The sequence below is a fragment of the Uloborus diversus genome, chromosome 1 (genome assembly GCF_026930045.1).
Source record: "Uloborus diversus isolate 005 chromosome 1, Udiv.v.3.1, whole genome shotgun sequence".
In the NCBI taxonomy this organism is placed as follows: Eukaryota; Metazoa; Arthropoda; class Arachnida; order Araneae; family Uloboridae; genus Uloborus; species Uloborus diversus.
The window spans coordinates 7655375-7799553 of NC_072731.1; the positions used below are offsets into that span (position 1 = coordinate 7655375).

General features: G+C 34.0%; 1 protein-coding gene across 2 annotated transcripts; it reads left to right on the top strand.

The window, feature by feature from the left end:
* The first annotated feature begins 7210 nt into the window (after nucleotides 1-7210).
* LOC129227885 (FK506-binding protein 5-like) lies at nucleotides 7211-115469 on the top strand. Of its 2 annotated transcripts, XM_054862507.1 has the most exons (15): nucleotides 7211-7440; nucleotides 82211-82277; nucleotides 83644-83829; nucleotides 86055-86167; nucleotides 91984-92173; nucleotides 92849-93013; nucleotides 93726-93968; nucleotides 96666-96878; nucleotides 98654-98943; nucleotides 99778-99959; nucleotides 105039-105219; nucleotides 107643-107747; nucleotides 107841-110131; nucleotides 111608-111843; nucleotides 114965-115469. In XM_054862507.1, the coding sequence occupies exons 2-15, from the start codon at nucleotides 82238-82240 to the stop codon at nucleotides 114976-114978; spliced, it is 4449 nt and encodes a 1482-aa protein (XP_054718482.1). In that variant the 5' UTR covers nucleotides 7211-7440; nucleotides 82211-82237; the 3' UTR covers nucleotides 114979-115469. The 2 variants fall into 2 exon arrangements, with proteins under 2 accessions (XP_054718482.1, XP_054718489.1); XM_054862514.1 differs by lacking the exon at nucleotides 92849-93013.
* Nucleotides 115470-144179: the final 28710 nt, after the last annotated feature.

The following is a 144179-nucleotide window of genomic DNA, read 5'->3' on the forward strand; positions in this document are numbered from 1 at the left end:
TGAAAAATAATACTAAGAGGGGAAAACGTGCATGCAAATTTTTTCAAGAATTTCACAGTACATCATATTTGTACACGTTAATGTCAAACTTTCATCATTTGAATTTTAGATTTTTAAATTCCAGTAACTTCAATAATTTGTATGATTTTTTGTAAGTTTTCTCTGTAACTGTCCCTTAAATAGAGTATCCCTTATTCAGAGGCAAATACATGGAGGTCCCAATTCAAAGGGACTGGGACCAGGAAAAATGTCCCTTAAATAGAGGTGTCCCTTATTTGGAGGTGTCCCTTACAGGAGGTACTACTGTATATCCAATAACATTATTAAAATATGAATATGACTTGAATTAAAAAGAAAATATGAAATTAAAAGTAATAAAAGAAGAAATTTTTAAAGAGGAAATCTTTAGGAGTAATTAAAATAAAAAATATATATATTAATGTTTCCTAGTTTTAATGGTATGGATGTTTCAAATATCCATGTAGATGTTTTACGATTAAATGTAAAAATCTTGTACGAATAAATGTCAAAATTTTGGAAATGATTTCAATTTTAAAAACATAGTTTAATGTTTTAAATTCATTACAAATGTGTATAAGCTTGTAACAAAGTGTTCAAAACACGTAAATAGCAACTAAATAGTGGATATCAAAGAATTCGCGTTATTGTAAATGTAATTTGCAAAAAAAAAAAAAAAGAAATATTTCCCATCTCTAATCTAGTGATTCTCAACCTTTTTTGTCCCTCGGACCAATAAAACGATATTAAAAAAAAAAAAAAAAAAAAACTTTCGCGGACCAGTTTTTTTCTTTCTTTCTCTCTTTCTATTTTTAAATTAAAATTTAGTTAAAGACTTGACTATATACTAAAAAACTTTATTTTAAAGTTACTTTTGGCTGTCATTTATTTAGATCAATATTTAAACGGGAAGGCGAATCCTTGTTCTGCTTATTATTAATAAGCCATTCAACTTTTGAAAAAAGTCACGGAATGTGGTAAAAAATCAAGGAAAACTCCTTTGTAACGATCCCTGATTCAACGTGAACCCGGATTTAGAAAGGAAATATGAAATATTTGGTTGGTACAATGTTAAGTCCATGAGAGCATAATTCTCTCTTTTAAAGCGAGCAATATTTTTATGATTCATAAAATTTTAATAGACCTCTAGCTAAGTTGATCTTTTCTGGGAAAAAATTCCTTTAACATTCTGAAGTCAATAAAAATTTAGTGATGAGTCACAAATCTTAAGAGCTAGTAATGACGACCCTGTTCTTTTTATTTTGTGGAGTATAAAAATGTTTGAAAATTATATATTCGTTGCATGAAGAATTTGAAGCTGAATAACTATCAATATACCTATACTGAATGCTGTGGCGCAGCAAGGGGAGGGGGGCTGAAAACACCCCCCAAAGCCGTTGGTTTTAACATAAACGCAATTTCTAATAGAGTAGTTTATGCATATGAAAGGGCTGTTTTGATCAAAAAAAAGCCCTTCAGAAAGTATTTTTGATCTCAAAAACCCCCTTCAAAAAGTTTTTTTTTTCCTTCAAAAAAAAAAAAAAAAAAAAAACCTCTCCAGGAGGTATTTTTCATTCAAGAAAAAAAAAAAAAACACTCCAAAAGGTAAGCAATAAGTAAATACCTTTGTGCCGAGAAATAACAGGAAATATCCAACGTTGTTTAGCACAAATAAACAGATTTCAGAATACACGTGTTTCGAGATTTCAAGGAACCCCTTTTTCAATTCAAAGATGTGAGCTTCTAGATGTAAAGACACCCAGTAAAAGCAATGAAAATAGACAGCAGACAGTTTAAATATCAAAATAAGCAATAACAAAAGCAAAACAAGACAAAACGGAACTCAAAGTCAAGATTTATTGCATGATTCCCTCCCAGAGAAAACCGTTAAGCAATTAATTTCAGTAAAAAGACCCATACAATACATGCATGTTCTCTGGGAGGGAATCATACAATAAATCTTGACTTTGAGTTCCGTTTTGTCTTGTTTTGCTTTTGTTATTGCTTATTTTGATATTTAAACTGTCTGCTGTCTATTTTCATTGCTTTTACTGGGTGTCTTTACATCTAGAAGCTCACATCTTTGAATTGAAAAAGGGGTTCCTTGAAACCTCGAAACATGTGCATTCTGAAATCTGTTTATTTGTGCTAAACAACGTTCGATATTTCCTGTTACCTCCAGAAGGTATTTCCCCTCCGGATAGTATTGGGCAAAATCATCACAAATTAAACTTTTTCTCAAAAATTCAAATTTGCCGTAAAAACTTGAATGGTACCTCATTTTAAAGGTGAAAGCTTGCAGATTTTGAATCTGTGTTAGTAATGCTTATATTTGTAACGGAATTTTCGTTTTGAGTTCATGTTTAGGCATCTATCAATTAGTTAGAAACAGTAGTACACAAAGGTGATAAGTTAGACTATGTAAAGGGTGTCCCAAAATTAACGCAAGATTTGAATTTGCCGCCATTTTTGCAATAAATGGTTGGCAACCCTGAAAAAAGAACAATTTGACAGCTGAGAGTTTAGGGTAATCAAAAATGGAGCGTTATACGATACAATAACGCGCTTTCATTATTGAACAATTGTTTCAAAAATAATGAAAGTTGAGCTGGTCAAGCAGTTACTGTTATTGGCGCTCGGTATCGCAACACGGTAATGCACGGGTGGTTGTGGGCTTGTTGACATAGACCTTTGAATTCAAATAACCCCATAAGAAGAAATTTAAAAATGTTGAATCACACGATCTAGGGTGCCAATTCTGATCACCGAAATGAGCGAGTACGCGACCAGGAAATGCCTTATGCAGTAATTGAAATGTTTCACTCTCTCTAGCTGTATGGTACAATAACACCCCATTTTTACTAACCCTAAACTCTCAACTGTCAAATTGTTCTTTTTTCATGGCTGCCAACAATTTATGGAAAAAATGGTGGCAAATTCAAATCTTGCGTTAATTTTGGGGCACCCTTTATTTAAGAAGAAAAATATCAATCATATTTTTTCTTTTGACATGTTTTATTTGCATAATAGTCCAAGGTTCTGATTAGTTATTAAATTTTTTTAACAATAGATTTAAATGTCTAAAAATGCTTATGAATTTTTTCTGACTGACTTTGTACGTCCGTTACCAAATTCGGTTTAAAATGATGCCATAAATTTATTTTTTTAGCAGAAAACTCCCAAAACATAAGCTTACTTTTAGTTTCAGTTAAACAACATCATACTAAAAAATAATTATTATTTGATGAAAATAATTGGGTAGATAAATGGTAACGGACGTACCAGTACGTCCGTTACCAAAATTAGGCATTTTTAGATCTTCCGTTTTTTACATGGTTTTAGATTATTTTTATATTTTAAATACATAAAGCATTGGTTTTTATCAAATTGTCTGTCATTTTACTTCAAAATTAAAAAAATAAATAAAAAGAATATTTTAGAAAGGATATTTTGATTTTTTTTTTTTTTTTTAGTTTTATGATTTACAAAATATGCTAAAAATTTTGGTTATAGATATTGGTAATACTTTTAGTGTCTATTTACAATTCAAATTGCTGAAACAGCAACTAAAACCATCGTTAATTTAAATATATGGTAAACATGGTTAAAGTATAGAAAATTTGAAAAGCTAAGTGTATGTAAACTATACGTTCTTTCACAGGTGAATTTCTTAAATTTTATTTGAAAGTCAAAAGAAAATTTAAATTGCTAACTGGGCTAATGCTCAATATACTTTATACACTAGATATGCACAGATTAACAGAAAATAATAAAAGTCATGTGTTAGTTTCTGACTGTTTAGATTATGAAAAAATTATAGTTTAGTATACGTATCTTAGATAGTGAAAAGCACATTTCCAGATGGAGTTTCTTCGTAGTTTAAAAAAAAATAATTTTGAAATTCAAATTGTTTGAAAAATTAAACATTCTCAAAATCATTTGTAACTTTTCTTGGGAAAGGAATGTTTGATGGCATTGGGGGAGCCGTCGAGGCATAGTTAATACTGCTTCAGAATTTGTTTCACTTGCAATGGAGGACAATCCAAAAATACATATTTAATATGTTGCAATTCCACACACTGATAAACATTTAACAAGGTTTGATAACAGCTGTAGCTAATATACATAAAATCTATAAAACACTATCCAATCCTTGTACCTGATGAGTTTTCAGGAATAGATTAAAAAACGAGCTGATGTGTGCATCACATGACTTCCTTTTACACCAATTTAATGCTATTTCCCTATTATTGCAATTTTAATGGGATTCTCTCTCTAACTCTTTAAATATCACTAGCAATGGCCACATTGAAAGCAGATTTACAAAAAAAAATCCGCCAAATTTTTCGCCAAGTTGGCGACAAAACTTGGCAACCAAAAGACTGGCGATATATCGCCAAGTGACCGCCAAATTATAATACCACTTGAGTTTGCATCGAAATTAACAATGATTTCCCCCCAAAAAGGTGCAAAAGACCCCTTTAGAAACACCCGAATGCAACCAAAATAGGAGGTGCACAACTAGACCCCACTACGAGTCTATGTACCAAATTTCAACTTTCTAGGACATACCATTTTTGAGTTATGCGAGATACATACGCACATACGCACATACGCACATACGCACATACGCACATACACACATACGCACATACATACAGACGTCACGAGAAAAGTCGTTGTAATTACCTCGGTGATGGTCAAAATGGATATTTCGCGTGTCTATACATTCTTAGGCACTTTTCCGCATGTGGTCGAATCGAAAAAAAACTCAACATTCATTTGGGGGTGAGCAAAATGGAAATTAAGGGCGATTTTTGAGTGAAAATTTTTTCGCGAATACAATACTTCCTTTTTTGTAAAAGGAAGTAAAAAGGGTGGAAAATCAAATTGAACAACCTGTGAAGAGGAGGAAAATGATTCTAATGTTAAAAAATTATGATCATTTGTCCATGTTAAAATTGCAATTAAATGCAAAAAAACTGTTATTCATAGCTGAACTTACAAATCTGATGTGAATGATGTTGAATGTGAGGTGAAATGTTTTTGAAAATAGTAAAATATTTATAGACAATGGACCTGATCGTTATCATTGTATTACACTACTGCTTAAATTATTACTGTGTTAATACTATGGATCTGTTTAATGTTTCAATTATTTACAACTGTGTTCGACATTATTTAAAAAATCCTATATGAAAGTTTTAACTTAATTATACACATCTTTTTGTCAATTATTTTCATTCTTATACTAAATCTTTTGGAAAAGGTACGTCCGTTACCACTGTTGGTACGTCCGTTACCAACACAAAATATTTTTTTTTATTCTAATAAAAAAAAAATTCTTTAAATGTTGTGATTGTTTTTGAATCCTTGTACATTTAAGTCAGTAAGAAAAATATTTTTTCACTTGTGAGATGTAGTAAATTACAGAATTTTGATCAATAGTAACCTTCTATTGAAAGTCTTGTCCAAAAATAGTACGTCCGTTACCATTCGCAAAAATGTATAGTTCTCAGATTTATTTTATGTATGAGAATGAAAAGTTGTACAGGGTAAAAAGAAATGTTAGGCTTGATCTAAAAATGCCAAAATTGAAACCAGCGAATCAATAAATGAGCTATAAAACATCATGAATCGTTGTATTTTTCTTGCAAATGGTACGTCTGTTACTTTGATTTTGCCCTATTTTTGATTAAAAAAAAAAAACTCCAGAAGGTATTTCTGCCTTCGCTAGTGACTGAATGACTTTTGATGCACAGAAGAACTTCGAATTTTTATCGAAGCCAGGTATGCAAATGACAATGTTTTCCGGACCATATAAGTACTTCTCGAAAATAATAATACAAGAGGAGACAATATGACAGAAAATGAACCAACTTTTTCGGTACTGAAGTACTTTGAATTTGTTTACTTTGATGCAAAAATTAAAGAAACATAGCAAGAGTACGAATTATAACAACGTCAAATGGCACGAATTCTGCTATTATCTGCAGATTTGTGCAATTTAACGCTAAAAGATTGCGTTTACTTTTCTGCTCAAATTTGTTTCTTTAATTCAAAGCAAGCATGTGAATTTTTATGTATATTTTTCTTTTTTACGAACTCGTTTTCTTCGAATACTCTGTTATAATGAGCAAATGTCGAGGTCCATTCTCGTTCGTTATTAGCCAGTTCACTGTAATTTAAAAATTCAGTCCAGAAAGAAAAAAAAATTAATCGAGGCGTAACAACATCAGGTATGTGAGCACAATTCAATGCTGCCAACCAATGAAGGCTACTTTTGAATTCTAAGTTTAAAAATTATGGGATTACTGTAAAAAAAAAAAGGGCACAAAATTTAATCCAATTCTTTCGTTCTCATTTATTTATTTTTTCACTGAATAGGAAAACTTTTTTTTTTTAATCCTCGAGCCAGTTAATGTTTTCTGCGGAGCGTTGTCGGCCCGTCAGATCAGTGATTGAGAATCAGGGGTGCCCATTCCCCCCAAGTTCAATAACGCAAATTCCCACCCAAAAATTTTCTCAACCCACTTTCCCTTTAGTTATTTATTTTTTTAAATATTTTTTATTTATTTATTTTTTAATATTTTTTATTTATGAACTTTTTTTAAAACTTATTTTTAATCACTATTATTTTATTAGAAAAGTTCTGTGCTACGCCAATGACACACACACACACACACACGAACTAAATAAATGTAAACAGAATAAAATAAAATAAAATAAATAATTTGAATTAAAAATAAAATAAATGATATGAATTAAAAATAAAATGAATAATTTGAATTAAAAATAAAATAAAATAATTTTAATTAAAAATTAAATAAATAAATTTAAATAAATAAATAAATAAAAAAATTTAAATGCCCCCCCCCCCAAATGTTTTTTTTTTTTTTTTTTTGATGGCGTCATAATCCCCCCTGTGGGCACCCCTGTTGAAAATCATTGCATTAATCAATCTAAATGTCATTATTCGGCTTTTTATATAGAGAGAAAGACAGAGAAAAATTTAATCTCTATCAAGAATTTAATCTCTAAACTTAAAAATAGAATAGTTGCGAAACGTAAATTTTCGGTCCAAACATTGCTCCATCGAGTTGCCAGACTTGGCGACATTGGCGACGAGATCGACTCTGCCGTCATCCGAGATTTATTGGATGAGTCGCATAATTCGACTCGCATCCGCGGAGAGAGGAGACCGTCGAAAACTCGTCAGTTTCGCGTTCTGCTCGAACCTAAAAAATCGACCTTCGCATGTGCATGTAAAAGTACATGCGCTATTTACGCGTTGCCGGTAATTCCACTTTCGACTTGACGTGATGCGTCTGGGATATTTCCTACACCTGGACGTTCCTTTTTTGAGAAGATAGAAGAAAGTTTTCTCGCGAGAGTGGATTATTACAATAATTGCCGTTGCGGGTGAGTACACATTGTTGCGATAATAATTGTCGAATCAGCCTATTAGAGAGTATTTGTCTGATCGTAAATGGTTATGTGATTATATACAACAGAAAATGTTGGCGATTGTTCATGCTTTTGAGAAAATTCTGTTAGAGTTATTAGTTTAGATCTCAGAAAAACTGATTTGAGAAAACATAACTTTTTTCAATCAGTGATAAATGTTGTTAACGGTAGTTTTTTTTTTCTTTCAACAATCATCATTCTGCAGTGAAAACCGATTTAGTTTTTAACTGACTTCCAAAAGGAAAAAATATTAATTCGTGCGGCATAATCAACCTTTTTTTTTCCTTTTGCCCATCCATAACGTCCTACTACACTACACTGGATGGACTGACTTGGATTATTATTTTTTCTTATTTTGTTCCAGAAAAAAAAGCAATAAAAATTTTATTTCAAGCTTTTTTCTCCAAAAGTGAAAGTAACCGGTAAAGTCAATTAATAGCACCGCGCACTAAATAGAGATCCGGTTTGATTTCTATTAGAGGTCTTGGCAGTGCCGGATCTACGATTTTTCCGAACCGGGGCAAAAATTTGAAATTGACGCCATGATCCATCTTCCTAGAAGTTTTTAACCCTCGTTTCAACGACGCAGAAATAGAGTAAATTTGTCGCCTGGAGCAAGAGCCCCGAATTGCCCTCCCCCTTCCCCTCCTCTACATTCGGCACTGGGTCTTGGTAAAGATGATGTTAGAGATTTTTGGTCGGATGATCTGTATTTCCGAGCTTGGAGCAAATCATGAAACTGGCGCCCACACAAATCTTCCTTCAAGTTTTTATATCGAGTTTTAATGGGGTGGGGGGATTCAGAAATATGGTGAATCCTTCGCCTCTAAAAGTTACCACCCGTGGCAAGGGTCCTGGTTTGCTCTCCCTAGACTTCTCACTCTTTGTATTGAAGTAAGCTGCTAAATAAAATGCTGGAAAAGATGGAATAACCATTTTTATTTGGAAAATTTAATGCTGAATCTTATCTTTACTATTTTACTGTGCCCAATTATTTCTTGTAAGTTTTCTCAAAATAAAAACATCATGTCAAAATACGTTAATCAACTCTTAGGAAATCGCTTTTAATATCAGCAACAGTCCTACAAATTCCTAAATGCACAAATCCAATGTATTCTTAACAAATCTGTTTGTGGTATGGAGAAATTTGTTTTTTGACAGTGCTTATAGCATTGAAATTGAATTGATTTTATCACTTTTTTTTTTTTTGCAATTTCGTATACTTTATTTTCCCTTTCGAGCCTAGTTTCAGCAGTTTATTTTCCTAATTGCTGACATCACGCAGGCTCGACATTTAAAAGTTTTCCAGGGAAGACAAAGGGTTCATAAATATTCAATACATAGTACTACCTCGAAAAACAGCAAAAACCGTCCACACAGAGCTTAATTTGAATGAGAGCTTACAAGGACTGAGTTCAGTGGCGGATACAAGGGGAGGGTCATGGAGGTCAAGACCCCTCCCCCCTCCTTAAACCGTCGACATCAGCATCCGTCCACATTGAGTTCAAACACGTTATGCTTAACATATAAACGAAGTGCTATTTATTGACATCCAAGAAGTTTCAGAAATTTTCCGCACCTAAAACCGTTGGTTCTTTTATGAAGGGGAAGGAGGGGGAGCATTCTTCAGCATGACTTCTGCAACCATAAAACGGTAGTCTGTATCCACCCTTGACTAAGCTCCTTTTCCTCTTTTGAATTACGTGTAAATTTTAGCATTTCAGAGGAAATTCAGACTATTTTACGTGAAAAATAAGATCTGAGGATTATTATATGACTCTTAGTCTTCTTTTGTTTGAAATTACGCTCTGCGCCCACCATTTAAATAAATTGATTTTTCGAGACCAGGGAGATAACTGTCTCCTTTTCACCCTCCAAAATGATTGGCCCGGCTGCAGTGAGTTATTTTAAGTTATTTTTGAACATGATTCATTTTCTGTCTCTTTATTTAATAATAAAAACTGGAGACTGGAACTTTCACAACAGGCGTCAATAATAATAACTACTTCCCGGGCTTGATGACCGTGGTCCATGAAGGACGTTTCTGGCTTATTCCGGATCAGTTCGACTTCAACAATAATCGGCGGTAGCCAGCCGCACCCTTGATGGCCACCCGAAAAGTAGTTATCTTTTTATTTGTTTGCTTCGCGAATGTTTCTGTAACTGTTTTTTTTTTACTTTTTTTGCATCAAGTACTACTTTCTCTAGTCAGGAAACAGGAATCATTACATTTGGAGTAACGTTTTCTTACAAGGAATTCAAGAATATTATTGGTGTTTTGAACAGGATAATTATGCACATTGCACATGTCTGTGACTGTGAGTCGAACTGTAAAACTTTTTTTTCTCTCTTTTTCTTTAAGTATGAAAGTAAAACTAGGATGCATGCCTTTTTTCAAATACTTATACAGAAAAATCTGCTATTTTAAAAAGTTTTCTCAAATACTGTGAGTAAAAACTTATGCCGAGAAAAGAAATGCGAAGAACAGTTGGAAAGAAAGAAATTTAAGTGCTTTATTAGTCGTTGTTTTCAGTTCTGCAATCGTATGAAGGTTAATATATGAGGTGGGACATGAGAAAAGCTTGACCGTAGTCATTTTGAAGTGACTTTAAATAATACAAATAATTAATTTTATTCTAAATAAAACAGACACCTTCTAAGGCTTTAACCTGCAAAAGGTCGAGTGTAATGTATCACAATAAAAAGCACTGCTTTACTTAACAAAATTTGCTGTTGTTGTTATTTGATATTAATCTCCCATGACTATAGTCAAATCTGGTATCAAAAGGGGGAGGCATAGCATAAATTTCTTCCCTGACCAGTCCTAAAGAGTCCGAGACATAATCAGGCGATGACTAGTGTTGCTGGCGTTTGGGACAGAGAGTCTAAATGTTACTTTTAAAAGTTAAAATTATTTTACGATAGCAGGAGCCTCTAAAACTGGAGACAAGTATAGCGAAGACCCAAGACAGCCAGGGGCTGACTAACTAAAAGTGGGGCCCTAGGCCCACATTAATTTCGAGGCCCCCTGAAGACTCTATAGCCCGGTCCAAATGCATTTCTGGGGGTCACTTTGTCTATCACAGAACTGTATAAATCATTTATTATGTGCATTCATGAATCACCTTCGGGGCATTTCATAGTTGTGACATGGTAAATTCGCTGCTGGCAGAATTAATAAAAATTCTCCTACAAGAAAGTTTCTTCCAACTGAAAAGTTCTTATTTTTTTATTATTACAAAAAAAAAAAAAAACATGTATTTTTCATACACTTGTAATGCTATGCATTATTTTTTAAGTAATTTGTGGCCCCTTAGGAAGATAGCGCCCCAGGCTTAAGCCTAGTTGGCCTGTGCAGTAATCAGGTCCTGAGGACAGCTTCAGTACTTCCAACTACAATACCGCCAGTCACCGCCAAGCTCTCGGCTGTTGAACGGCCCCACATGAGGTCTGAGCCTTGATCTCTCAATCCGAAGAGTTCCAAAAGTTGCTACCCGTTAACTTTCGAAGTGTTTTCTTTCTTTCCTTTTTTTTTTTAGTGTAGACTTGTTACATTATGGGAAGATAACATTTCCGGGCTTACTGGCCGTGGTCTAGTTGGAGTAGAAATTCCAGACGTTTCGGCTTGCTTTGCTGCAGCCATCATCAGTGGTTTGAGTTTGGTGAGACTGATTTAGACCGCGGCCAATAAGCCCGGAAATGTTATCTCCCCATATTGACGCCGGCCGTGAAAGCCTTAAACAGTATTTAACTTGTTACATTCTTACAACGTTTATCCTTTGAAATTATTATCAACAACATCAAAAAGTAAATAAATATCTAACGAACAAACGAGGGGGAGCTGAGCATAGATTCAGGCCCTGACTTAAGGTTTATTATAGTGAGGCACTGCCGACAGACATGTGAACAGATTGTCCAGGGATGGAAAGTGAGGAGCAAAAACCGGCGAAAGTATATAAGGGAATGAAAGTCGATTGACCCCTTCCTTTGTGTACACTCCCTCAGAGGGCGTTGAGCGGATGCCAGCTGACGGAGCAGCCAGACGTGGATTCTCTAAAATTAAATGGCCGTGAGAGAGAGGAACGATGTGTTTGCAGTTTATTCTAAGAACACAGATGGAGGAACAGGGTTCACCGTTTTCGGCTGTAGCGAGAATGCATTCTAAGACTTCGGGAAAGAAAATAAATAAATGAACAAAATAACTAAGTATCATTGGCTTAAAATCAATGAAGTTGCGTCAAGTGAAATTAACAATTTTCTCTTCGCTCGACAAAAAGTGAAAACTTTTCGCAGTTTTTGCTGGTTTTATCAAAATTTTTCGTTGTAATATTGTATGTGGAATTTTTGGGATGTCTACATTTTTCTAACATGTTGAGCGAAATTGCTTACGCATTTCCGTTTTCCCCTTCGAACGAAGTAGGATTTTCAAAAGGAAGCAAAGTTATTATTTATTTCTTTATTCGAAAAAGGTATTCCTTGATTACCGAAGTGTTTGATTTGTCAAAAATTGTGTTTTGGAAACATTTGTTTCAAAAACTGTTCTATCTGCGACCTTTCTTGTTAATTTGTAATTTCTGAGATTTCTTGCTCCTATTTAAAATTGTGTTTAAGATAGAAATTGAAAATCATAGTTATATTAATCGAAGTGGAAAAAAAAACTATAAAATAAGCACAAATTATCGAGAAAATGCCTCATATAGCTGTTTTAAAACAAAAATGCTCAATACACAACAAAAAAGTTGCGAGAGAACACGACTTTCAACGAGTTGATGTGTGCATCACATGACTTCCTTTTACTCCAATTTAATGTCATTTCCCTATTATTGGCAATTTTAATGTGATTCAATTCTTTACTCTCTAAATATCACCAACAGTGGACAAATTAAAACCAAATTTAAAAAAAAAATCGCCAGATTTGTCGCTAAATTGGCGACAAAACTTGGCGACCAAAAGACTGGCGATATATCGCCAAGTGTCCGACAAATTATAACACAACTTGAGTTTACATCGAAATTAATGATTTCCCCCAAAAAAGGGGCAAAAGACCCCTCCCCACCCTTAGGAACATCCGAATGCAACCAAAAGGGAATATGCACAGCTAGACCCCACTAGGAGTCTACGTACTAAATTTCAACTTTCTAGGACATACCGTTTTTGAGTTATGCGAGATACATACACACATACACACATACGCACATACATACGTACATACGGACGTCACGAGAAAATTCGCTGTAATTAACTCGGGAGTCATTATTATGGATATTTCGCGTGTCTGTACGTTCAATGGCATATATCCACGTGTGATCGGGTCGAAAAAAAACTCAACATTCATTAGGGGGTGAGAAAAATGGAAATTAAGGCCGATTTTTGAGTGAAAATTTTTCGCGAATAGAATACTTCCTTTTTTGTAAAAGGAAGTAAAAAGACTGCGTTCACAGAAGGGATATACCGGGAGCTAACACACATTTTGGCCAGAAGGTTTGCCACTGTGTCACTTTTGGGAATTTTCTCTGGAATTAAAATAAAAGTTGAGCGCATTCCCATTTGCAGTCTGCTGCTTGGCACCAATTTATTTGTTCTTCCACAAGCCAAAAAAGTGATTGACGTCACTAAATGACACATTTCTTTGTTTACATCTAGTCGATCTCTCTCATGAGCGCAGTGTAGCTTAATAGTTATATAGTTAATTCAATGAAATATTTAATCGAGAGCTAATGATTGCCAAATTAAGGTCATTCCACGTCCAATACGACTTTATTCGGAAAATCATTACTTTATATTGATGGAGGAAATTAAAAGGTATAATAGTGAAAAAAAAAAGAGTGGAACTGAGCATTATATAGAGCACTGTTCTATTAACTGTTCTTGTTATAGAGCACTGTTCTAGTATATTTCATATACTAGAACATTGTTCTATTAACACCTTTAAAAATTTGGACATAAATTGCTCTTTATGGTGTTTCACTAAGTATGCTGCAGACAGTAACTACAACTACTAGCACCTCATTATATAAAACAAGTATATTTTAACAGTAAATATATTTTTGCAGTGGGCATAGTTCATGTAAACTACTCATTGTAAATATTCCTTTCGGAAAATATTTCTGAAAACTGGAAACAAGAATTATAGTTGCATTCAAATCTCTCATCTGCGTACTGTGTCAAAATTTGACAGTAAGTTATAGTAACTGTATTAAAAATAATACTTTATTTCTTTTAATTTCCGTCATTGTTCTTGTTCTTGACTCATCTTACTTGTAGTGTTTAAGGGATTACAGTACCTCAAAAATGATGAAACGATCAAAACAATTTTTATTGCTTATTTCAAAACTAAAAACTATTCTGAACACAGGGGAAAAGTTTCATTGCTTTAGTTCAAATATTTTAAAAGTTATGAGTGGTTTTAGGTCATGCTCGCTATGGGTTCTTATGCAAAAGAAAAACTTTAGATTGCTTTTTCTCGATGATGGTTTTTTTGTGTTTTCATGTTATTAGAGTCCCTAAGGATTTTTTTCTACTAAAGATAGAGCTTTAAAGTTATCCTTTCCTGCAATTGGGATAATATATTTGACAACACTGCATTGGAAAAGCATTTTATAAATTACTCAAATGTTCAGAGATTGTTAAACCTTTAAAAACAAAAATTTTTTTAAAAAAAACTATGATTTTTTACATAATTAATCACAGAAATTTTCTAATAAACTCATAAGCAAATGCATGCACAGATTTTTAGAGATGATTATAGAGATCGTTTAGCAAAAAAACGTTTTTTAAATTAGTGCAAAAATAAAAAAGCCTGAGGGATTTTTAAAAATTGAAATTTTTCTCTATTTCTTGAATTTTTAAGAAATGTAGGCAAGTTTTTTAATTTTGAAAATAAATTATTGATTACGAAATAAGTATGCATGTTATGGTTTCAAAGAAATATGAAATGTATTTAAATTAAAGAAAAATGTTTGAAAGGTACTGTGACCCCATAAAAACTCAGCTCAAAACATACTTAACGCGTCACTCACTGGGTGTAACGTTTCATGCAAAAAACAAAAGATGTTTTTAATGCCTATTAAACCAAAGTACTAGGAAATAAAACTGTTTTCCGATACCCGACATGCATAATAATGACTAACAGTGCTTCAGTGAACATAAAAGTTAGCCGCGCCCTGTACTTCAGTGGTATAATTTTTCAAAGATAATTAGAAACAAATTATTAATTCTTAGGCGTTTGCATAAATTGCGACGTGGTGTGTTATAGCTATCTTAAGATTTCTCATTAAAAAATGATAATAATTAAATTGAAAAAAATAATAAAACAAACACACAAAGTAATTCAAATTAATGAAAGCAATATAGTTTGAATAGGCAAATTTGGTCGTTAAACTGAGTTCATTGCTACCGTGATCGTACGTTCGTAAAAATTTTATTTTATAAAGGGTTTACGATTTTACATGAAACCTCCTTCGGTACATTTTTAGGCTTCACAACTTAAAACAACAAAATAACGCATTCGGTACTTATTACTATTCAAAAAATCTCGAATAACCACTTGCATTTATAGTTATCATTTTATGAATTTTTAGTAGAGCTGCACCGAATACCATTTTTTGCGGAATAAACTATTTTTTTACCGAATATTCGTTTAAAATCCGAACCGAATATTCAACCGGATACCGAATATTTGGTTAACGCTTTTTAACTGTATATTTGAATTTTTCACCTACAGTCGACTCCCGCTACAACGCGATTCGACTTACGTCAAATGGCTATATAACGCGCCTTTTCACCAGTAAATAATTTTTGACCTAACGCGAATTCCTCGTCCACAACACGAAAATTTTCAGAATGCATTCGCGGTGGTAAAGCATCAAATTTGTTATTGGCTACCAAAAATATTTTTTTCGTGAATGGATCTTCAACCCTTTAGCATCACTGGCAGCGAAAATTTCCACACCGTACTAGTCTGAACATAGCTTTGTTTGTGTATATACAAATAACTACTCCGCATTTACCATATTTTTTTTCATTCTAAATGCGAAAGTTGATGAAATATCTAATTTGTGAAGACAGAAAGAAAAATCTAAAGTTTCTGACAGTTAAACAAACGCTAAAGATTGTCGATGTGCTTGAACAACTAAAAAATAACAACTAAAAAATGGGTCGAACATAGCACGATAATTAGATGTGAGTGAATTTTCCATATGTACAATTGAAAGTCAAGAAAATGAAATCCGTAAAAGTTCTCCGAGTAGTGTCTAAGCAAAATGCAAATATGAAAATGAAAGCTGCTCTTTTGTATTGAGGATTAAAGAAATCAGGAAGAGAGAGAGGTGTTGCCATAGATGTAAACATAATAAAAGAACTAGCGAAGCAGCTGTATTAAAAATGTATTGGAATAACGATTTCATTACGCAGCATAAATCCATCATCTTTTTTTTTTTTCAAGTTACAAATATTATTACTGGATCTACTGTACAGTATTATTATCGAACATAATTGTATTATAACTACATACTGTACGTACCGTACTGGTTTATTTTATGTCTCTCTTTCCCGCTGATCACCGATTTTGTGCATCGTAACAGTATTTTATGTTGATCAAAACAGCTTTTTAAAAAATACAAATAAAAATTCAGTTTTTTATGTAAGAAACAGTAATGTGTAGTTAAAAGGAATGGTTTAAAACAGTTTGAGGTGGTGTGAACAAGTGTCTAAAATAATTAGGTACAATTATAAAAGAATTTACACTTATAACCTTTTCCACAACGCGAAAATCCGACTTATGCTAAGGAGTCTTGGAACGCATCACTTGCGTAAGTCGGGATTCGACTGTATTTAAAATAGAAATATTTTATCTATTTTGGTAAGTGTAAATGTATTTCTATTTAGCATTGTAAATTTATATACATTAAGAATAATTATTAATTTAAAATAAATCATTCTAAAAGCAAAACAATTTTGCACAGTAAATAGCTAGTTTAGTGTTTATCTGTAATTCGGTGTAAATGGATTGTAAATGTCCCCCTCTTTATTTGATAACTGGTAAACATGCTAACTTGTTATGCCATAAATAATCTTGCAATCATCTGAGATACAAACCGAAGTTGCTTAAAACATAATTAAATTACAACTTATTCAAGTGATTTTCAGCTGTCTTATTTTTTTCCGTAACTGATAAATAGTTTTATTATCAGTAAAATTGAGCCATGATATTCAAAGGTGGCAAGATATTTTAATGTTTTGTCTTTAAGTGCAAACATTTTTTGTATTTAATTAAGTGCATTGTAATCAATGTTTTTTAAACTTTGATTACAATGATTAATTTTAGTTTGGTTGTTTTAAAACAATATTTAATATTTCATATGGGGTAAAACTTTAGAAATGAAAACAAAATAGCAGTTAAAGTTAAATAGAGGCAATTAATTGACTTTAACTTTGAATGTGATAAAATTAATATGTTCTTAATTTATTTTATATTAAAATACTATACTATAACTTTCATTTATTGTATTAAAAAAAGTATGTTTATCTACTAATTATCGAACGTTTGAATTTGTTTACAATTCGGTTGCCGAATACTGAACTATTCGACCGAACCGAATATTCGAGATGGCTGCCGAATATGCAGTATACCGAATACCAACCGAATATTCGGTTCATCTCTAATTTTTAGAAATTTCGCTCACTTTTGGTGAATTTCTTCAGATTTTTTTTTTTTTTTTTGTGCGTGAATGAGATAGTCTTTTGAATGTGATGACTGTGGTATAATAATTTTTTGTGCAGTTTTGTTTTGAGTATTTCTGTTCTAGGGCTAGTGATGAGTTCTACTTATACTTTTCTGCAGAAAGAGATTTCTTTATTTCTTAATTTTGGGTATCTATGTATTTTTTATTTTAGTGTTTTGATAATAGATGCAATAACAATATTCAAGTAAGAGTAGGACAGACAGAAACACAGAAACTTTGGATATAAGTTACCGTGAATGAATCAATTGTATTATAAGTGTCAGTGGCGCACACAAGGGGGGGGGGGTCCAGGGGATCCGGATCCCTCCCAAAGGTCTTGCTTTTTTCCCGATTGATTACGATTCTGTGTATTTTGTACGTAAAATAAATTCAAACAAAGGTAACATTAATTTCAGTTCTAATAAGTGAAAAAAAAAATCCTCATGATAAAAGATTTTTTTTAAATATTGCGCATATTGCTTTTCCTATAACGAATTGCCTATTACAAGCAGAATGGTGATTATAAATGAATACACTAAAAAACCATGTTTTAGTTTTGTAATTACAGATTACACCAAATGAGATTCTATGAACTTCTAAATCATATGGTGCTTCTGCAACGATGAATTTGATTTGTTGAATCCATTTTTTTATTATGAGAAAAGTTAATGCTTATATATTTTGCTGTCTGGTAATTTATTTAAGTATATTTTATTAAATAACACTAATTGTTTATTCAATAGTTTATTTTTTACTGTTTTTTGTTCTCGAGAATGGAAAAAATCAAGTCAATATGTTTGACTGCGTATTGGGGATATGATATGAGACTGAGGCTTTCGATCTTGGACCCTCCCCTTGCAAAATTCCTGTGTGCGCCACTGATAACTGTTAAACATTGTATTATAACTAAATGCAGTCATGCGCTCATATTTGTTTGAAATGCGCACACTTACTTTTCATCTACAATGACTTTTCTATTCAAAGTTATTTATTGTAAAAAAAGAGAGAAAAAAAACTCGACACAAAAAGGACGATTCCTGAAAATTTACGTCATTGTAAAAGCATAGCCAGAGCGTTGAACTCAAAATTGAGTGATTGAACAAATCCCGAATTGTCACTGCGAGGATGTCCAGCTGTTCCTCTCTTTTTAAAATCGTTTCTTTTTCTTGAAACGTCACGAAAAGATGTGGCTTACGTCACAGCTGAGAAGAACAATGGAATAATTTGAGAAGATCATCTTAAAGCATATAAAAACATAATTTATTTTTTCTTTTTTGCTAAAGCAGAAGCCCGGTTTTGTTTTGTTGGTTAAGGTTGAACTACGAAGGTTTTCTTATTTTAAGTTTTTTGTGCAATCGAGATTATCGCTTATTGTTCTTCCATTTGACGTTCCAATTCCAGGAGGGCCCACCTAAGGGGGGGGGGGGTCATGGTGAAGACTTTGTCATTGACATTTTAGTGGGATGTTTTCAAGGGTATTTTTCCGTTTTTTGGGGGGAGGATTTTGTTCTTCGGGGGCTTTGTACTCTTTGGTTGGAGGAAGGAGGAGTACGCTTTCACTTTTGGGTGGGGGGATGAGCACCTTTGCTGTTTCTTTTTCCTATTGAAGAGATCAATATTTTGTAACAGCCTTGTAATACACTATAAAAAGTATTGGTATGAGATTTATAAATAATTTCAGTTAAAAATAAAATGAAAAAGGAATGGGGTTGTTTTTATCAGTTAAACGTACTACTTTTAGTAACTGAAATCGATAGAATGAGCAAAAAAAAAAAAAAAAAAAAACATGAAGCGAAAAAATACTTTTATTTTCAAAACGGTTAATTTTTAATCAATTTTTTTAAATGTTCGATTTTTGAAAGAAGGCGTGGACTTTATGACGTCACAAGTGATGAACTTTGCCGCGCAAATCCACTGGCGCGCTGAATGCTTACGTTTGCTGCCTACCACGTGTCCAGCTTATGATAATTCAGAAGCGAATTAAATATTGCGCTCTACGCTTGCTATCAACCATGTCGTTGCCAGTTCATGTGAGTGAAGAGGCTAATTAAATATTGCGCTCTGCGCTAATGGCATAAGTAAATGCCATTTCATCACTTGTGACGTCATGTGCAGAAGCGAAAAAAATTAAATTGAATCTGCGCACCGATTAAAACAATTAATAAAAAATATTAACTTTGTCAAATAATTTTAAAAATGCTCAAATCCTTTGTTTTTAAGCATGTTCTTTCAGAAAAAAAATACTTTTAAACTTTCGGAAACGACCCCATTATTCTGCTGCTACATTTTAAGCAATCAAGATTTCTTATCCATTTCATATTTTCGTGGGATGACACTAGGTAATTAAATTAATTCATTTTAATGTTCTTTCGTTTTTGAAAATTTTCCACAGAATTTTTTATTTTTAGTATTACAATTGCGCACGTTTCTTATTGTTTAGATTTTTCTTTTTTAATGATAATTTTTTCATGTGTTATGGTATAACATATACATGGTATATTTCCTTTAATTATTACGATTTATTAGTTTTCTTTTTCAGGATATGTAATTTAGTCAGAATAAAAAAATATTAAAAGGAAGGTTAAACTTTACTCAAAGTTATAACTTAAAAAAATGAAGTAATCAACTTCAAACCAAGAAAATTCTTTAAAAAAAAAAAAAAAAAAGCAAAAACTTCTAGAAACAAATTCAATATAAAGATTGATTTAAAGTTACAGTCTTTGCAAAAGTGTGAACAGCTTTGAACTTAAACAGCTGCTTGAAACAACCAAAGGAATATTAAAATAGAACAATAGAAAATTGAGAAGCAGGAAACAATTTAAAATCCAATTTTCCTTTTGCATGACGTTAAAATCACGGGTGCAGTAATTAAGTTCCATTAACACAAAACGAAAATGTGAAAAACTTCTCTTGCACATTCTTGTTGTTAACAATACCGAAAAAAAAAATCATTTTTTAAAAGATAGTTATTATCTTTCACGAATAATATTTCCTCACGTGTAGCTGTTTCATTGCTTTGAGAAAATATTATTCCTGTTTAGAGTTTTGGAAAAACACACTAATCACTTAGATATACATTTTTTAAAAAATCATTGAATTCAGGGAAACAATTCTCTACAAAAATGGATTTACTCAGAAAAAATAAAGGTTAGTTTTTAATTGTTACTCGTAGTACAAGTAGTTTATAATCGGAGCGATGTTTTTTTAGTTAATAAAACTTTCGGATACAAATTTCTACCAATTTAATCAATCCTTAAACATTTAGAAGTTTTTCGATTTTTATTTGTCATACAAGTGAGAAAACTTAAATATCGCTAAAATTATAATTCAGCGCTTATTAAACTATTCAATCTATAGTTGGAACAAACCTAACCTGGCAGCGTCCTTATGCTGTGAATAGGATCAGCCTTCACAATGCTACCTGGTAAGGTTTGCCTTAAATATATTTTTTTTTATCAAATTCTGCTCAAATAATACTCAATCATCTCACTAAAAGACTCAACATTTAGTGATAATGTAAGGTAGCGGTTTTATAATGTCCAGATCTAGCGAGTACATAAATGACAGAAATTTTCGCCACTACACAAGCCATGATAGTTTTTTAAGTTTGAACATTTTTTACTAAGGTTTCAAAAGCACGAAGTTTAGATACTAAATAAACATTTCTAAGCCATTACTTACTTTTCATAGTTGGCGGTTCTACGAAAACATAATCCTTCCATCATTCAACGCATAAAATAAAAAAAAGCAAACATTAATCACCTTGGAAAGTACAAAAAAAAAAAAAAAAAGAAAAAGAAAGAAAGGGGGAAAAAAAGAGAAAAAAGGACATTATACATCACGCGTTTCTTTTCGTTCTTTTTTTTTTTTTTTTTTTGTCAGTCCTGTTATTTTTTTCAATGAAAAACCTGTTGAAAAGTAGGACGGCTAATCACAGTAATTAGCAAAGCTAGGGAATTCGTTTAGTTTCTGTAAATGGAGTTTCTCTGCCGAATCATAGGAATTGAGTGGAAGAGATTTTACCGTTAAATGAGCGAAGGAATGACTGACTGGAAAGGGAGGACATGTTTTTGATCACAATAACTAGGAGGTTCCACCCCCTGTTCGCTGCCACACATCAACCCCCGAAGATTGCTTTCAATCTTATTTGGTTCGTGAAGATTTAAAGCGCCTGTTAAGAAGAATCGAATTAAAATATAATTACGATTGGAATAAAATTTAAATTACACTCTCCTTCCCGTAGAAAATAGTTTAGTAAATAACTCATTAAATATAGAAAAATATAAACTCCCACTCTGAAACAAAAAGAACTTGGTAAAAATACGCAGAGCAATGTTGTTTTTAAAGAAAGGCTTCAAAGAGCCGAAATAAAAGGGGCTTACATCTGCAAGCTCCCTTTTTTTTGCTACAGAAAAGGATTTCCTTGCAACGCCGAAACACGTATCTGTAGCAATCTGCAATTTTGTGCAATTAAACGTTGCTATACCTTTCAAGCACAAAGGTATTTTTTCAACTCTTCCATTCTTTTGTGCCAGAAATTTGAAATTTTTCAATGTTTTCCGAGTGGAAATAAATCCTTAAACGGTTTTTTCCCCCTTTTTCAAAATTTCCGCTTTTTCTCCCGACGCAAATTTTGCATAAATACAGGTAGTTATCAAAATGATGGAAACACCTGAGAAAAAAAGTGACATTTTTGAAGGCGCTTTGTAAGTAATAAAGAATAAAATTAGATATCTGTTTTTTTATAAATATCAACTATATATTTGGTATTATTTGGTGGTTTAACGGATATGGACGTCTTGGATTTTTTTCAAGCACGTGAAATGTCGGACCTCTCAAATTTTTAAAGAGGCTAAATTGCTGGAGCGTGTCCAAACATTTCAACTTTTTGGCGCATCTAAAAGTACAGTATCTTAAGTCATGACAGCACGCACACAGCGCGTTAAGATAAGTTTGGCAAAGCAAAATAGTGGGCGGAAAGAGAAGTTCAGTGAAATAAACCGACGGGCATTGAAGTGGATTGTAATGTCTATAAAGCGAACAACAGCAGCAAAAGTGACCAAAGAACTCAATCACCATATAGAGTCACCAGTGTCCCAGTGTGAACGATTCGAGTTTGAAGGGCACCTTTATAAACAGAACATTTACGTCAGAGTAGCGATTCCCAAAAAAATTTTTCCAAGTGTTTCCATTATTTTGATAACTACCTGTTACATAGTTTATTGGTGCTTCTTCCGGTTCATGCCATCAAATACAATAATAAGCTATCAATAAGTGCGGATCAGAAAAATAGAGAAAATTTCTCTCAAAGTTACACTGACTGTACGTGAAAGTTAATTTCGTGTTCCGCTACATCGAGCGGGCCGGAGTGGGGCAAGTAGGAAGAATGTGAAAACAAATCCAAGGACGATGAAATTAATCACTCTTCATTTAATACCCATTGTTGTGTTTTAAAATAGCGGAAGTCGAAATTTAATTCCGAAACACGCCAAGTTTGGCGACAAACGGATGCCGGCGCGATGACGTCGTCATTCGTCACGGGTTATGAGTTTGAGAGCAATCCTTGTTCTTATCACAGGAATTCATTGCTTCTATGTTGAAAAGCTACGTCACTTCACAAAGAACCTCATTTTTTGATAGTGACTAATTGTGTGATAATCAGAAAAGAAGCGTCTTGTGTTTAATTTTTCGGCACAGTCATTCTGGGTAATTTTTAACCCCTTCAGTCGGAATTATGAAATATTGGGCCAAAAATGTTGATGTTTGGTACACAGTGTACTATGGTAAAGGGTATCTTATAGACAAAATTTTGAGTTTGTAGGAGAAAAATTAAAAGAGTTATGGCACGCCCAATATTCCGGACTTATATTTTTGAAATCAATATTTCATATACAAAAACGATAAAATACCGAACAAACTTCATTATAAAATGTTCTACAAACTATTATAAAACATAATATAAGCGTTTGAAACGATTAATTAAAGATCATATATTTTTTAAAAAATCAGGAAAAAAACCTCGCTTTTCAGATGAAAATCCATGGTTGGAAAAATAAGCCACTCTCTATCTCTCAATCCTTATATGTCAGGGCTGTCCATCCCAAAACGAAAAATTATTTCACAGAGTGTAATAAGCAGAGTGTAAAGAGTCAACTACAAAAAAAAAAAAAAAATCAACTAATTAAATCAATTATTAAATGATTAGCAGCTGTTTAAAGTGTATGTCCGGTATACCGGACACCAGGTCTGAAGGGGTTAATTATGTTATCGCATATTTTATATTGTTTGGCACATTTCACTTAACAATATACAATGGTGTAAATTTACTCACAAGCACTCATGTCGTGAGATTATGCGCCAGATCCCTTGGGTATTCGCTTGACTTTTTAAATGTCCTCGGCAACGTTAAATCTCCAGTGCAGTTTTGCATCGTAGTGTGTTGTTACTGCTAAAAAAATAAATTTAGTTCTGCTCTGGGGGCGACTGCAACTTTACAGCCGCTGCACTGGATTCGCCACCACTCGCACCCGCCCCCTCCCAAAGAGTTCATGGTTTAAACATTGCCAATCCTAATGTAGTAGTTTAAACATTTGTTTTGGTCAAAAAATAAAAATAATTTGAACTTTGACATCTTGAATTCAAATTAGGTTTTTCGCAATCACGAGTGTGTGTGGGGGGGGGGGGTATGTTTGTTTGTGTGTGGGCGGTTTGTGTATGTGTGTAGGCATGTGTGTATGTGGGTAGTTGTGTGTTGGTGTGTCTGTATGTATGCGTGTGTGTATGTCTTTGTGTGTAGCTGTGTGCTGTGTGTATGTGTTGGTGTGTCTGTATGTATGCGTGTGTGTATGTCTTTGTGTGTGTAGGTGTATGTGTGTGTAGATGTATGTGTGTGTAGGTGTAGGTGTGTGTAGATGTATGTGTGTGTGTAGATGTATGTGTGTGTAGGTGTAAGCGTAGGTAAGTAAGTGACGCAACCTGGAGACGGTTTTCGCTAGAGGAGCAGCATCGTGAGGCGGCCGGCCGGTCGACGGTGGTGCTGCAGAGGGTGCTGGCGGGAAAATAAAATCATAGCACATCAAAACAGTCAAGTGAGAACAATAAGCAATCGTGATTGCTCAAAAAAAAAAAAAAAAAAAACTATACATTGTTAACTGTTTTGGTGCAAAAAAAAAAAAAACTCCAATAGGTAATTCTGGTTAACCTAGTGGTTTAATTTATTATGGAGGAATGAATTATACCTATAATCGTGTTCAATTACGTACATAAAACAAAAGCTAACTTTTTGGGATGAAGTAGCAAACGGCAGGGAAACAATATATCAGTTCTGTTTTATTTTATACCATTTAGAATATGGGACATTTTTGTATTTAAAAAATTACGAAACATTCAAATGTAATATTGAAAAAAACTACATTTGCCATTTTTTTTCTTCCATTTTCCACAATGCTCATAATAATAATAATAATAATAATATATAATATAATTATATTAATAATATTTATTATAATAATATTGTAATAATTTATATAATTATATTAATATTATTATTATTATTATTATTATTATTATTATTATGGAAATAGAAAGTGAAAATATGCCTGACTAAATTTTTGCGGTGTATTCCCGTTTTACAATGCGTGAAACACGTTTGTAGAGAAGTTAAAAATAACTCTATGTATCATTTATTATAGAAATCTTACGATGTTGTTCGCAAAATAAAAATAGAGAGTATTTCAACGTTTAGAAGTTTTATTTTTCTACTTCATTGTTGTACTCTTTTGATTAATATAGCTCATTTTACGTTTCATTTCTCGCATAGTTCAAAGTTATTCTAACCAGGAAACCACACGAATAGTGTAATGATGAAAAAAGTTGAAATAGGAAGCAGTCGAAAGAATATATTGAGACATTTTTTGACCAAAAATTATTTGCCCTTGTGCCCCTGTTATCGAGGTTTGATGTCTTAAAGTCTGCCGAAATTTTGAGGAAAGGTAGCCAAATTTGGCGAGTTTCGCTGAGTAATGGAAGACGGATGGATGTCCATCCACAGGCAGACAATGAAATTGCGTAGTATCTTCTAACTTTCCCCGAGTCTTTAAACTTTGCGTTTTTCTTAAAACTTCGGCTGACTTTAGGACCTTATATCTCAATAACGGAGGCACGAGGGCAAATAATTTATGAGTGAAATATAATGACTCAATATGCTCTTTCGATTGCTACCTATTTCCACTTTTTTCATTATTACCCTATTCGCGTGGTTCCCTTGTAAGAAGCAGGATCATTTCGAACCAAATTAATAAATCATTCGAAATTGTCTTTATAGTTATTATTTCTAAATTTTGAATGATTATGCAATATTTCAAGAGTTTTTCTTCGGTTTTACTTCGGTAGCAGATACAATAATACTATTGAAGTGTGCAGTGAAAACGGAGAAAAATCCTGAAACTAACTGTAATGACCGTTTCATATGTTCCTTCTCGAGTCAGCATCAAAGGAATCTTGGAAAAGGAAGAAACGATTGTTGGATTATGTGTTCAACAAATCCTTATTTAATTTCCTTGCTTTATTCTAGTAAAAAGAGAAAATTGCTCGGAACGATGAAATGATAGAATTAAAACTGAATCAGTATTTCCTTTTTTCCTGATATCCGTAGACTATGCGCCATTTAATACAGTGGTTGCAAATCTTGAAAATGTATTGAGTTTTAAATTTTTTTTCTGATTGTTATTTTTGTTCCATGCGTTGAGCTTTCAATATAAAAGGGAAGATATAATAATCTAATCAGTGCGAGACAAATTTTGCTGCATTTTATGCTGTTATGCGAAGTTTTAAGAAAGCCATCGTAATTGTTTTTGTAAAATAAATGTCGGTATTGTTTTGTAAAACAAATTCGAACCTCAGATGATTCAATATTGCATCATAGAATCATGATTTATGATCCATAATGGTTCTGCAATAATTGCTGTAGAAATTACTGATGAAGTGATAAACCACGCCTCCGTTCTCCATCTGAAAATGCAAACACTTCGAAAGATTCTCCTGTGTAAATAAAAAGCTTTTTACATTTGTTGATTCTGGTTGATAGAGATCTTGACAATGGGGTTGTTTCCTTCAGTCAAAAGTAATACTTTTAGTCACTGAAATTGATAGAATAAGCAAAAAATAAAAAATAAATAAAATGGATCCAGAAAATTCATTCATTTTTCCAACAGTCAATTTTTAATTAATTTTTTAAACTGTCCGATTTTTCAAACAAAGCATGGTCTTGCTGACATCACAAATGATGCTCTTTGGCGCATCTTTGTACCATGTTTCCACGTTATGATAATCAAGAAGCGAATTAAAATTGCGCTCTATGATTCCTATCAACCATATCGTTGCCAATACACGTGAGTAAAGATGCGAATGAAATATTTTGCTCTGTGAATGCCGACACAGAATGGCATTTCATCATTTGTGATGTAATCGGCAATGTAAACAATAAAAGCGCACCGATTTAAGTATTTTTTTAAAAATATCAAACTTAAACAAATTATTTAAAAAATAGTTAGATCGTATGTTTTTAAGCATGTTCTTTCAGAAAAAAAAATACTTTTAAAATTTTGGAAACGATCCCATTGTAGCAAATTTTACTTCTCTAGTTTAAGTTTTTAACCTCCGTGAGCGGAAAAAGGAATTCTCTCTACAGCGAAGTGTTTGATCTGTCCTAAGTGATTCAATTCTCTTCGTCATTTTAGAGCGCGTATATCTAACTCTCAAAAAAGGATTCATTTTTTTACATTAGTTTATAGCATGTGCATTCAACATTAAACTATCAAAAACGGATTCGATTTTTTTCCTCTTTAAGTTATAGCATGTGTATCCAATGTTCAACTTAGTCCAAAACTGATTCATTTTCCCCCTTTCATTCTGTAACGAGTACATCCAACATTCAACTTTGTCAAAAACTCCCCCTCTCCCCTTTTAATTTATACAATGTGCATCCAATGTTTAACTTCGTCTAAAACTGGTTAATTTTTTTCCTTCATTTTTTAATGTGTATATCCAACATTCAACTTTGTCAAAAACTCCCCCTCCCCCCTCTATTAATTTAAAGAGTGTGCAATGTGCATCCAATGTTCAACTTGTCCAAAACTGGTTCATTTTTTACCTTCATTTTTGAGCGTATGTATCCAATATCCAACTCTGTCAAAAAAAAAATATTCATTTTCATTTTGAAACACGTACATCCAACTCCGTCAAAAACTAATTCAATTATTTTACTCATCATTTTATAACATGTGCTCATGTGCATTCAACATCCAACTACTCAATTATGTCACCTTTCTTTCTTCGTCGTCTGAAATACTTTTAGCTGAGCAGAAAAAAAAAAAAGAAAGTTGACAGAGAAGGAGGGGAAAAAACCTTCGTAAATTTCTCCCACGGCAGCAATCTCCCATGAAAAAGCTCTGAAATTTCCCCAGGAGCGTACGATATTATTTCGTCTGCATTTTCAGTGCGGACTGAAATCTCCAAAAATACCGCGATTCCTCTCCGTCCTATATATAGGCACCACACATGTGTTGGTGCCTGGAATCTTTACGGAATGGGAGCGAACAGATGGAGGGGTATTTTGGGGGGCAGTCGGAAGCGATTATCAGGAGTTGACTGGCTCTCGAATTGACAATGGGGTGCGTTCTAGTGCTGTGTGGCCTTTTGTTGGGAAAATTACGAGCATACTTAGTCATGTCGGCACGTGGTATTTCCCAAGTGTACTTGTGAGGTTCCTGTTTACGCGAAACCGACAGCATTGACTTCGGGATCCGTCTCTTTAAAACTTCCAAGGATTTTAATAACCGTACATTTTAAAAGTAAATTACTTGAAAAAGCGGAAATTAGTAATTATTTTTGGTCGCAAAATTTGAAATTATCGCTGACCCGTCCGAAGCCCCGTCCGCATCGACCCCACCGAGACCTTCGAGATAGGAAGGCCATCCAACTAGCAAATGACGTCATCGTTTGTCGATCCACAATGATATTGGGAAGTGAGCACTTCGATTAATATTTTGGTTAAATAAAACTATTTGGTTTATTTATCATTGTCTTCTGTTATTTTAGTAGCATTACAAGTTCTACTTTTTCATTTGAAAACATAAAAAAGAACCGATAATCATACATTAAAAAATACACTGAGCTTAATTCATAGTATTTTACATAAAAACATTTATAAATCTTACAAAGTATTCAAATAACTAAACACGATTTTATTTTACAATCATGTTAAAACAAAGAGACAAATAAACACAGTTTTATTTTTCATTATAAATTGTTTTTTAACTAATCGCATTTTAACTACTCGTATATTGTATTGAAACATTAAGTCTTAAGAAGTATTCAAATAAATAAATGAACTTTCATTTTACAATTACATCAAAACAAAAAATAATATTACTATTGTATTTTAATAAGAATTAAATGAAATTTTAAAAAATAAATAAACATTTTTACTTAAGTAAACGGAAAACATGACTGCAATATGTTTCAAAGACATAACATCAAATTAAAGTACGTAATACCAGATTATTAATGTTAACTTAGCTGAGCAAATTAAAGCTTTTAAAAAGACGTGAATGCTTGGGTGCCATCCCCCAAAGTAGACGGTGCCCTACCCCCTTCAATTATGAAAACTTCAAAAAAAAAAAAAACCCAAAACATCTCCATCTTCCTTAAAATTTCAAGGGCACAGTTATTTATAACTATAGCCGTTGAAAAGCTATCATTACTATGAGACTATGATTCCACCACCCCCCCTTCGGTGGGCACTCTCGAAAAATTACACAGGAATTCAACTTGAAAAACGTTAATTAAAGAATAAATAATACAACATCATGAATGCTGTATGTTGTACATCAAAAAAATGTATTCAATATCTAAACAGCCTTTTTTTTTTTTGGAATTCGGCTACTTTTCCATTTTCAGCTTTTTCTGCTGCTAATGATTCTTGTGTGTGGTGGAGGGGGGGGGGGGCTTTAATAGTTCATCATTTTAGGCTTTTGAAAAATTATTTTAAAAAGCAGTAATTGATGACAAAGTAATCTTTTTCAAAAAACTTTTCATAGAATGACCATTTTAGCAACTTTCTTTAATACTTAAAACCTCATATATGTTAAATTTAGATCAAAATTTTGCTGAGTATGCTCTTTTAGGAAATCAATGTGACAGTTTTATGACAGGGGGAAGGGAGGGGATAACAAGAAGTGTGACATCACGCGTTGTTTATAACAATATGCTCATGTTGAACAGCGTTACATGTAACAAGGAGGAGAGGAGGGGGGGGGGATTTGTTCAAAAGTTTGCAACATACTTTATAGACAGCCTCTTAATTCAATTTATGTTAGTTTCAGAGTTCCTGAAAGCTTATTAACAGAAAACCCAAGGAGTTCAAAAAATATGTAGTTCAAGACATTTTGCCCTTTTTAAGCATAAACAAACAAGCATAGAGCATTTGGAAAAAACACGTTGTGTCTCCACTGCTCAAAGTTAATCTTTCGCAAGCCCAGAAATTAAGAATACCTTTAACTTAACCACAATGTGTGCATAAATATCATAAAACTTAAAGACAACAGTGAAAAAGAAACATATATATATTTTTTAATTTACGCACAGAACCAGCTTGTTTGAATAACATTGCAGGGGCGTAGTTGGGGGGAAATGTTTGAGTATCGAACCCACGACCTCCGGCGTTCAAATCTAATCTTCTATCTCAGAACTACGGAAGCCCATCAAGGAATGCTTTTTGATCAAAATAACACATGTATGAAACAATTTAATCGAAACCGAAAATATAAGATTAGTTCAGTTAAAAGTCTGTTTCAATAAACTTTTACATAAAAACTGAATATCAACACCAAGTTACGTTGCTTCTGATAGCAACAAGTATATTTGCAGAAAATTTTGACATATGTATATTGTCAGCTTAGAAAATCCATTTCGAATAAATGCGTGTACAAAGTTGAAAAAATAAAGAAATAAAAAGTTGCAAGTTAACCGTTTCAAATATTAAAGCAGTAAGTATACTTATTACAGTTAGTTTATAGGGGTGTTAGTTGATTTGCTACAGATGTGCACTTTTGCTTCTCTATTATTTAGCCTTAGTTTTGTAAAAATGAAAATTTGCTCACAGCAACATTTTTTAAATCTGAAGTATATTCGATCTATATTCTCACTGCAAAAATTAATTGATTTATTTATTCACAACAAAGTTTTGAGCTTACCATTTTGCTTTTAAGTACCTGAACGAAACCAGCAAGGAAGCGAGCAAGGATTTGAACCCTGCTGGACCGAATGGGTAAAAGTCGTACGCTCTACCAACTAAGCCATCCATCTCCAGCTCTTGCTTTTAACAATGCAAACAGAACTTTCGATATTAACTGAGAGAATTCATTAGTTTTTTTTTTTTTTAACTGCGATTTATTTGAATTTTTTTAACAGGAAAGTGTGAATTTTTCCGCCGAAAGAGGGGAACAAATCTTTTAAATGATTCCTTAGCAAAGAAGTTTAATGATGTATTGAGGAAGAAATGGCGTTCTCACAAAAGCAAAACAGAAAGCACCTTGGAAGAATTTTGAATGAAAATTTGTCGCGCACCTTTCTGTAAACACGGAAATGAAATCACGAAAATTGAGCTTAAAATAACAAGCACTTGCGAAAAAATTATCAAAAAATAATTGGTGTTTTAATTATTCTCCATATTTTTATTTAAAGTATCGTTGGGAGGAGTGAGGGTGACATTGTGACAGAGGAATTAGATTGTGTCACCTATAGATTGTGGCAAAAATGTTAAAGGAATGATACTGTTTTTACAACGGATGAAAGGTTTGAAATGAAATTTGTGCTTTATGTTTCGCACCCACACATCACATTATTAAAATTTCATAGTTCAGATGAACAATTTTCGAACATTAAGAATGCATTATTAGTTTAAGCAACAAAGCCCAACCAGTAAACATCACATCATTTTTTTTTCTTTTTGTGCGTATTGTTATACTTGAAACTAAATCACTTGAAACTATATTATATATTGCGAACCTTGATTTTCTCAAATATTTTTATTATTATTTTTTTATTTTTTAGAAGTGTCACTTTTGTTTCAGTGATGGGATATAATGTGGCACATTCTCACCCCTTTTGACACTAAGTCCTCCCATTCGACAGTAATACTTTATAATTAATAATGAAATAGTAAATAATTGTTGTCAGAAACTCAGTCAAACTTCGTTTAATCGAACTCAAAGGGATCTTTAAAAGTAATTCATCCTAACCATAGTCCCATCCTAACCATGTTCCCATCAATTTTTCTGAGGGTATACTCCTAGTACTCATTACGCTCAATATGTGTATTCGATCATATGCATAATGTGTCAAAATATGAATTTTTTTGAAGCTTGAGGGTATACGCCATATATCTAAGAAATGTTTAAGAGTATACGGCGTATATGGAGTATATACCCTGTGGGAACACCACTGACCGTAGTTTGTCTTATCTGCAAAATAGCGTTATCTGTCAATACGATAGGACCAGGATCGCAAATGCATTTCGTCTTAACAGTTATTTGCTCTAAGCGCGTCCGAATTAACAAGATTTGACTGTATTCATGCGTCATCTTTGATATTTGCGAATTATTAGTTCAGAACCGGGAGTCAAAGTCATAAACAATGAAAAAAGTTAATGAACATGTTACCAGTTGAACTGAACTAACCATTTTCGTAAAAAAATAAATAAATAAATAAATAAATAAATAATAATAATAAATAAAAGAGAGAGAGAGAAGAATTTTTTAATCGCGCGCGCGTTATTATATGCAATACTATTTGTCTTTTGACCACATACGTTTTGATTTTAGAAAAATAAGTGCTAGTCGAAAACTTACTTTCACGTTTCAATAAATTTTAATCCATTTTTGAAATTACTTTAATTTTTTTAATCCCTGTCATTATTGAAATGCATTTATGATAACATAATTTTAACCATATTCATTCAATTTAAATAATATAATGAAGAAGGAATGAAAATTTTAGTGTTTTTTCTTCAGTGAATATAGCAGTAGATGAAATGGTATTTTCAAAATATTATTTCATTATTCTTTTTCCTCCCTCTAGCTGTTTAGAAATAGATTACAACGTACTTGCAGACGACATGGTATGTTGTCATGCATGAGTAATAATGAATGTTAGTTTTGGATTTAATCGAACTGCTCTTTTTATCTGACTGATCATTTGTTTGATAAAAACGAAAACAGCTTCACCATAAGTGATAAACTTATCATTTTAAATAATACGAAAATTTAAAAACACATTTTTGTCGTTTATTAAGGTAAATTATTTTGCTAAATTTTCCTCGACGTTAAATCGATTAAAATTTTAAGAAATTTCCTGTCTGTCGAATACGTGCTTTGCATTCCTTTTAACACTGAGAAAAACGAAAAGTTGACAACTTTTCCGGTTCTATGCGTGGCGCATTTAAATAACTTTAACTCTGCTATAGACTATGTAAAAATTTGGAGACTGCTGATTAGCTATAACTCAAATACGTCATCTATCTTCTTCATAGTTTGGTTTGCATGCTCTAATTACACTATGTGGCAAAAAAAAAAAACTTTAAAATGCTTCTGACATTCCGTCGGCTGATTCTTATGATAAATGACATCCTGAATCCGAATACGACCTCCGTTTTCCCCAAATGCGTACCAATTTTTTTTTAAGGGCCCCCCAAGTTTTTTTTTTTTTTTTTTTTTCAATTTTCTTTAGTTTCAGAGCAATTATTATTATTATTATTATTTTTTTTGGAGGTCAAATGAGCTTTATATTAACTGCTAACATAGTTTTGGCGGGCAAGAGAGGTTCAAAGTTCAAGATTATGGACACCGATCGCAAAAGGGGGGACTTGGGGGGTATACCCCCAACCAAATATTAGAAAAATCACGAAAAACGATCTTTTCGTTCTGTTTTTTTAAAACAGATGTTTGTGAAAAAAAATTTCGGTGTAGAATGAGAGTATAAGACTTTTCTATGACTCCGATGTCCAAAAAAATTTTCCGCGATGTAAAAAAAAGAAAAACCTATCATGAGAATGTCGCACGTTGCATACGAGTTGAATCGCAGGTTCGCAGGTCTTCATTCAAAAAGACATTCTTCTGACTGATTCTTATGTAAAATGACCCCTTGTTTTCAAATACGACCACCTTTATCCCCATCGCGCCCCCTTTTTAGAACCTCCCCCTCTCCTCTGATTCAGAGCCATTTTTTTTTAATTTGGAGGGAAAAAAGAGCATTACAATAACCGTAAACATTGTTCTGAATGACTAGAGATGTGCAAAACTCAAAATTTTGTGTATATGTAGCAGAAAGGAAAACATGGAGGGACCCCCCCCCCCCCCAAACACTCTGTGCAGCAAAAAATAAAAAAAAACACTCTCAAATGCTTCTTAGGCTATTCCGGCTCGTTCTTCAAATTGACTCCAATCCGAATATGATCTCCGTTTTCCTCGTACACGTACCAATTTTTGTAGAAAAGTACTTCCTCCTCTCTTTTTTTTTAATTTTATGGGTGGACCTGAGTTTTCTTTTTTGCTACATATGCACAAGATTTTGAGCTTTGCACTTCTGTAGTCATCCATAATAATGTTTACGGTTATTATAAACTCTGCACTCTGCTCCCTCTCCAAATTAAAAAACAATGGCTCTGAATCAGAGGAAGGGGGGGGGGATGTTCTAAGAAGGGGGCGTGATGGGGGAAGTTGGTCGTATTTGGAAACAAGGGGTCATTTTTCATAAGAATCAGTCAGAAGAAGGTCTTTTTGAATGAAGACCTGCGATTCAACCCGTATTCAACGTGCGACATTCACAAGATAGTTTTTCCTTTTTTTTAATTTTTTTGCATTGCGAAAATTTTTTTGGACATGAGAATCATAGAAGCGAGTATTATGCTCTCATTCTGCACCGAATTCTTTTTTTAACATCTTTTTTAAAAAAGCAGAATAAAAAGATCACTTTTCGTGATTTTTTCTATTATTTGTGTGGGGGGGGGGTGAAGTATATCACCCCCCAATTCCCTCTTTTTGCTATCGATGTCCATGATCTTGAATTTTGAACGTCTCTTTCCCGCCAAAACTATGTTAGGAGTTAATATAAAGCTCCTTTAACCTCCAAAAATAATAATAATAATAATAATTGCTCTGAAACTAAGGAAAATTGAAAAAAAAAAAAAAAACTTGGGGGCCTTAAAAAAAAATTGGTACCTATAGGGGAAAAACGGAGGTCATATTCGGATTCAGGGGCTCATTTTACATAAGAATCAGCCGACGAAATGTCAGAAGCAATTTGAAGGGTTTTTTTTTTTTTTTTTTTTTGCCGCACAGTGTTACTGTTTCATTACGATTACGAAGCAAGATCTTCTCTTCTAGATATTTTTCGAAGGGGGAACAACATTCAAGCCTGTATTTAGAAATTTTGTTCAACGAAATCTGTTCACATGAATTGGATAGAGAAAAAACATGGTCTACGAATTTACATCGGCGGCAAAACCAATAGTCTCAAACCTATTACAAGGTCCATTGCCGAGTAAAAGTTGTTTATATGCGTCCGTGGCTATATATTCAACAAAAAATTTGAGTTATTTTTTAGTTAGAAAAAAGAAAACTTTTGTTGCTTCATTTGTTAACATTAAATAATAAATATTTCCCTTTGTTAATTTTTATTTCTCACGTTAAACTTTAAGTAAATGTACATTCTTAGTTTTTTTGAAAAATGGGAATGAATTAATTGTTATTCCCTTAGAAATATATGTATAAAACTAGCTGCTTGCCCGGCTTTGCCCGGTCCACCTTGAAAATACAAATTTTGTCAAGTGACGTATATTCAACAATCAGGCTTTTAAAAAAAAATAATAAAAAAAACATCATGATTTCCCTTCCAAACAATGACGACAGATATTAAAATATTTTTAAGAAATTAAATCCAGAAAGATGGATTTAAAATGCGTAACCATGGAGACACAAAATAAAATAACTTTAAGGAATTAAAATGCGAAAGAAAAAGGTTCACAATTTGAATGGAATTGAAATGTCTTAAACTTGATTTAAAAAGGCTTGTAACTTTTTTTCTTTCGAGATAAAAGCTTATTTTTTCGACCATAGGTCGAGTTAGATCTGGAGTAAAAAAGGTCGCTTTTTCCAATGGTGTCAAAAAGAAAGCTGTGGGACAATTCCTTCACTTTTTATTGATTTATTTAATGAAGAAAGTAGTGCCTAAATTTCAGCTTAGCCTAAAAAAATTCGAGCTAAAAACGCAAATAACTCCCGCCGGAATAAAGTTAGAGCATTGAAAAAAATTTGCGTAGAACGCGGAAAATTCTACCCTTTCTAACGATATGTAATATTAATATGTGCAAGTAATTTGTCACCCCCATATTTGAGAATTTATGTGAAAATTGGACGTAAATTGGAATAAAAAAAGAACTATTCATCGAATTTTATTCGAACTGGTCTGCAAACCTTTTCAGGACTTAAAGGAACAAATTGTGAAAATTTCAGCGCAATCGGCCGGGTAGTTCTCGAGTTTTGCGAGTTCAAACACACAGACGCTTTTTGGGGACTTTATTTTATATTATGTAGAGATATTTCACCCGCTGCAGATTCATTTAATGCTGAACTGTTGGCAGTACTGATTTTTTTTCGTAGATTTCAACTTCTGTATAACTTTTTCCTACTTTTTTTTTTTTGCTGAGACTTTAAAATGAGAAATATAGCAAAACCGATGGAACAGGTAACATTCAAATGCATTTTGTAAAGCCGCATATTACTTTTCAGCTTACGAAGCGAAAAGTTTAGTTGCACAGTCGCTGCGTGTTTATTATTAGAAAGTACTTAGAAGTGCAAAAAGAAAAAAGAAGTCTCAATCATCCTTCGTCTTGTTTCTCTTTCACAATTCTTCATACGTGAAGAGTGATCTTTGATTTTCACTGGATTTTTGTCACTCTTTAACATTACATTCGAACCGATATCTAATCTTGGAATTCGAGAGTACTTTAGACCAAGTCTTAGATTCAAGAAGATTATCAAATATTGACTGAGCACAAGCCCTGCAAACAAGACGCACCTGCTCAATGCTTTTCAAATCCACCAGAGATGGCGAAGTTAATTTTCCTCTCAGCCAATCAGGGCTGCGGGGTCGGAGTCGAACTGATTTTAGGGTAAAGGGGGGTGTCGGGAGTCGAAGAATATAAAATACTAGTGATACCCGCACGGCTTCGCCCGTAATAGCAAATTAAAAGGTCTTTTGGTTCGCCTGTATATTTACAAATGATGTGTAGTGAATTTTCTCGCCAATTGGCTTGTGCCCACGTTACGGTTCCACGTTATGATAATTTCGTATCTCGCCAATTGGCTTGTGCCCATGTTACGGTTCCACGTTATGATAATTTCGTGATTTATTCGTCCATCTTATGATAGTTTTGTTCTTAAAATTGGAATAGAAAAAGAACAAAATCGAATTTTCGAAAAATCGCTTCGAGGTGCACACCCCCATGCTACATATTAACTTTGTGCCAAATTTCATGAAAATCGGCCGAACGGTCTAGGCGCTATGCGCGTCACAGACATCCTACAGACATCCTACAGATATCCTACAGACATCCAGACATCCAGACATCCTCCGGACAGAGAGACTTTCAGCTTTATTATTAGTAAAGAAGATTACGAGTCCAGTAGCTACTAATTTTCCCTCCAACGCCGCAACTCTGCCGGGCCAGCGGAGTCAGAGTTGGAGTCGGACTGATCTTGGCGTGACGGAGGCGGAGGTTCTAAAACTCCTGGGTTCGGGGCCGGAGTCCTGCCTTTTCCCTCTGAGTCCGTAGCCCTGTAAAAAACCTTTTCCAAATTGTGGATCGCGCCTTATTGGACATTATGCATGCCTCTCTATTGGTCGATTCAGCTTCTCTACATAGTATAAAATGAAGTCTCCAAAAAGCGTCTCTGTGTTTGAACTCGCAAAACTCGAGAACTACCCTGCCGATTTTGCTGAAATTTTCAGTTTGTTCCTTTAAGTCCTGAAAAGAATTGCAGATCAGTTCGAAAAAAATTCGATGAATAGTTCTTTTGTTATTCCAATTTAGGCCAAATTTTCACATAGATTCCCGATATGGGGATGAAAAATTACTTACACATAGTAATATTATACATAGTTGAAAAGGGTAGAACTTTCTGCGTTCTACGCAAATTGTTTCAACGCACAAACCTACTTACGACGGGAGTTATTTGCTTTTTTAGCTCGAATTTGTTTAGGCTTAGATGAAATTTAGGCACTACTTTCTTCCTTAAATCTATCAATAAAAAGTGAAGGAATTGTCCCACAGGTTTCTTTTTGACACCATTGGAAAAAGCGACATTTTTAACTCCTGCTCTATCTCGATATATGGTCGAAAAACTAAGCTTTTATCTCGAAAGGAAAAAAAAAGTTACAAGCCTTTTTTAATCAGGTTCGAAAATTTTTATCTCCATTCCAGTTGTTAACCATTTTATTTTCGCGTTTCAGTTACGATTTTTGAATCCATTGTTTATTTCCATCTTTCTCTTTTATTTTGTGTTTCCATGGTTACGCTTTTTAAATCCATCTTTCTCATTTTTTAAAAGCATTTTAATATCTGTCGTCATTGCTTAAAAGGGAAATTTTGCTTTTTTGCAGCTTTTTTTTTTTTCTTTTATTTAGTCTTGATTGTTAAATATACGTCACTTGACACTTTTTTTTTTTTTTTTCAAAATAGACCGGGCAACGCAGCTAGTTACTTATAAAGAACTGTTTTTTAACTTTCTAGATCAGGAAAATTGATGTTTTTAAAGAATTACATTGCATGCAAGATTTCGGACTGCGTGTAAAATGTGGGCAGTGGGGAAAACCATGTTTTTTTTTTTTTTTTTTGGTTTCGATTTTTGATCTTTTACAGCATGAATATCCTATCGGTCGTTTTATATGGGTAAGCAAAATTGAATTTCCGAGTTAAGAAAATTGTTGAATGAATTCTATGAAATTTCTAGCATTTCTTAAAATTAATCTCTCTTTTTCCGTTTTCTTTTTGTTGATTTTACTACTAAAAATCTGGGAGGAAAACTACCGAAAAAAATCCACTACGGCAGAGGTAAATAACGTGGGTGATTCTTCTAAATGATTCGCGGTGTTGAAAATTTAGATAACTTCAGTTTCGGTGAAAATTTTTATTTTTCATAAAAGTTTTTATTATTTTTATGAAAAATAACGTGACATGTGGTAAAAGGAGTGAAGTGGGTCGGGTGACACTTTGTGACAAACGTCAGGGATGGGTATCAAATACGTCAAAAAAGATTGAGACATCATTTATGAACAGCCCCTAGGGAAAAAATAACTAATGATTGCATGAATCATAAAGAGTGAACGAAAAATTTTATTTATCAACTCCTTCAAGCAATCGAAGTTTTTACGAAACCAGGTACAGGTTTTTTCCTGGCAGATACGACACATTCTTCCTCTGGCTTCTGCCCGAAATTGAATTGTTAATCTCTTGAGCAAAGAAGCCCTTCGAAGTTTAAAAGACAACCAGTGAGTCATCGAACTCAAGAGCACGTGATGGATCGAATGACGAAGTCTCTTCTTCTTTCTCAAGATCGTCTTCCACCTCAGCTGATAGCTGGAGGAACTTGGAACGTAAACCCTTCCCCTCCCCCCTCCTCCGGATGGTTGAAACAAGAACAGTATTATATGCTTCGTTAAAGAGATATTGTGCGGCACTAATGCTTTGTGCGGGAGCGAAGTGGTTTGTTACAGGGTCTTTAGAAGAGGAGACTAGGGTTGGACCATCTCCCGAAACAGGTTGTGGGGGAATGAAATTGGTGACGTAGCTCTGGAAGCACTCGCGGAGCACTTTAAGACGATTTCAATAGGAAATGGCATTGCTTCGCTCCTATTTTTGGACATAAAAGCATAATTTGGAAAAAAATAAAAAAATAAGCCTTCGTGTCTTAATTTACCTTTTTTGATACTAGTGTCTCACCCATATTTTACGAGAATTATTTTGAATTCGAATAAAATGGAAAAACAAAACTTGATCATGAGTGATTTCAAACGATAATTATTATGAAACTAAACCAAGTTTGACTACAACTTAAAATAATTTTATTAGAAGAAAATGGTAATCTATTTGAGTCATTCGTAAACTACTACAAAAAATCTTTTCCTGATTTGAAAGAGAAATTACTGTTATACATTTAGTTTAAAGTTTATCTTCAAAAACTTGTAGAAGAGAGAAAGAATCATGATTAATATTAATAATATAATAAATTAATATTAATTCTAAGAAGTAAAAAACGAATTTTTCAATGAATAATGATTGAATTTAATAATATATAGCAACTATATTAGTTCAAAATAGTTATATATTTACATTTATAAAATATATACAACAACATAGAGGGAAAAATACAAATACTCAGAAACTGATTACCACATGGTAATACTTCATTTATACGTCTTTTATGAAAAAAATTAAATATCTCATGAAGCATTTTTAAAGCAATTACTGTTATTACAAGTAGATATTTCCCAAGTACTGTTACTCGTGTATAATGGAAAGATTTTGTAACTACTATGTTGATTCAAAATGCAAATAGCTGTGTACATAAATGACTACAATAAATACATATATTAAAATATTATTTTTGCAGAATATTAAAATAACTATAGAGGAATAAGTACGGAATATCAGAAGCTGGTTGATACATAACGTTTCTTTAATAACCCCCCCAAAAAATTATCCGATGAAATATTTTTAAGACCAAACCTTTACTTTAAACTGATATTTCCAAGAACTATTGGCTGTGACTTTTCAAATGGATACCACTGATGAACATTCAAAGTATTATCAACTATGTAATTACTGATGTTTATGATTCAAATAAATGAAATAAGCTGCAATAAATACATATACTGAAATAATTGCATTTGTAGAATATATGCGCAACTCTAGATGGAAAAATATGCGTTATACGAAACTGAACATCAAAGATATGCACCGCCAACCCTTTCATGTTTTCGACTTGATGCTCAATTGAAGAAATTTCGAACTCATGTTAAGCAATTTTTGTTAAATATTTTGCTTCTTGTGTACAGGTAAGTATGTTTCATAAGAAGATTTTAAACTCGAAAAAAAAATAAAGAATAACCACTCAGGTACGCAACTATAAAACGGAAATAATTATGAAGCGATACGAATTAATACGAATTGAAATTAAAAGATGCACAAGTCATCAAATATATGCATATCTTTTATTAATCTCCAATTAATTTACATTCTTAAATAATTTCATTCAATAAACATCACTGATTATGAAATAACAAAAAAATGCATAACATTTTGAATTCATAGGTAATTTTTAAAAAACCACTCTGAAATTCATAACTATTCATGGGCGAACAGGATTCCCCAAGATAGAACCAACCTTGACTCCTAAAGGTTTCAAAAAAAAAAAAAAAAAAAAACCTCGAAAGCCCACAGGTTTAAGGGGGGGGGGACACCCCTAAAGCGCACAGGTTTTAGTCCGTAAAAAATTAAGTAAAATAAAAAAAATAAACCGAAGGTACACAGGTTTAAGGGATGAAAGAAAAACTGAGCTTAGGTTTGAGGAAGCAAGAAAAAAAAGAAAAAGAAGAGGCTCAGGATTGAAAGGGTGCAAAAAAAAAAAAAAAAAAAAAAAAAAAAAAAAAAAAAAAAAAAAAAAGAATGAAAAAAAAAAAAAAACGAAGTCACACACAAATTTGAGGGTGCAAAAAAGAAAATAATAATAACGAAGGTGCATTGACGGCGCATCGGCCAGCACCCGTCCACCCCTATCACTGTCTGACCCCTTTTTTTCCAATTATACCAAAACCTATGTTGCAGCTGCTCTTAATTTTAGTCATTAGTTATTTTATTTTTGCTTCTGTGTTTTAAATTCATTATAAACTACACCCCCCCCCCCCCCCTCACCGAACGAAAAAGGGAAAACAATATAGGAAGGAATACTAAGAATTAAAGAATTTATTTCAAAGCACTGGGATAGTTTTTGAAAAATAATTTAAATGAAGTATGAAAAATTGCCCTCCCACCTTCTAATGTTGGATTCTTGAGGAAAAGGTTGCTAAACCCAATCAGCGAGAGCCGACAGATGAAGTAAACAAAGGGGGCCTGTTTCTTGGAAATGTCATGCCCAGGGCACGGGCAAAGGGAGCCCGTGCGATAAACAGTGCGAGCAGAAAAATTAAAATTGAAGATGCAAACCAGTATTGAGCTATGGAAATACGCAAGTCAGTGCTTCCAGGATGACGTCAGAGACGGCCGTTTCACCCCTCCTTTAGCCACGAAGCGGGGAAACTGAAAGATCAAAGACACGGTCCCACCCTCCTTTTCCTTCACCCTGGGTTTGTTATTCCTAGCCAGCTTCAAAGATAAACTTTTTGTGAAGAAGAGTTTTCATACAACTGTTACCGCAGGGGCGGATACAGAGGGAGAGGGTCAAGGGGTCGTGAGCCCTGACACCCTCTCTCCCTTAAACCGTCAAGAGTAAGAGATCCATTCATACCGTGTTCAAATACTTCATGAATAAAATGTGAACGATTTCAGTAATCTTTTCATTTCATTAATTATTACTTCCTTTTATAAACGAGCTGATGTGTGCATCACATGACTTCCTTTTACACCAATTTAATGCTATTTCCCTATTATTGCAATTTTAACGGGATTCTCTCTCTAACTCTTTAAATATCACTAGCAATGGCCACATTGAAAGCAGATTTAAAAAAAAAAAAAAAAAAAATCGCCAAATTTTTCGCCAAGTTGGCGACAAAACTTGGCAACCAAAAGACTGTCGATATATCGCCAAGTGACCGCCAAATTATAACACCACTTGAGTTTGCATCGAAATTAACAATGATTTCCCCCCAAAAAGGTGCAAAAGACCCCTTTAGAAACACCCGAATGCAACCAAAATAGGAGGTGCACAACTAGACCCCACTACGAGTCTATGTACCAAATTTCAACTTTCTAGGACATACCATTTTTGAGTTATGCGAGATACATACGCACATACGCACATACGCACATACGCACATACGCACATACACACATACGCACATACATACAGACGTCACGAGAAAAGTCGTTGTAATTACCTCGGTGATGGTCAAAATGGATATTTCGCGTGTCTATACATTCTTAGGCACTTTTCCGCATGTGGTCGAATCGAAAAAAAAACTCAACATTCATTTGGGGGTGAGCAAAATGGAAATTAAGGGCGATTTTTGAGTGAAAATTTTTTCGCGAATACAATACTTCCTTTTTTGTAAAAGGAAGTAAAAAGGAAGTATTGTATTCGCGAAAACATTTTCACTCAAAAATCGGCCTTGATTTCCATTTTGCTCACCCCCAAATGAATGTTGAGTTTTTTTTTTTCCGACCTGACCACACGTACATATGTACCTAAGAACGCATAGACGCCCGAAATATCCATTTTGAAGTTTCCCGAGTTAATTACAACGAGATTTCTCGTGATGTCTGTATGTACGTATGTATGTGCGTATGTATGTCTAATAACTCAAGAACGGTATGCCCTAGAAAGTTGAAATTTGGTGCGTAGACTCCTAGTGGGGTCTAGTTGTGCAACTCCCCTTTTGGTGGCATTCGGGTGTTTTTAAAGGGGTCTTTTGCTCCTTTTTGGGTGGAAATCATTGTTGATTTCGGTGCAAACTCAAGTGGTGTTATAATTTGGCCGGCACTTGGCGATATATCGCCAGTCTTTTGGTCGCCAAGTTTTGTTGCCAATTTGGGGATTTTTTTTTTTTAAATTTGGTTTCAATGTGGCCATTGTTGGTGATATTTAGAGAGTTAACTCTTGAATCACATTAAAATTGCAATAATGGGGAAATAACATTAAATTGCTGTAAAAGGAAGTAATGCACACATCAGCTCGTTTTTAGAAGTAAATGTTTGAAATATTACTTCCTTTCATTGCTTATGAAATTAATCAGTAGTAGTAACATTTACGCCTCACCAGGTGGCTTGTTCCTGGCAGATTTGGTGCTTTTTGTTGACACCAAAGCAGTTTCCATAATTTTTAGTACCAAAAACCCTACATTCTTCGGCATAACTTCCCCCTAAAATTGTAGCCTGTATCCACCCCTGCACTGTTAGCACAGCACGCGCGGTGTACGTTTCAAGCTTTTACATCTCATAGGGTTTGTTAACTTTGAAGGAGAAAAAATGTTTCCAATTACGTAAAAATATTTATACGACTGATTAAAATCAGGGCTACAAAGTCGGAGATGGGAGACGAAGGCTTAAAATTCCAATAGTCGGAGTCGGAGGCTCTAAAATACCCGGAGTCGGTCATTTTCCTTCCGAATGCACAGCGTTGCTTAAAATGAAGCATTGGTTTTTCTAACATTGTTCTCTTGAGGGGTTGCGACAAATTTAATCTCCTGTTTAATTTGTTAAATATAATCTTCCATGTCAAAGTCTGATAACCAACACTAACCGCTTTTCAATAAATATTGGATTCACAGGAATCAATGGGGTTTGTAACACATCATTCAACACTGGTTAGTAACATACTTAGGGTCATTCCATACGAAATGAGCAAAATTCGCAAAAAAGTAGTGGCCGCATGGTAACAGATTTTTATGAAATTTGGTATACAGGTTCCTTTTATGCCTATATAAAAATATCTAAAATATTTTTGCTTAAAATTTTTTATTTTAATAGTTGCATGCGATTGAAAATTGGTCAAATTGAACAGCATTCTCATAAATGCTAAATGTTGCACTTTTGAAGGCTTGTATCTTATTAATTATTTGATGAAAACATAAAGGTTACATGTTGTTGCAATCTATGGAGTAGGGTAATTAATGTGATATCAGTAAAATTTTCAAAGTTAATATAGTTAACTTTTAACCGAGTTTCAAAAACTGAAAATATTTCAATTTTCTCATAATTAAGCATTTTATTTTTTAATCTCAATCTTTAAGGAATGCATTAGCTTTGATGAAATTAATACCCAATAATGTGCTAAGTATCATAAAAAAATACCTTACTTTTGAAGTTGTATTTTAACTCTTTTGTCTTCATAATCAGTTTTAAACTTGGTGACAATTTGTAAAATGATGATTTTCCCCTTCACATACACACAAAAATTCAAATGAGGGAAAATCCAGACAACTTTAAAATTTTACAAGAATATAGAGCTGTGTTTCTACTATTTGCTTGAAGAAACTCGAAATTGATTTTTGATTTCCAAACGTAAAATAAAATTCAGAAAAATAGCTTTTTTTTTTGTTTTATTGGTCAATCCACAGTTTCGACGGATGGGTGCGCTCGACAATTTTTAATTTTTTTTTTTGAAATTTATATTCCTAAAAGCTGCATATGAAAGATGTTTAAAACCACTTTTATTTTTTCTCTCAACTGGACCTTTGATTTTTTAGAGGTCATCAAAAGTGATTTTCGTAGTCAAAAATAGGACCTTTGCATTTTGGCCGAAATCTATTTGAATTACATTTATGACAGTTAATTTAACACTTTGATGTTAAAGTGCATAAGTTGATAGTCTTATATGCTCAGTTACGTAGCTGTAAGTTAATAATTAAAATAATGGCAACAGGTTAAAGTTCAAGACCAAATGTAAAAATTTAATTCATTTCAAAGGGGGGATAACTTACGTAGGGGACGAAAACACAAAATGAAATACAACAAAAACTAATCACTGGAACCATGCTAAAAAGAATATGTAACTGTTGCTGTGTGTTTGTGCACCCTTTATAGATTACAGCCCCTCAAAAATCGGAAAAATGTCGAAAATGACATTTTTAGACCCCTATAAACCAAAAGGGGATAGAATTAAAAATAAAATTTCCTGACCAATTGAATATTTCGTTCAAGTACTATACATGTTATACATATTGTTTTTTGTATTTGGTTTGTAAAAGAGATACAGGTCTTTGAAATTAAGCAATTTTGCTAATCAATTCACACACTAAAACAGAAATAAAAAGTGTGAAAACGTCATGGCACCTTCTTAAATTACGTATATTGTGCCCTATGTAATACATTATACTGAAAAAACATACTGTAATTTTCAAAATAATTATTTTAATTTGATAACTTAGAAATATTTGAACATGAATGAGTAGTTTGTACTGTATGGAACCTGTATGGATTGACCCTTATGTGAAATTACGAGAATTCAAAGAATTAGATAAACGACTAAATGATGAAAAAGCAAGTAAAACTAACATTTATTTCAATTTAAAAAATGTACATTTCAGACTGTACTTCATAAACATGCTTTTGAGAAAATGAAACACGAAAGAAATGGTTAGTTTTGCTAAACTTACAAAATAAAATGAAGTAACTAATGAAATTTTAGCTTAGTTCAAGAGACTCTAGTAACAAAAATACGCTGATACCAATGATTAAAACTTAGTAGTATCTAAAAGACACTTCAATACGTTACGTAAAAAAAATTGAGTAAATTTAGAGCATTCCCTCATCTTCAAAAAAAAACATCTGAAACAGAGGAAAAAATGAAATTTTTGGAAATTTTCGATTTTTTAAAGTACAATTTCGTCATCAAGAAATTAAAAACAGTTACTAAATTAGAGCAGATAGTTAGTTTTAGATAGTTTTTCAATCTGAATTATTTTTACTGTTTTTTTTTTTCATTAAAAGAGCTAGAAGAGTGATTTAAAATCTGAAGTAAATTGGCAAAATTTCAATCTTTATTAATATCTCAGGTTCAAAAAAAGATCCGAATAAATTTTACTTTGCTCTTTCTCAATAGAAAATTGTTTATAGAATGCGGAAATATTTATTTTTTAAGTGTACGTTTATAACTTATGGAGTTATTGAGTCACAAACTGGTAGTGATGGACTCTGAAAATTTAGGCTTAGCGTAAGCATCAACTTCTAATTTCAATAACAAAGCAACAAACAGTTTTTAAACTTCCATACTTTACATTCCCTAATAGATATGTATGGTTTACCTAAAAAAAATTTTCATTGAAATCTGTGACATGTCAGCCACAGCTGATTTGCTCATTTCGCATGGAATGATCCACTATTGACCTTTGACTCACACTAAGGTCATTAGGATCATCCAACACTTTTTAGTGACTTTCAAACTAATAGTGGGAATAAATAAAACGACACAACTTTACAATTCCCACTATTATTGTAAAAGTTTACAATTTTACAATAATAGTGGAAATTTCTCCGACTCAGTAATACATTTACTGAGTGGGGTTCATAATATTAGCATGTATATACCCTAGAAATGATCATCATTTGAAGGGAACATCATGACATTATAAAAGATGGGCCTCTAATGTTGCGGTGACCTTATCGAGGTTTGACTTGAGTATTGTAGAACGTCAGTATCCGTTCCTTCTCGACTTTTCTAGCAAAATCTTCAACTGCATCACATTTCTCTCTCGTTCCATTCTACGAGCAATTAGGAGAATTTTGCCACCGGAAAAAACCATTCAGGCAAACAGCGACAGACAACATTCCTTCACAGCTCCCGGCCACGGTTGTAGTTTCGAGAAAGAAAGTCCAAATTTAGAAAAGTCGTAAAGAACGCGAAGGAAGCTATGAACGTGAAATGAAGGCTGAAGTAATCTTGTTTGAACGGTGTCATGCATTCTTTTGTTATGCTTTCAGCGGTTCCCTGTTAAACTTAGCTTCTTTCATGTGTTAATGGGGTCGTTTCCAAAATTTTAAAAGTATTTTTTTCTGAAAGAGCATGCTTAAAAACATAGGATCTGATCTTTTTGAATAATTTATTTAAGTTTAATATTTTTTAGAAAATTACTTAAATCGGTGCGCTTTCATTGTTTACACTTCTGTCGTGTGACATCACAAATAATGAAATGCCATTCAATGTTGCCATTCACAGAACAAAATATTTAATTTGCATCCTTATTCACGTGTATTGGCAACAATATGGTTGATAGCAAGCGTTGAACGCAATTTTAATTCGCTGCTTGCTTATCATAACGTGGAAACGTAGTAGAAAGATGCGCCAAATTGCATCATTTGTGACGTCATAAAGATCACGCCTTGTTTGAAAAATCGGACATTTTGAGGAATTAATTTAAAAAAAAACTGTTGGGAAAATCAAAGTATTATTTTCTGGATCCATGTAATTTTTTTTTTTTTTTTTTGCGCATTCTATCCATTTCAATGACTAAAAGTAGTACTTTTGACTGACGGAAACCACCCCATTTGTTAAGCTTAGATAAAATTAAATACCATTGGGTTAAACTATTCTGGTAAAAAACTGTCTGAAAAAATCAAAATTACTTTCACTGCGGCTACTTATTTGCGTGTATCATCATAATTATTACGTCATTATAGACATACTCAGAAAGACCATTCCAACTCCAACTTAATCCCCGAAAATAAGCGTATGCAAGCCAAAAACAGCAGTTTGAAATCAAATTGTTGTTTGTAATGGGTTAACAAATTTAGCACCCATAGCAACCATCAGATAAGCCTACGCTACAAGAAGCAGAAAGTTCATGCCTTTCAATGCCCCGAAAATTGCGTTTAAAAGAATAATAACCATTTTTTTTTTTTTTTTTTTCAGTGTAAATGTTGTAGGAAAGTGCAATGAAACGATGATTAAGGTTTGACACAAAGAGATAAATGTTGCAAAATCTCGAAAATTCCATGTCGAAATGATTTTTTTTCCGCTGAAAAAGAGTAGACGCGGCGTAAAAACTTATTAAATTATTTTCGCGGTTCAACTACATTCATTTATTGTCTTATCTGTACAAAATAACACTTATAAGCTTCTTCTTTTAATTTGTTCCGGGAGAACTAAAATAGATTCCAATTTCTGATAATCTGAACATTGCTTTGTGTGTGTGTGTGTATTTATAAAATGAGAGAACTGTGTTTGTTGATAACTGGCTCGTGCCGGTCTGTAAACTAAATTAACATATAGTGACATTTAGAAGAGCATAAGTTGAAGTGAAAAATTATTTTGTTCTGGTCTTACTATTAGGAAAAACAAAACTAAAAATCTTGCACTACTTACAGTGGCTCCCAAAAGTGTTCGTACACCTTGAAATTTTGTAGTAAAACCTAAATAGCGCAAAACTGAATTCGAATATGAAGTCCAATTTTTTTTCACATCATTCCTATGCCATTCTGAATAAAACCCAGTGGTTTTTTTCAAAATATTGCCAGATTTTGTTTTTGAAATTTGTCAAAAAACGAAGAAACAGAGAAAAAATACGCCACAAAGTCATCGTACACTGAAATATTTTCGAATAATTTCATGATTAAAATTATCATAAGTGGTTTTTTTATTGTTTTTGCATTGTAATGACACTGTAAAGTCATTTGCCTTTAATTTTTTGTTTATTTATTCCCTAATATTCTGCTTTTTTTTTAAATGGCAGGTATGCGTAGAAAACAACAAACACGATTCGTAATTTTATTTTTTCCCATCACAGTAGACATAAATGGTTTAAAATGTCTCTAAATTAGTTATTTTATACCATTCTATGGTGAAGTGCTTGATAAAATGATTTAAAGACAAGAATCGGATCGAAAACAAGGTAAGAAAAGGTCAACTGGCAAAGTTAACAAAGCGTGATCGGAGGTTTACAGTTAAAAAAAATATGAAAAATACACATTTGAGTGCTGAAAAAGTTTCTGCAGAATTAATGAAACATTTTATGTTTAATTTTCACCTAAAATTGTTCGCCAAGTTCTCGGATTAGCTGGATTAAAGGGGACCTCTTCATGCAGAAATTTTCTTGTTCGTGCGAAAAACAGTAAGTTTACGGTATCCGTCGTAAAATCAATGATAAATAAGCTCAAAACGTTTTGGAACAACGTCTTACTTATAGATAAAAATAAATTCAATATTTTGGGTTAAATTGTTGTATATTTAATACAACAATTTTTGGGTTAAATTGTTGTTTGTCAATGGGGAAAAAAAATGAGGAATTTAATCTTAAGAACTTAGTTGGATCAGTTAATCAGGACAGTGAAGGTGTTCTTGTGTGAGGGTGCATAACTGCATCAGGACTTGAAAATTTAGAATTTTTAGAAGAAATAATGAATCATGGTGTTCATTTAAATATTTTAAAAAACAATTTTAAACTATTAGCCCAAAATTTGGTAATCGGAAACAACTTTGTTTTTTATCAATATAACGATAAGAAGTACACGTTTGCGTTTGGTGGCTCAAAAATTGTCCTTGAACTTAGAAATATCTCCTCAATCGCCAGATTTAAACTTAATGGAACACATTTGGAGATATCTGGCGGCTAGATTACGAAAATACACCATTGAAACGAAAAGCGAACTAGAAACAGTAAGACTCGAAGAGCGGCTGTACACTTACTCAGAAATTGCATAAAAAAGAAAGAAAAAACAATGAAATCTATTCCCAGACCTTTCAAAGCTGTTGCTGATACTGCATGATATTCTACTAAATAATAACTTTGTAAAAAGTTAGATTATTTACGAATTTTTTGACATTTTTTCAAAATGTACGAAGACTTTTGTGAGATAAAATTTCCGGCAATTTTTGATTTTTTATTTTTTAAAAATTATGTTTTAATGTTTTATTAAAAATTTTCATGTAGTTTTGTTAAAAATAGATCATAGATCTTATAATAAAATAATTATTCCGAAATATTAATTCTAACCAATGGATAATGGCCAATTTCATTGAAAGTCGTAGGTGTACGAACACTTTTGGGAGCCACTGTATGTTCAATAGTGTACGTTCTGTTATTCTTTAGCAATTGCTACTCAAAGAACAAATTACTGGAAATTTTGCATAACATTCTTATTACTATATTAAGTCACTAGTGGTACTCGCACGGCTTTGCCCGTAATAGAAACTTAAAAGGTCTTTTGGCTCGCCTGTATATTTACAAATAATGTATTTTGAATTTTCTCGCCAATTGGCTTGTGCCCATGTTACGGTTCCATGTTATGATAATTTCGTAATTTACTCGCCCATATTATGATAATTTTGTTCTTAAAATTGGAATAGAAAAAGAACCACATCGAATTTTCGAAAAATCGCTTCGAGGTGCACACCCCCACGCTACACACTAACTTTGTGCCAAATTTCATGAAAATCAGCCGAACGGTCTAGGCGCTATGCGCGTCACAGAGATCCTGACAGACAGAGATCCGGACAGACAGAGGGACTTTCAGCTTTATTATTAGTAAAGAAAAGATAAAGAAAAGAGTAAAGATTTAAAATGTTCATGAAATGTGTTATTTGCAATAACCGTTTTCGAAAAAAAAACAGATTTTTTTTTTTTTCCCCGCATTACTGAAAGCAGAGCTTAAAGACCATTATTTACTCCATTCGTGGAACAGCACTCTGGATGTTGGCAGCATCGCATGGTCGTTGCAACATACCGTGTTCGACGCTTATTGGATCAAGCGGTTTTTTAAACTTTCGCTTTTCGCTGTAATTAGTTTCTTCTTCCACTAATGAGGAGAGTGATGGCAACTGATGCTTGCGGATCAAGCAAAAGATAATTTAGATGGAGGAAACATTCATCTTGCAATTAATCAACGATTCCTTTGACTGTTGTTCATTTATCTGTGCTAAGATTGATGGATGCAGTGAACTTTTTTCCCCGCACAAGAAATTGAATTCCTTCACGTGCACCACGAAACTGATAAAGCGTACTATAAAAATAGAACGAGAATCATAAAAGTAGACCATGTCACGTGTGAGTTAGAAACTAAATAGCAAATAATTACGTTGACGAAAATTGAAATTAAAAATTTAAAAAAGAAAGAGCCAACTAGCACTTGGAGCTATCATTTAATATTTTACTGTTTTCACATGATAAAAAGTTTTGAAACCTGAACATGAAATCAGTTATCAGCGTTGGTTTGAGTGGATAGGTTTTGAAGCTATGGTTCTTATCAGTGGCGTATATAGCACCCCCACAAACCCCGCGGTGCGGGGGCGCACACTTTGAAAAAAATAACACAATGTTAAAATTGAAAAAAAAAAAAAGCTTTTGGGGGAGGGAGGCGCACTAAAGTCTATATACGCTACTGGTTCTTATTGAACATTGCCCAGATTGAACTGAAAAATAAACGACATAAAAAACCGTTCCACCTGCTACCTTCAAAGCCCATGCGCAGACATTGGCCAGATTGAACTGAAAAATAAACGGCATAAAAAACCGTTCCACCTGCAAACTTCTAAGCCCATGCGCAGAGCTTTGTCTTAATTAACTCGTTTAACAATTCATTTGAAAACGAAACCTTCATGACGTAATCGGCTGTTAACTAAAAAGTTGGTGGTGCAAATATCTATAAACCCACTCGGTGGAGTAATATTTTTTTTTATTAAAAAAAAATTAATTAATTCGAATTTTTGGCATCTTGAATTCAAATTATGTTTTTCGCAATAACGAGCGTGTGTGTGTATGACTGCGCATGTGTGTTTGTGTAGGCGCATGTGTGTGGGTGCGCGTGTGTGTATGTATGCATGTGTGTGCGTGTTGTGTATGCAGTGCTGTGTGTGTAGGCGTTCGTGTGTGTGTGTGTGTGTATGTAGGCATATGTGTTTGTGTCTGTGTGCAGACATGAGTGTGTGTGTGTGTGTGTAGGAGTGTGTGTTTGTGTCTGTGCGCAGACATGTGTGTGTGTAGACGTGTGTGTGTGTAGGATATGGACGCAACCTGGAGACGGTTTTCGCAATAGGAGCAGCATCGTGAGGCCGGTCGACGCGACGGTGGTGTTGGCAGAGGGTGCTGAATAAAATGATAGGAATTCAAAACTGTCAAGTGAGAACAATAAGCAATCGTGATTACTCAAAAAAAAAAAAAAAAAAAGGCAGTTGCAGGACTGGCAGAGAGAAGCTATACGCTTTTGTTAAATAACATAAACTAATTTAACTGAAACTTAATTTGTTACGTTGTTTCAATATACCTTCAACATTATAAGGTTGTGTTGTTCATCTTCTTTATCTTTACTAATAATAAAGCAGTAAGTCTCTCTGTCCGGAGGATGTCTGTAGGATGTCTGTAGGATGTCTGTAGGATGTCCGTAGGATGTCCGTAGGATGTCTGTGACGCGCATAGCGCTTAAACCGTTCGGCCGATTTTCATGAAATTTGGCACAAAGTTAGTATGTAGCATGGGGGTGTGCACCTCGAAGCGATTTTTCGCAAATTCGATGTGGTTCTTTTTTTATTCAAATTTTAAGAAAAAAAAACTATCATAAATTACGAAATTATCATAACGTGGAATCGTAACATGGGCACAAGCCAATTGGCGAGATACGAAATTATCATAACGTGGAACTGTAACGTCGGTACAAGCCAATTGGCGAGAAAATTCACCATACATCATTTGTAAATATACAAGCGAACCAAAAGACCTTTAATTTTTCTATTACGGGCGAAGCCGTGCGGGTGCCACTAGCTAATAATAAAGCAGAAAGTCTCTCTGTCCGGAGGATGTCTGTAGGATGTCTGTAGGATGTCCGTAGGATGTCTGTGACGAGCATAGCGCCTAAACCGTTCGGCCGATTTTCATGAAATTTGGCACAAAGTTAGTATGTAGCATGGGGGTGTGCACCTCGAAGCGATTTTTCGAAAATTCGATGTAGTTCTTTTTTTATTCCAATTTTAAGAAAAAAACTATCATAAATTACGAAATTATCATAACGTGGAACCGTAACATGGGCACAAGCCAATTGGCGAGATACGAAATTATCATCTTTATCTTTTCTTTACTAATAATAAAGCAGAAAGTCTCTCTGTCCGGAGGATGTCTGTAGGATGTCTGTAGGATGTCCGTAGGATGTCTGTGACGAGCATAGCGCCTAAACCGTTCGGCCGATTTTCATGAAATTTGGCACAAAGTTAGTATGTAGCATGGGGGTGTGCACCTCGAAGCGATTTTTCAAAAATTCGATGTGGTTCTTTTTTTATTCCAATTTTAAGAAAAAACTATCATAAATTACGAAATCATCATAACGTGGAACCGTAACATGGGCACAAGCCAATTGGCGAGAAAATTAACCATACATTATTTGTAAAATATACAAGCGAACCAAAAGACCTTTAAATTTTCTATTACGGGCGAAGCCGTGCGGGTGCCACTAGTTACTAATAATAAAGCTGAAAGTCTCTCTGTCCGGAGGATGTCTGGATGTCTGTAGGATGTCTGTGACGCGCACAGCACCTAGACCGTTCGTCCGATTTTCATGAAACGTGGCACAAAGTTAGTATGTAGCGTGGGGGTGTGCACCTCGAAGCGATTTTTCGAAAATTCAATGTGGTTCTTTTTCTATTCCAATTTTAAGAACAAAATTATCGTAAGATGGACGAGTAAATTACGAAATTATCATAACGTGGAACCGTAACGTGGGCACAAGCAAATTGGCGAGATTCGAAATTATCATAACGTGGAACCGCAACATGGGTACAAGCCAATTGGCGAGAAAATTCACCACACATTATTTGTAAATATACAGGCTAACCAAAAGACCTTTTAATTTTTTCTATGACTGGCAAAGCCGTGCGGGTACCACTAGTCAAAAATAAGATAGCTTCATTCGACCAGCCTCACGACTGCATTTTTGAGCAATCACGAATTGCTTATTATCTACACTTGACCAAAGTTGATGTTGTTAAGATTTTTCAGATTACCATGGAAACGGTTGTTTTAAATATTCACTTAGAGAGCGAAGTTTTCGTTGTCATAGTTACAGATCATCTGCGGTTTGATTTTATTCATATCTTATTCAGAGCTTAGCTCAAGCAGACTTTACATTAAAAAAGGTTTTTTTGTGTTAAAAAAAGTTTTTTCATTAAATAACACTGATATAGATGAAAGCTTCATCAAACACAAAAAATATATATATTGTTGAAATGAGTTCTTCACCTTGACGCTTACAAAATTATGGCAATGTTACAGCTCTCAGCTTATTTTTCATGCTTCTCTCTAAAAAAAGGTTTAATGCATCACAGTCTAAAGCAGTGATTTAAAACCAGATCTCGATGCTCTTGTGATCTAGTTTCCTCTTTAAACGATTGCTTCGTAAATGAATTTCATTTCAAAACTCGTTTTGAAACGAAATCTAATACGTACTAAACGTAAAAGGAAAACTTTGATTTTACTTACGAACTGTTTCGGTTTAGTTGCAAAATAAAAACTAAATACTTGATAGAAACTAAATACTTGATATGCATCATATACCATGCTGGTGTGCTAAATTTATTTTAACTAGCATTTTGTTGGTACTCTCAGCTTCAAAGGGAAGACATCTGCACCAGCTCGATTTTTGACTACACCAGGTTGATGAGTCCAGAATGAGTTCGAAATTGTAGTCTCTGAATATCATAAACGGACTGTCGGTTAATTGCGTGTAGTTCTTGCCTAACAATGGCTTACTGTCGGTAACTTACTTTTCAAATACTTGACAGAATTTTTTTTTTTTTTTTTGGTGCAATCACGAGTTGCTTATTGTTTTCACTTGACCGTTGAATGACGTCCGCGTCCTTTTATTTTATTTTTCTATACTTATAATACAGGCCTTCATGTGCCTCGGAATCGAATTATTTATAAACGACTTTCTCGACTTTACACAATCATTACATTACAAAACCATTTCGTAATCTTACATTACGAAAACAGTATCCAGTACATAGCATCCAGCCTCTGGCATTTATTTGAAGTTTGACGTCTTGAATTCAAATTATGGTTTCTATGAAAGTCATTAGTAGAAACAAGAAACCCAACGAGTACGGTCCTATCGTAAGTCGTGATTGCGAAAAACATAATTTGAATTCAAGATCTTAAAATTTAGACCTTTTTATATTTTTAGTATAGTTGTAGTAGTTTTACTGTGACAAGCTAAAATTCTTTTAGCAATTAATTGGTTTAGTGTTCGGTATGGAATCTAAAATGAGTGACGCATAAAAAAACGAGTTTATGTGTGCCTCACATGACTTCCTTTTACCCCAATTTAATGTCATTTTCCCATTATTAGTAATTTTAATGTGATTCAATAGTTTACTCTCTAAATATCACCAACAATGGCCAAATTAAAACCAAATTTAAAAAAAAATCGCCAAATTTGTCGCCAAGTTGGCGACCAAAAGACTGGCGATATATCGCGAAGTGTCCATCAAATTGTAACACCACTTGAGTTTACATCGAAATTAACAATGCTTTCTCCCCAGAAAGGGGCAAAAGACCCCCTTAGAAACACCCGAATGCAACCAAAAGTGGAGGTGCACAACTAGACCCCACTAGGAGTCTACGTACCAAATTTCAACTTTCTTGGACATACCGTTCTTAAGTTATGCGACATACATACGCACATACGTACATACAGACGTCACGAGAAAAACTCGGGAATCGTCAAAATGGGTATTTCGCGTTTCTATACGTTATAAAGACGACTCGCACTTATCCACGTGTGGTCGAGTCGAAAAAAAAAACTCAACATTCGTTCGGGGGTGAGCAGAATGGAAATTAAGGTCGATATTTGAGGGAAAACTTTTTTGCGAATACAATACTTCCTTTTTTGTAAAAGGAAGTAAAAAAGTCTCTTCAAGCTGTACTTTTTTTGCCAGTCAAAACATCAACATTAGGTCGCTGTCGCTTGGATTTCCAAGAATGTTTCTCAATGTCTAAAAAAAGACTGGGAACCCTTGACCTTTCGTTTCAAAAATTATACGTTACACACAGCGTACGCGATAAGAAGTATGATTGACCCTTCACCAATTCCAACCACGGCGCGAAGGAAATGTGTCGTATAGGAGCATCATTAAACCACGGGATGAGGGAAATGCGGAGTAGGAGCATCATCCTGCGCACCACAGCCGGCTGTCAATCAAAGATGCTCTTCCCGATTTCGCTGCTCCCTCCCATTTCTGCCCGCCGAGATGTCATTTATTTTTAAACTTCGCCTGCTCTTCAGCAGAGCGACTCTCTCCACAAGGGCACGTTGCCCCGCGGTGAATCAGCGCGTGCGTCCTGTCTGCCGAGCAGGGTTGCCGGAAATTCGACGTGGCGCTCTTTCTTGGCATGTAAACTGTTGATGGAGTTGCGCTTATTCCAAAGCTATATGTTTTCTTTTACCTCATGCGGCCAGAAAAGAGAAATGGGGTAGTTTCCGAAATTTTAAAAGTATTTTTTTTTTCCTGAAAGAACATGCTTAAAAACATAAAAAGAAATTCGCAACTCCAATAAACTATAGGGGGCACTGCAGCCACTGTCTAATGGCGGATGAAAAAGGTAAAACTAACGCATGCCGTAACTTATGAATTTCTTTGACGCTTAATGAATGACAGTAGTTTTTCATCGTGTTTGTGGGAAGCTTTCTTTTCTACTCTTCTGAAATTACATTACATCACAAACTGTCTGAAGCCTGTAATTTACCACAAAGAAAACACGTGGAATGGAATGTTTTACCTTTTTCTTTAGTATTGTTAATCACCACAAGGTAGCGTATTCGAGAGTTGGAGTTGCGAATTTGTTCGTTGTATACTGTTTCATTTTATGTTGCTCGAATAGGTAAATGAAGTTGCTTTAATTTTTTTTTCCTACATAAATTAGAACACAATTTTCTAGAATGAGATAAATACTTTTCTAAATTAGAAAATTAGAAGTACCGAAAAATAGAACTGAACGAGAAAATTGCTATTATTTTGTTGTTTTAGATTTTTAGCATAGCAATAGATTTTTTTTTTTTTTTTTTTTTTGAAAAACGCTTATTCGGAGTGTTAATTCAGAATGAATTTTTGAAAAGAATCTATATAAAAGGACTGGGACTCGAAGAGATGTTCGCTATATGGGAGTGTCCGTTAAGGGAGGTTTTACATAGATTTCATTTTATCAGACAGTTAACATACTTTTTGATTTAGGTTAGTTATTTATTTATTAGGGTCAGGTTGGTGAGATGAGTATGTGGGGTGGAATGGGTAGTTTATTACTCTTTTGAGTTACAGAAAAAAAAAATTAATTTGAATTTTGACATCTTGAATTCAAATTATGTTTTTCGCAATCACGAGTGTGTGTATGTAGGCGTGTGTGTTTATGTGTGGGGGTATGTGTGTTTGTGTGTAGGGGACATGTGTATGTGTGTGTAGGCATGTGTGTTTGTGCCTGTGTGCTGGCATAAGTGTGGGGGTAGTTGTGTATATGAATGTGTGTGTGGGGGGGAGGGTATGTGTATGTGTGTGTAGGCATATGTGTTTGTGTCTGTGTGCAGGCATGAATGCGTGGGTAGTTGTGTGTATGTGTTTGTGTGTGTGTTTGTGTATGTGTGTGCGTGTGTAGTTGTGTATGTATGCGCGTGTGTGTAGGACATGGATGCAACCTGGAGACGGCTTTCGCTATAGGAGCAGCATCGAGGACCCGGTCGACGGTGATGCTGCAGAGGGAGGCGGGGGGGGGGGAATAAAATCAAAGGACATCAAAACAGTCAAATGAGAACAATAAGCAATCGTGATTGCTCAAAATAATAATAATAATAATAATAAAAATACTAATGATATTTACAATAGTTTCACTTTATTTTGGTTCAAGAAAAAAACTGAAAGGAAACAGTCAGTTTAGTGGCAGCCTTCTTGAAAGTTATATTGTTCAAATCAAAACTAACTAATATCATTGAAACTTTGTTTTCAGGATTTTATTTAAATTTAGATAGCATTATATTGCTGTTATCTTCATTAAAGGAAATCTCCTTTGTCAACTGAAAAATTCAGAAAAGAAAAATTCCATACATTTTAAGAAATATGTTAAATTTTTTTAAAGTGGGGTGGAATGGGTATAATATTAGGTTTAATGACATATGCAGTGGGATTAACATTTTTTCCCATTGAAAGTTTTTCTCTGAAGTAAGTTGTTCAGTTTATCGAAAGTTTTATACTCTAAAATCCTTATGCTATGGAGTTGCTTATGGTTGCACTAAATCTGGTTGGATGGAAGACACAATCTTTGAAGAATGGTTCATACTTTTTGTAAGGAATCTGAAAACACATGCAAGCCATCTGACATATGATACTGTAAAGCATGCTATCGATAGTGAAATTATCATTTGCCTACCACCTTAGACGAATCATACCTCGCAACTCCTAGGCAAAGTCAGAGCTGACTATATAAATTGAAACCAGTCTGATCAAACTTCCATTCTACTAAGCTTATGTACAAAGCTATATACTAAGCTTATGTACAATATCTACAGGAGATTGGTGCTAGTTGAATACATTGCCGAGAAATTTATAAAGTATTTTATCACTAAGTTCTAGAATCTTTAGATAGTTGTGCTTATGTTGTAAAAATTCTTAAGAAGTCTTTGATGCAGGGGTAGAAGTAGTCCCATATACCCTATATTTCCTATATTTAAAAAAAAGCATCAAAAGTGTTCTATATTTCCTATATTTTTGAAATTGTCCTATATTTCCCATATTCTTATAGTTTGTTATAAAAAATTGTAGAAAATTGCCATTGAAAAGCCGTTTTGTCACTTGATTCGCACTTTCTTTTACAACTTGACAATTCAAGACTGCTTTAAAACAAGAAGCTTGTTTGTAAAAATATATATATATATATATATATTTTTTTTTTTTTTTGAATCTCTGCCAGCACCTGTCTCTTTAAATTTTGTAGAGTATTTTTGACAAAATTTTCAATTTGTTTTAAGAGAAAGCTTCAATGATCTATATTTTATGACAAGTTCTCCAAACTATTGATGAAGCACTTTGCCAATGAATTTTCACTTACAACAAAATGTGGGAAGATTCAGCCGCTATTAATGTTAAAAAAGGTCTATTTGAAATATTTAAATGTAGGTAATTATACAAAAAAAAAAGATAAATTAACCCTGCCTGGATTCAAAATTCGAACTTCTCACTAAAATCAGAGTTTTACATTATTTGAACACTATATTTTTAGCAGAATTGGTTATTAAAAAAAAGGCTTTTCAGAAAATTAAAAAAAGAAATAAAATTTTTGCAGGATCCTTCCATTGATACGTCACCATCTTGGTAAAAATTTTGAGGAATGGGGATTGGATGTTACTTGGATGTAAATTAATTCATTTTAAAAAAATACTTCGTAATGATAAAAATTGATCAGCTTTCTAGATGCAAATACTTAGGTTTTTTAGTAGTGAAAGTCTTAAGCACCTTTCATAAGATGTAGCATCAGTTGAAAGAGGTTTTTCTCGCAAACAACAAGATATTGACATAAGAAAGTTCATCTTAAAGCATTGACTCTATAATAAGAGTTTTAAGGTTAATTAAGGTACTGCAATTGGAAGACCAATAAATTATGCATGCATTGCCAAGGAAAAAGTTCCGTTTTATCATGATTTATCATAGTACTAAATACAAAATTCATAAAGAAATGGGAAATTCTTGTAGAGATGCATAACAATCAGATTTATTTTCTGAAGCTATTCATTCAAGAACTGCAGACTCATTCCAAGTAAAAGTTATAACTTTTATTTGGGTTTTTTGACTCTATGCAGTATGATTAATTTAAATCATTGATAATAATTTATGCAAAAATATCTAGATTATATATACTATGTATTGTTTATTTTTTCATATCAGTATTATTCATCATAAAAAGGTGTCCCATATTTGTCCTATATTTTTCGTGGAAAATGTCCTATGTATTAAAAGTTGACCACTTCTACCTATGCTTTGATGGGAAAATTTTTCACCTTCCCCAATAAAGTGAAAATGGACATTGAAGAAGAACAGATCATCAAAAAACTAAGTCAGCCAATCCTCAATAATTATGGACATTATACCTTTAATTGCAGTGAAATTACAGACTTTATTGTTCAATATATTTTTACCTTTATATTAATATATTTTTGTGAAAAAATAATAAATAAATTCATGTTTTCACTCTGAAATTTAATTTGAAATAATACTACTCATTTCACTCCACCCCATGGGGTGGAAAGGGTGTAAAAACAGACTTTAAAATAATAGCTTTTTCACCAAACAATAAAATTATTTCAGTAATAATAACTATGGATATGTGAAGTGTATTGTAAAAAAGTAAAAACTCAGTTATGGTTTTTAATTGTTGGATATCAGATTTGAATAGTTTTATAACCATTTCAAAAATACCTGTTTTTATATTCATTCCACTCCACCTGACCCTAGTGTAATTAATTTTTTGATAACCTTTGATGAAACTTACTGCTTGTCACTCTCCTGATGTGTGAAAATTTGACCCCCTCCCCCAGTTTTGAGGGGTGTAGCCGTTAATTCTTTAGTACTAATTTAAATATTTTATAACCTTAAATGAAACTGATTTTGTCACTCTTCTGGTGCGTGAAAATTTGACCCGATCTTTTGAGAGGTGTAGCATAGTTAAAGTGAGTTCCCTCTAATTTTCTCTTAATAAGTTCCTAACAAAGAGTAAGTATCATTTCTTTTCAGATTTTTTTAAGAATTTTTAGTTAAAAAAAATTGTGATTGAAAAATGTCAGGTTTTTGGAGAATCACCCATTAGTTTTAACGCAGTACCGCGAGCTTAGAAAGTTTTTTTTTTTTTCAATTCAAATTGTAAATGACCGGTAATGCTGCATAAAAAACTCAAGAAAACCTCATCATTTTCATTCCCCAAATTTTCATTTGCGCAACTTACGACTCTTTTCCTTCAGTAGCAGGGGCGTAGCTAAGGGGGGGGTTTTGGGGACAACTCCGCCCCCCCCCCGAAAAGTTAGTCTCAAAAAAAAGAGAAAAAGAAGAGAGAAGAGAAAGAAAAAAAAAGAAGGAAAAGGAAAAAATTCCAAGCGATTTTATATATATATATATATATATATATATATAAAAGAAGTACCCCCCCCCCCCCCGAAAGTCGGGTCTAACTACGCCACTGTTCAGTAGTAACCGAAATTACTGTACTGTAAGAAAATCAAGACTGATGTCAACCAGACAATAAAAATAGCTTCTTAAAAAAATATGAATTCAAGAAAAGAACATCAATTTAAAATATTTTCGGAAAAAATATAAAAATAGTTTACCTCCTTGCATGGGTTCATGTGTTTGTTCCTGAGAATTGAAGCACAGAATACAATATCTTCGAAGAAAAGGATTCACAAATCAACAAACTTTAGAACATTTATTTTACATTTTATCAGCTTATTATCAACTCCAATAAACTATAGGGGGCGCTGTAGCCATTGTCCAATGGCGGATGAAAAAGGTAAAACAAACAAATACCGTAACTTATAACTTGCTTTGACGCTTAGTAAATGATAGATATTTTTCATCGTGTTGGTGGGAAGCTTTCCTTTCCATTCTTCTGAAATTACATTACACCACAAACTGTCCGACGCCTGTAATTTACCCCAAAAAAGCACGTGGAATGGAATGCTTTACCTTTTTCTTTAGCATTGTTAATCACCACAAAGTAGCGTATTCGAGTTCTGGAGTTGCGAATTTTTGGACTTAAATTTTTAGTTCAGCTGCAAATGATCGTTCTAAAATTATTTTTAATTTTATTAAGCCATCGTCTGCTTTAAAAACTAAGTAGGAAGCTGAATTGGATTAAAATATAACTGTAATTTTGACTTCTCTTGACAACTACTAAAAAGGACAAGTTCGGAATCCCGGGTACAAAGTTTTTATATGATATTACTTACTCTTTTCAAAATAATATCACACGTTTTGCTCCTTTATTGAATCATAGTACAGTAAAACCTGTAAAGTTGACCACCTTTGTAAGTTGACCACCTGTCTATGTTGACCGCTTTTGTCAGGAACGGAATTAGTCCTATCTTGCATAATGAAGGAAAACCTTTGTAACTTGACCACCTTTCTATCTTGACCACTAATGTACCCCAAATTTGGTTTAGGGTATTGTAAAAAACCTTTTGTAAGTTGACCACTTGGTTTATTTTTTAAAACTTAATTTAGCAAATTATTTTATTTTATTATTATTTTTTTTATAGCTTTCCAAGAATATTTTTGATGCCACTTATATTCTCCAAACTTGTTTTTCTTTTGTTGTTCTATTTGAGATAACCTTTTGTACTCTCTGTTCAATGAAAACATGTGTCAGTTGAAAAGTACAAAGTATTTTTTTCCAGTTGCAATATTTTGTGGTAGCACTGGAATTGTGCTAGAGTAAAAGTTACTTGCGTTGCAAGTATTTCTGGTGCACGGGATTAAGAAATAGGACATTTTCATATTCAACCACCTTTTAGAACAATGAGAGTCCAGCTTGTTACTCTTTGTGTTATAGTTTTACATAAAATGGCTTCAAAAAGAAAGTTAGTTGAACTTGAGATTGATAAAAAGTATGAAATATTAAAATTAATTGAAAAGGGAGAAATCCAGAGAAAATTAGCTGACACATATGGAATTTCCAAAACTAGTGTTTAATAAGTGCACCAAACTTCAATAAGGAGCTATTTTGTTGAAAAGTAGATCATCATGGTTATAAATTTATTAAATGTGTATGAGAAAAAAAAAGTGAAAAATTTGTTATTTTTGATTAGCTATGAATTTTTAGGAACTATTAATATAAAATAACTTTTTATAAACGCTCACATTTCTTTGGATAAATTTGCTGAAATTTTAAATTTATATGGACACATTATACGTCATTCTGAAAAAATAACCTCTAAAAATATTTGAATAACATTTTAAATTATTGTTTCAAAATAATGTTAAACATTGAAAGTGAGTTGAACGGAAAGGTAAGTGTCAATTAGTCAAAAAATGAATACATAGTGCAAGAAATGATTAAAAAAAAAAAAAAATCATTACCCCCTTTATAAGTTGACCACCTGTCTAAGTTGACCACCGAAGTACTGCACCGCAAGTGGTCAACTTACACAGGTTTCACTGTACTGTAATGGTTCGGTTTTATCTTTACTTTTTGTCGTTTCTACAGCTGTTATTATGTTTCATCTTACATTTTATATTTTGTTTATAATGAAATTTGGAATTGTTTTTATTTTTATACTTGATGCATTTTTAGTAAAAAATTTTAACATAGGTCAGCAAAATGAGTATGTTTTGGACCCATTTTCGAAAAAAGTTCTGATAGCGGTGTTCTTGTTATGAAGTTAAAAAAGGAAAAATAATGAACTCCGGACATGAACTTTTTTGCTCCAGCATTGCAATCACCTTCTGTGTGGTTCTTTCACTTTAATTAATTAAACCAAATTATTAATCAATTTAATCAATTATACCTAATAACAATGAGAAATGCCACAAATCGCGGTTTATGAAAATTAATAAGTTCAAATATTATTACGAGATTAAATATACCTTCTTCTTATTAATATCGAAACTTTAATAATTCTCGATTTTAACTTTAAATAATTGTCAGCTCTAAATATATTAACACTAGAAAGTCGCCCGTCAAGTTATGACGGGTGAAAATTGCTTCTCTTTTTCTAAATTTTAACGAAGCAATTGCCAGTTTGGTGATATTTTGATTGTTGAAATTCTAACCCTAACTCCAGTGGATAGCGTTCATTGTTGACAATTTTTTCGTTTACTGCATTCCCCTGAAATGACAGTCTTTCCAGTAAAACAGTTAAGTCACCGGATCGAGTTCAGCCTTATCCCAATAAAGCCTTACCCTGCTTGTTAAAAATTACCAAAACATATTCGCAAATCCAATAAACTATAAGGGGCGCTGCAGCCACTGGCTAATGGCGGATGAAAAAGGTAAAACAAACGCACGCCGTTACTTATAACTTGCTTTGACGCTTAGTGAATGACAGTAATTTTTCATCGTGTTTGTGGGAAGCTTTCTTTTCTATTCTTCTGAAATTACATAACACCGCAAAATGTCTAAAGCCTGTAATTTATCCCAAGAAAACACGTGGAATGAAATGTTTTACCTTTTTCTTCAGTGTTATTAATCACCGCAAGGTAGCGTATTCGAGCTCTGGAGTTGCGAGTTATCAAATTATCATGCCGTGGCGCGAGTTTCATTGCTGAAACACACGCGTTACGCGATCATTGGCTACTATTTATATGAGGATTACATCTTCATACAACGAAATCTCGTATGTCTACGCAATTTTATCTTATAAACACCTCGTAGAACTGGTGTTGGGCGATTACATTGCTTACTATTTGCAAATAAATACAGTGTGGTCAGGGCCGTATGCAAGGAACGGATTTTTAGGGTTTAAACCCCCTCCGAAATTTTTAAAAAGCATCCCAAAAAGTGCTTTTTATCACTTTTTTTGCTGCAAAAATTATTATTACTGTTTTATTTATTTATTTTTTTTTTAATTTCATTTGAAAAAAGGAATTTTTATTACTGAAAAATTGTACAAACTGTATCTTCTGCTGATTAACTGTATCTGTTGTATCTGCAGCATTTATTTATGCATTTATTTAATTTTTTTTTTGTTTTTTTTTGTACTTATTGCGAACATCATTTCTTACAAAACAATACTGCATTTTACCGCATATTTAAAAGAATCACAATTCTTTAAGTTTGAAAAAGCTAAATTCTATATTTAACATATGTTTATTACTGTCAAAAATATAAATTTGCGAAGTATAACTGCGAATGCGCGCATATGAGTACACGCATTCATTCTTTTGAGTTTTCAAAAAGTCATCGAATAGTAGTAGAAGTACAAGGTAATGTGTGTGTACTCATTATTTATTTATAAATTTATTTATATCTTATATACGTCAATTATATACGTCAATTTTTATATTTTCTTAAATTGTAACAGAAATTACAGAATATATAAATAAAATTTAACTGGTAGAGTATAGATTTTGCTCAAAAAGTGTTTGGTAAAACCCTCTTTGAAACGAGAGTCTGGTTACGAACCCGAGCGTGATATAGCGTCACCTCAAAGCAACAGTAAGGCATAATCTAATCCAAGAGGAATAACAGTAACATATCCGACTGTTGCTTTGAGGCGACGATATAATGTCAATATTCTGCTACAAAAATTACTTGAAAGTGGTGGGAAATTTAAGAATGAGCTGAAAAACACGTGGAAAAATTTATTCAAACCAAAATATTACTATTCATCTTTACTAATAATAAAGCTCAAAGTCTCTCTGTCAGGATGTTTGGATGTCTGGATGTCTGGATCTCTGTGACGCGCATAGCGCCTAAACCGTTTGGCCGATTTCCATGAAATTTGGTACAAAGCTAGTTTGTAGCATGGGGGTGTGCATCTCAAAGCGATTTTTCGAAAATACGATTTTGTTCTTTTTATATTCTAATTTTAAGAACATTTTAGCGAGCAAATTATCACAACATGAAAAAGTAAATTACGAAATTATCATAACGTGGAACCGTAAAATGTGCGAGCAAATGAACATAGCCAATTGGTGAGAAATTCATCATCCATTATTTGTAAATATACAGGCGAACCAAATGACCTTTTAATTTTCTACTACGGGCGAAGTCGTGCGGGTACCGCGCGCTAGTTATTAATATAATAAGAATGGCAATATTCTTTTACTCAATGCTCCGAGATTTAAAAGGGATTCTTCAACACAAGACCGAAATTTGGGTATTATTGCTTGAAAAATTCCTTTCGACATCCTGAGTGAATGCAGGGCCCAGCAGCTGTCACTGCCGCCATTGGCCTGTTGACAGTTGCTTTCCCCTTTCATCTTGAGTTTCTCTGAAATCCTGCAAACTTCTTACTTGGAAGAAGAAAGAAAACTTTAGTGGGAAAACATGTTCGACACGGAAAACTTTTCTACACTTGCAAAAGAAAGTTCAAAAGTATATGGAACAGTGTAAAAGCCCCTGGAATAAGGGGCTTCTAAATAAACATACTACACTTGATTTTTACTTGCACTTTAATGTGCAACATTTGGAAAGGAATTACTGTTTTCAAGATATTCTCTATGAAAAAAAAAGTTGGATACATTTTTTTTGTTGTGTGAGAGGGAGACCTCCCGCACATTAGTTCTTTAATTACCTTTTTATCATCAATTTTACCTTTTATTGTCATCAATATTCATCTTTTTACTTGCACCTTAATGTGCAAAATTTGGAAAGGATAAGTTTTCAAAATATTCTCTATCAAAAAAAAAAGTTGGATAACTTTTTTTTTTTTTGGTGTGTGAGGGTGGTGTCTCTAATTACCCTTTTTGTCATCAATTCTATCGAAAAACATTAACAAGAATATTTAGACTTTTTTTTTAATACCGCCCTTTTCTTTCAAAAGGTAAAAGGAGGGAGGGGGAACGTGAAAAAATCCTCAGGTGTCATACGTATAAATAAACTGAATAATAAGACCTCATTTGTTGCTTTGCAATAGTAGCAGAGTAGAGAAAAACGAATTGAATACCGTTTTATACTGGACAGGAGTCAATTAGACAATGAGCCACGCTGGTGTGAATATTAAATAATGTTTCGCGAGCATTCCCTTAATAACCTATCATAACCATCACTGTCAATGGATTTTATAAGAAAAAAGGGCGTCTCCGTTCCAAATCCCGCAGGCCAGCAGATCATGTTCTCGTAATACACCCGTTCTCGTTTTCCCTTTCACGCTTTACTATACAAGGAATTGCGCAGATAAGGAAAGAGAAAACATTAAATTGGTTCCTCGCTCTGGGATGCATCCGAGGAAATGGCGACAGAAATAACAAAGAAAGGGGCTCGACTGTTTTATTATGCTCTCCGCTTAATGGACTTTCTCCGGAAATTTGAATTATGCATTGTGATTTCATCATAATGGGGGAGTTATTTTCGGAGCATGCAGGGACGTTTTATGCTTTACGTGCCGAGGCGAGCTTTCTGACAAGTGTAACATTTATTTTTTTTACACAGTTCCTCTCTCTCTTATTTGAACTTTTTCATAGTTGCAAACAGGCTCCTCATTTGGGTGATAAGGGGGGGGGGGGGGGGGGGGGGGAGGGGAGGCTGGATTTTAGAAATTTCATGAAATTTGGCATTTTTGTACGTGTTTCATTGTTTTCCCCCCCTATAAATTGTCGTAAACACAAGCCTTCGCCCCCCCCCCCTCCCCTGGAAAATTTTGAAATGACGTGCCTGGCTGCAAACCTTGTAAGATGAATATTAGGAATACAATACAACCTCGCTTATCCGGACTAACTGGGACCAAAGGCGATCCGGATAAACGAAAATCCGGTTACTAATATGGGTACTAAATAAAACGCATTCGCAAATAAGCAGATTTATTTTTTATTACAGCAAAAACGATGCACTGTCACAAAATTACATAGGATTGTTACTCGCAAATACTTTAGCATTTATAGTTCAGTTGCAGTGGTGTCGGACTGACACTCAAAATACGCCATGTTGTTTATTTGATCAACTATAATTTATTGCACTACCTATGCAGGAGTTATATATTTAATCAAAACAAAAAGATAGAATATTTGACGCATTTTTAGTTCCGTTCATGCTGTCGTAATTTAGAATTATTAATTGAATGAATATGATTTTTTTAACTCTACAATCCGGATAAACGGGGACCGGATAAACGAAGTTATTTTATTAATAATTTAATTAGTTTATATACTTCAATAATTCAGATTTGATAAGCAATCTGTCATTCAGCTTCATTTCCAGAACCCCCCCCCCCCCCCCCCCCAAAAAAAAAAAAAAACAAACTTAGTTTTATCAAGCAAATACACTTGCGAAAATTAACTATTGTTGGTGAAACTACACCTCGAAAATTACATTTGAGATCTGAGCCATATTCAGAATAACGTTTATGGAAAATTTTTTGGAAAAAAAAATAGTTGCAAGAATTGCAGCATTTTTCCCCGTTATCACTACAGAACAAAGCTATAAATGAGAGAAATAAGAATCAAGTTTTATTTATTTGAATAAAATAAGTAAACATTGAATTAAAATGTATTAAGGAACACAACTGTAATATGAAATTACTAATTAGACAACTAATGAAGGAGAAAAGTTAACAGATGTAGATAACTCACATTTACGCGGTTTGGAACTAAATTCCATGCGGAAAGAGAGGTGCCCATCCCCCTAAGAACAAGGGCGCATCCCCTACATATCTCAAAGACCCCGCCCCCCTAAATAAGCAAGAGCCCCCTCCAAAAAAAAGCGAAAAATACCCTTCAAAACAATTTTTTTAAAAATTTCAATCGCGCAGTCTGCGCTATGACCCTCCCCCCCAGGTGGCCATCCCCTGTGGAATTGGAGTTCACTGAACTTAAATTTTTTGGAGGGGAATTCTCTAGTTGCCGAATGAAGTAAAATACGAGAATATACACATACCAAGGTCTAATCAGGCGGGACTTTCGACATCCAAAAAGCCATTCTAATTGCATTACTGTCCCCTATATTGTCGAAAATGGATAAAAGTTTCGAGCGGTCACAGTGACCTTCCTTCGGGGCACCCCTGTTGCGGAAAATTTGTTTAAAACTGTCTCCGAAAAACAAAATGTGTACCGACGGCCTTACTCCAAATAAAATCTATCGATATTGATGTTTTTTGGGATGTTACGAAAAAGAAAAGGTCAAGGGCGCCCATATGCAAAATTGCAAGGGGGGGGATCAGATATTTTCTTCATGGTTTAACTGGGGGTTTTCCACATAGGAACCGATTTCAGTACAGATTAGAGTTATTAAAATTTGACAATTTTTATAACTTATTCATAAATGGCTGGAGAAGAAATGTTTTTTCGTTTTTGCAAAGTAAAAAGTGCTAAAAGCAAAGAAATTCTAATTTCTAACGGGAAGGGAGGTTGCTTGAGCCCCCACTTCAACCTCCCCCCTCCATAATGGGCGCGAAACCGAAACTAAAATTTGTGAAATTCATATTTTAATGCAAAGCAGATAACAGCCACTTCGGCCAAGGTCGCCTAAAGAGAGGAAAAACAACTAAAAGGAATGACTCACCCTTAACATTACGTCATTTTTCACCTTCTTGTATGACTTCATCCGTGGATGAAAACGGGAAGTAGATTGACTATTTCTTGGCCTGAATTTTAATTCGAGTCACTTGAAATGGAGAGGCACTCCCTTCGCCATTTTAGGCCACCTTCATTTTACATGTGCGTTTATGAAGATGATGGAACGAAATCGTGTAGGCAGGGGCGCCCCGATGGAAGGTCACGGGAGGTCACTCTGACCAGTGGAAAAAATCCCTCTTCAGCACATTTTGTCTGACGATTCGGCGAATTGGAAGATTCTCATTCGAAATTGCGTTTCTTTCTTTTTTTTTTCTCTTTTTTTATACCTGTAATCTATATTCTCATTCAATGTAAGTATGTGTGCATGATTGTATTTTATCATTCGGCAAAATTTGAGGTTTCATACGACAAATTGAGAATTTTCTCCCTCACAAAAATGTAATTTCGCGGCGCCTCTACATATAGGCAGTGGCGCTAAAAACTTCATTTTTTTTTCTGTCTTTTTTTTTTTTAATTAAAGAGAATTTTTACCGACTTGGTTCGCACCAAAAAGTATGAATCGAAATATGTGTATAATTTCTTGATTACAACTATCAAAAGTTGAAGTTGATCTTAATATCCTTTTATTTAGGCTTATTCTAAAGCAGCCAATAAAATTTAATTTAAAAAATGAGAGAGGAAGAAATACAGGTATAAAAGAAATAGTGAAATTTGTAATTTACATTTTATTGGTTGCTTTAGATTTAACCTAAGTATGGAAACATGAAGATCAGCTTGACTTTTTGAGTATCGTAATCAAAAAATCGCATATTCCTTTTGATTTTTTTTTTAAATTTTATTTCATCCTTTTTGGTGCAAAGAATTAAAAAAAAAAAAATAAAAATAAAGATTTTTTTTCATGATTGTTTTCAGCGGTAACCAAATAAGCAAGCTTGTAAAGTAAAGCTAAAGTACAATAGATGACAAAAATGCAAAAAAAAAAAAAAAAAGATAAATTTGAATAATGGCATTTTGAATTCAAATTATGTTTTTCGCAATCACAAGTGTGTGTGTATGTAGGCGTGTGCATTTGTGTCGAGGCATGATTGTGTGGGTATGTGTGTGTGTGTGTATAGGTATGTATGCGTGTGTGTTTGCGTCTGTATGCAGGCATGAGTGTGTGTGTGTGTGTATGTATGCATGGGTGTTTGTGTCTGTGTGCAGGCATGAGTGTTTGTGTGTGGGGGAAATGTGTACGTGTGTGTAGGCATATGTGTTTGTGTCTGTGTGCAGGCATAAGTGTGTGGGTAGTGGTGTGTGTGTATGTGTAATGTGTTTGTGTATGTGTGTAAGTTAATGTATGTGTGTGTGTATGTGTATATGTGTTTGTATGTGCGTGTATGTATGCGTGTAAGTGTAGGATATTGACGCAAGCTGGAGATGGCTTTCGCTAGAGGAGCAGCATCGTGAGGAGCCGGTCGACGGTGATGCTGCAGAGGGTGCTGGCGGGAAAATAAAATGATAGCACATCAAAACAGTCAAATGAAAGCAATAAGCAATCGTGATTGCTCAAAAAAAAAAAAAAAGTACGAAAAATTTGCTGATACTTTCCCTCGACAGAATAGTTAAAAATGCTAAAGGGTGCTTGTTGGAATATTGCTGTTCTTGATAAACCGAGCCTGAGGAGCAGAAAAGTGCAGTTTTCGCTTACTAGGGTGGAAATCTGACTTTAATAAAAACATCAATTTTCATCTATCGACGTACTCAATATTTTTGATCTTCACTAGGAACCGAACAACCTTAACCCCATTTCTGTACCTCAAAAGGCATTGATTTGTAATGCTAACTTAGAGTACTTTATGACCACGACAGGTATGACCTGCGTCAGTTACCATTAGCATATCTGCTTCCTTTGTTGGAGGGTCTTTGACCGACCGATATTGATGACGATACCAGGCTTAGAGCAGGAATCAGTAAATGGAGGGAGCAAGTACAATCAATGGCTTAGCAAAAGCTGAGGCAAAGACTCTAAGTCACATGACTCAACAACGACGAATGATTGACACGTTTTGCGTGAAACTAGCGAAAGGAACCTGATTTCTTCCAATGCTTTGCTTTAAAGTCTATCACGCGACTTGGGTACTTTGCTTCACGAATGAAAGTCTTCACTTCCTCCATTTTTCTCTTCTCAATGCTACCAGGTCGTCGAAAACTAGGGGCCCAGTCTTTGAAGCTTGGCATAGCAGCAGTGTACGTTTTTTAATTTTATGAAGGGGAGGGGGCTCGGCGACATAACTGACACGGAGTTCACCTTGGCCCTCGGCGATGCTGCGCGTTCCTTTCGACCCTGAGTGCCTAAACGATCAAGTGAATTGGAACAATAATATTATAACTCCATTCGTTGATGCTTGCTGTGTTTTGTATGATGTGATAATAACATTTAATATTAGAATCCGTTATTTATAACGAGAAATTCCGTAGTTCTCCGCCGATGCAAGCCAAAACTCCACCGTCTTTATTCCCTCTTAGTTCTTCACTTAAATTTTCCAAAGAAACAGTGTGTCCTAAAATGTCGGAAACCGAAGAGTATTTCGCCATCCGATACCATTATAACTGACGCTTCTGGCAGTTAAAATTCCTTTCAATCGGTCAGTGTTTGTTTTTTCTTCCAGTCGCTGCCCACGTACTTTTAAGGCTTTCGGTTCATGTGACGTAAGCACGAGAACTTCGGTTTCGAGCAAAATTAATTAACCTTTTTTTTTCTTTCTACGAGACAGATTCCGTTGCTTATTACATGCACTTAAGTTTCCTATGTCCACATTGAACATTCATATCCTTACCTGATTTCTAAGCAGAATGTGCGTATCGTACTTTTATAATTAACAAACATTGTGCATTGATAATTCAATTGATCGGTATGTCTCTTTATATTTTCATGATCTCTAGTTTATACAGTGACCTCCGTCTATTTGAATAACTGATGATTCGATCAAAGGCTCTTTTGGATTAAAACTCCTGGAGCGGGACGAATCGAATTTTTGTTTGGAACTTTAGATGGAGTAAACGGAACAAACTGCCGGATTAACGGATTATATTGTAAATTTAATTTAAAAAGTAATTTAGTCCGCAAGTTTATGCACTTTATAAAAACCTTAATGCTTTCTAGATAGCTTTTATGAACTCAATAAGTCATACGAATCTATTTCACATAAGGAAGTTAACCGCACAGACTACCCTCAAGGGAGCAATCAAGACATTTAAAGTATTTCAAAATTATCAAAACAAAAGTTATTTCCGGAGCTGCGGATGATTTTCCTGTTGGCGAAGAAATAGCACAAATAACCAATCTGTTTAATGCTGTGGAATTATACAATGTTTAAACTAGAGACGAACCGAGTACTCGGTAACTATTCGGTACTCGGCCAATTTGCCGAGTACTCGCTACCCGGCCAAATTTTGATCAGATACTCGGCCAATACCGAGTAGTTGCAAAAAATTGAATATTGTTCAAGACAGATATTACAATTAATAATAAACGCAGGTATATAATGTACTGCAATCAATAACATTTCAAATTTACAAGCCAAGGTTAAATTTTAAGAATAATGAAGTTTATATTGCTTCAATGGAATAAATCTTTATTTTAATGTCCCTAAAGTTAATAAAATTTATTTATAAAAAAAAGGGCAAAAAAGGTAAGTATAAAAAATATGGAATTTTTATATCATTAAATGGATTTTTGCTACGAAAAAAAATTATTTATAAGGAATATAAAAATACCTTTGCTTGAAAAATAAAAGCAAACAAAACAACGTTATAAGCACAAATGTATAGGAACACTGCAGACACGTGTTTTGGGGTTACAATTAACGCCTTTTTCAATGCATTAAATTTTAGTTCATGATTTAAAGACATCCGACAAAAGTCGGATTTATTTGTTGAATGTCTTTTACATTCATTAGCTCCCATTTTATGCCTTGAAAAAGACGTTCCTTGTAACGCAGAAGTACGTGTCTGCAGTGTTCCTGTATTTGCTTTTAAAAATTATTTTTGTTTAGCGGACTAGAACTATGATAGATTGGTATAATTTGTTTTACTTTCAACTTGATTAATGATACCTTTTATTTATTTGTTTATTTTTAATTTTAAAAATAACTTTTTTCGAAAATTTTTGACACAAACAAAATCTTTTAAATAATGCATAATTAAATTTCAGCTGGATTTTGTTTTAAAAATTATTATATGGACATGAAGGTCTATATTACTATTCCAATAAGTTCAAAATGTACTACGTATGTGTCGGTGGTTCTTCTTAAAACATAATTGGTACTCGGTAACTTACTATTCGGTAACTCGGTACTCGGCCGAGTAGTGAAAGGCCGAGTACTCGGTACTCGGCTACTCGGTACATCTCTAGTTTAAACGTTTCTTTACTCCACAAATTTAAAAAAAAGTATTATCATCGCTTGTTCTTAGGATTTATGATGCATCACTAACTTTAGTTGACTTTGGAATGTTAAAGACAATTTTCCAAAAAAGGATAAGCTGAGCTGGAAGTCAATGGAAATTTCACAAATCACAAAAATATTGCTTGCTGTGAGCGAGGTTTGCTCGTAAAAAGCGAGTTATGCTCCCATAGACTTAATATTGTACCAACCAAGTATTTCTGATTTTCTCGCTAAATCCGGGTTCTCGTTCAATCAAAGCTCGTTATAAACTAGTTTGTCTGTACTGCCATTTAAAACCTTTCCTCTCTCTCTATCTCTCAACTACTCTGAATTTCTTGGATATCTTTTCTGTTCAAGAAATGATAATTTGCAAGCTAACTTGTTGATTGAGCACTTTTGACTGCAGGAAATTTGTGCTAGAAAATAATATTCAGTCTTAGCGACAGTTCCAGTTCCAATAGATGCATTATAATTCTTTCATTTTAAAAATATGAAGTTAATTTTTTTTTTCGTGTTTACGTTATAAATAATACAACAAAATGTTAAATACTATTTACTCATTGCTCGACTACATAATACAGTCGAGTCCGCTTAATTATCAACAGTTTGGTACATTGAAAATGTACGGGATGTTCTTTTAACCGATATTCAAATAAGCGAGCTTGACTGTATTCATCTTTTTAGTTCTATTGTTCATTTTTAACCGACTTCAAAATGGAATCGGTTATCAGTTCATATCGTATATGTTTTTTTGTTTTTTTTTTGTTTATCCACTCACAGCGTCTCATCTAGTGAACCGATTTTTATGATTCTTTTTTTGATGGATAGTTAATTTTCGTTTGTTTTGAATGTCATCTTATCTAATATAATTAAAAATTGAGCGTATGTATCTATGTATGTCCAATTTACTTCTCCCGAACGCCAGCAAACTGACCATCGAACCAGGTATCGATGGATTCGTAATTTTCCCGTCTTTACATCTGGCTATTTAACATAATCCTCCAATAATAATTAGCAGAGATATAAATTAAAAACTTTTAATTATGATACTTAGATTTCAGCATAAAATTCCTATTATTCGAAGGCTTTCCTCCATTCAAATTATTATTCAGTGCTTCATCTCAACTTTCCGTAACAATGCTTTTATTGAAATTTGTAGAGTAAAGAAAATCATTGAGAAGAAAAATCTGTTGCCTTTTTTTTCTCGAATATGAACAAATAAAATTCTGGGTTTTGTTTTGAGTCTTTTCTTGTAATCAGGAGATTCAAATTGTTTCCTTTTTGATTATTTTTCCGGAATCTGCCGCATTTTTTTTTTTTTTTTTTGTTCAAGCGAGGTTGTTGAGCACGCGTCACTTGACACAACTTTTATTTTCGAGGTGGACCGTGCAAAGCCGGGCGACCAGGGCCGATCCTAGCAGGTGTGCAGAGTGTGCACCGCACAAGGGCGGCCAATGCGAGGGGCGGCCGCAGGCCGCATCATATAGTTCTTTTAATCATGCAAAATTCCTCAAGAATTTCTCAAAAGATAACTTATAATAAGTCAAATAAATGTGCTGAATTTTAAATGTTCAATTATCAAAGTAAGTGCCGATTTACCGACAACATAGCACAGTTTAAAAAAATAGATTGTTAGAAAACATTGTGTTGGTTCATTGTCCATTAATATCTACTCTTTAAACACATGCTTCATTTGGTAGCAAAACTTAATGACAGAACCGGTAATCAGGCATGGATACAGGGGAGAGGAGATGAGGGAAATGGGCACCTCCAGAAGCATGAAAGGGTGCCTTCTAAAAGAAGCACTCAGGGCCCAGGGCGGCCACTAATGCTTACCCCCCAAGCTTTTATAGACCTAAACAATGAAGACGTATTTTATATAAAAATTTTATAAAAAGCTATACTGATTAGATACTCTCGCAAGCATTTCAAACAACAAATTCTGTTTTCAACAATCGCGGCTGCGTGGAGAGACAGTGGAAAATTGCGACACCCCTGAGAGACAAACGTATATGAATGAACTAAAATTTTGTAAATTTCCCCCTTTACAGCATTTTTTTCGAGTTAAAATCACGGATGAACTACCCGGTTTCAGATCAGAGCTCTTGCCCCGGGTAGTAAATTTAAACGTAACTCCAAGACGAAAATCCAAAAGGATGCCATGACCTCCTTGACGAGACTAAAGAAGGCTTAAAATGGCGTTTTTAGGACTTTAATTTCGGAAAATTTTGCTGTTTGAACCACCGATCTTAAGGACCCAATTAAATATTTGATTCACCCCTTCCAACTTAACTTAATCAAACATAGCCTGAAAATGTTGGCTTTAAAATCCAAAATGTGTTTTCAGAGGACAGCCCTTCTTAATGTCATCAAAAATTGCTTAATGACAATCTTCGTATTTCTTTTTCGAAATTTATGCGATGGAAGGCCACAAATTCCATTCCCAAACATTACTACCAAAGATAGTCTCAATTAGCGTCTTTAGAGAGGCCCCTAATCCCACCCCCTCAGTTTGAAATTGACTTTAATTAAAAAAAAACAGTTCGTGACGGCACACTGAACCCCGCCCGCTCTTTGTCCCATCGTTATCAAACAATGCCTAAAATACGATTTTGGGACTTCAATTTCTAAAAAACTCTAGAGGAGCCTTGCTTATATAACTTCTCACGGCGCTAGGGCATATATCCATCAATCGTCGAAGTGAGGTGGACAAAAGTATTATTTGAAAAATATTTGAAGAATATTTATATGGACGTCAAAGATTAATCAAAATATGCAAATTACTCTTGAGGGGCGGCACATTAGCACTTTGCACACGGGCGACCGACACCCTAGGATCGGCCCTGCGGGCGACGCAGCTAGTAAATTGTTATTTATTCCTCTTATTAATAAATATTTTATTGTAACATTCGCTCCTTCATTTTTGAAAAATATATTTTAATATTTCTATGGTTTATGAATTTTTTGTGCAAAATAATGGAATATGGCAGTTATGTTTAATGTTTCGTTTTTGGAAAATTCCAAATACCGGTTTCGGATATCACATTTAAAAAAATATTGAATACCGAAATGGGGTTGTTTCCTTTAGTCAAAAGTGCTACTTTTAGTCACTGAAATAGATAGAATTTAAAAAAAAAAAAAACATGGAGCGAGAAAAAAACTTTTATTTTCCTAACAGTTATTTTTTACTTAATTTTTGTTTACGAATTTTAGAAATAAGGCGTGTTTTTTATGGCGTCACAAGTCATGTACTTAGGCGCGCTAAATGTTAACGCTTTGCTGTCAACCGCGTTGCCAGGTTATGGTTGCGTTCGAGGAACCTTACCGGTCGACCGGTAAGTAACCAGTTACTAACCGCGGCGTTCTATGATCAACCGGTTACCGCAGCGGTTACCATTCTAAGCAGTTGATTGGTTGATTGGAGCACGTGATCATTAGGTGTCACGTGATTAACTAACCGGTCGCTCTCGGTCGTGCTCGTCGAATGCACTCTATGATAATTTGCGCTGTGCGCTAATGTCATCAGTGAATGACATTTCATCACGTGTGATGTAATGTGCAAAATCGTAAAAAATGAACTTCAATCTGCGCACCGATTAAAATAATTGATGAAAAATATTAAACTTTGTTAAATTATTTGAAAAAGGGTTAAATGCTATGTTTTTAAGCATGCTCTTTCATACTTTTAGAATTTCGGAAACAACCCCATTGTATGTTTAGTCCGGTATTGCAATCACTACTGACGTCGTCAATTAATAATATAATTACTTCCTGGAGAGACCACGGTTTACATTAGGGTGCTCCTTATGTAAGGGTTAAAAATTTTTTGTAAATTTTCTATGGAGCTCCCCGTGGTTTTCACCTGGCCTATAAAAAAGCATTACTGTATTTTTTAAAAAGATTTTAAGACATATTTTAAGGGTCGCCGCTACAGCTGGAAGGTTTTGAATTTCTGGGAAAAATGAGAACTTATCTAACTTCAGTTAAAATTCTATCTTTTATGAATTTCATACAATTTAAAATTAATTGAATCTACGAAGAAAGAAAACAAATTAAATGAACAGAATTCTTTTACCCCCTCCCCTTAAAATTATTATTTTTTAATGAAATCAGGGGTCTGTCCAGGATTTTTCAGAGTCCTATTTTTGTGAATTAAAAAAAAATATTGTGAAAAATGAAATCTTTCTGCGAAATTTCAAAATATAAACCAAAAGTTATCTATCGATATAGATTAGATTTCTGATTCGCGTACTCATTTATTAAAAAATGAGTCCATGAAATGTTCGATCTGGTCAATCAAGATTTTGTAAAGGGTTCTTTTGGTTAATCAGAATTTTGTGAAGGGTCCTTTTTAACTAATTATAATTTTGTGAAGGGTCCTTAAAAGGACCTACATTTCCTCTGGCCAGACCCTTGGAAATATATGAACCGTCATGTGTGGGACTAAATGATCGTTTTCCGCGAAATGGCCCAATATGTTTTATTTTTTCAGCGGTTTAAATTATTATTTCTCAATAAATGAGATATGTTTCCTTTACAGTGGAAATTCAACTTTCAAAACCTATAATTTGTTTCGTCATTGCTAGATTAATAGGTCAAAAATAATTACTAATGCATATAACCATAGACTAATAATAAGACTCTTATTATTAGTCTATGCAAAAAACAAATTACAAGAGGTTGACTTTGGATGGGGCATCCAAATGCTTGTGATGCACGCAAATAAATTGAGGTTTAAGTTTCAAGATTATTCAATAAAAATAATTGTGTCAAGAGTTTCTTTGTATCAAATGAAAAGATGAAAAACTGTGCTTACTCCTATTTAATTAAAATATCAAAATCCATTGCAAAATAGGGAAATTATAGAGTAATTGTCCCTCACGTAACGGTAGAATGGCCCTATTAATTGTACCTAATTTAAAATATTCATAAATTTCTGTTTTTATCATACGAGTCGATTTTTCAACGAATTTTATTGAAAAATGATATGATTGAAAAATCTATACTGTTGTCCATTTTAATTTTTTTGATAAATCACGTTTTTCAATTCGAGATGCTTAAAATGCTTAATTACTTAATTTATTTACTTCAGAAGAAAGCAAGTGCGTGAAATTTAAAACTCCCGTCAGATACAGAAAACGCCAAACAAGCGATAAATAATTCAATCCGGCAACTGCAATGACGTATCTTGTCATCGTGGATACTACTATGACGTCACTGTAGGGATTCCACTGCGGTGAAAGGTGAAAGCGTAGTTGTGTTTAGTTAACGTACTGAAGATGAATTAGTTATTCCTGCTCCCCGTGTGTGACAGTTAATTGAGTAATCGCTGTTTATTCCAGTTTAATGATGTCATTATTCAGAAATGAAGTAATTTTATCGTGATCAAGAAGTTGGAATAGTATGCGGTATTTTTACAATGGCTATCCGTTTTCCTTCTCGGCTGTATGATCAGTAAAATACAATATGATGTGTGAAACTTGTGAACATTGTGTGGACAGTAAGTTCTTTCCTATTTATTTATTGGTGTAGAATTGACAATATTTCACCAGTTTTGTTTCCCGAAGCATTGACTATTTTTCGGTAAAAGTAACCTAACGTAATCAATTTCATTGCGAAGCATCTTTCCAGATTTAAGTATAATACAAAGCTTTTTTTTGTAAAAATAAAATTGTCATTAGTGATCAGCTATCTTTCTGTCGTTGCACTTACGTTGCTTAAACAATATGTATACTTCTGACAAACATATTTTAAATTAATGTGTATTTCCTTCTTACAAAAAGTTTTACTGGATAATATTTTCTATTTATTTTATTCGAAGTTCAATGCTACATTATTGATTTGCTGCAAAGTAGGATGTTTCTAGCACTTTATAATGAAAGTTAACTGAAATGCTAAAAACTATTGAACAATGATTTGCATTTTCATAACTATTCTCATGATTGGAACTTAACTAGAAAAAAGTATGACATTGTATGAAGATTTGAAAGCTTAAGTGGCCATTCCTTAGTTATGCAAGGGTCCCGAGGGATAGGGGGTTTGGAAAAATCTACATTTCCTTACTTTGGGAGGGGGGGGGGGGTCAAACTTACTCGAACATAATATTTTCAAAGTGTCAAGTGATTTGGCAATCATATATTTCATTTGAGTCTGGGAGTTGAAAAACCCATTAGGATTTGTTTTACAAATAATAAATAGTGTAACACGTAATAAAAAGAATCGCACTATGTATTGCATGTTTTATTTTTAATTAGTAGGATTGCATTTTTTAGGAAGAAAATGTCGGAAAAACATTCAGTCTAGATTCAAACTTTTTAGTAAATATTTCTTTGCATTAAAGATTTACTTCAATAATAGTAGATTTAATAACTATTCCAGTGATGTAAGATTCGTTATTTTATTATTTTGAAAAACGAAATGAAATCTTGAGTAAGAATAGGGGGGAGGAGTTTGAAAAATCTCACCTACCCTTACATGGGGGGGGGGGGGGGGAGGATCAAAAATTGCCACAATCATCCTTATGTTTTTAATGAATGGCCCCTAATGCTTTTATAAATAGTATTATTATTTCAAAAATATGAACAGCTCTCCTTTATTGAAAGCATTGGTGTGTGCAGAGTTTTATAGGAATGGGGGTACCACCTGTACGGGGAGTTTCAGATTACGCAAAATGAACCTAAAAACTTAATAAGTTCTCCAGTTTTGTAATACATTAATTTCTATGAGTTAGTGGGGTACCATGGTATCCCTGTGCACAGTCCAATGATTAAAGGTTTATAGAATACTAGCTGCGTGCCCGGCGTTGCACGGGCTACCTAAAAAATGTAAGAGCAGTCCAGTTGATGCTTTTGTAGTACACTGACACTAGTTTCTAACGCGTTAAGGAATAAATAAATGCGCGTAAAGCAAGGTTTGCAAAACACCAGTAAAACATATTTTTGCCAAAACACCTCATCAACGTTAATAATCGTTATCAATGATACAAGTTATGAGTACATTTTCAGTCAGCACAAAAGGGGAAAATATATGCATTATCAACTATAATCTTTACTCACGTTAAACTGAATTACATCTGATAGACTATATCGGAAATATTTATGCACAATAACAATCCGCTTTTTACATAAAATAGTCTACTACCCGGCGTTGCCCGGGTGTTTATTAATGCAACATACCACTCAGATAAATATTTGGATGGATTCTATCCACATGGTCGTACAAGAATTACGTTTCTTTTCAATGATTTTCTTCACGCTGTAAATTTTAATAAAAGCGTTCATCCGGAAAGTTGAGTTGAAGCACTGAATAATAATTTGAATGGAGGAAAGCCTTCGAAAAATATGGATTTTATTTTGAAATCTAAGAGTCATAATTAATAATTTTTAATTGATATCTCCGCTAATTATTATCGGAGGATTATGTTAAATAGCCAAACATGAAGACGGGAAGATGACGAATCCATCGATACCTGGTTCGATGGTCAGTTCACTGTCGTTCGGGAGAAGAAGCTTGGACATAGATAGATAGATACTCAGATTTTATATGTATAAGAGCTGCGTCGCCCCGCTTTGCACGGTCCACCTCGAAAATAAAAGTTATGTCAAGTGACGCGAGTTCAACACTCAGGCTTGAACCAAAAAAAAAAGTCAGTGAATTTTTGCGGCAGATTGCGGAAAAAAACCCAAAAAGTAAACATTTCAAATCCCCTGATTACAGGAAAAGCCTCAAAACAAAAACAAGAATTTTACTTGTTCATATTCGAGGAAAAAAATGGCAACAGATCTTTCAAATCTCAATGATTTTCTTCACGCTATAAATTTTAATAAAAGCGTTCATCCGGAAAGTTGAGTTGAAGCACTGAATAATAATTTGAATGGAGGAAAGCCTTCGAAAAATATGGATTTTATTTTGAAATCTAAGAGTCATAATTAATAATTTTTAATTGATATCTCCGCTAATTATTATCGGAGGATTATGTTAAATAGCCAAACATGAAGACGGGAAGATGACGAATCCATCGATACCTGGTTCGATGGTCAGTTCACTGTCGTTCGGGAGAAGAAGCTTGGACATAGATAGATAGATAGATAGATACTCAGATTTTATATGTATAAGATCATCTTGAATGCTGTATTTGTTTCTGTGTTATACATGTCAAATGAACCTGTGTAAATCTACTCACTATGCAATGAAAATTGATCATTGTAGTAAATGACCTTTCAAAAAATAAATATAGGGTAATTAAAATAAAAAATAATTAATAAATATACAAGGGTGAAATTAAAATCATGGGATCAAGATGAAACCTGAGCTTTTTAAATGTCATGTTTTATATTAAGGAGTCTCTTTATCTTACTGCATCAATTTGAATAAGTTTTTAAAACTGAAATTAGGATTTGAGTGAAATTTATTGTAAGTTTCAAAGTACTTAATAATAATGCATCATTAGAATGAGAAGCATTTAAATATGTAAAAACAATGAAGTAATTTCTCACACTTGAGAAATTGAAGCTAATATCAACTATTGCTTTTCATTGCTGCCATTATACCCTACTATGTTGTTTTTAGTGTATGCTTTTGTGAAATTGTAGTCTTCTTTGTCGTTACTTAGACATATCTTTTTTCTTTCTAGGCGGAATAATTTTATATCCCAAGTATCATGTCAAGATCTTCATATGGTGGTAGAGCTCAACCTAAAGGTGCATATTAATTTTTAATTAATGGGACTTTCAAGATTTATTTGAAAAGAATTATTCTCAATCATGTTGCATGCTGTTATTTAAAAGTTAATGTAATGAATATTGTTTCATGGTGGTTAGCAGTCCATGGGACTTCATGTACCAGTAGGTGCCAACAAGGGAAGGGGCAGGGACCCAGACTAGGGCATTATAATTTTTAGGTAGGAGGGGGATTAGGTGATCTTATTATATTTTTCTTGAGGGTCTTGTTCTTACAGGATTTCTGTCTACCATTGGGGCAGGGGAATGAGCCATTGTTCTTGGGAGTGGTGGGCACATGTAGCTAAATAGTCTCTTGGAGTGACACTGGAATGGTAGATGAAGTTAAAAAGCAGCAGGGCCTGAATTATAAATTTTGGGACAGTAGGCCAGACTAATTAGTAGAATCGCCATTAAACAGTACAATCTGTTGAAAGTGCTGTAGATTTACAACCACTCACCTTTTCAGTTGTTGCATCTATATGCTACATGCCAGGACATGAGTGTAAACCACCTAAGTAAAGTACTAGATAGCAAAAAATGGCTTTTTTGATGTTAAAAGCCCCATGGCTATACATTTTATTTATGGCTCTTGATTTTTAGTGGGTTAAACAACAAATTAAAGTCATATTTTGGTGTAATTTTCTATATGGTTTAATTTTTGAGGGCCCCTAGGCCAGTCCTCATGAGCCTAGTGGTAATTATCGGACGCTGGCTTTAAAAACTATTGCACTTAAGTTGACTATAAGACTTACTGCTGAAGCAAAATGGCTCAGTGGTTAAACTTGCCACATCAAATGCAAAAATCGACAAACGCTTGTTGAAAGTTAGGAATTTTTTTAAAATTTAGAACTGTTAGTTTAAACGTATATACAGTGCACTTAAATAACATATATCAAAACCAGAGCATAAGTCCCATCAAAAGGGGTGACTTTCATCACATCAAAGCATCAAAATCCTACCTACCGTAATTCAGTGGCGACTGAACGCTTGGTTTGAGTTCATGCTAGGGAGCGTTGAAGGGCTGTTGACATTCTAAATCAAATAATTTTCCACACTGGTCACCAGAATCATGATTCTTGTCCTCAACATCTTTTTAAAGAACTTCTTTCTATGCTCTGAAGAAGGGAGCTTTTTTTTTTTTTCAACTAGGGAAAAACAATTTTAGTGTTCATCAACAAGTAGTTTCACAGAAAATAAGACCTAAAGTTTCATCTTCTATTTTAAGAGGAAATTTTTAAATAAAAGCATATTCTATTTGAATGCCTATTTGTTCAAATTTATTTTTCATATTTTATTGTTTAAAACTAAGTCATGAAAAGACGTAATGTGTTTAACTTTGTTCTAGATATGTACTGGTTTGCACATGGTGGTTTAGAGTCCAGTGCAGACAGAGGTGCAGCGCAAAAATGTTCTGCTCATGGGGAAACAGAAGAAGAAAGTGATTCCAATCCACCATCACTGAAGTCTTTACCAGAGCGCAGGACTGTTTTAGAAGAACATAGGGCTGCACAAATAGTTAAAGATTCTACAGGTATACTGTTGGTTCATGTTTTTGTTTGAGATATATTAGTGCTGAAAAAGTCATATTCTGGTGTAATTTTCTATATGGTTTAATTTTCAAATGTTTACTTGAAAAAAAAAAAAAAAAAAAAAAATTGAACATCCAAAAAAAAAAAAAAAGAAAGAAAGAAAGAAAAACTGGGTGCGCATTTTATTTGGTGCCCCCCTCCCCCCCAAGCAAAGAATATTTTCATCCTTACATATTACCACAAATATATTATGTTATCCTTACATATTACAGTAAAAACTTTCTACCCATTTCCTACTAACTTCCTTCTTACCTGATTCTGATGAGGATATTATAATTGGTATTTAAAGGAGTACTGTCCTTTTTCTGATGAGGATTTTAAACCACTGTTGTCCTTATTTGTGATGTCAAACAAGTTTTATTATTATTAGAGGCACTTGGGAACATTATGCTTCCAGCCCCAATGTGAAGTGGATTCAAATTTTCATTTTCATTAGAAGACAAAGCTGTGAAGTAAAATACATTTTCAGTTTTGAAAGTAATTTCAGTGCAGAATAACATCACATTAAAATTTATGGTAAAGATTTTTTTTTAATAACGATCATTTATAAGTGGTTTTCATTGAAATGTTTTTATATTTAAGCTTACAATTTATCTTAAAAATTGGCAGGTACTAATATCCAATGGGAGGAGGGGGGACTTGAGTTCCTCTCTGTCCCCTTTATGGACGCCCATGATTAAAACATAAGAAACTATAATATTATCAAAAATGAAATGTGATAAATATACCTTAATATAAGATGTACAATTTTGCCTAGCTACAATAAGACATACATACCAACTATCTATTACACAAGTTTTAGATTATAGTAATTAATAACTATTAGTAATTAATAACTCAACTGTAGTGTTAAGCCTGGAATGGCTTTGGGATTTGGGAAGCAGATAAAACCTTAAAAGTGACTGTAAGAGGGCCATTGACAATGACGAAAAAAAAAAACTATTTCGGTGGAATCTTTTCTTTTAGTATTATTTGTGAAAAAATCATTTATATTGTGTACAGCTGTGGTTGGAAGTAGAGCACCACAAGTAGCTACACTACTGTAGAAGCTACATTTTTAGTAGTTTATAGTGTAGTGCACTACCTTTTAAAAAAAGTTGAGTAGCAAGTAGTTTGATACAAAAAATACTAGTTTGTAGCGATTTCTAGAAACTACTTTTGAATTAAATTGCAAAAGAAAAAACATTTTATCAGTAGCATCAGAAAGGAGATGGTGTTCACATCCAGACCCCTAGCTTGAAGTTCAAAATTAATTAATTAGATCCTACAAAATATAAGTTCCTATAAAATCAATTCCAATGTGTTAAAAATTTTCTCCTCTGTTTAAAAGATATTTTTCTCATTTAATCAATTTTATGAAAATGAATGCCAATGTAAAATTTAAATCAAATTATGATGCTTCTATTTATATTTTTCAAATAGCCAAATTGTAAAAATTTGAATTTTTCAGCATTTTAATCCTTTCTTCTGGCAAATATTGGTAAAAATGTTTTAAAAAAAGAAGAGAAGGACAAAAATGATCATTCTCAGTTACATTCCATGTTCAAATGAGCTAATTTATTAATCTGAGCAACTTTTCAAATTTTTCCGTTCCTTAAAAACAGTATGTGTATATGCTTTTTATTTATTTATTTTTTAAAATGTAAAGAAGTAGCGACTACATTTCAAAAATAGTTGGTAGTCACTACATTAAAAAAAAATGCAGTTGTAGTTAACTACGTTTGTAATAAAGTAGTTGTAGTTCGCTATCAAAAATGTAGTTTTTCCAACCACTGGTGTACAGCATGTTTAGCTATCACAAATCTCATCTGAAATCCCTTTGGGTAAAGTGAAAAAGAATCTTTATGAAAAATATAATTTTGGGAAGGGGCGGCAAAGTAGGCCCAGTTTGCGTCTAAGCCTGCAACTGATTTTACGCAGACAGAGTGCATTGCGATGACTCCCAAACCTGTATATTTGCCATTATGTATCATATTCATATTTGGAACCTAATCGATTCCATAAATTAACATAAGAAGATTGACAATATGTTTTAAAACCGAGGACCTTTGGGGAAGAAGGAGGAATTAAAACCCCATGGGTTCAAGTCCCTGGAACTAAATAATATTTCTATTCAATTTGATTTGCAGTTTTCTGAAAAAGAAGTTTTTTCATTCATTTGCTTTAGACGGGCCCAGCAATTCCTCTTTTCCGTTATTGGAGAGGGATGACAGGTTGCGTGCCTCTGACAAAAGAATAGCTGTAGAAGAAAGAAGAAAACAGCTTTTGGAAGCTGAGCAGGTTAGTTACATTCTTTTATCAAAATATTAGCTGCATTGCCCGGCCCTTGCTCGGACTACCTTGAAAATAAAAATTGAGTCAAGTGACGTATATTCAACAATCAGACGAAAAAAATAAATAAATAAAAAAAATTAATTTGAATTTTGACATCTTGAATTCAAATTATATTTTTCGCAATCACGAGTGTGTATGTAAGCGTGTGTGTTTGTGTGTAGTGTGTATGTGTGTGTAGGCATGTGTGTTTGTGTGTGTGCTGGCATAAGTGTGTGGGTAGTTTTGTATATGAATGTGTGTGTGGGGGGGGGAGGGTATGTGTATGTGTGTGTAGGCATATGTGTCTGTGTGCAGGCATGAATATGTGGGTAGCTGTGTATGTGTGTGTATGTGTTTGTGTGTGTGTGCATGCGTGTGTGTGTAGTTGTGTATGTATGCGCGTGTGTGTAGGACATGGATGCAACCTGGATAACGGCTTTCGCTATAGGAGCAGCATCGTGAGGACCCGGTCGACGGTGATGGTGCGGAGGGTGGCGGTGGGAAAATAAGATCAAAGGACATCAAAACAGTCAAGTGAGAACAATAAGCAATCGTGATTGCTCAAAAACATCATGATTTCCCTTCCAAACAATGACGACAGATATTAAAATACTTTTAAGAAATTAAATCCAGAGAAATGGATTTAAAATGCGTAACCATGGCAACACAAAATAAAATAAGTTTAAGGAATTAAAATGCGAAAGAAAATGGTTCACAATTTGAATGGAATTGAGATTTCTTAAACTTGATTTAAAAAGGCTTGTAGCTTTTTTTCCTTTTGAGATAAAAGCTTATTTTTCCGACCATTGGTCGACTTAGATCTGGAGTAAAAAAGGTTACTTTTTCGAATGGTGTCAAAAAGAAAGCTGTGGGACAATTCCTTCACTTTTTTTTTATTTATTTAATGAGGAAAGTAGAACCTAAATTTCAGCTTAGCCTAAAAAAATTCGAGCTAAAACGCAAATAACTCCCGCCATAATAAAGTTAGAGCATTGAAGCAAATTACGTAGAACGCGGAAAATTCTACCCTTTCTAATGGTATCTAATATTAATATGTGCAAGTAATTTTTCACCCCCATATTTGAGAATTTATGGGTATATTGGACGTAAATTGGAATAAAAAAAGAACTATTCATGGAATTTCATTTAAACTGGTCTGTAAACCTTTTCAGAACTTAAAGGAACAAACTGTGAAAATTTCAGCTCGATCGGACGGGTAGTGCTTGAGTTTTGCGAGTTCAAACACACAGACGCTTTTTGGGTACTTCATTTTATACTATTGTAGAGATATGAAAAATCAATGAGTTTTCTGGTAATATAACAATGCAGATGAGTAATGATTTGCATGCAATTATTCAAAAAAAAGTTATAATTTGCAATTAAAAGAAGTGGTGAAAGTTTTGATATCTGTGTGGAAAAGAAGTGCTTCAACCAGAATTAATTGTAACTGTTAAAATCCAAGACAGATGTGTAATCACTCGAAATATATCTTCTTTTCAGTCATTAATTGTAATTATTTAATGTGCTCTAAGATTTTTGAAATATTCTTAATGTCTTTGTCAAGTTTATCTTTTTTTTTCTTGTACTGATTTCAGTATTTTTTTTTCTTTTTTTTTCATTTTTCATGTTACAATTGTATGATTTCAGTTTACAAAGTGCTTAAAAAAAAAAAAAAAAAAATCTCAAATATTTAATATTTAAACCTGAAGCAAATTTTTTTATTCGAGTTTGAAAAATGCATTCAGAAAAAGGTATGGTAGCATATTAGGATAGGAAGTGATCTCAGTTGCTTCTGAGATATTGCACTTTAATCAAAATATTGTGGTAAAATTTATCTCCTATGCGAAAGGGCATCATCATATTGTCCCGAGTAATGAATTTCCTTCATGTAATTTCTTGATAACGAGACAAACTGATGGATTTCTGTTATTTTCTGTTTGAAGTACTGAATACATCACAGCAAGCGTGGTATAAAAGGACAAGCACAACACAAATGATGAATTCCAGTGGTAACGGAAGTCTGAGAGCAAAAATACATATTTTTCCCAAAACTGATGCATAGACTTTTATACAAATCACATTAAGTTGCTAAAAAAGCCAAAACCAAGAATTTTTTGTTAGTAACTTTTTTTTTAATTAAAATTTAAAAAAGGCTAACGGAAGGACATTTTTGCCACATGATTTTCACACTATCATTCTCTCCACATACTTAGGGCACATACAAGAGTATTCAATCATTACAATTTCACCTTTAGTTAAAAAAAAATATTTTAAGCATATGATTTATGTATTTGTTAAGGGTAACGGAAGGACAAGAAATCCAAAACAATTAAACTTGGTAAATTTCAACTTACAAGCATTTATTCAGCTAATACAGCAGTCTGAAACAATGATATCTAATGCCTGATCCAAAAGTTGCAATTCTGAGTTCTTTAAATACTCAATAATTTTATCATAATCCATAGAACATTTATCTTCTTTCTAAGCAAATAGGAAGATCATTCCCACATTATTACGCATTTTCAAACAAGATAACTTTCATCATCTGTATGAAGTACCTGTGCAACATCACTCATTGTTAATTTCTTTCCCTTCCATTCAACTAGCAAAACTTGTCCAAACGTTAATGAATCCTTTGGCATTTTCTTATGATTTGGTGTTTTTGATTCAGCTGTATCTTCATTTTCAACATTATTTATTGACTTTGAAAATCAGTCTGTTGATTTTGAAGTGAAATCTCCTTCAATTTGTTGAAGTACTTACTATATTCGATAACATAACTTGTTACAGGATTCAAATAGCACATATTTTGTGTGTCAGGATGAGAATGGATATTTTTGGATTCCTTTTTCTCCATGAAAAAGGAATCCAAAAAGGAATCCTCTTTGGAAAGTTGATTTATGAATTTTCTGATATCTTCGCAGTACGTTTAACGGTTAAATCAATGTTCTCAACAGTCCTTTCCTTTGACTTGTGGCAACAAATCTGAAATCAGTTTCAATATTGTATTATTCCAATATAAATTTCAAGTTAAAAAAAAATGTTTCTGCTTGAATTTGCTTGTCATATCACAAACATGTCATACCAAAATGATTTTCACATACTTAGTGGTTTTTAAGTGTAGTTTTCATGATTTTTATCACATACACTAGAAGAGAAATAAAATCACGAAACAGTTTTTAATAAAATTAAATAAAAGTTAATTTTTTAAATAAAAGCACACATAATTTTGATACAAATATTACTTATATATGTTTTAAATGTGACTACTAACTTTATATAATAGTTTGTTTTGTACTAGCATTCTAAAATTTTAGCGTGCACCAGCTTATACTTAAATGTCCTTCCGTTAACCATATTTATTTGTCCTTCCGTTACCATTAAAAATCATTAAAAATGGAATCTTTATTAAAATTATAACTATGCCTCCTTGACAAGGGACATAATTTTGCTGTGCAAAAAAAAAAAAAAAAAAAAAAAAAAAAAAAAAACATTAGTTTCTATACCCAATAGGTTCTTGGTGAACTAAGATGTAGTATTTTGGTAACAGAAGGACATCAAATTGTCACCTTAGTAATAGACCTGTTTCATGCTTGAAAAAAAAAAGAATTTTAAATTACTTACCAAAAAGTTTAACTAGACATTCAAAGGATAAAAATTAACCTAAATGTTATATGCTAATAACAAGTTTATTGAAGTTACAGTATGTAACAAAAAAGAGATTTTTTGCTCTAGAAACACAAAGAGAAAACTTGATTTTGCACTTGATTTTCTAACGAATTTTAACTTATTTTTCTCGAACAGTTTCATCAAACTGTTTGGGAAAAATAAGTTAAGATTCAAGAAATCCATTCATTTCTAAAGAGAATGATATATGGCAAGTGACAGAAAATTAATTTATTAAAATTCAAGTGTCATGTGTCTCATTTTTCCTGGAATTCACCAAATACTCTTAAGCCACTTTTCTATTAAAATAACAATGAAAGGAAGAAACCTATGTAGGTGTAACCTCATCTGCCATTTCACATATGTAAAAGATTGTAAGTGGACTATTTAAAGTTTTGAGAAAAACACATCCAAAGTTCAGATCCTACTTAAGACTTTCATTGAAATTTTCTTCTAAATCCTGCTGTATAACAGCACCTAGCAAGGGTACTAGCTCTATCTCTTGCCCCGAAACGAAGGAGAGATGCTCCTACCATTTGTACAGGTTATCTCGAAATTTTTAACTTTAGCAGTTACATCCCTTTGCTTCTTACTGCCTCATATTTTCTTGCAATTCGGGACCTGAAGCTGCAGTCAATGAAAATATGTTGTTTTAGCCTTTACAACAATGGTTTGCGTATTTATTTCTACTTGTTACTATACAGAATGAGAAAGAAAAGAAGTGTGTGTGCTATGTTTAAATTAACCGTGCTGGCAGTTAATTGCTGGGCAGTTCCATGGCAACAGACCTATTGTTGCACAAAACACTCTGATTATCTTAGATCCATGTTTCATTGCATGGACTTTATGAAGTACATCAGGTGTACTTTTTCATGCAAATAAATTTTGAAAACATCTTAAGATGATATTTAAAATATATGACCCATTAAAAGACGTATCGCATGAGATACATTTGTTACTGAGGAAAGCAATATTATTTAAATATTGTTTCCGTAAACTTTCCAAATTTTATTGCATTGTTTAGAAATAGAGTCTTGTGTTTTTCATAAAGTTCTTGCATGCAAACACAAATTTAACATATTTAGAATCTTTTGATGTTTTGAGTAGTGATTGCTAGGTCTGTTACTGTGGAACTGCCCTGCTACGAATATTGGCTGAAAAGTAGTGTGAAATGTGGGACAGACAATGCATTTTCAAGCAAAAACTGAAACAAACTAGCGTTGAAGCAATATATCTTTGTCTTATTACGGCTGGTTTTTCTGTGTATTTTTCCTTTAAAAAGACTTGCTGCATCATGAAATAGAGCAAATGATTGTGTTTTAAATGGACTTTTTGAAATGACTGAGAAATTTTAAACTTTGAGCAATTTTTGAAGAAAACTTACTTTTAAAAATTGAAAGCTACGTTTCCTGCATAATGGATTTTATTTATTATTTTTTTTTACATTTCAGAAATCTCTGAAACATTTTCCTGGACATGATTAAACAGTCATTTCATACAAAAATTTGCAAAATACTTTTTTCATTATTTTTTTTCTTTGTATTTTACTTGTGTTAAAAAATTTCTTTCGTACTTGATTTTGAACATACAAATGAAAGGAATAAAAAACTTTGATTTTGAAATTTCATGTTTCTATTATTTTTTATTCATGTTTCTGCAACTTTATTAAGTGTTTTCTGAATGATTTTTTAAAAAAATGTGTTTTTAACTTGATTTTTACTTTCTATTTTTTTGATGAGAATAGGGAGGACATCCTTAACCCATATCTGCTATAAGTCACAAAATCCTACCTACAAGTTTTTTGTTTAGAAATTTCATTTTTCTATTACATAATCACAGTTAAAGGGAAAAAAATATTTTTATCTACATTTTACAAAATTTGAGATTTCCAAAACTAGATTCTTCATTCCTTCACAATAATCTCGTAGAAAAAACCTTTCCCTTCATTTAAAAACCTTAAGTATAAAACTTAAAGCAGACCCTTCATAACAGTCCTGGTCATAAAAAAAGAACCTGCAAAATTTATGACATTTAATGAAGATAAAATTTTGTTTATTCATTTATGTAATGAAAATTCAATGACAAAAATAGAGAATTGAATCTTTCTTTGTTTTTAGGAGAAAAATGATGCAGTTTTAAGGAAACATTTAGAAAGGGAAGCTGCATTAGAAGCTCGACGAAATGCGCAAAGGAGTAACATATCATTTGCTTTTGGAAGTTCTGTTCCCAGAAATGTGGACAGTTTACAAGGCGGAGATTCAGACAAAGTCAGTCGGCATTCGGCTTCAAGTGGTTTGACCCAGAAAGGTGTGGTATTGCTCTTGACTATCAGTAAAGTGTTTGTATCGCTGTTAGTTAAGGGAAAAGGATTCTTTGTTCACCTATTTGTAAAAATTTCTCTTTTTTTTTTCTAAATGGAATTTTATTTGTGTTACTTAAATATTTTGATTACAGCACTTTTTCCTTTTTTTTTTTTTTACAAAACAAAAAACTCCTTTATATTATTACAACCAGATCGAAAAATACTATATTTGCTAAGTTTAATAGTTGCAGCCAAATGTAAGTGCCATGTAGCTTTGTGCAACTCTTCCGTCTCAAATTAGTTTCTACATTTAAATACTTTTGTACTGATTATTGACAGTAATGGTTTTATGATTTTGATTGAGCATTTTTGATTTATAATATATTATCCTGAAATCCATGAAAATGTTGAAATAAAATCATGAAATCAGCATTTCCAATATTTAGTTTATTCAAGTGTAACACCTAATTTGGGACACAATTTTCAACCTAAATGCAGCATCTAACTTTTGACAGAAAGATTATTTCTTTTTTTTATTATTGAAAATGTAAGTGAAAATAATTTTAACCAACTTCAATTGATAGTTAATGGTTAGAGCATCTAAAGAAAGAGAAAGCAATAAAAAAATAATAATTTTTCTATTTTTATACTAATAGTACAGTCTAATGAATATCTTACAGAAGAAAACCACGAATTATCCCAAGAGCGACGTTCTGTCTCTCCCTTTAAACATTTACCGATCGATGACTCTAGTCCTCGATCAAACTCTCCACTATCCAATGCTCATTCCGAGAGAAAGACCGTCTCCCCACCTTGCTGGCTAATGGGCTCTGGTGCTCTGATTGGTGAGTAGGGTTCTGGAGACTTTGCATGTTGGCATGCTTCTGGGTGATGGAAACTGTGGCCTTCTACTAACACACTACTCTGGTCTATGGATTCTTAATTCTCTGTGATCTGTAATGACTGTCCTATCTATCAATCTCCTGATTATATATTTAGAATGTGTGGGAGATAGATCTCAATAACTCAGTTTAAAATGTGCTAGTTTTTGTTCTAACAGTAAAAAGTGTTTTTTTCTTAATGCCTGTACGTTTGACTTCAGTTGCAAAAGCAAACAAACTGTTTGTGTATATAATTAGATATGATAACGTTGAGACTTTTATTTGTTTCATGGAATTGAATATGCTTGAATTCAGAGCCTTCTTTGTAACTCTTTGCAAACAATTGAAATTGCAAAATAAAATTTAGAATTGTGTTATTCTTCATATGTTTTTTTCCATGGGAGGGTACAGTGCAATATCTGCCAAAATGAGTTTCTGAGATATTTGAAGGAATGCTTTCCATACTAACGATGAGGAAATGTTGGAATTTGACGTTCTTTTCGTGCTTTATTTTCAGCAGAAACCAAATAAGCCAATAGAGTAAGTACAATGAATGACAAAAATGAAAAAAATAAGAAAAAATGGCAGATACTGCGCTTTACCTTCCTTTTCCATGGAAAATGCTCTTTTGTTATCATTCGCATTCAGAGTGTCTATAACCTATTTCTTCTTTCAGGGGATGATGTAATGTCTCGAAGCATGTCTTCCGCTATGGCACCAAGAGGAAGACGAAAAAATGACTTGATGCCCACTGTTCCATATGATCGTACAGATCGCACTGCTCCTATTTCAAAAAGTTCCCCATCTTCTTCGTCTAGGAAAAGGTCAGTCAGTATGACCCGTTTGGATCAACTGGCTCAACCGCGGAAACATTATCTCGAGGCTACAAAAGCTAACAGCACTGCAAATGGAGGCACTAGTAAGTTCATTTGTCCCTTGTAGAAACCCTTGTAGAATGCAATCTAAATGATAAATGTACATTTATTTTCTTTTTTAACTTTTTGCAAAATTAAAATATGAATTGGGACTGAATTACCAGTTTTAAGATAAAATAAATCACTTGAATTTTTTCCCAAGGGAAAATTTAAGAGTCATAAGCAGAAAAAGTTTCATCACACATTCTGACATTACAATCACATTTGCCATATTTCGTTCCTATCCAACATTTTCTTGGTGCATGTTTTTTCTTTCATATTTTTGCTGAGAAGTGTGATTAAAGCACAACACTCTCTTCACACAAATATTGACGAGAAAATTGTTCCAAAAATCTTTTTCCTTCCGCGGTCGTACAATTTTAAAAAAAATCTTGAAAACTGCATGAAATTAAAAGTTTATTTTCAAGTGCTTAAAAGCCTTGAAAAACATTAAAATATATTCCTAAATTTTATGATTCATTTTTTAAAAGGTGCTGGTACATTAAATAAACTTGGAAATTATTATTATTATTATTTTTTTTTTTTTTGCCAATGTTTTTCCTGGAGCTTCTCCAATTTTATTTGCATACATCAAATATCAGTTAGCTCAGGAATTTTTTTCCCTTTATGAAAAAAACCCTCAAATTTAATGCATGAAGCTATTTCTTATTTATGCTGAATTTTCGCATTTAATAACTCATTTAACTAAAAAAAAGAAAAGAAATTGGAAATTTGCGAACTCTTGCTTTGCCGAAACACATGTCAATATTTCTTTTGCTTCGTTGAAAATAGCATGCAATGTTGTATTTTCAATCCATTTGTTTCTTCAAAATGTTTCTATTATTTAAAAAGTTGTGAGCTATTTAAGCATATGCTAGGTTTAATCTGCTTATTTTATTTTTTATTTTTACAGTTTATTTATTTTTTTAAAAATTGATTCAAGTTATTACATAATTAACCACAGAAATCAATGCCATTATTTGCCGCATCTGCAGCTTCAAATACAGACACTCTTAAATCGCACATGGTTGAAAATGATCAAACTTTTGTGGATTTTAAAGACTTATAAATCATGCCTTGTATAAAGCGAACGATACTTCATCATACATTTAATAATTTTACCATCACAGCAAAGTTTTGAAATTACTTCAGAAAATTTTAAATTTACTATTTTTGCATACATTAGTCTTAATTTTTTCAATATTGCACTTTTATTTTATTATTATTATTATTCTTTCTTTCTTTCTTTCTTTTTTTTTTTGGTCAATAGTAGTCAATCTGATTTTTATTGCCCACTATTAAAGATTGATTTTGAAGCTTTAAAGTGTTGTGCATAAGGTTTTGTCTAATACTGAAACTTTTATATGAACTAGATCTGAATCAGCACTCATTTTTAAAAAAGCTCATGCTTCAAAACAGTGCTAACTAGTCCTTGAATGCTCATTGAAGAAAATTTCGATTTTTGTGCATGAACCATGGACAATATTTGTTTTAGAATATAATATTTTACTTTGCTAATTTACAATCTTTATAGAAATAAACTTTTTTTAAAAAATCCATGTCTCATCTCTAGAGTCAATTTACAGTCCAATGTCGGAAATATTATTTTCTCCCTGAGCCTGGCAGTATCAAATATATATATATATATATATATATATATATATATATATATATATATATATATATATATATATATATATATATATATATATATATATAATATGCAAGCCAAATATCAAATGCTAAACAAATTATATAAAAAATAATGATGATAAAAAGGAAAATTACAAACAGCTATTTAGTATTCAATAAGTTACCCCCCCCCCCTTTCAGGAAGGGCTAAGGCAGAAATACATGAAATACACCACCAGCTCAGTCAATTCCAGCCGAGGACAGCAGTTTTGTGAACAAAACTGCTGTCCTCGTCCCTGCTCGACTGGAGTTGACTGAGCTGGCGGTGTATTTCATGCTATTTTTAAGCTATTTAATAGGAAAAGACAAAGTATGAATCCAGAGCTCATCAACTATGGAGGATTCAATAAATTTGGTCAAAAGACCAAAAAATTTAACTATGAACTAAAAGAGAATGTTTAAGCTCTAGTACATGCAATATAGAGTAACATTGGGCAAATGCACCACATGTTAAACAATAAACAAGAGCTCAAACCTAAAATTAAAAGCAGGGGCTTTCGCCTCAACTAATTAGTTCCAATAATTAGTCATCTACGAGACAGTACCTGCCAATAACAAAATTATCTTACCTTGAGATCCATTTATAATAAACCCAATCCAATGTTCAACTTGACAGAATTCATTCCAGTTATCAACGTAAAAGTAAAATCAAACCCATATCCAAAAGGATCAAACCAGAAACTTACCAGTCGTCCGTTTCCCACATGTAAAATTCTTCCACCTCATGACCTACACAAAAGATGACATGGTTGTGTCAAGCGTAACAAACCATTTGAATGGATTGCAGATGTGGATGTTCCTTTTGCACGTGGGAAACGGGCAACTGGTGTGGTTTTTGGATTGATCTCTTTGGATATGGACTTGTTTTATTAAAAAAAAAGAATGATTCAACTGTTGGGTCACCCAGTAATCCTATTAAAAACTGCTTGATATGTTAAAGAGTATTGATCAGCGAGTGTTTTATGTTAGTTGATCAACATTATGGTCGTAATGCACTTTTCTTCAATTAGGTGCAAAAGATAGTGTTCGTTCACCCACACGGCCGCTTTCATCTGCTTCAGAACAATCCAGTGGATCCGGTCGAGGCGTCATTAGACGAGTCCGCTCTTCCCCTCGTAAACCGAGACCAGTCTCTATTGCAGGAACTGTGCCCGAATCCAGGAAATCAGACCCTGTCAAGAAAACATCCCCTAAAAAGTCTGTGGTTGGAGAAATAAAGAAAGGTGATCATTTGCTTATGAAACATTAAAAGTTTATATGTATCTGATCATGCTTGGTGTAATTTTCATGTGTGTATTCCATAATTAAATCTAGTTTGCTCGTTCAATCCATGTATCCATTTTGCTTGTGCGGACTGTTCATTATATGTGAATGTTTTTGCAAACTTGTGAGGTTTTCCCTTCATTCTCTTTTTTCAGAAGAAAATAAAATAAAATAGATTAAAGGAATGTTAAATATTTATGAAAAATTTTTGCCAAAGACAGAGTTTTTTTTACACAATTTTATAATAATAACAAATTAATTATCAAATATATAAATAAAACTTTACTTGATGTTAAAGAACTAACACAAGAAATATTTAAATGCTGAGAATAAGATACGTAATTAACTTACATCCAAATGCTTGCAACTTTGAATTGATAAAGGAGTTCCCTGAAACTGAAACATGTGTTTATTTGCCAAACAATGTTGGATATTTCCTGTTATTTCTCAGCACAAAGGTTTTTAGTTATTTTTCAAGATAAATCATTGTAATAATTATACATAATAATAAACATTGCTGAAAAATCATCAAAAAAGTGAAAATTAATCTCAAAATTCACTCAACAAATGCTGTACAGATATTATTTTTCTTAGTATGGTGTTTTCCTTTTTTGAGTGAGGAATTTTTTTTTAATGTGGCTGAGAAAAAATTTCTGAGGACCTGTAAAAAATTTCTGCGGATCGGTACCAGACAGTTGAAAATTGCTGCTCTAGTACATTTGGTCAGTTTCTCCGATTTCTGGAATAATGCTCAATATGTCATAAACAGATCTAGAGTATTGACAACCTTAAAAAGCTTGAGAAATGCTCTTAAATGCAAAAAAAAAAAAAAAAAAAAGAGGTCTTGAGAGGGTTTCTGAAAGCGTTTGCTATGTAGTGCTTTTTTTTTAATAATAAATCTTTACTTGTATTTGCAAATTTATTAAATTGTATTTGTAACATAAGCAATTATGAAAATAATAAAATTTATGATTAAAATCAAATGTGAATAAATACCTGGTCAAGATAAAAAGGATTGAATGAATTTTTAATTTCAATCTTAAAAAACATCAGAATTGTATTGCATTATCATATGATTTTTGATGTTTTAAAAATCAAAATAATACCTGCTGTCCAAAAGAAATCCCTTATCTTGAATATGTTCAACATCATCATATACCAATTCTGACAACAAAAGTGACACAGCTCAAAAATACAGCATTTGAGAAAATCAAGGTTTTTATGCAATAGTTATAGTAGTTCTAAATGATTTAATCTTGAATATTACAATATGCATCAAAAAATTTTGATGTGATGTTTACTGGTTAGTTTTTGTTTTATTTACAGGAATAATGCATATTTATTGATCAAAACTTTTGCTTCTATTTTATGAAGTTTTAATGATTTCAATAATCTAAAATGATAATATTATGATAATGTATTTTAACATAAGAACTCTTATGCATTATTTCAATTTAATAAAGCTTGGTTATAAAGTGTGGGTGATTGGTATAGAAAAACTTTAATACATTTTGTGCCCTCTCCTTTTCTCACCTTATAAAAAGGAAGAAGAAAATATGTCTTGCTGTGTGTTTTGTATCTAAAGTTATGATTGCTGGTTTTGATTTCAAAATTGTGTGTGTGTAGTTCTATTGTATATAATGCCCATTCACATTACCTTGCAAATACATTTTCGATGCAAATAGTTCATTTACGTGTGTTCCTTTTTGTTTAAAAACTATTTTCTTTCTTTCAGCTATTCAATCTACAGTCAAGATCACTCTATCAAAATCTAATGAGAAAGCCAAAGTCCCCGAGAAAACCAAACCGGCATCTAAACCTATTGAAAAAGTCACCAGCCCTCCTAAATCTGCTGGTGTCTCAAAACCTAGTAAACCATCAAGTAAAGCTACCACACCTGGGAAATCATCGAGCCCTAAGGCTGCGGCTGCTAAGAAGTCTGCAACTAACAAAAAGAAAGATGACATACTGGTTCCTGCACCACCTGTCGAAGTAACCAGTAACAAAAATGAAGATGTAGAAAAGGTAAATATTTTTTTTTTCGAGCTAAAAATTAAAATAGTTTTATTATTTATAATGGAATGTGAATCAAAAGTTGCAGCTTAAACTGCAATGAGTTAAATGTTTGGAAAATGCTAATTTTGTTCATAGATTAAATGGAAAAAAAAAACTTTTTCTGAGAAATGTGATATTTTTCTTTCCGTGATGTCTAGTGTAGTTCTTTTCAGTAAACAAACTTATCTTTACTAATAATAAAGCTGAAAGTCTCCCTGTCTGGATTTCGGGTTCTCTCTCTGACTGGATGTCTGGATCTCTATGATGTGCATACACATAGACTGTTTGGCCGATTTTCATGAAATTTGGCACATAATTAGTATGTAGCTTGGATGTGTGCACCTTGAAGCGATTTTTCGAAAATTCGATTTCATTCTTTTTCTATTCCATTTTTAAGGAAATTTTACTGAGCAAATTATCCTAAGGTGGACGAGTAAATCAGCAAATTATCATAATAAACAGTAATATGGGCAAGCAAACGAGCATAGCAAATCGGTGAGAAATTCATCATCCATTATTTGTAAATATACAGTTGAACCAAATGACCTTTAAATTTTCTGCTACGGGCAAAGCTGTGTGGATACAACTAGTAAAAAATAAAGTTTAAATTTGTTTTGTTTTTAGTAATATTAATTTTTTTTTGGGGGGGGGGGGGGCGGTGGGGTGGGGGGATACAAAATAAAAAAAATGATATATCTGAATAAGAGACGTGTAACAAGCAGTTTCTGAAAATACAATCTTTTGATTTATTGCCCAAAAAGCTCAAACTTGGCTCTCATGCAATTTGTATTTATTTGCTTTCAGTCTTCAAACCCTCCATCCTCACCCCCACCTGATGGTGCAACTTCAGAAAGTGAGAAGAACAATATGAAAAAGATTATCTCGGAAGAAGAAGCAAAGGCTGCCCTTGCAGAAAAAAGGCGCTTAGCTCGAGAGCAGGCTGAAAGAGAAGTTGAACTGGAGCGGCAAAAGCAAGAGGAATTGAGGTAACAGTTCATCTTTGTGCCAAGCAAATTTTCAGTAGTCAAAACGATAGAAGTTATTTATTATTCCTTTTTTATCTCAAAAGCAGGCATCTTTCATGAATTTTTACTTTTTTTTACAAAAAAAGGAAGTATTGTATTCGCAAAAAAATTTTCACCCCAAAAATCAGCCTTAATTTCCATTTTGCTCACCTCCAAATGAATGTTGAGTTTTTTTTCAACCCGACCACGTGTAGATATATGTGTAGGAACGTACAGACACTCAAAATATCCGTTTTGACGATCCCCGAGTTAGTTACAACGAGTTTTCTTGTGACGTATGTATGTCGCATAACTCGAGAACGGAATGTCCTAGAAAGTTGAAATTTGGTACATAGACTCCTAGTGGGGTCTAGTTGTGCACCTTCTCTTTTGGTTGCATTCGGGTGTTTCTAAAGGGGTCTTTTGTCCCTTTTTGGGGGGAAATCATTGTTAATTTTGATGTAAACTCACGTGGTGTTATAATTTGGCACACACTTGGCGATATATCGCCACGTTTTGTCGCCAATTTGGCGATTTTTTTTTATTTTTTAAAATCTGGTTTTAATTTGGCCACTGTTGGTGATATTTAGAGAGTAAACTATTGAATCATATTTAAACTGCCAATAATGAGAAAATTACATTAATTTGGAGTAAAAGGAAGTCATGTGATGCACACATCAGCTCGTTTAAACTTGTGTTAATGTTAAGAAATAACTTTCAAATTATTTTGGATTACACAACATCTACTATTCCAAATGGAATGTTGTGAATACTTTTCCCTGTTGGCAAAAGAATTTTAAAAACAACTAAAATTAGCTTCATTAAAAAAAGGGACCTCTTTAAAATGAAACAAATTATTTCAGATTTTCGAGGATAAACTGATATTTACAATTATTTTTTTGTAATCATTTTATTTATTTTCTGTACACACTCCTATCAACAGAATAGACATTGTTTTTTCTTCAAACATTTCAATTTAAATTTATTGGTTTACACAGAACATCTAACAACATTCACCCCCAAATATGACTCCATACCTTTATTAATGGGGTTACAATTTGGGGATAGAGATAGTAGTTATTAAAAGTTTTATTCAATTTCTGCATTACTAAAGTATAAAACATCTCTAAAAAATCTTTTAAAGCATGTGTTTTAGTTCACGGAATTTTATCACAAATGCATAAAATTCAGCTTTATTTGACCTTTTGTTTTTTGATAAAAATTAAATTTTTGTCCCCTCTACTTCAAATTGCTTACTGTAACTCTGAATTGAAATGTGTTATCTTTTCGCTTCCTTAACTCCTTTGAAAGTTCCATGTGGTTCCACGCACTTTTGTATTAAACTTGTTCTAAAGCTGCCCCCCCCCCCCTCCTTATATAGTATGAATAGCTGATTCCAGTGGCGCACACAGGAATTTTCCAAGGGGAGGGTCCAAGGTCGAAAGCCTCATTCTCATATCATACCCCAATACGCCGTCAATTTCAAACATATTGACTTCATTCTATCGATTCATAAGAACGAAAAACAGTAAAAAATGAACTATTGAATAAAAAAAGTTGACATTATTTAATGAAATATACTGAAATAAAAAAACAGAAAGCAAAATAATTTACGGTTTTACTTTTCTCATAATTAAAAAAAGGATTCAAGTTCAGAAAATGTCATTTCAATCTGTAATTACAAAACTAAAAAACATGATTATTACAGTGTATTCAATTATAATCCTGCTTCTTATAGGAAAAATGTACAACTCTTTTAAAAATCTTTTAACATAGGATTTTATTTTTTCACTTATTAGAACTGAAATCATTGTTGCCTTTGTTTGAAATCAATCTACGTACTAAATACATAGAATCGTGATCAATCGGGAAAAAAAAAAGCAAGACCTATGGGAGGGGTCTGGACCCCCTGGACCCCTCCCTTGTGTGCGCCACTGGCTGATTCTTAATATTCTCTCAACTAGGTTCTGATTTCTGATTTATTTTTGAATCAAACTAAAAATATTTTGGGTGTCCTTGATAGTGGTTGGAAAAACTGCACTTTTTTTTTGTAGTGAACTACAACTACTTTCTTTCTTACAAATGTAGTTAACTACAACTACAACTTTTTTTTTTAATGTAGCAACTACAAACTACTTTTGAAATGTAGTCGCTACTTTGCTACTTTTCAAAAAATAAGTAAATAAAGAGCATATGCACTTTGGTGTCAGTGTTCCAGAAAAATGAAAGTTGAATTTTCTAGCTACACTCTTATATTTTCCCTCTTATGTCAAAACAGTTGTGAAAAAAAGTTTCATAATATTTGAATAACTTCAACCAGTGCAGACTTGTGTCTGAAAGTGTAAACCAGCACTTGTATAAAAGACCAAATAAAAAAAAAAAAAAAATTTTTTTTAGAAACTCAAAATTTCTATTAATAAAATGTTGCCCCTATACCCCACACTCCACATGTACCACAAAAGCATTTATTCAAATTAAAAACATTTAAATATCCCACGCTTCGTCTAAAATTTATAATTTTCTTTAAAAAATTGATTTTATTTTCTATTTATCTTTCAAAAAATTACATAATTTAAATAAAGTATGAAGTTCAAAAATTATTAACACATTTCCAGATCAACATTTGCAAATGAATAATAAAAAACATGATATATTTAAATTTAAAAATTTTACTTAACCTTGAAAAAATTCATATCTTTTGAGTACTATGTTGGAGGCATATATTAATAAAAAAATATCATAGAAATATATCTATATAATCATAATGTAATTATAATATAAATATTATAGTAATTCGTTATCCTCATATAAATAATAGCTGATGATCAAGAAACCTGCGTCTTTTAACAATGAAACTAGCGCCATGACATGATAATTTGATAATATGTTTTGGTGATATTTAACATGCAGGGAAAGGCTTTATTGTGACAAAGCTGAACTCAATCCGGTAACTTAACTGTTTTACTAATAAGACTTTCATTTTAGGAAAATGAAGAAATCGAAACACTTAATGCTATCTACTGGAATTTCTGGTAAATCCACTGGTGTTGGGGTTAAAATTTCAACTATTGAAATATCACCAAACAGGCAATTGCATCGTTCAAATGTAGAAACAATTTTCACCTGTCATACCATTATGGGCGATTTTCTAGTTACTAGAATATTTAACCTGAAAAGTTATTTTCTCCTTTTGAGTGAATTATGAAAAGTGCTTAGCATTTTTTAGAAATTTCCATTATTTTATTTTATTATTTTTTTAAAAAGTAGTTTCCAGAAATCGCTACAAACTACTGTTTTTTTTGTATTGAACTACTCTCTACAGTATTTTTTTAAAAAAGTAGTGCGCTACACTACAAACTACTAAAACATGTAGCTACTACAGTGGCGTCGCTACTTGTAGCCCGCTACTTCCAACCACTGGTCCTTGACTATTATCAGCAGTAACAGTTTTTTTTTTGACAAGCATCAATCACTTCAGTGATTTTGCCATTATCCGAACATAAAATCGATTGCTCTTGTGTTATAACACTAAAAGAGAAAATCATATCCTTAGTATGTTAAATGCATGCATATCTCTTAAGAAACATTTGACTTTTAACCAACTGCGCATGCGCGATGCAAAGGAAAATAATGTGTTTATCAGTCTATGTATGTATGTCTGTTTCTATTTGGCGTTCTGCAGGCTAAATGCCTTGGCCAATTTTGGTAATTCTTACGTCAATCAATTTGTCTTAACCTTGGGAGTGTCATTAAACACATGACAGTAATCAAAATTCACCATATCAACAAGCATTTGCCATATTTTGTCAGTTTGGGATCGACGCACGGTGGGTATTGCACACTGTGTCCCACGCTACCTGCGTGCAACAAATGCAGGTAGTTTTCGCTGCCTGAAATTTTTACTAAGTCTACTAATTGGGATCTCATTGGCCGAGTGGTCTAAGCGATTGCTTCTTCCACTTGAGGAGGTGGGTCAAGACATTCTCGCTCTGGATGTACTTTCCCCTCTTTCTGATGTAAATTCTTTCGTGTGTTCTTTATATGTATTCTGTGCTGTAATAAAAATATAATATGCGTAACGAAGGCAAGACACTCAGATTGTAGTTTTCATCAAAATAAATCTGGTAAATAAGCACCAAAAGAGTCTACTAATTTGATTTTCATCTCTAACATGTTACATTTGTTTTTGCCTTGATTCAAGGGACTGAGTTTCGCAACGTGTACTTTCTTGAGAGGCTTTTTTAGTGTTGGGAGAAAGATTTGACTGACGACGTATCCGATTTCGCGTCATCATGAGTTATACAGTCTGTTTATATAGCTGTGATGAGGTTGACTTAAATTTGCACATTTTTGCTAGAGGTCAAGCACATGTAGCTTTAATCCGAGTTGAAATGATCAGTAGTTTACTGCAAGTTAACTACTGATCATCTGCGGTTTATTAAGTAACTTGCAGTTAGAGCACTGCAAGTTACTTAATAAACCGCAAGATATAAACTCTCTCAATGAAATGACACGATTTTGAAATTTACTGTCTTATAATCATAATAACTAAGTCAATAAAAATTAACTAAAAAGTGTAAAATAAAACATTATTAAATAAAAACAAAAAACCCGACTGCCAAACCAAAAAAACTAAAAAGAAAAATGTATAAGCCCAGTAGTTTAGAATGTTATTAAGTACTACTGAATAACTACACCGTTGAAATGACCGTTCACAGATAATACAAATCATAAATTCAAAAGCGGAATAGAAGGATCAACAGTGGGGGCCCATTCAAATTTTACAGGGTTCTTTGAATCAGAAAGGAATGGTCCCCGACTGTTGATCCTTCTATTTTGCTTTTGAATTTATGATTTTTTTTATCTGTGTACGGTTATAACACTATTTCAACGGTGTGATTATTCAGTAGTACTTAATAACATTCTAAACTACTGGGCTTATACATTTTTCTTTTTAGTTTTTTTGGTTTTTACGCAGTCGGGTTTTTTGTTTTTATTTAATAATGTTTTATTAAAGAAAAAGTGTTTAGCTAGTACATTTTGTAAAAAATTAACTTACAGGCTAATAGAGGAGGAGCGTCTCAGGCAAGAAGAGGAAGAGCAGAAACGAATGGAAGAAGAACAATTAAGACTTTTAGAAGAACATCGTAGACAAGAGGAAGAAAAGCTGAAAAAGGCCATTGAAGATCAAGAACGTAAGGAAGAGGAGGAGAAAATGCGCAGAGAAGAAGAGCAGCGCCTCGTGAGTATTGGAAAAGGATTTTTTTTTTTTTTTTGGTTTCACACCATCAAAAAAAATTTGGATTGTTAAATCAATTGGTATGTTACTAATTTTTGTGTGGGGGTAACCTGAACAAAGAGAAAAAATTGTAGGTTTTGAAAAGTTATTCTAAAGTGGGGTTTTGCTCCATCTTGATACCTCAGATTTCATTTCATATTTGACATTCATTTGACTAAATATATATTTTTTTTTTGGCGGGGGGGGGGGGGGGGGGGGATGAGAATACCCTCATGAGTCCTCCTACTTATTATAAATGTTTATATGTTTTCTAAGCTTTTCAATCTCTCTTGCCCTTCAGAGGAATATTAACAGTTAATTTCATACTTTGTTCTCTCCCAAATTAAAATAATGGCAATAAAATTGTCAAAAACTGAAAAATTAAGTTCCATTTCCAAAAACTGGTGGGTCATAGGAGAAAATGGCGGTTATATTTGGATTCAAGAGGTCATTTTACGAAAGAACCAGCTGGAGTAGTGTCAGGAGCATTTTTTATTCCTTTCAATGTAATTAATTTGTTCATAATGAAAAATTTGACTAAAAAAGTCTTTTTTGAGTATTGTGTGGGATACCTAAATATATTGCACAAGAGCAAATGTTTTTTAAAAACAATTATGTTTAACTTCATTGTTTGCATCATTCACCTTCATTTTTTTTTAAACTTCTTTAATTGAAAAAATATGTATAGAAAAAATGAATTTTTTAAAGAAAATTTTAAAAGTTAGGTCTTTTGCGGCATACCTAAGTATTTTATGATCTGAATAAAGATAGTTGTGGTATATGTTAGTCAGTAGAAGCAACTTTTTATTAACTTGAAATTTTTTTCCCCCAAACAAGTTTTTTTTTTTGTACACCCTAATGTGGAACATGATTAATTTTATTCCTTGTTTTCAACAATATAATTATAAAAATTAAGAAATTTAGTCTCATTCTCTTGGTAAAAAATGAGAAATATTTAGTAGCCTAGAATATGTACTTACTGTTCATCTTTCTTGCACGACTTTCATAAAAAGCAAAAGTGATGAAGTATTCAAAAGTAACTTTTTATATAAATGGCATTTTGAAACAAGTGTCGTTTACTGTTGAACCTCATCATCTATCCAGCCCTTTTTTATCGGGATCTCAGGATCAAATGTATAGAGGGGAAAAAAAACCCCTACGGTTACTTAAGTAGCAGGTTTTAATTGTGATAGAGCAATCGCAGAACAATAAATGTGCCAAATATTCGCATTTATTTACATTTAACATACAACTCCTGCATAGAACGGACAAGAAACTATAGTAATAATCGGCATACTTGGAGCGTCAGTCCGACACTACTGCAGCTGAACTATAAATGATAAAAGTATTTGCTACAAATGATGCGATGTAGTTTTATTAGAAGCCATTGTTTTTTTTTCTTTTTTGATGCTATAAAAAACAAGACAACTTATTTATGAATATGTTTTGCTTATACTATTACCCCTATCCCAATTGCCTTTGTTCCCAGTTAGTCGAGATAAAAGAGGGTGTACTGTGTTTGAAAGCACTACCATGAATCTCTCATTAGAAACAACATATTAGTGTAAAGATTTATTTTGATTAAATCAAGAACATATTAAGCTGCCTTTGTTGCACATTTAATTATATTTTTGTTACAATTTCATTTGTTTAATAAATCAGCTTTTTTATTGGTCACATTCATAGCTGTGCTGAGTTGCATTTGTTCAATTTTGTGGAGTTTGGACAATACTAAAGTAGATTGTCAGGCCATTTGGATTACAAGATCAGAAGTATTTTAGTTTTCAAAAAAAAAAGTTTCTTTTTTTTTCTTAAAACTGCAGTAGAACCTCATTTATCCAGTCTAACAGGGACCGAAGGCAATCCCAATGATCAGGAATTTGGATAATACGGGTAGTTTGAGTAATAAGCAAATCAAGTCCTTAAAACAGCGGACTTCAACAAAAAAACTATTTTGTATTTTAAACATGTAAAACTGTTTAACTCACATAAAGATATATCTAAGCATTTTTCGCAAAATTTTTAACTAAGATTTCTGTCCATGGTCTTCTTGTCCAAATATAATTGTGTGCTGTTGGAATAAAGCACGGTCAATCTAAAGCTTTATCATCATAGTTCAATTGCTGTAATGTTTGTATTCTGCCATTACTCATGGTACAATTATGCAGGAGCATTACATTTTGCTAAAATAAAATGCACATGTACAGCGTACTTATAGTTAAGTTCTTAACTATCATAATTTGCAATGATCTGTGTGAACATAACTTTTTTAGTCTCCAAATTTGATCCAGATAAACAAAGTTCTATTGTAAATTTAAACATTAGAATGCCTTCACTCTTCAAATGTAAAAAAGAAAGTAACTTTTTTTTTTTTTTTTTGTATTTAGAAAGCTGAACTAGAGAAAAAGGCACAAGAAGAGGCAGAAAAACAGAGAATTGAGCTGGAGGAAAAATTGCGCAAAGAAGAAGAAGAAAGAGCTGAGCGAAAAAAGGTGAGCTTTATTGAAAATACTAACACATTGCAAAGTACTGTTGCTTAAAGAAAAGCATTCCTTTACAATAATTTTTCTTGTATTATATTTCAGAGGCTGGAGAAAATCATGAGCAGAACACGTGGGAAGCCAAGTGGTACTTCACCTTCTGGCAGTGTCAGCAGCAGCGATCAGTTAGATTCAGGGGACAATCAACAAGAAGGCTTCTCAAGTGGGGCAAATTCTCTAGATAGTAACGAGTCTAATGATGCACGTAGTGAATCTGTGTCCAACGATGACACCAGAGCCCAAACGGAAGTTCTGAGTGGTAGAAATTCTTTGGAAGGAAATCATACCTTTGAAGTGGTGAGTGAAACTGAGTCTCTAAACAGCAACGACCTGATGATGCCCGTAAGTGAAACTGCTTCTCAAGATAACAGCTTGGTGATCATTCCTGATAAGGACCTTGAACCACCTACAATGGGAGATAAAGCGGACACAATTGTTGAAGCTACTTCTGCAGATGAATGCAGATCATCATCCGTTAATGTAAGCGATGTTGTTCTTGCTGCAGAGCATCTTGTCCAAGAAGGAAATTTCGAAAAACATCAAGTAGTAGAAGTAAAAAACAGTTCAGGTCATAATATATCAGGAGATAATTTGCTGAGTGATGAAAGAATAATACATGAAGAGGTCTTGCAGGAAAATCAGGTTATGTTACCAAGTCCAAATGAAGTTGATGATGTTGAAGCCATGATTGATTCTAAAGATTTGACTGCTTTTATGTCTGAAAATGATTCAGCACAAAATACAGATTTGAGTTACGTTCAGGAAAAAAATATGTTAAATGATGGTTTTACTGCATTGAATCAAAATACCTTTGAAGAAGATTCAAATCTATTTGAAGTTGATGGTTCTGTTGCAAAAACTGTGTCTGATGGAGAGGATGAAAAGAAAGAATTTGCTCAGTCCGAATTAAATGTAGTTGCTCATGATATAACTAATTTAAACACTGTACAAACAGAATTGGACACTTCACCTGGACATACTTTATCTGAAAATATGTTATTTGATTCACTAGCAGCTGTTGGAGAAGATGGGAAGCTTTCGCATTTGAGCATTTCATCCGATATGAAGCTTCCTGATCCAATTTATGAAACATCTGAAGAGGGGTCTCTATCCTCTGAGAGGCAGCATCCAGACTTCAATTCTTATACCTTCCAAGAAAATTTCAATGAAATTGCTCAAGATTCCAATATTGTAGCAGATGATGTATTTGCTGATGAACAAGAAGTCGTGCGAGTTAGTTCCGAAATGTCACATGTAGAATCATATGGCTTTTCCGATAATTTAACAGAACATAGAATTCCTTTTCCGTCGGAACCATTCTCATCTAATGAACATGCTACTTCAAGTCAAATTATGAATACTATCCAACAGAATGATGATGATGGCACTTTCCTGCATCAGCAAGACGCATGGCATTCATCAGAAAAGTCTGAAGAACATATTCAAAGTAGTCAAGATGTCTTTCGTTCCTCAGAGGAAAATGTTCCGGATGGTGAGCAGAACTCTGTAGTCAGTGAAAATGTGATAAATACTTTGAGTCAAGAAATGGAAAACAATAAAGAAAATATTGAACATGCTGTAATTGATGGTGCTTCCATATTGCCTAATCCATTTTCTAGTGCTGAAGTTTATTACAATGAATATGATATGCATCCTGAAAAGGAAAATTTTCAATTTCAGTCCGGTTTCGAGCATGTAGATTTCGGTGAAATCCTAGAATCGAACATTGTACATAATAACACACATACTTTTTCATCAACAGAAAGCAACCCATTTCTACAAAATTCTGCATTGCCTGATGTAAATCAATTTCCTGCTCAAGAAGATAAAGCTTTTGATAGTGTTCAGCAACATGTATTTTCTTCAAATCAACAAATAAGTGAGCTTGAAAGTGAACAGTGTACCGATGGGCCTTCCATGCTTCCTTCCAAACCTGACGAATTGAGTGATCTAACTTTTATAAAAGCAGAGGGTGGTGAGAATTGTATTGGAATCATATCTTCCGTAGACCATGACCACTTGGTGAATGACTTTCCTAAAACTGATCTGCTTAATGAACAATTGAAATCAAACTTCCAGTTCTCTTCCATCACGGACAGCGAAGATAGCTCGCTAGACAGCAATCTGTCACAGGTAATGACTGTCGAAACTGAAGACAATAAAGCCGTGGAAGACTTTAATAATGTATCCGGAGTGCAGCAGCTTGGAGTGAACGGTGTTTCCAAAGAGCAGCCAGAACTAATAACCAAACTGGAGTACTCCTACAATGGTGATAGCATTTTGAAAACGAATGGAAACCATTTTTCTGCTGCAGAAATATTTAGCAATGGACATAGGTGAGTACATATTCAGCATTTTTTCTGTGCACATTTGTGTTTAAATTAGACTTGCTATTTATTTGCAGTTAGTAGCAAAGCCTTTTTAAGAAAAAATGTTTGTACATATCAGGGCCACAGTGTTTGATTTTGGGGAGGTTGTAGCAGGAGAAATACGGAAAGGCTTTTTCCGAAATCGGTTATTGATGATTTTCTGCTCTGCTTCAGACTGATTGTGTGGTAAAATGAACGCAAAAAGGAAAGATGTACGCTTATGTGTTCAGTTAAAAATCTTGGAAGCAATTAAAAATAAGAAAACATAGACAGATAATTGCTAAAGAATTTGGGATTTCTGAACTCGAATTTTGAGAATAAACCAAAATGCTGATAAAATCGAGCAAGAGTTCTTTAAGAAGAAATGAAACTAAATAAATAGAAAAATTTTATGTAATCACATATGAGGCAGTGAGATGCAAAGGGGTTTAAGTGGACATTAAAAACAATTTATGTAATCGCATATGAGACAGTGAGATGCAAAGGGGTTTAAGTGGACATTTTCAAGTTTTGAATAAAATGCTTTTAAAGATAACATCCTAGGTAGGCTTTCATTGAATTTTTTTCTAAATCATGCTGTCTAGCAGCAACTACTAGGGCTACTAGTACCATCTCTTGCCTTAAGACAGAGGAGAGGTTCACATACCATGTGTACTGGTTATCTCAAAATTTTTCATTTTGCCACTTATATTCCTTTGCTTCTCACTGCCTTATATATAGTACATGTAATTTTTTTATCATTTATGTAAAAACATTAAATATTTAAATTTGGGTGAAATTCATGTTTATGTTTAAGTGACAAAGATTCATTTACCATTTATCGTAATAATAATGAATATAATATCAGCAAAATACTTCAAAAATTCGTTTTCTTGTATTCCCTGTATGATCAAATACCCCGCTTAATCAAATAAGGCATATCGGAACCGTTGACATTCGTTGAAGTGGGACTGACTATATATATATACTTAATTTTTAAATTGCATTTGATGCTTATAAATTTATTCCACTGACATTTAAACTTAAATACCTTTTTCTAATGCTGATCTGATGGGAACGGGTAAATTTGTCTTTGAAGCCATTGAAACTATTTCTGCATTATTTGATTTTTAAAAAAGTGTTCTGAAACAGTTCACTTTATCCTTAAAATTTCTTTGCACTATGCACTTCTTCTATGCATTTCTTTTGCACTATGTGCTGACACATTCCTCATTTGTGTAATCAAACTTAATTGGAAAATAAAACTTGGTTCTTTAAACTCATGTATCACTTTTTGTAATATGTACAGTTGTTCAAAAGTATGTTTTTTTTAAAAATCTGATCCATCACATGTGCTAACCCCATGGTCTGCAGTTTCAGACTTTTGTACTCTATTTTAAAAAGTTTCTACGTTTGGTGTAATGTGCTTAAAGTTAGAAACTTATCTTGCACTTTCTTCATCAGGGTGGAGTCCCCTGAAACAATATCTCAAGAGACGGGTCACCTGCCTTCCTATGTGCCGCTGGATGGCAAAGACATTTCATCTGTTGAAACGAAAACCAACATATTCGAAAATGTGGATGCCATCGCCTTTGGAAAAGTGTCCCCAGATCCTTTTATGACAAAAGAGAATTCTAATCAAATTCCTGGGAATCCTTTTCTCTTGCAAGAGGATCAAAAGAAAGTCCTCATGACACCAGGTAAGGGGTGATCTGATTCCTTCCTGATTTTTCATCTATTGAAATCTTCTTTTCACTTATTTTGGGGGATCCACTTTGGCTGGGCCAAATGGGCTTTAATTTATCCAAGCGTATGTATTTTAATCATGTAAATTGAAAAAAAAAAAGAAAATCTCGCTTCATTTTACGATTTTTTTTTTTGAGCAATCACGATTGCTTATTATTCTCACTTGACTGTTTTGGTGTGCTATCATTTTATTTTCCCGCCAGCACCCTACCCACCATCACCGTCGACCGGCTCCTCACGATGCTGTTCCTATAGCGAAAACGGTCTCCAGGTTGCATCCATATGCTACACACACGCGCATACATACACAACTACACACACACAAACACATACACACACACATGTGCCTACGCGCACATATGCCTACACGTACACACACACAAACACATACATACACACACACATACATACAGACACCTACACATACATACAGACACCTACACACACACAACTACCCACACACTCATCACACTCATGCCTGCATACAGACACAAACACATATGCCTACACACACATACACATTCCCCAAAACACACAAACACTGATACACATAACTATCCACACACTCATACCTGCACAGAGACACAAACACACATGCCTACACACACATACACATACCCCCTACACACAACCCCCCCCCCCCCACACACACATAAACACATATGCCTACACACACACACTTGTGATTGTGAAAAACAATTTGAATTCAAGAGGTCAAAATTCAAATTATTTTTTTTAAATTTAAATTTATTCTCATAACTCATCCCGCTCACCCAAATGATCCTCTGGATCCACTGCTAGCTCCTAATATATGAATTTATTAATCGAAGTTCTCGATAATAAACCAGGTTTTTGTATGTAAACAGAAAAGTAGCGGGTCTGCTCAGACATTAAAAGTTATAATCTTAAAATTTATGAAAATGGAATAAATTTAAAGGAACCAACTGTTAGAATCTACAAAATTCTGTGATCCACAAAATCTGTGGTCCCAAGTATTGTAAGTTTAAGGAAGTTGATTGCATTCAAGTGAGCTGTTGTTTTGAACTTTTTATCTCAGGGCGTTGGTATTTTAAGAGCAACTATATTTTAGCATTAATGATAAAGATGCATACCATATGTGGATGTGTCAGTGGGGGCATACATGTATGGGCTAGTTGGGCTGCAGTAGCAGTTTTGTGGATGCAGTCATTGAGAAGGGATAAAATGGAGGGAATGAAGCCTTTCATTCGTGAATCAAAGATCCCAAGTCAGGTGAAAGATTTCAAAGCAGAGCATTGTGTGTGGAAAAAAATCAGATTTCTTTCTCTAGTTTTACGCAAAACGTGTCATCCATTCGTCGTTGTTGAGTCACGTGACTTGGTGGTCTTTGCTTCGGCTTGTGCTGAACCAATCCCTGTAGCAGAATTTTCCTCATTGATCTGCGGCAAATACGGCCACTTTAATCCATATTACGCATGCCATACCTGTGTGTGTATGTATATATATATATATATACACATATAATGAATAACATACATAAATGCATACACATTAAAAGTATTTAAATAGGGTGAAATCTGCTAAAATGAATTAATTTGTTTTTGTTATATATATATCTATATATATATATATATATATATATATATATATATATATATATATATATATATTATTTAAATATAAACTAATTATCTGCACCCTAAGCACTATTATCTAGCCTGTTAACAAGTATTTGATCTTATTTAAAAAATTATGAATAAATATTTAAAAAATGCTGCAAGATATAAAATTTTGAATGCACAAAATCATTTCACTTGTGATAGCATTTACTCATTTTTATTTCATAAAAATTAATAAAATATTTCAAAACATGAGGTTCATTTTATATATACAGAAATTTCATTCATTCAGTTTTCAGCTGTTGAAGAACGAAAAACAATTTTTTTTCCTTGAGTTTTTACTGCCATTATTGAAAAATTGTGTGTTGAGGGGGAAAATAATCTGTGACGTACATCACCCATCACCCTACTTTCTGCTATGGGGGAGCCAATGATTGGACTTACTTCTTCCATTTGCTAATTCCTGCTCTCAGGTTGCAGCAATATAATGCTTTTGCCACTCAGAAAAGGAAGAAATTTGAAAAGTGTTTCCTATAAAATATTGAGCTCTTTTTTACTTTCTTTTTCAAAAAAATCAAGTATTGTATTCGCGAAAAAAATTTCACTCAAAAATCGGCCTTAATTTCCATTTTTCTCACCCCCCGAATGAATGCTGAGTTTTTGTTTCGACCCGACCACACGTGGATATATGCCTAGGAACGTACAGACTCCCGAAATATCCATTTTGACGATCCTCGAGTTAATTACAACGCATTTTCTCGTGACGTCTGTATGTATGTGCGTATGTATGTCGCATAACTCAAGAACAGTAAATCCTAGAAAGTTGAAATTTGGTACTTAGGCTCCTAGTGGGGTCTAGTTGTGCACCTACCCTTTTGGTTGCATTCGGGTGTTTCTAAAGGGGTCTTTTGCCCCTTTTTGGGGGAAATCATTGTTAATTTTGATGTAAACTCAAGTGGTGTTATAATTTATCGGACACTTGGCAATATTTCGCCAGTCTTTTGGTCGCCAAGTTTTGTCGCCAACTTGGCGACAAATTTGGCGATTTTTTTTTAATTTAAAATTTGGTTTCAGTTTGGCCACTGTTGGTGATATTTAGAGAGTAAACAATTGACTCACATTAAAATTGCCAATAATGTGGAAATGATATTAAATTGGAGTAAAAGGAAGTCATGTGATGCATACATCAGCTTGTTTCTTTTTTCAAAACCGTATTTTCTATTTTTAGATATTTCTTACAAATTTTACTTTTAAAACATTTAACTTGAGTGTTGATAGTAATAAATATTCTTTAAATCAAATGTAATGTGCTCAAATAAATTTTAATAAGTTATTGGTGCAACTGTACTTAATTGGATAGTTTCAACAGCGCATGTGGTTTCAAACCCAAACATGCCATGGCATTGTATGTTTTTAATTGTTTTAAATAAAGTTTTTGGCTGAAATGTGGTTCTCATCAGTTTGTTTAATATTTCAGATTTTTTCAATTGAAGCATTCAGGTGGTGTAAAAAGTCTTCTGTGTAATATCAAAGCCTCATCCTGGCCTTTCTCTTCATATCAAGGCGAAGAGTTTTTATTCGGTCGGCCCCCCTGTGTTCTGACATTTTTACCAAAGCGTTTTCTTTGCAATTGTTCATGTTAGTTTTTGTTCATTTTTAGTGTTTTTATATTTAAATTGTTTGGGCTTCTCTTGGAGCCTTTTGTGATACAGTATTTTCCTATTTGCTTACAAGTAGGACTTTTTTAAAGGCAGCTACATGCTATCAGTTTATTATGGATTATTTATTATTATTCAATTCTAACTCGACCCAAAAAATTCCGACTATGACGATTTAATCGAGAAAAATTGTATTTTGCTCGAACTTTTTGGCAGCATCAATTCTGTTCCTTTCCCTTAAGCTTATTTCAAATCATACAGTTACTGATGACAGTTTGTACTTCATGTGTATTACTAAAAAATAAAATATATTTATATACAGAATGTGTGCCATTGTGTTTTTTTTATAATCAAGTGTGGGCTATTGCCCATGATGTCAGGAGCTGCACATCTCCAATATTTTCCCACTGTATAGCTACAGTAATTAGGGTGTGTACTGTCTGACCACGGATTGTATGGAAAGGCAAACTTCCGATTTACAGGTGGAAATGGACATATCTATTATTTTTTAGGGATGTCAGCATTTGCAGATGTATGTTAGCCACTTAATTAACCCGTTCGGGATGGCAGCCCGCCAAAGCCAGCGCTCCCTCGGGATGGCAGCTGTTACACGGGGACTGAGCGTACAGGCCGGAGCAATTTCTCCCGCTAAGCCTAATTTGCAGTTTCGGAAAGTACGCATTACGTAACAATGAATAAAATGTACACTTCGCGTAGAAACGAAACCATTTTTAATATTTGATAAAATACGTATGTCATAATTTCAATCATAACAAAAAAATTTAATGAACAATAAAAAAATACAAAGTATATTGTTTTTTTTACTGTAACTAAGATTATTAAAATTAGACAATATATTTTGCACAAAACAGGAAAAATATTTGCGCTGAATTTTTGTGAAATACTTGAAGAATATTGTAACGATTCATATTTTAAAGCCGCATGAAAAATTTCAAAGCACTGAGCAATGCGCATTTCCTATTTTACACTCATAGGTAGTGTTAAGTCTTTTATTCTGCTTCGAGCAAATGACACATCTCCGTCAAAATTCTTTGCCTTCTTTTTCAGCGTATAATTTTAGAAAATATCTACTGTATGAAGAACTAAAATAAAAATAATTTAAAGTTGTTTCAATGTCGTCCGAAAGATCCATAGATGGATCAGTCATAAATTTAGATATTTCCTCCTTGTAAAGATGACGTGTTCACCACAGATACACAAATGAATTTAAAAGTAAAATGCCTTTCTAGAATCTCACGAAATCCCATTATAAATGGAATCGAAACTATAAACATCCATTTCAAAATGAGTATGCGTTTCCTTTTTCATTTGCTAGCACATGTTTATATTTTTTTTCACGAAATCCAATAAATCACAGACACTTAACGGACCCCATTCTGATGTCAGAGAGAGAAATACTAAGAGTTCTAGACTAATCATCTGGACGGAACATGGATAAATAACGCCATCTGATAGTAACTATTTCGTTCCGAAATCGAGCCGCACACTAGCGTCGCTCGGATTCTTAAGTAGCAAACGCCGGAATGCAAAGAAGTGTGATTTGGATGGGACGAGCGAGCAGCCGCCGCTGACGCAAACGTGCGTTGTTTGTCCCGAACGGTTAAGCAGAGTCTCATTCAAATGAGCGGAATACACGTATCAAATTTTTACTTTTCCCCCTCGTTCAGATAGACTAGTCTCAATTGGTCATTTGCCAATTCCATACAATCCGTGTTTGGACAGTGCATGACCTGGAAAAACTTGTAAGTGCTTGAATTTCAGTACAGTGGAATCCGCTTAAATGGACTACCAGTTGATCAGACCAGTCACTTATTTGAACCAAATCTCAAAGAACCAAAACAAATACCCAAGGCATGAGCCTAATATTATTCGCTTATTGGGACCAAATACAGCCAAACCTGTTTATCTCGAACCTGCCTATATCAAAAACCTCTCTATGTCGAAGTTTTTCATTTTCCCTGCACATAAAGTATGAATTCAATGTTTCCCCCCATGTTTGTCTCGAATGAAATTTTCTGAAAACCTGTATATCTCGAATTTCGACTAAAGTGTCTTTCCTGAATTCGATTCCCAACGATCTTTATTAACTTGAATTTGGAGACAAAAAGCATTTTTCTTAATATTAGTAGTCACATAATCCTCCAGAATTAAAATTTTATGTACAAGAAGCAAGTTTTCCAGCAATTATATCCATTTGGAAACTAAGAGGAAGGGGACATTGTTGATTAGTAAAAATGCTTCCAAAGTTTTACTTTCGAGTCATTGCTCCAATTACTTATTTTTAGAACTTTTTCAAAACCTCTATATCTCGAAACCTCCACATCTCGATTTTTTCATCTCTTCCATAAAATTCGAGATAGACAGGTTCGACTGTATCCGTTTAATCGGACCGAGGAACATGAGAACAAATTGGAAAAAATTAAAAATTGCCCGCTTGAAGTGAGTTTTCCAAGTGGGTCAACAAGCTTAATAGTTAGTGCAATAAAAAGTAATAATGGTTCCTTGTAACTTTCAGTTAAACCAAGCAATATTTAGAGGAAGAAAATGGTTAACGAAACCCCCATTGCATGGCAGTACTGGTCCAGCAGAGACTAAAATTTCAGTGAAATTTCAAATTTCTTCAGTTCAGTTCCACATTCAACAGTATAATTTTTTTCAAAAAAATTTTTAGTTGTAAAATATGTAATTTACTTTTCATTGGAGTTTTTAATGACCGATTAGTCTTTTAAGCACTTATTTTTTTCCTCTAGCATTTTTAGTTACTTCTGATTATTGAGTTGAATCTATACCGACTGGAAAGAATAACTAAAACTGTATCTGTCTGAACACATTGAGCAAGTGTAAAAAGATTATTTGCTTTATTTTAATTTATTTTTTAATGGAAACATTTCTTAAAAAGTTATTTTTCTTTTTTGTGCTTCACCATACAGATGAGTCTCACAATAATTATAAGGGCATTTAAATGTTTTGTGCATAGTATGTTCGGTCAAACTATACAGGTCCTGTTTGCTTAATCGGACCATCCGGTTATTAGGACTAAAAAGGCCGTCCCAATGTAGTTCTATTAACCGGAATTGACTGTATTTTTTTCTTAGTGCCTTGAAAGTCCTGGAAAACTGGGATAATGGGCAAATATCTCTAGAAACTCCTTAATCTTCTTGTCCCCAAGAACCAATCATGTTGTAGTGAAAATTGTGACCTGAAATATAGTATCTCTACAAATATAAAATGAAGTCTCTAAAAAGCGTCTGTTTGCTTAAACGCGCAAAACTCGAAAACTAACCAGCCGATTTCGCTGAAATTTTCACAGTATCTTTTTTTCAGCACCGGAAAGATTTGCAGACCAGTTCGGAAAAAAAATTCGACGAATAGTTCTTTTTTTATTCCAATTTAAAGGAAAGCCCAATTTTCACATATATTCTCGAATATAGGGGTGAAAAATTACTTGCACTTATTAATATTACATATCGTTAGAAAGGGTAGAATTTTCCTTGTTCTGCGCAATTTGTTCCAATACTCTAACTTTACTATGGCGGGAGTTATTTGTGTTTCTAGCTTGAATTTTTTTAGGCTGAGCTGAAATTTAGGCATTACTTTCTTTCTTCATTAAATAAATCAATAAAAAATGAAGGAATTGTCTTAGTTTTTTTTTTTTTTTTTTGACACCATTGGAAAAAGCAACATTTTTTACTCCACTAACTCGACCTTCGGTCGAAAAAGTAAGCTTCCAACTCCAAAGAAAAAAAAGCTACAACACTTTTTAAATCAAGTTCAAAAAATCCCATTTCCATTCAAATTGTTAACCATTTAATTTTTGCATTTCCATGATTACACTTTTTGAATCCATTGTATCTTTCATGCTTTAATTTCTTAAACTTATTTTATGTTTCCATGGTTAGGCTTTTTAAATCCATCTTTTCCATTTTAATTTCTTATAATTATTTTCTGTCGTCATTGTTTGGAAGGGAAACTAGGCATGATGTTTTTTTTTTTCTTTTGTTCAAGCCTGATTGTTGAATATACCTCACTTGACACAATGTTTATTTTCAAGATACACTGGGCAACGTAAACTACTAAAACGTCTTGAAGCCGTCTAGTCAAAAATTGATCTGCTTTACAGGGAAGTAGTTACTTTGACTATGAGATACTTATTTCTACGAGAAAATTTCGATAGCTGAGATTCTTGGTTTGTTTTTTTTTCAACTGTTGCCAATTTTTGGCACAAAAAAGACAATGTACCCTGACCTCGCTGATTTTGCCAGAAAGGGACAATGAATTGCCCAAAATTATGCAACCAAAAATATCTCCAAACGTTGCTTCACTCAAATGAAGAAGCAATTTTTACCTGTCATACCTTGGCGGGTGAGTTTCTAGCATTGTAATATTCTGTGCCTTGCAGTAGTGTAAATGAGAGGAATCTTGTATTGGTGTGGAATAGGAAGTGGGAGTTTTTAAACATTTAGAAATATTATTAAAGTTGCCCTACTTTTTTTATGATAATTTATTTTGCAACTCATGTCTGATTTGCCTGTAAGTGACCCTAAATGGCTTTCAACGAGGCTAGTTGTCAGAGCTGGTCTAGCAGGGCCATTTCAATTGATGTGTGAAGGGGATACCTGTAACAAAATTATCATTAATGCATTATATTTACACGGGGTGATGATGAAGTGGTGAATACAGGATTCAGATATGAGTCTACAAATGATGTCATGCTTTGAGTGGGAGGGGGATTGTGAAGTTGTGACAAAGGAAGTTAAGCGGTGGTTATAACAAGAAGTCACTTTTATATGTATTTTTATCCGTGTATTTTTTATGTCAATGCTCATGAAAACAGCATGACATGTGATTAGAAATGGGTGAAGCTTGACACTTTGGCACGGAAGGGGGGGGGGGGGTCACATTTGTTTCAAACAAGTGATATTTTTATGGACAAAATCTTCAGGATGAAACAAAAGGTAAAAACATTTGAATGTAGGCTGGCACAACAGTGAAAAAAAAGCAGAAAATTTTAAAAAGTAGAATATCTGAAGTGAGAAAACAAAATTAAACTGATAACAATTAATAAAGCTAGAAAGTCGCCCGTCAAGGTATGACGGGTGAAAATTGCTTCTACATTTGAACGAAGCCATTGCCTTTTTGATATTTTGATAGCTGAAATTTTAACCCCAACTCCAGTGGATAAACCCTAAACTCTAGTAAGTAGCGTTCAATGTTGACCATTTTTACGTTTCTTCATTATCCTAAAATGACAGTATTACCAGTAAAACAGTCAAGTGACCGGATCCAGTTCAGCCTATCAATATAAAGCATTTCCCTGCATGTCAAACATTACCAAAAAAATATTATCAAATTATCATGCCGTATTGCGAGTTTCATTGTTGATGACATCAGGAGCGTTACTTGATTATTGGCTATTATATATATATATATATATATATATATATATATATATATATATATATATATATATATATATATATATATATATATATATATATATATATATATATATATATATATGTATATATATATATATATATATATATATATATATATATATATATATATATATATATATATTAGGGTGGTCCTTATTTTTGAAGTTGCAGATATTTTATGCGACGCCCCCTCAATTTGTTCCATTGTACAAATAAATTATCCTTGCAAAATTTTAAGTCAATCCATGAATATTAACACGTGCCCCTAGGGCCCCCTTCTTTGAGTTTCGAAGAAAAAATTGCGGATTTTCTCATTTTTATGTAAAAATATTTAAAGTAATTTTGAACCTCAATTGGTGCTGCTACTCCGAGATCGACCATTCTCTCACTTTCATTCTGTAAAATTTAACATGTTACAGAGAATAAAATGTACACCAATGGCCTTGTGTCAAGCGTACCGCTCATCTGCGTTTGTTCCAACCAAGTGGCAGGGGAACGTTTCTTCCCATCAAGATGGACACAAGGGATTCTGTAGGTCATTAATGAATGGCCTAGGCCATTAATGAACGATCTTTGACAACAACAAATTGCCTCCTCCAGGCTTTGGGGGTGTTGATTAACGAAATTCCCTGTGGCAATAGGTGTGGCAAATAGAGTCGCAAGGTTTCAATGCTATAAATATAAGTAATTGCAATTATATTTTATTTCGCTGTTCCTTAGTTATAAACATACCTAAATGCTTATGCAATTTTTAATTTTTAAAATATAAATTTCGAAAACTCCTCGATTACTCCTAACATAAAAATATACTGTATTTTCCATAGCTAAAATATAGATTTTTAAAAAAAATCCAGATCGGAACAATGTAAAAATCTATACTTTAAATTAATTTTTTTCTATTTCTGTACATATAGTCCTTTATTATCATCAAATTCTTGCAATTCACAAGATTTAGAAACCTAAATGGGTATCTATCCTAATGTGTTGAACTTTTGTTTTCTATAGCTGGTCTACCACAATGCAAAAAAGCTTGACAACTATTGATATCTGTTCGCCTTTCATCACTATGAGACAAATGCCATATTAGGGATAATGTTGTTTATTTATTTACAGCCTATGTAGATGCAGTAAAATTAAATACAAATGACCTAGTGATCAATCGTACATTCCTTAAGAGAGCAAAAGAAAATCTTCGAGAGGTAAAATTAAATTTCATGAATTTAAATTTCGATTTTGTAGTTATTCACTGGGATACAAAGCTACATCCAGATGCAACTGGAAAAAGAACGCCGACAGGATTACCACGATAGCTTCAGGTCCCAATATTGAACAGCTACTCGAAATTCTTTAGATATTTCTTCAGTTGTATATGATATCTTAGATGATAGGTCTTTATTGCTAACGGTTCTAGCTGTAGTGTTTGATAAAACGACTTGCAGTACCAACCGTATAAATTGTGCATGCAGTTTTTTAGAGCAAAAACTGAACGGTGATATATTACATTTGGATTGCCATCATCATGCACTTGAAATCGTACTGCAGAGTGTGTCCTTAAAGAAGTTCTTGCCTTTCTTAGTTCTAGATCTTTCTTAGTTCAATTATTGAGACGCTTCAAAATTTTGTGGAAAGGTCTCCATCATTCAGAACTAATAACATTTCAATCAAGTACACATACCACTTAAATTCTAAAAGACGAAGTTGATGACATATTATTGTTCGTAAAAGCGGAATTGAAAAAGATTACAATAGAATTATCAGAACTTGTAATGATATTTCCTGGTGAATTTCCTCCTACAGGGATATGTTTTCGGCAACTTTGAGCTTATCCCTGGGCCACATGGGTGGCAAAAGGAATTTTTGTTTGAAAATTTTTATATTTAGGAAACAATTTAAATTGACCTTACATGAAAAGAAAACCCTTCAATGCTGTTTTACAAAACTGTTTTACAATTAAATGCTGTATGAAGATATGGTTTTTCGCAGCAACCTAATCGAGGCTCCTTTGAACAATATAATATGTCTGAAAAACTAGCTGCGTACAAAATGACGACAAACATGCAGCAGAAGCAGTGATTGGAACATTCATAAATCACTTATGGTATTTAGGGAAAAACTAGTAGCTTTGTCCGTATTGGATGAAGGAATTAACTTTGAAGATAGGAAAAGACTAGTCCAAAACATGCTTGTGTTGAAGACGTGTCTGATGACTGTTTAACAAATTTCAGATAACTGTAGATGATTTGGAATACTTTCTTAGTAAAGATCTTCCTCTTTATAGAATCAATTACGAGCCAATAAAACTGTTTGATAAGTTACAAATACTAAAAGATTTTTTCCTATTTCATCCCGATCACAGCAAAATGAAGGAAGCTATTTAAAGGGAAGAGAGATTGTTAAAATACTGAAAATTGATACAACTGAAAGAGGAGCACAATATATTATAACGGATTCGGTGCGACTTCCACTTTCTTGAAATGAAGACACAGTTCTTGATAAAAACACAGGAGCTTTATTTACACTATGTACAGGAGAAATCGTTAACAACTGCTAAAATAATCATCAGCAATTAAGCAAATATCACTCAACACCGTAAACTTAACGGTTACACACGTATTTACTTCCTTAATACGAAAACAACACAGCGAAATGCCTCGCTATAAACAGAGCAAATACGCTCTCAGTTCGAAATCTCAATCGAAACTCTCTCTTTATCCAGCGTAACGCTTTATATACACACCGAAAGAAATCTCTCAAATATTCCAAATGCTTCTGGAAAATAGTAGACCGTTATCAAATTTTATCAATGAACAAAAAAAAGAAATAAGGGGTCGTATACTTTAGTCATATGTTAAGGGGGTTGTATATTCATTACGGGAAACTATTTACAGGTTACGTTACTATAATAATTACTATTTACAGGATTTGTAACATTGCTCCTTTCCTAAGGACTGCACGTCCCGGGCAGTACAATCCCCAGAAAGGGTGCCAAACTTCTATCACAATTTCACAATTACACACATTAAATAATAACCAATAGTTCAAAGGAAACACAATAATAACAAGAAATATTACTAAACATTAAAAGCAAAAATTATCTACAACTTTTATGTTATCAACCATTGTTGTTTACGTAATACTCATGAACTATGGCTATAGTATGGGGCTAACCGATCATAATGTACAACCCTAGGTTTTGCATTAGGTAATTTTTGGATCCTCACTACGACGTCATTTAGTCGGTTAAGGACTTTGTAGGGTCCATCCCGATGCGACTGCAATTTGGGTGACAGACCTTTCCGTCGGATGGGATTCCATAACCAAACCTTGTCGCCTTCGTTGAATTCATGTCCAGTAGACCTTGTGTCGTATCGGGTCTTCATCTTCTCCGCCGCGATGTTGATTCGCTCTCGTGCGAAGTTATGAACGTCTTCCAACCGGGCCTGGAGATCCTGGATGTACTCCTCAGGCGATGAAGGCGCATCCGGAGGACGACAGAAGACGAGATCACAAGGTAGCCGAAGCTCTCGTCCGAAGAGCATCTGAGATGGGACAAATCCGGTAGTCTCGTGGACAGCACTGCGGTAAGCCAGCAGGAACAAAGGTAGCTTCTTGTCCCAATCCTGTTGATTTCTGGATACCATAAGCGAGAGATTATTCAGGATTGTGCGGTTAAATCTCTCCACCATGCCGTCCGATTGTGGGTGTAGTGGTGTTGTCCTAGTTTTCTCAATTCCGAAAATTTGACATAGGCCCTTAAACACAGCAGAGATGAAATTCCTCCCTTGATCGGAATGAATCTGCAAAGGTGTTCCATATCTCGAGATCCAGTGTTGGACTAGAGTCTCTGTTACGGTGGTAGCTTCTTGATCTGGAATGGGATACGCTTCGGGCCATTTGGTGAAGTAGTCGATGGAAACAAGAATGTATTTGTTCCCATCAGCAGTTCTTGGTAGAGGACCCAGGATGTCGGTCCCAATTCGTTCGAAAGGAGCTCCAACGTTGTACAGATGTAGCTTCCCTCTGCTTCTCTTCTTCGGTCCTTTACGAGCAGCACAGGCGTCACAAGAATGGCACCACTTCTCCACGTCATCCTTCGCCTTGCTCCAGAAGAAGCGCTCCCGAACTTTATTGAGGGTTTTCAAGACACCAAAATGTCCTCCAGTCGCACTACTATGTATTTCTTTCAGAACATCTGAAATCTTTGATCGGGGAAGTAGTAACTGCCACCTAGACGTTTTGCCGTCATCAGATTCCCATTTTCGGTACAGTACGCCGTTCCGTAAATGGAGTGAGTTCCATAAAGCCCAGTATCTTTTTGTTGCAGGGCTGAAGATGGAAACGTCCTGCCAGCTAGGGCGCCGACTGTCACTTTCCATGAACTCCAAAATTGGTTTTATGTCGGGGTCTTCAAGTTGATCTTTTCGAACTTGGTCGTCACTCCATGGATCAGGTTCTGATGATATTGGAGTCACTGTCACCTGATAGGCGGTAGGGCTGGTCGTTCCATACTGTTTCTCGATTCGGGAACAATAGTGGCAGTTCTCAGGACAGGGTCTCCTTGATAAAGCGTCAGCATTACCGTGAGACAACCCTTTTCGGTGCTTGATCTCCATGTCATATTCCTGGAGACGCTGTATCCACCTGGCTATCTGGCCTTCTGGATTCTTGAAGTTCAAAAGCCAAGTTAACGAGGCATGATCTGTCCGAAGCAGAAATTTTCGGCCGTAGAGGTAATGATGGAAGTGTTCTACAGCTTTCACTATGGCCAGTAACTCCTTTCTGGTGACGCAGTAATTTCGCTCCGACTTTGATAAGCATTTGCTCCAGTAAGCGATGACATGTTCATTGCCGTCAATTTCTTGGGATAAAACAGCTCCGATGCCCTCGTGGCTCGCATCAGTGCCTAGGATGAAGGATTTTCCAGGCTGAGGATATGAGAGAATAGGCATTGATGTTAAAGCCTCCTTCAGTCGTAGAAATGCATCTTCGCATTCTTTGAACCATTCAAACTTTTGCTTGCTCTCCGTCAGCTTATGCAAAGGTCGTGCAATGTTGGAAAAACCCTTCACAAACTTCCTGTAGGACGTGCAGAGCCCCAGGAAACTTAGCAGCTGATGGATGTTTTCGGGACGACTCCAACTCTTGACCGCGGATACCTTTTCTGGATCGGTTTGTACACCCTCAGAAGAGATGATGTGACCAAGGTAGTTCACTTCCCGGCGGAACAAATTACATTTGGACGGGCTTAACTTCAGATTGGCTTCCTTAAGCTTTTGCAGCACCTTCCTAAGATTTGCCAGATGTTCTTCGAAACTGCGTCCCACGATGATGATATCGTCTAAGTAGACCAGACAGGATTCGTAGGAAAGTCCTCTTAACACTGTCTCCATAAGACGCTCGAACGTAGCTGGTGCATTGCAGAGGCCGAAGGGCATCACTTTAAACTGCCATAAGCTTTGTCCAGTTGTAAACGCTGTCTTCTCTCGGTCATCAGGGTGTATCTCAACCTGCCAGTAGCCGCTCTTCAAGTCCAGAGTGGAAAACCACTTGTGTCCGGAAAGAGTGTCCAAGGTGTCGTCTATCCGTGGAAGAGGGTAACTGTCTTTCTTGGTGATTTCATTCAGCCGCCGGTAATCGGCACAAAATCTGGTGGAGCCGTCTTTCTTTCGGACCAAGACGATGGGAGAAGCCCAAGGACTTTACGAAGGTTCGATGACGGTAGTCGTCTTGGATGCTGTTTAATAGGGGGATGTTCTCCAGTGTAGATCCTATGCTGCGTTAAATTCGTACGGCCAACATCCTCCGATGTAGATGAAAACAGATGCTTGAAATCGTCCACCGATTGTTCCGCAGCAGTTCTTTGATCTTTCGATAATGGCGCACTCCCAATTAACTTCGATTTCAAGGACTCAGAAGACACAGTCTCGGGGGAATTGATCCTTCTAATGATGCAGTTTACTGGAGTACAAGTTGCTAACACTTCACCTTTCCGGATATTCCTTGGCCTTTCACTCACGTTGGCGACTCTCACAGGAATTACATCCTTAGAAAGGTCCACAAGCGTAGATGCTACCAGCACTCCTTTTAGGCTATTGCTTAGGTTAGGGTATTCAATGAGTCCAAATCGAAAACTATTGGTTTCTTCAATGGAGCCAGGTATTAATGATTCTGACCTTGAGGGAATCGATAAATCTGTTTGGGCTATTATTTGATGAGCGGATTTTACACCATTTTCTGCGTTGAAGATGGCTATGTCTTCTCTCATCGAGTGCAGTTCATTAGTCTTGAAATCCAGGGTGAAGTCGTATTTCTTTAAAAAGTCCAACCCGAGAATGAAGGGGTCCGTGATATCCGCGACGAATGCCGTATGATGGTAGGTGGCATTCCCAAACACTATTTCCAAGTCCACTTTGCCTTCAATCTCGATTTTGTCACCTGTCACAGTCTGGAGACTTACGCGTGGCGATGTCCACAACAGTTTCAATCCAAATTCACGAGCCACATCTGTCCTAACGATTGTCACATTGGCTCCAGTGTCGACAATCAGTTTGCAAGGATTCCCATTTACATGTGCGTAAATGAAAAGTCCATCACTGCCACTACTAGAAGAGGAAATCTGCAGAGCTCTGGTGGTGTTGATTTCCTTCCCTCGCGTAGCTTGGCGAACCGGACAACTCCTTCGCAGGTGTCCTTCACTACCGCATTTCCAGCACTTCTGCTCTTGTTTCTTTTGGGCTGTTATGCTGCTCAGATGTCTTGCCAAGTCACCGAGTTGTCTCTCAAGTTCAGCGAGGTGGGGCGACCTGGAATCAGACTCATCAGCTTCCTGAGTCCGGATTAAATGGCGATCCACACGGGTTGCTTCTTGGGCAGCCTCGTATCTCATCGCATATACCAAAGCGGATTTCAGGTCGTTTACATTCGCCATCCGGAGGGCCTTCTGGATCTCAGGATTCCGAACTCCGTCGATGAAGTAGTTGAGTGCCAGGTTGTCTCGAACATCCGCAGGACAGTCGCAAAAAGCAAGATGCGACAGTCTCTCGACGTCCGCCGCTAGCTCTTGCAGGGTTTCCCCGGTTTTCTGGAAACGGGACTTCAACTGGAGTCGGTTGAAATCTTTCTGGCACTTCTCACCGAAGCGAAGCTCCAACGCAGCTGTGAGGGCGGTGAAATCCAGGCGCTGGCTGTCCGGAAGGGTCTGAAGAATGTCCGCTGCGTCACCTCTCAGGGATGCTGCAAGATTGCAGGCCTTGGTAGCAGAGTCCCATCCGTTCGCTTCCGCCACTATCATGAACTGAGATTTGTAAAATTGCCACGAAGTTTTCCCATCAAATGTGGCAAGTTTAATGGACGGTCGAGCAACCGATGTGGGAGCGCCAAACTGTACAGAGCTGCTTTCCGCGGTCGCCAATCTCCTTTCCACGTCCTTAAAGATCTCTTCTTTAAATAGATGAAATCTTCTATCTTCTTCTTCAAATTTATTTTCTACAGTATTGAATCGGCTTTCAACGGTATCAAAATTTTCTTCAATAGCATCAACTCGATGCTCTATGTCATTAAATTTATTTTCCATCACAGTCTTTACCGAAATAAGGTCGTTTTTAATTTTTTCTTGGTTAGACGTTAAGTCCTTTTTCAGCACTGTTAAATCGCTTTTTAATTGGTCTTGATTTGAAAACATACTTGCAATCAGATCACTTTTTACAGAGTTGATTGCATCAAGCAGTTGTTTTAATTGTTCATCCATTGCGCGAGTAATCACCATAAAAACAAAGTCCAAATTTAAAAAGTCTTTATGAAAAAAATGTCCAAAGTCACACTTACTGCAAGAAAGTCCTGAAGTAGCCCCACGTTGGGCGCCAATTGTAACGGATTCGGTGCGACTTCCACTTTCTTGAAATGAAGACACAGTTCTTGATAAAAACACAGGAGCTTTATTTACACTATGTACAGGAGAAATCGTTAACAACTGCTAAAATAATCATCAGCAATTAAGCAAATATCACTCAACACCGTAAACTTAACGGTTACACACGTATTTACTTCCAAATACGAAAACAACACAGCGAAATGCCTCGCTATAAACAGAGCAAATACGCTCTCAGTTCGAAATCTCAATCGAAACTCTCTCTTTATCCAGCGTAACGGTTTATATACACACCGAAAGAAATCTCTCAAATATTCCAAATGCTTCTGGAAAATAGTAGACCGTTATCAAATTTTATCAATGAACAAAAAAAAGAAATAAGGGGTCGTATACTTTAGCCATATGTTAAGGGGGTTGTATATTCATTACGGGAAACTATTTACAGGTTACGTTACTACAATAATTACTATTTACAGGATTTGTAACAATATTAATCGAAGAATTTCACAACTAATTTACCAAATATGAGTCACAAAGCAATTTATTTTATAGACCGTCCAAGACTATCGGAAAAAAATACACACTATACATTGAGAAAAGCGTTCGATAAAGGGAAGTTTATAAAGCATTATTTCATTCTTATTCAACTTAAAATCTTTAGATGATATAAAGAAATTAAAAAGATTAATTTTAATGCTACCTCACTGTAAAAATATTTTGCTAACCTGGGAGAAACGATGTCCTGGGCCTGAAGTAAAAACTCGAAGATTTGTGAGAAAATTATCAAAAGTGCTTAAGTTCAACGGCCTAGGGGCACGTGTTATTATTGACCGATCGAGTTCGAATTTTGCACACGTTACTTTTTATTATAGTGTCACAAAACTAGGTGGCGTCACTTGTTGAATTCCGAATTTTTTTTCCCCCATATAAATAAGGACCACCCTAATATATATATATATATATATATGAGGATAGTTAAATATGGAAATATTGGTCTAATATTTGCCATTATGTATGATTTGTAGTTGGATTGGCTTGAAAAATTTTAACTTTGGGAAAGGTGTATGTGTATGTGTGTGATGTCAAAAGAAAAAAAAAACCCTCAATCTTACCATCTTGAAATTTCATGTAACTTACAGAAATTTCAGACATTTCAAAGATATAATTTTTCAAAAAATTAAATCATTCATAATTGATCACTAATTAATTTTTGAGTTTGGGTAAAAGGGACATTTTTTTTTTAACTTGCCGGCAGTGCTTTGACACATTATAACTCATGTTCTGTGGCAGCTACAGAGTAATTAGCTAATGAAAAGAAATTACACGTCAAGTAGCTCGAGCAACCCACCCAGATGCGGATACAGACTGCCATTTTAGGGGGGGGGGCATGCAGAAAAGTATCCTCCCCCCAGTACGAACGAACATGCGGTTTTCGGTTCAAAAAATTTCTGAAACTGCTGTCAAAGCACCAAATCTACCAGGAAAAATGCACCTAATGGGGCATAAACGTTACAAATTAATTTCATAAGCAGAAAGTAGTATCCTCATATAAACAATATCTAATACATGATCGGGCTCATTGAGTGCTTCAACAATGAAACTCGCGCCACGGCATGATAGTTTGATAATATGTTTTGGTAATGTTTAACATGCAGGGAAAGGCATTATTGTGACAAGGTTGAACTCGATCCGGTCACTTAGCTGTTTGATTGGCAAGACTATCATTTCAGGGGAATGAAGAAACGGAAAAATGGTCAACAATGAACGCTACCTACTGGAGTTTAGGGTTAATCCACTGGAGTTAGGGTTACAGTTTCAAGTATCAAAATATCACCGAACCGGCAATGGCTTCGTTCGAATGTAGAAGCAATTTTCACCCCGTCATACCTTGAGAGGCGACTTTCTAGTTTCAAATATTTACTTTCAAAAATCCATAATGAATTAAAAATCTTTACTTCGATCGCTTACATTTTATTCATAAAGTGTTTGAAAACAATGATGAATAATATTGTCGACGGTTTAGGGCAGGGCCGTCCCGAAGGGAGGGGGGCGAGCGGGGCAATCGCTCCGGGCGCCACGAAATGAGGGGGCGCCGCAAGGCGCCCCTCGTTTCGACGGAACACGACGACATTCACACAAAATGAGGGGCGCCTTGCGGTGCCTCTCTTCGTATAAAATGCCCAGATTGTATAAAGTTAGGAATAAGGGGCGCCTTGCGGGGCCCCCTCATTTCAGGTATCATAGATACGCAGCCATAGACACACAAAATAGAGAATCATTGCAATGGTTCTCTATTTTGTTCTATGGCACTAAAATATTCCTGTCTCTCAGTCTCCAAAGCATTCGTTTCCTTTGTACCATTAAAACAGATACAATTTCTGAGAATATAACTGTTTAGAATCAAACAAAAGGCACTTCTCTTTTGTCTAGTTCTCACCAAATTTGCTTGAGTTCTGCCCCTGCATGCAGTGACGTAACAAGAAATTTTTTTAAGGGAACACTTCGAAAAAAAAATGTTTTTATTTTTTTATTTTTTTTTATTGATCGGATAGGAAAAAATATCAAAAGTTGTCCGGACAAAATTTTGAAACTTTTAGTTTTAAAAACGCAATTTTAGCCTTAAAACGTGATTATAGGCCATGTTTCTTGACGTTAGGGTAACGTTTCCGATCGATTATTTTTTCAAATAGATTAAAATCAATTCCTTCTCCCCTTGAAGTTTTCGAAATTGAAGTTTCAAATACGCAGCTTTAGACAAACTTTGAAGATTTGATGGATAGGAGGATCTGGAGCATCTCCTAGGAAAATTGTTCAAAATTATGGTCAAAAAATTTAAGCAGTGTTTTACTTTCAGGAGCTATCACACTTAAATGTTTTGTAAGTGTCGTTTGAAAAACCCGTTGCTTGTGATATTAAAGAAAGGCGGCATGGGGGCGAATATTTTCTTAAACTCAATTCTTAAAAGCAATTTGTAAAGCCATATTTTGTAATGTTAGGGCCAGTGATTTTTCGAAATCAGAGCTCCAAAAACGCAATTCTGAGCGATTTTCGGTGTTGTTTAGTATTTGTGGGCTTCTCCCTAAAACTTACAAATATTTGATGCAAAAGAATAACATCTCTGTTTATAACATATAAGAAAGCTGATAATTAAGAATTGGTACAAGTTAAAACCAAAAAAACTCTTGAAAAGAATCATTGGATGAGTTCAGATCGAAATTTAATTTTGATGTAATTTACTTCGATAAATACATTTTCTCTTTATAATCAGCAAATTATATTCGTGTTCTTAGTTTGATCAATATGAATAACAAATTCAGTTTTAATTGTTTGTTTTTTATCCAGTGGGATAACATTTTACTAGATACATACTTAGATTTTTAACATTTCCGTTTTTCGAAAAGTTTTTGGGGCATTAATGTTTCACAAATATCAAAAACAGATTCATTGCTTGTGTTTTAATTTGTATTATGCATAGCCCTTTGATTGTTCTGTTTATCAATATGTAAAATATTCAAGTATGTACTATGCACTGATGTTATAACTAACTTGATTTTTCTGTGTGTATAGGGGGGGGGGGGAGGTGCCAGGAAACTTTCGCCCCGGGGCGCCGTCAGCTCTTCGGACGGCCCTGGTTTAGGGGGAGGGGTGTCATGACTCCCATGACCCCCCCCCCCTCTTACCCGCCCCTGAACCGACCAGTGGCGGGTAGGAGGGAAAGCCGCTGATGGTTCACACTTATTCGCATTTCGAATGCATAGATTTTTAATGTATTTAAAATCATTATATCAAAAAATGTTCAGAGTGGAACCATTCATTAAGGGCGCGTTAGTTACATCAACTAATTTGTAACAATTTTTTTTAAAAATTTGCTTTGAAATTGCCAGGACCTGATTACCGCACAGGTCAACTAAGCCTGGAGTCCCATCTTCCTAAGGGCCACCTATTTATTTATTTATTTATTTATTTATTTTCACAAATAGACTGACTAATGAAACTAAAACGACTCTGAAAAAGGAATTGTGTGGTAAATGGCTTGTTACTTCCTTATACAAAAAAGGAAGTATTGTATTCGCGAAAAAATTTTCACTCAAAAATCGGTCTTAATTTTCATTTTGCTCACCCCCGAATGAATGTTGAGTTTTTTTTTCAACCCGACTACACGTGGATATGTGCCTAGAAACGTACAGTCACCGAAATATCCATTTTGACGATCCCTGAGTTAATTACAACAAGTTTTCTCGTGACGTCTGTATATACGTATGTATGTGTGTATGTATGTCGCATAACTCAAGAACGGAATGTCCTAGAAAGTTGAAATTTGGAACGTAGACTCCTAATGGGGTCTAGTTGTGCACCTTTCTTTTTGGTTGCATTCGGATGCTCCAAAGGGGGTCTTTTGCCTCTGTTTGGGGGGAAATCGTTTTTAATTTCGATGTAAACTCAAGTAGTGTTATAATTTGGCGAACACTTGGCGATATATCGCCAGTCTTTTAATCGCCAAGTTTTGTCGCAAACTTGGCGACAAATTTCGAGATTTTTTTTAATTTTTTTTTTAAATCTGGTTTCAATTTGGCCACTGTTGTGATATTTAGAGAGTTAATAATTGAATCACATTAAAATTGCCATTAATGGGGAAATAACATCAAGTTGGTGTAAAAGGAAGTCATGTAATGCACACATCAGCTCGTTTTTTCTTTTGAATGTATGTATGTGAGGGGGGGGGGAGCTTAGGTAGAGCAGTATACTTCTCCCTATTTAATTGTGCTATAAAAGTATTACATTGAGAAATGGATGTGAAAATGCAGTCCTGGTGACTTACATAGGTAGAATAGAAGGGGGGGGGGGGGGGGGCACACAAATTATTGTGTGCTTTGTGCCTCACTTTTAGTTAGTCAGGCCTTGGAAATTGTTATAACTCAAGTTTAATAGGAGTCAGAGAGTTGATTTTGAAACTATTATAAACTCTTTATTTGATTTGAATACTTTTTAAGACTTTTTTTTTCTTCACAAAACAAAATTTTCTCAACAAATTTATTTATTTTGTTTTGTTTTAAAATTTAAAAACTTTAAAATTTTATAAAAGAAAAAAAATGACATTTATGGACTATGAAGATTCCCTTATTATAAATATCAGCGATGTTTTGTCGTGTCCCGCCAAAATGGAAGATCGATTCGATGCCCCTTCGGCCTCTGAGGTGAATGACCTGTAAAGACAGCTCTGGAAGGGCAATGAACAGGTGCCTCTAAAAGGAATTCCAGATAAAAGTACATCCCTTAAAGAATGAGGAAATTTTCGACATTTACGTATGATATGTGTATAATCAGTCGAGTTAACAGTTATAGTCTCCTGTTTCTGATTAGTTGGTTGGAGAAGCAAATCTTGAAGGTTTCAATTCTTTCCCCAAAGAATTTTTGCTCAATCCAGCTGTTCGGGTCAGATATTTTTAAGCATATATTATTTACAATTTATTCCAGGTGCTGAAAATTTTGGCTTTTAATTACATATATTTTAATATGAAGGACCTACTGTTGGCCCTGCTTAATCGAATATCGTCGGTTCCAAGAAATATTATTCAATTAAGTGGGGTGTAGAAGACCGTTATAACGCACACCTTGGGACCAGAGCTTTTGCGTTATACAGGTTTTTGCGTTATATAGATCATTTCACAAATTTTGAAACTAATATTCAGAATATATCTATATATTAGCACTTCAGAATGAGTTTTATCTGCAATGAGTATTTAAGCACCAATATTACAATTAGTTGTTCACAAATAAATATGTTTCACAATCAAAAGTAAGTGCATTATCCTGCACTTCTGCTAGCTTCATGGTTTGCATAACAGCTGCATTTCCAAGAGCCATCTGGTATTTTCTATTTACTGTAAGTACTAATTTTCACTTAAAAGCTTTGAATTAAGATGGAAAGATGAGAAACTATTTCAAAATTTGATTTTCCTTACAATTTTAGTGCTTGCAAAGCAAAACAGAGGGATTTTTTAAACTTCAAAACATATTGTTTACTTCTGAAAAGTTGTGCATTTTATAGAGAATTGCGTTATATAGGTCGGCGTTATGACTTTTACTGTATTTGATAAAGCGGGGAAGTTTTCTTTACCTTTCTAACTCATAACATTTGTCTTAAAACGTGATGATAATAAATCAATATCTATATAAAGGAAATAACCAATATTATTGGGAAAACGTTTTTGAAATAAGCTTCGTAAACAAAGTAGTTTAGTAATTTGTATATGTATTTTAGCGCATACGCAAATTATAAAAAAATAACATTTTACTTGAGATATGAAATCTTCGTTTTGGCACATTACTTCAGTACATTATTTTTGAAAAAGTTCTGAGGTGGAAACACTCTTTTCTACGTGAAATACACCGCCAGCTCAGTCATTTCCAGCCGAGGACTGCAGTTTCGTGCTTATTATTTCTTCCCTTCTCGTCTGACGTGTTTTACATTTAATATTTATCAATTTAGTATTGTCTAACATTTCTTTGTGTTATTTAATTTAATTATCGATTGCAATACTTATTGTTTTTTCTTGTAATGATAACAAAAAATAATAATAAATAGATGGAATAGGGGAAATGTTTTGATGGAAAATTAAAGTTTGTTTCTCACCGTTGATTACGAAAAATATCGTTTTATACTCTAATTATTGTAATTAAATGTAACCCAAGTTTAAGAAAATTGCTTTACAGGAGACACATAATCTATGGTTACCGTTTCCAAAAATTTAGGGCTGACAACAGATTTTAAAACCTGAAAAATTATTAAAAAAGAAAAAAAACAACAATTTAAAAAATGATTATTTTAATAATCTTTGTATGCAATTTTGAATTTTTTACTGGCTGGGGGGGGGGGGAGGTTCCATAGTTTTTGAAAATTTCAGACTGTCTTCAAAAAACTTTACTTGAGTCCGCTCTTACCCCTGGCCATGCCCTACCCCACCCCTAAAATGAAATCCTGTATCCGCCCCTGATGTCAACAATTGTTTTTACTTAACTTATTTCTAATTTATTAAAACATTTTCTCAACAAAAATATTTGAAAGCTGATCAATATTATCCGACTAGCATTCCCGTACCCGGCATTGCTCGGGTAATTTAATTAGCAGGGTTAACAGTGCTCGGTGCACCTAGTTTCGAAAATCCCCTATAATAATTACTCGTTCCCGATCATTTTTTCTAATTTTGGGAGGATCCCGGGGCCCCTGGACTCCTTATATATATGCCCTTGTCCTTAACCGATCTTTAACTGTTATTAACGATCCTTTTAAAGTATTGATTATCTTTGCAAACTCAGGCCATTCACATTTTATTGTTATACCTATGTTTAAGCAAGAACTTCTTTGTATACGGCATATTTTTTTTTCTGGTGCTAAAATTATTAAGCTGCTTGATGAACTGACTTTCGAGCAAGCTACATAAAATTGGTCGTGTTGAAAAAAAGTCTTCTCTTAAATCGATCCCTGCTACTTTTAAAGTCTGTCCTTGTGACTTATTAACGGTTATTGAAAAGCAAACTTTTACAGGAAACTGCACTGTTATAAATTCAAAAGGATAGTCCACCTGTGATGATGTTCTTAAAAACTTCGTTTCTAGTTTTGAAAAAATGAAAGCAAAAGACAAAAACATTATTATTTGACATGAGAAAAGCCTCGAAGAATCACGTGAGAAACAAATACAGTAACAAATTTAAAATTCGCTATCGACCAAAAGTTGAGATGAAGTACTGAATAATGATTTGAATGGAGGAAAGCCTCTGAGAAAATAAGGGATTTAAATTTCAATGATAGGTTTTAATTTCACAGAAATTAAGGGGCTTTAATTAATTCCTCCTGAACTAATTGATATTTCGAAAAATCCTTTCTTAGTGGATACTTTCGAAATCATGTGGACATGCCTGCCAAATTTTAAGTCTGAGGCTTCAGCGGTATTGGCTGTGCTTTGATATATGTATATATGTTATCTCAGGACATTGATTTTTATATATTAAGATTATCCAGGGAAATTATTCGATTAATCGGGGATCTTGAAAACAGCGTCAGGGAAAAATCCGGTTCCGGGAGGTTTTATTCGTATAAGCGGGGTATTCGTTCATCCGTTACCCGATTAAGCGGGGCTAACAGTATATGTAGTTTCTTAATATAAAAGTATCAAATTTCATTTTTTTTTTGAAAAATAATGATTTGTACTTGTGCCGGATGTGGCTTTTATGTCACACCCGTGCTTTAATATCTGCGCTTTAAATTTACTTCATTTCGATTCAGTCAACCAATATATCTTATTTTCATCAATGTTGAGTCTGCGAAAAATGATATTTCGATATTACATAATTGTAACCTTTTTTCCTATTTTTGATACAAAAAATTCAGAATACATTCAAAAACTGCCCTGGTTTCTCATTTTTTTTGTACTATAACGGGGCCCAATACAGGCTGATTTTGCTACCGTTTTTCGGTACCTTCACAAAAATCTTGTTTTGAAATCGTACTTTCACAAAAATCAAGTTATAAAATCAGTGGCTTCACAAAAACATGGACAATTTCACAAAAATCCGCATTTTAAAATATAAAATTTGTTTCTCTGTTTAAAACAAAATTTACTCATAAAATAAAATTCTAAGCAGGTTTATATGAACAATCGCTTAAATAGAAACCTTTTTGTAGTATTTTAACTTATTTTTAGCTGTTTCTCGCCAAAGTGTATTTATGCAATAGTATCGCAATCTTTCAACATCTGTTTTGGGAAACCGTTTTTCTCATAATTTCCTATATTATACACAGTGAAGCTGAAATGACGATGATATTTTTCGTAATTCTTAGGTTTTTAGCTCCCCCTCCCCAAAAAACGAAACCTGTTAAAAATAATACTAGATGACATTTACACTTTTCGAACTAAAATTTCACTTGTTCTACTTCTCGTTTACAAAAATTAGGATGCCTCTAAAATTTCAAGAAAAAAAAACCCAATGCTAATTTAAAAAAAACTTTTACAAAAATAGAATGATGCAATACTTTCACAAAAATAGGTAGTGAGAAAAAAATTCTGGATTGGCCCCTGTATAACATATGTTTTAATGCAGTTGGTTTCTTAGATAAAAAGGTTTGAATTACTCCTGTACAGTGGAGCACTCAAGGGAAGGGTCCAGGGGTCCGGACCCCTCCCATGGCCCTTGAGTTTTTTCAGTTGACTATAATCCTATGTATGTAGTAAGTAAAGCAAAGGTAGCAATAATTTCAGATTTAATAAATGAAAATAACGTAACTTATTTTCTCTCTTTCTTCCCCAACAAAATCGAACTGAATGTGAACACACATTGTTTTAACCTAAACTGTCTCGCCTTGCACTTGGCGCGGTTTTAGAATGATGATTTTGCTTCGCTGTTTTAATTTTTAACTATGAGAAGAGTAAATAAATTTATTTTTGTGCTTCCTGATGGTATTTCAATTGAGTATTTGTTTATCATAAATTTATTTTATTTAACTAATGCTAAGCAATAATTCAATATTTTTTTAAAAATATATTTTTTTTTTGTGCCCAACAACCAATAAAATCAAAAGAATATATTTGAATGCGTGTTGGAGTATAAGAATGGTGGACCTTCGATCCTGGACCCCCCTCCCCCCTTTGAGAAATTTCTGTGTGCAATACTGCTCCCCCCCCCCCTCTAAGAGTTAATATCAAAGTTTTTCAGCTATTCAAAAAATAGCGTTAAAATAGCTAAATCTAAAATATCTTCCCTATGCATCTTCTTAATCCATAGCTTTACTCAAGAAAGTTTGTTTGAAGCAAATTCTCCTAAATTTGGCAGCTATAATTACTTAAATTTCCCCGTAGCCGTTAAAGTTAAGTTTTTTTTTAAGCTGCTCTAAATTTAACGAAAAACTAAAAAAAATCAAAAAATGAAATATGGGAATGAGGTGTCGTCTCGGAGATCCTTCGAAAACAATAAAACAAAATTATTCGAATAAGACTATTCCCTCAAAAGTTATTAGGGAGGGAAATGGAGCAGATAGACCGACAGACACACATTTTCCCCATCTCAAAACTCTACTTTCTAATTTTTTATTTTTCAATATTTATTCAAGTATTTTTCCACTTTTTTTGCGATATTTTTGCGTTGCATTAAACCTTCTCTTTCATACTTTCTCTCTGTCGCTCTTTTTATTTTTTTAACGGAAGAGCAGACTGAAAGGAAATGAAAGTAAGAATTGTATTTTTACATGCAAAAAAGAAAAAAAAAACAGACGATACAATTTATATCAAAAGACGCAATTTTTTCCTTTCAATAATTTTGCTTTCGTGAACTTCATTGTTGTGTTGGTGATACCGCAATAGTTACGTTACTCGCTATCTATCAATCATAAACATAATGGAATGAGAAACCTCAATGCACGGCAAAGAGGGTAGCATTCCAACTTTTTCACTTCGTGAGTAATTACGTGGATTATGGATTAATTAAATGTTCACTGAATCAATAGCATTGCACGCACATTTGGTGTACTTTCGGCAGTTTAAAATGTCAGTTATTTGTATCTAATTTGAAATTGTAATCAAACTTGCCATTCAACTTCTCTACCGTCCACTTCGTTGCCGTTGTATTATGGAATATATATTTTCTTATTTTCAAGCCAATTTTTTTTTTTTTCTTTTGATTGCGTCTTCATACTTTTCCCATAAATGAAATCTGTGGCAAAGTTTAGGAAATATTTCAGTGTGAAAAAGTTTTATGAACATTTTAATGCCATAAGTGATTGCACCAGTGGTTTTCAAACTTTTTTTTACCTGTACGCCCCCTATTTCATTTAGAAATTGTTTTGACCTTCTTCAGTTTTCTTAATAACCCAGTTTGATAAATGATTTTCTTGAGTTGCAATTTATTTACTATTTAAGCAAATCAATGCCATAACTAAGATAAAATAGCTTTTTAGGCACCAAAGCATTTATTTTAATTGTTAAATTATTTTCTGAACATTGACAATTTTACTAAGTTTAACAACAAAGGGGCTGTCCTCAGATAATGTCGCGCTTTGAGGGCAGACCCAGATCTAAAAATTTTGAGCCCCCCTGTAACAAAATCTGTAGGGCTCCCTCCCAGGGGCCAGCAGTATATATTTGCAACATTAATAACTCTTATCGCCATTTTTTTTTCAATTCCCTCCTCCCCATTTCTTGAGCCGTTGGGCCCCTGAAGGAGGTAACCCCTCCCCCCTCCTGCACTGCGGGATCTGCGAGTACGCAGATCCGGGGCTTGTTTGAGGGGCTAATGGCGCCCCTTCAAATTGTTCTATGCCTCCTTATCCCTTTATTTTGGGAGTAGTGCTGCCATCTACTAGGGAAATAAAGAAACGTTTAGGCGAAAATGTTGTGTGCAAAATGAGGGTTAGCCAGGGTGAGGGTTGGTGTATCCGAGGGAGAACGGCTCTACTTGCTCTTATTTTTTTCAACTAAAACCCCAAGCCTTCTCCCCTTTTCCACTCCAAACTTCGATGCCGTTTAATAGCATACAATTGTTATGCTCGCATTTGTAAGCGCGCTTCCTTACTATCTTTTTTTCCCTGCAAGGCATCCAGCGTAACCCAAAAACGTACTTTACGGGCAATTTCTCGATCACGCTGTGAATTCGTAGGTAGCAAGCAGTTCATCTAACAATCGTTTTGAAATGGTTGTCAGCGTTGTTGCAACCGTTTTAAAAATGCTTTTGTTCGGATATGTGCAACTGGGGAACCTGAAAAAGGTATATATTTTCGCCACTAAACTGCTAATAACACTGTTCGGCAAAAAAAAAAAAAAAAAAGAAAATTAATTTTAATTCTGAAATTTTGAATTCAAATTATGTTTTTCGCAATCACGAACTGAGACAGGACCCTACTCATTGGAGTTATTGTTTCTAGAAACGACTCCTGAACCCCCCCCCCCAAGTCTGCCTCTCCTCCTGGGCGGTTACGTGTGCATAGTTGTGTGTGTGCGTAAACCTGTGTGTATGCACGTAGGCGTGTGTGAGTGGATGTGTGTGAAGTCGTGCGTGTGTATGTGTGTGAACGTGCGTGTGTGTAGGACATGGACGCCTCCGACCAGGAGAAGCGGGTAGCTCAAAACCGGATCAGCCGCGCCGCCAGCAGAGGACGGTGGGCGGTGGTGTTGCAAAGGCTTCTGGTCCAAGTTGAAAAAGGCACGGACACCAAAAACGGTCAAATGAGAGCAATAAGCAATCGTGATTGCTCAAAAAAAAAAAAAAAAAAAACTCCTTCAAAATGCTTCTGACATTTCGTCCGTTGATTCTTACGGAAAATGATCCCCTGAATCCGAATATGAACTCCGTTTTCCCCCTATACGTACCAATTTTTTTTAAAGGCCCCCAAGTTTTTTCAATTTTCCTTAGTTTCAGAGCAATTATTATTATTATTATTATTATTTTTTGAGCAATCACGATTGCTTATTGCTTTTATTTGACTGTTTTTAGCGTGCTATCATTTTTCCCACCGGCGCGGCGCCACCCTCTGCCAGCACCACCCGTCGCGTCGCGTCGGCCGGCCTCACGATGCTGCTCCTCTAGCGAAAACCGTCTCCAGGTTGCGTCCATATCCTACACACACACACACACGCATACATACACGCACCAACACACACGCACACACAAACACATACACACACATACACAAACACCACCATACACACACATACCCCTACACACACACAAACACATACACACACGCATGCATACAGACTCCTACACATACACACAAATACAAACAACTGCCCACACATTCATGCCTGCACACAGACAAACACATATGCTTACACACACATACACATACCCCGCCCCCACACACACAAACACTCATACACACAACTACCCACACACTCATGACTGAACACAGACACAAATGCCTACACACATACACGTACCCCCCCCCCCCCCCACACACACATACAAACACACACTCGTGATTGCGAAAAACATAATTTGAATTCAAGATGACAAAATTCAAATTATTATTATTATTATTTTTTTTTTTTTGATGTGAAAGGAACTTTATATTAACTGCTAACATAGTTTTGGCTTGTAAGAGAGGTTCAAAGTTCAAGATCATGGACACCGATAGCAAAAAGGGGGATTTGGGGGGATATACCCACCCCGGTGTACCCACCCCTAAAATATTAGAAAAATCACGGAAAACGATCTTTTTATTCTGCTTTTTTAAGGAGATTTTTTAAAGAAAATTTCGGTGCAAAATGAGAGTATAAGATTCGCTTCTATGACTCTCATGTCCAAAAAATTTTTGCGATGCAAAAAAAAAAAAAAAACTGTCTTGTGAAGGACGCACGTTGCATACGAGTTGAATCGCAGGTCTTCATTCAAAAAGACATTCTTCTGACTTATTCTTATGTAAAATGACCCCTTGTTTCCAAATACGACCACGTTTTCCCCCATCATGCCCCCTTTTTAGAACCTCTCCCCCCCCCCTACTCTGATTCAGAGCCATTTTTTTTTAATTTGGAGGGGGAAAAGAGCATTACAATAACCGTAAACATTATTCTGAATGAATAGAGATGTGCAAAGCTCAAAATCTTGTGCACATGTAGCGAAAAATAAAACTGCCCCCCCCCCCTCGAAATTAAAAAGGGAGGGGTGAATTTCTACAAAAATCGGTACGTGTAGGGGAAAAACGGAGATCATATTCGGATTCAGGTAGTCAATTTGCAGAAGAATCAGCCAGAATAGCCTCATAAGTATTTGAGAGTTTTTTTTTTTGCTGCACAGGGTGTTTGGGGGGGAGGTGTCCCCTATGTTTTCCTTTTTGCTACATATGTACAAGATTTTGAGCTTTGCACATCTCTAGTCATTCGGAATAATGTTTACGGTTATTATAATGCTATTTTCCCAGAGGAGGGGGGGGGGAGGTTCTAAAAGGGGGGGGCGTAATGGGGGATAGATGGTCGTATTTGGAAACAAGGGGTCATTTTACATAAGAATCAGCCAGAAGAATGCCTTTTTGAATGAAGACCTGCGATTCAACTCGCATGCAACGTGCGACATTCGCATGATAGTTTTTTTCTTTTTAATTTTTTATACATCGCAAAAATTTTTTTGGACATAGGAGTCATAGAAGCGAGTCTTATACTCTTATTCTGCACCAAAAGTTTTTTTTTACAAGCATCTTTTTTAAAAAGCGGGATAAAAAAATCGTTTTTCGTTATTTTTCTAATATTTTGGGGGGTATACCTCCCTTCAAGTCTCCCTTTTTGCGATCGGTGTCTATGATCTTGACCTTTGAACCTCTCTTGTCCACAAAACTATGCAAGCAGTTAATATAAAGCTCCTTTCACCTCCAAAAAAAAAAAAAAAATTGCTCTAAAACTAAGGAAAATTAAAAAAAAAAAACTTGGGGGGCCTTAAAAAAAATTGGTACGTATAGGGGGAAAACGGAGGTCATATAAGGATTCAGGGGGTCATTTTACATAAGAATCAGCCGACGAAATTCAGAAGCATTTTGATTTTTTTTTTTTTGAGCAATTACCGATTGCTTATTGCTTTCATTTGACTGTTTTTGGCGTCCTATCATTTTATTTTCCCACCGCCACCCTCTGCACCATCACCGTCGACCGGCTCCTCACGATGTTGCTCCTATAGCGAAAGCCGTCTCCAGGTTGCATCCATGTCTTACAAACACGCGCATACATACACAATTACACACACACACGCGCACACATACACACACACAAACACATACACACACAAACACCTACACACATACACCTACACACACATACACCTACACACATACACACACACAAACACACACACACGCATACATACAGACACCTACACATACACACACAAAAACATACACACAACTATCCACACATTTATGCCTGCACACAGACACAAACATATATGCCTACACACATACACATACCCCCCCCCCACACATTCACACACACAACTACCCACACGCTTATGCCAGCACACAGACACAAACACACATATCCCCTACACACAAACATACCCCCACACACAAACACACACGCCTACATACACACACTCGTGATTGCGAAAAACATAATTTGAATTCAAGATGTCAAAATTCAAATTAATTTCTTTTTTTTTTTACCGCACAGTGCAATAAAGAGACAGAGACAACGATAACGAAGCTCCAAATCATTATTTATTCTAGCTTCAGAGTCACACGGAAGGCCTTTTTTTTAATACAGAAGACGTAAAATTTCAAATCAGTTGTTTAAAAATAGTTTCCACAACTTTGACAACCATTTTACAACGGTTATGAAACGAAGTGTAGGTGTGCTATTTGTGACCGGTCAAGGGGAAATTTGACCCACAATTTCTTGATTTTTCACTGCACCACTCATTGTAATAGTGTGATTGAATGTATTGTTCTGAAGTAAAACTACTTAACTGCCATGGGCAGGTAAACGGCAGTATCTGCAGTAATGAGTTTTCGATATACTTGAAGAAACGTGTTTCGGATTCCATATACTAACAATAGGAAAAGGTAGGAGTTCGACAGATTTTTTTTTTTTTTTTGAACACTCAGTTTTTAAAATATAATTTTCTTCATTAAAATATAATTTGCTGCATGGGGCTGCTTCTAGCGCACATGCACGAGTACAGACACTTATTTTATTAATATTACTAGTGGTATCCGCACGGCTTTGCCCGTAGTTGAAA

Excerpts from the sequence above, each read along its gene's own strand:
- LOC129227885 (XM_054862507.1), top strand. The coding sequence starts at position 82,238 with ATGTCAAGATCTTCATATGGTGGTAGAGCTCAACCTAAAG. Across the intron at positions 92,174-92,848 it reads AAGTGGTTTGACCCAGAAAG|AAGAAAACCACGAATTATCC; the intron begins GTGTGGTATTGC and ends AATATCTTACAG. Across the intron at positions 93,969-96,665 it reads CACTGCAAATGGAGGCACTA|GTGCAAAAGATAGTGTTCGT; the intron begins GTAAGTTCATTT and ends TTCTTCAATTAG.